This window comes from Hermetia illucens, chromosome 6, assembly GCF_905115235.1.
Source record: "Hermetia illucens chromosome 6, iHerIll2.2.curated.20191125, whole genome shotgun sequence".
Classification (NCBI taxonomy): Eukaryota; Metazoa; Arthropoda; class Insecta; order Diptera; family Stratiomyidae; genus Hermetia; species Hermetia illucens.
This window is the reverse complement of record NC_051854.1, coordinates 4,365,538-4,488,175: the sequence shown is the minus strand read 5'-3', so window position 1 is coordinate 4,488,175 and position 122,638 is coordinate 4,365,538. Positions and strand designations below refer to the sequence as shown.

The 122,638-nt window shown below is 43.0% G+C and overlaps 5 protein-coding genes across 5 annotated transcripts; 3 read left to right on the top strand and 2 right to left on the bottom strand.

Moving 5' to 3' along the window:
- Nucleotides 1–11,959: 11,959 nt before the first annotated feature.
- On the bottom strand, nt 11,960–16,092 carry LOC119658963 (proteoglycan 4-like). The gene is made up of 2 exons (XM_038066837.1): nt 12,096–16,092; nt 11,960–12,042 (listed from the first exon to the last, which is right to left on the bottom strand). The coding sequence occupies exons 1-2, from the start codon at nt 16,090–16,092 to the stop codon at nt 11,960–11,962; spliced, it is 4,080 nt and encodes a 1,359-aa protein (XP_037922765.1).
- Nucleotides 16,093–21,449: 5,357 nt separating this feature from the next.
- On the top strand, nt 21,450–26,035 carry LOC119660592. Its single transcript, XM_038069267.1, has 2 exons — nt 21,450–25,638; nt 25,704–26,035. The coding sequence occupies exon 1, from the start codon at nt 21,797–21,799 to the stop codon at nt 25,583–25,585; it is 3,789 nt and encodes a 1,262-aa protein (XP_037925195.1). The 5' UTR covers nt 21,450–21,796; the 3' UTR covers nt 25,586–25,638; nt 25,704–26,035.
- Nucleotides 26,036–35,753: 9,718 nt separating this feature from the next.
- LOC119659356 (uroporphyrinogen-III synthase) lies at nt 35,754–37,142 on the top strand. Its single transcript, XM_038067408.1, has one exon. The coding sequence runs from the start codon at nt 35,893–35,895 to the stop codon at nt 36,688–36,690; it is 798 nt and encodes a 265-aa protein (XP_037923336.1). The 5' UTR covers nt 35,754–35,892; the 3' UTR covers nt 36,691–37,142.
- On the bottom strand, nt 36,703–43,735 carry LOC119659355. Its single transcript, XM_038067407.1, has 5 exons — nt 43,563–43,735; nt 42,911–43,175; nt 41,664–42,727; nt 41,558–41,603; nt 36,703–36,897 (listed from the first exon to the last, which is right to left on the bottom strand). Exons 1-5 carry the CDS (start codon nt 43,600–43,602, stop codon nt 36,840–36,842), a joined length of 1,473 nt encoding a protein of 490 aa, XP_037923335.1. The 5' UTR covers nt 43,603–43,735; the 3' UTR covers nt 36,703–36,839.
- A 14,885-nt stretch (nt 43,736–58,620) lies between these two features.
- Nucleotides 58,621–122,323, top strand: LOC119659704. The gene is made up of 2 exons (XM_038067957.1): nt 58,621–59,082; nt 121,797–122,323. Exons 1-2 carry the CDS (start codon nt 58,893–58,895, stop codon nt 121,937–121,939), a joined length of 333 nt encoding a protein of 110 aa, XP_037923885.1. The 5' UTR covers nt 58,621–58,892; the 3' UTR covers nt 121,940–122,323.
- The last annotated feature ends 315 nt before the right edge of the window (nt 122,324–122,638 follow it).

The following is a 122,638-nucleotide window of genomic DNA, read 5'->3' as shown; positions in this document are numbered from 1 at the left end:
GTGTGACAACCGGAAGCAGGTTATGATATGTGAAGTAAAATGATGTCTAGGTCTTTCTAAAGGTAAATTTCGAATATGATGAGCGATAGTTCGTTGGATAGGTTTTATCGTGTTGCGTTCTCCCATTGGATGTCTTCATTATCATTTTTGAAATGCGCTTCACTGCAATGGGGATCTGACAAAGTACTTTATTTGGATAAACGACCAAAAGGACACTTTCTCTGACCTATTGATGCCGGTCTTTAACGATCGACAAAAGCAGCGATCCGGTATTATACATGCATTGAGTCATCTGTAGCCGTCTGTGACACGCCGCTTGTCTCCTTAAAGTAGGGTTTAGCTTTTGAGCGACACGTGCTACAGGCTCGTCCACTGAATAAGCGCTACGATAATATGTTATGTATACCAAATGTTCGGACATGATGGTGATTTGGAAGCCGTATGCCTGTGTAAGGCCCGCGAATTCCTGTAAAATACTATACCCAATGGAAATGCTGTGTCCTGGTGTCAGAATAATGAAACCCTCTGGTGTAGGACCAGTGAAGGCTAACCTAGCTTGATGAGTTTCAAGGTACGGACGATGGCCGAAGGAGAAGATTGAATAGCTTGATCCTGATAACTTCATTGGTAACAGTAGATCTAATTAGAATTTTTATGAGACGAAGGATGTGGAACGGGCTTTGATTACCCAACTCGAGCTCGTGGAAGAGCCTATGTAGCTGCTGGTTTGCTGAGTTGGCTAAGCGTTTTAACATTTCTGGCTCGAGGTAGTCGTGCATGTCTAACTCTTGGGGATTGAGGAGTATGTACGTCCGCGATCTTTTAACAGAGGACTGAGAAGACTTGGTCGAATCGACTGGCGTTATGGCAGGTTTTGAAGTTTTTGATGGTGCACTTAACTCTCGTTGGCCTTCCAGAAAGGCGGCAGGTGTACTGTTGAGATAAGTATGAACTGGGTTGGAAATCTTTGGGACAATTTCTGCATATACTGTGATGGCCATGAAAGGGCAGTGAAACTTTTTTACACATTCTGGAGCAATGTACAGCTTTCGTGCACATTAAAAAACTGCATCTGGGAATCCCAAATACCAGGCAAACTGATTAAGCACTTACTGGTATATGAGATCTTCAAATTTGTGTTGGTATCACCATGGAAAGGCGCAATAGTTCTTCACGATGCGGTGGACATCCCTTTGATTAAAACTCCACGCAACCTGGATGAGGTGCCGTTTCACGACTAGTGTTCTTTATGATCAACGTCTCAAATCCGAAATTTACCGACGTGCTGTTCGTCCTGTCGCCTTCTATGGTCGACTATAAAAAACAATGAACGACGCCTGGCAGAAATGAAGACGATAGTGGCGCGACTCGTCTTGATCACATTCGAAATGAAGATCGATATGGGGTTGCGTCGATTGTGGGAAAATTGGGAGAGAGGCGCCTTCAATTCGTGCTATCACTGCCATCATTGCCAAAATTTGTGTGAACATCGAAGTCCATGGGAAACGACCAAAAGACCGGTCGAAACAACTGAGGTTTGATATGCTGGATGGTGATTTGAAAGCCTCACGACTGCAGGTCTTCGACAGTGCAAAATGGCGCAACCGGTGAACCCGACCCCGTTTCTGAACGAGGCAAAGGCTGGAGAAGAAGAAGAACCAAAAATCCCGCCTCACTCTGATCAGTTACCTCAAGAGAAGTTACGAAAAGATTCGTTTTGGGAACCGTCTTAAATATCTATCTTAAAGCTAAACGCGAACAAAGCAACCACTTGGAAAATCTTGAAATGGGGTGGAATAGAAATTGTCATGGCCATGCCAACACCTCAAACAGCCGGGCGAGCTTCATAGGCTTATTGGCGACACCAAAATGAATAAATTTGAAGTTTATTTTGACTTAAAGCTGCAAAAGGTCAATATTCTTACCTTTGCTATTGCAGTCCTCTGAAAACATCACTCAACTGAACCATCTTCTCTTCTTCTTCTTTTTATCCCCACCTTGCATCTTATCCTGACACGTTATGCATGAGCAATGCTTTTTTTCGCTCAAATAGTTCACAGAGGAGTCCCTCAAACTAAAGGATGAAACTTCCTTCTTATGTGACCAGCTTTTGTCTCCCCCGGACTTGTTGCTATTGGAGTTTTTTCCCTTCAAAGGCCCAGAGTAATAAGGTCGGTTCTCCTGATTTTCATTGGACCAAGTTTTGAGGTCAGATTGCGAGGCAATGAAGCTGACTCGCTTGCATGAAGAGCCTTCCATGCATTTTTTACAATGGCAGGTTTTATGTTTGCTTGCTTCCTTCAGTGATGAAGGTTGGCTGTGAGTTTTGGATGGGATGTTGGGTGCGACAATTGCTAGAGGTGACTGGCTTTTCGCGGGATCATTCAGCTGGTGAGGACATTGTTTCTTGCCATGGCAAGGGCACGTTTGTTGTCGTATCAACTCAGAGGAGGGTCCTGGTTTGTCGTATTCTTGCATACCTTGGGGTCTGGATTGCTCATTATAATAATGGTCTTCCTGTGCCTTAGAAGGTATTCTTTTGCTTTTGCAGGTATTGCATGAACAAAATTCTTGTTCAGGTATGTGTAGGTCACATTTTGGTTTATCTGTCAGGTGTTCCATATTTGAATCAATAGGTAGTTCAGAGGGAACTCCCCCAGCCGATTTTCTTGATTTTTCACATAAATCTCCCTTTTTGCAACTGTCGCATGTGCATTGCTCTTTTTCTTTTTTTGAAATGAACTCTGTGGTGTTAAGTCTCAAAGGCTTAGGTTCTTTCGGTTTAGGTTCTTTGGGTTTAACTTCCACCATATGCTGGATAAGAGGCACTGGCAATGGCATTTTTGACTGAGAGCATTTTGATTTTTCTTTACAAATTCTGCAATTACAGCCTTCTCTGGGTACCCTACTTTGAACATTAGGAGTTTGAGGCTTTGGTATGTCGTCAATTGTTATTACTTGAATATTAGGTTTCAATTCTCCAATTTTATTGGTGTCCACCAGTTCCTTATAGCGTTGTGTGGGGATAGTTTCACCGGCAGGTTGTCGTGTACGTTCACACGAATTTCCTTTCTTGCAACTGTCGCATGTGCACTGCCCTTTTTGGTCATTCGATGTACAATCTTTGGATTTAAGTACGCCGGGTTTAGGCTCCTTTGGTTTAGGATCTTTAGGCTTAACTTCTACCTGGTTTTGAATCAGTGGTTCGGGCAGTGCTGCCTTTGACTGAGAACACTTGGATTTTTCTTTACAAATTCTACAATGACAACCTTCTCTGGGTATCCTACTTTGAACATTGGGAATTTTATGTTTGGTAGTGTCATCGACTGGTTTTTCTTGAATGCTAGATGTTGACTCAGGGACCTTCGTCGTTTGTACATATGGAGGAGGATCTTCACCGGCAGGTTTGCGGGAACGTTCACATAGATCTCCTCTCTTGCAACTATCGCATGAGCATTGTCCATTTCGATCTTTTGGAGTGAAATCTACGATTTTAGAAGCTTTGACCTTAGGTTCCTTTGGTTTCGACTCTTTTGGCTTAACTTCGACTTTGTGCTGGATGAGTGGAGTTGGCAGTGGCACCTTCGACTGAGAGCATTTAGACTTTTCTTTACAAATTCTACAATTACAGCCTTCCCTAGGCGGCACATTTTGAATTTTAGGATTTTCTTTTTTTAATTCATTTTCAGTTGGTTTTCCCTGGATATATGGTATCAGCTCAGGAGTCTTCTCTATTTGCACCGGGTCTTTACATCCCTTCACAGGCAGGCTTTCACCAGCAGTTTGGCGTAAGCGTTCACACATTTCTCCCCTTTTGCAACTATCACATTTGCATCGATCTTCGGGTTCTTTTGAAATGTGATCTTTGGGTTTAGGGTCGTTGGCCTTAGGTTCCATTGGTTTCGGCTCACTGGGCTTAATTTCCACTTTATGTTGGGTGAGTGGAGTTGGTGGTGATGCTCTTCTTTGAGCACATTGGGAACAATTACAATCTCCTCTGGGTACCCTGCTTTGAGGGTCAGAATGTCGAGCTTCCACTTCATCTTTAGTTGGTTTCACCTGAGTGTTAGGAATAGATGCTGGTTCACTGGCTTTGCTTGTTTCCATGGGTACTTTATATCCATGTGTGGGGAGAGTTTCCCCGGCAGGTTTCCGAGAACGTTCACATAAATCCCCCCTCTTGCAACTATCACATGTGCACTGTCCTTTCCCGTCTTTGAAAGTAGAATCCTTGGGTTTAATATCTTTGGATTCAAGTTTAGGTTCTTTGGGCTTAACTTCCACCCCATACTGAATGAGCGGTTCTGGCAGTGGCGTCTTTGATTGGGAACATTTCGATTTATCCTTGCAGACTTTGCAATTACAGCCTTGCCTCGGTACCTCACTGTGAACATCTGAAATTCCCGGCTTTGTTTCATTCTCAATCGCTTTCTCCTGAATATCAGCTTTTGATTTAATCCTTTCACTTGTAGGGACATTTGTTGGCAGAGCTTCTCCCGCAGAATGACGTGAGCGTTCACATTGCTTTCCCTTCATACAATTGTCGCATGTGCAATCTCGCTTCTGCTCATCTGGAATGCAGTTTATAGGTTTAGGCACATCCGACTTTGATTCCTTTACTTTAGGTTCTTTGGGTTTGATATCCACCTCATGTTGGATGAGAGGCTTTGGCAGTGGTGCCTTCAATTGGGAACACTTCTCTTTGCAAATTCTGCAATTATAGCCTTCCATCCACGCGCCAGTTTGAAGGTCGTGAGTTCGAGGTTTCTCTTCTTTGTCGATTAGTTTTCCTTGAGTGGCAGGTGTTATTTCAGTAGTCTTAATTGTTTGTACCAGCTCCTTAAAGCCATGTGTGGGTAGAACTTCCCCGGCAGTCTTGCGTATACGTTCGCACAAATCCCCTCTTTTGCAACTATCGCATAAGCATTGTCCTTTGCGTTTTCCTGCTACCTCAGATTTAGGTTCTTTTGGCTTGGATTCTTTAGGTTTAATTTCAACCTTGTGTTGGATTAGAGCTTCTGGCAACTGAGGTTTTATCTGAAAGCATTTTGATTTTTCCTTGCAAATTCTGCAATTGCAACCTTCTCTGGGCGGTCTTGTCCTTACATTGGAAATTTGGGATTTAGTTTCGTTGGAAATTGGCTTTCCCTGGGTATCTGGAACAGATTTTGGGTCATCAACTTTACTTGTTTCCACGGGTACCTTATAATCTTGTGTTGGAACTACTTCACCCGCCGGTTGACGAGAATGATCACACAAATTTCCTCGCTTGCAACTATCGCATTGGCATTGTCTCCTTCCTGAATCTTCAGGAAATTTTGTGTTAAGCACTTCTGGTTTCGACTCCTTTGGTTCAGACTCCTGTGGCTTAACTTTCGTTTCATGCTGAATGAAAGGTTCGGGTAATGGTCGCTTTCCTTCAGAGCAAGGTGGAAGTACTCCACCACCAGCGTGACGCTTGTATTCACATAGGCCGTCTCTCTGGCAATTGTCACAGGTGCATTGTCCTTGCGGTTTCACTGGCTTAGGTTCCTTGGGTTTTACGTCAACTTTATGCTGGGTAAGTGGCCTCGGTAGTGGCGTTTTAGCATTAAGGCATGTGGACCTATCTTGACAAATCTTACAGCAACAACTTTTTTGCTCGGAATGCACTTCAGCACTAATCGGTTGTGGTTGGACCCCGTTTCCTTCTTCAGTGGCTCGCTTGCAGTCACCACATATGTGGATTTTCGTTTTATCCTTAGGTTTCCGCTCAACTTTATGTCGAATCAGATTGGGAGGTTCTTGCCTCTCCTGGGTACAGTGCACCTTACCTTCGCAAACTTCACAGTTACACGTCCTTCTGTCTGGATCCGTCAACTGGAGGTGGGGTTTTAAATCAACTGGATGTGCGAAACCCGCGGTTTTAATGATACTGCTCCTTACATCGGTTTGCCCTGCAGCATGGCGTCTGTGTTCTTCGACATTGCTGTTCGACATTTCCTGGTTCATGCATTTGTCACGCTGCTTCCTTTTCTTATCATAGATAACCTCGCAAATTTGCCTGTCCTTACAGATATCGCATACACAAGTTTTGTGGACGAACCGCTTAGTATCAATGGCGTTTAGGATACGAGGTCGTTGAAAAATTGCTGAAAGAGTGACCCGTTTGGTCGTGGTCTCCGATTTGCGTTTTTTCGAAGTGCGACAATTTATGCATTCACAATATTCAGGGTGGTGCCTATTTGGATGGATGGCATAGGGCTGTATTTGGCTAGGAATCCGTGGGTGCTGAAAGATACTCCATACACTTTGACTTTTAACCTGAACGGAGTCTGTGTTGATGGAGTCCTTGGTAGGTTTTTCGGATTTTGGTTTGTCCTTATCAGAATATTCATAACAAGGACATTTAGGTTCCGCAACCGTTTTCGTATCTATTGGGCCAAGAATTCGGGGCTTCTGATAAACATTGGAAAAGTTGAAGGGTTTTGTTCGAACGGTGGGTTCAAATACAGGTTTTTTGTTTTCCTGATAAGGACAAGACAAAGAACTGGATTTAGACCATTCTTCCTCCTGGTCATGACAGCTACATCTACTTCTATCTTGCCCTTTCGGAGTTTTTGCTCCGAAATCAATCGCTGAGATTCTAGGATGCTGGAACATATTGACTAGGTACGAAGGTCTAGTTTTGATATGACTTTGCCTCCTCCTGATGGACGATGAATTTGCCGTTAGATGCGCGCGATCCAATTGTTTCTTCCTCTTCTCTTGGTGTTTATGGTAATCACATGGATCATCGCAAGAACATTGTCGATTTTCATCGCAATTAGAAAAGTTTCGATTTACTGCCACCGGTATCCTAGGATGTTGGAAAATTCTCGACATGTTAAAAGGTTTTGACTTCTCCCTTTTAGGTCCTGTAGAAAGCTTACTTTGCGACGGTGCAATAAGAGAATGTTTACTTTCAGCGCAAAAGTGACACCTACACGGGGGTATCTTTTTTGGATGGTCCATCTGGTTAAGGATTCTGGGTCGTCGAAAGATACTAGAAATGTTCGAGTATCTTGTTTTAATTTGTCCAGCAGTTGCTCTTTTAGTGGTTTGGCAAGGTTTCATTTCAAGGCTGGTGATCGTACTCCTTCGGTGCACTCTGCTCGAACAAGCATCACAAGGACAATTTTTAGGATGTCGGAAAACTCCTGTAATTCCAGGAATTCTTGGGTGTTGAAATATTGAGGCGATGGTGGAGGATTTGGTTAGAACCTGCCTTGAAAGTTTATTGGGCTTCTTCGATTCTTGGGCACAAAGGCATGAAGGTTCTGATTGTAAATCAGGGTGGGGTTTGCCCGAGGTAGGTTCCCTCAGCACCCGATAGTCTATCGGAATTGGTATTCGCGGATGCTGGAAAACTTTCAGCAAATTCCAAGGTTTAGTCGAGACGGTGCTTGGCCTTCTTTTGCAATTGTCCGCAGTTGGTGACAGGACATCTGGGCAAATATTTCTTTCTTTAGACTTTCGGCCACACAAGCAAGGTCCATTTAGTTCTCCCGACTCTTCAGGGATTGATCTCCAGGTTGTTTGAATGGGAATACGAGGATGCTGGAATAAACTAAAGACGCTGAATGGCTTTGTTCGTACAATTCTGGAAATAATATTCTCAGTCTTCTCCGGGGAACAAGGACACTCTTTAGGTTCCTCTTCAGACTTGCGCTTTGTATCAATAGCATTCAGAATCCTAGGCCGTTGAAATATTGACGATATGTCAATAGATTTGGTGCTAACATTCCTTTGGTACTCCTCATTGGTATGTTCGCCTGGATCATCATGTTTGGTGCAGGTACATTTTTTTGCTGGTCCTTCTTGAAATGGGATTCTGGAATGTTGAAAAATATTCGCTATGTTTGCGGGCTTGATTAACAGATCCGAACTCTTGGCAACGGGTTTCCTCTCTTTAGTGTCAATTGATTGAGGAATTCGAGGTCGCTGGCAAAAGTCGAAAGAGAACGGGGATTTTGGTATTCCACACTTGCATGAAGAGGATTCATCATCATCGGAGTGGGGTTCTGCTTGTTTAGGTGGTCGAGTATCAACAGCACTAGGAATACGAGGATGTCGAAACATTTGAGATACATCACCGCGTTTTGTTTTGACCGGTTTAGATTTTTTCCCTTGGGAATGTTTGCAAGGTTCCTCAAATTTGCTACAGGTGCATGCTTTCGCAGGGATTTCTTGGAAAGGTATCCTAGGATGCTGGAAGATACTAGCTACGCTTCGAGGCTTTATAAGAGCAGGATCCGAACGTGACTTTTTCGGTTTTCTCTCTTTGTTATCGATAGGTTGGGGAATCCTCGGTTTCTGACAAAAATCAAAAGACTTTGACCGTTTTGGAGAGTCAGAAGAACATGGACATTTCTCGCTCTTGGATATTTGCACTGGCGACTTTGGTAAGACTGGATTGTAATCCACTGAGCTGGGGATCCTTGGATGTCTGAAAACTTTCAGGAAGTCATTGGATTTGGTCCTCATATGGTCAGAGTTTTTCCGTTTTGTGTGTTTGCACTTTTCGACGTCGCCATCTTCTGTAGGGAGGCACTCTTTAGCAGGTACCTCTTGAAAAGGTATTCTAGGTCTTTGGAAGATCCTAGTAATATCTGTAGGTTTGAGTAGAACAGAATTGGAACTCTCGCTGGAAGGTTGTCTTTCCTTTGTATTAATTGGTTGAGGAATCCGCGGTCGTTGGCAGAATTCGAAAGAGAACGGGGTTTTTGGTTTGTCACAGGGACAGGGCTCATCTTCATTGGAACGAGAAGTTGCTCCTTTAGGAGGACGAACATTGATAGCGCTGGGAATCCGTGGATGTTGAAACATTTTAGATACGTCACTATGCTTTGTAGTGACAGGTTCATATGGTTTTCTTTTAGCGTGTTGGCAAGGTGATGGCTCCCCACATTTGGTGCAGGTGCATGGTTTTACTGGCATTTCTTGGAAGGGAATTCTCGGATGCTGAAAGACATTAGAAGCGCTTCGTGGTTTTGTGAGAATGGGCTCCGAGCAGGACTTTTTCGGTTCCTTGCTTTTGACGTCAATAGCTCTAGGAATCCTGGGCTTTTGACAGAAATCAAAGGACATTGATCGCTTTGGAGACTCGCAAACGCATGGACACTTCTCGCCCTTGGATACTTGAACAGGCGACTTTTGTGAGGTTGCATTGTAATCCACTGAGTGTGGAATCCTCGGATGCTGGAACATTTTCGATGAGTCAGGGGACTTGGTCGTGACAGGTTGGCAAACCTTCTGTTTTTTGTGTTTGCACTTTTCGGGATCGCCCGCCTTTGAACACGAACACTCTTCAACGGGCATTTCTTGAAAAGGTATTCTAGGCCGTTGGAGGATACTAGTGATGTCCGTAGTTTTGCGCAGAACAGAATCTGGTCTCTCAGTGGGAGGCTTCTTCTCCTTAGTGTTAATTGGCTGAGGAATCCGTGGTCGTTGACAAAACTCGAAGGAGAATTGAGTTTTTGGTTTTTCACATGGGCAGGACTCATCCTCGTCGGTGCGAGGGATTACTTCCTTCGGCAGATGAGTGCCAATAATGCTAGGAATGCGGGGATGCTGAAAGAGTTTGGATATATTAGTTGGTTTGGTGCTGATGTTACTTTTGTGTTCCTTGTCAGTATGGTGGCATGGACTATCCTCCCCGCATTTCGTGCAGATACACTTTTTAGCTGGTGCTTCTTGAAATGGAATCCTAGGATGTTGGAATACACTAGCAATATTGACAGGTTTGACTATAACAGAATCTGAACTCTCGCTAGGAGGCAACCTCTCCTTAGTGTCAATCATCTGGGGAATTCGTGGTCGCTGACAAAATTCAAGGGAGAGCGGAGTGTGTGGCTTTTCACACTTGCATGTGCAGCCCTCATCTTGATCAATTTGAGGTTTTGGCTCCTTAGGCGGGTGAGTATCGATGGGACTTGGAATACGAGGATGCTGGAACATTTTGGATATTTCGTTGCGTTTTGTAATGACAGCTTCAGGTTGTTGTTTGTTAGAGTGCTTGCAAGGTGCAGGCTCTCCACACTTTGTGCAGTTACATGACTTCATTGGCATTTCGTGGAACGGTATCCTCGGATGCTGGAAGACATGAGAAATGTTTCGTGGCTTCGTGAGAACAGGCTCTGAATAGGATTTCCTCGATTTTCTTTCTTTACTATCAATAACTTGAGGAATCCTTGGCTTTTGACAGAAATCAAAGGACATAGATCGCTTTGGAGATTCGCAAACGCAGGGACACTTTTCGTTCTTAGACACCTGTACTGGCGTCGTTTGTAGTGTTCGATTATAATCCACTGAGCGTGGAATCCTTGGACGCTGAAACATGTTCAAAAAGTCATTGGATTTGGTCCTGACAGGATCAGAACTCTTCTCTTTTATTGGTTTACATTCTTCCGTGCCTTCCAACTTTGTACAAACACAATCTTCCGGAGGCATCTCCTGAAAATGTAATCTTGGATGCTGGAAGATATTTGCGATGTTCCTAGGTTTAATGAGCACGGGATTTTCATTTTTGTGTTTAGGTTCCTTCGGCCTTTCACTCGTGTTCTGCGGTATTCGAGGTCTCCCAATAAAATCCAATATGCAAGGGTTTCTTGCTTTTTCATTCTGGCAAGGACACGTTTCCTTCTCGCAATGTTTCGGTTCTTTGACTAGCCGAGTGTCAATAGAATTAAGGATTCTTGGGTGTTGAAAGACTTTGAAAATGTCCTCTTGCTTGAGAAGAACAGGCTCCGGTCTGAGGGTCTGCGAATGTTTGCAAGGTACAGCTTCCTCACACTTCGTGCAATCGCATGTTTTGCTTGGTATTTCCTGGAATGGTATCCTCGGATGTTGAAAAATGTTCGCAATATTCCGAGGCTTGGTTATGACACTTTCGGAACTCTTTTGATCAATCGATGGACTTTCGCATTCTATTCTTGGGGTATCACAAGGACACGTTTCCTTTTCCTTTTTAGTGCAAACTGGAGTGGCTTGTTGGACTGGTTCACTGTCTATGGCGTTTGGAATACGCGGGTGTTGACATATTTGTGAAAGGTCCTGACGTTTTACATTTATAGGTTCTGGCCCTGGTTTTTCCGCATGTGTGCATAGTGCCGGGTCTTCGCATTCAGTGCAGATACACTTCCTGACGGACTTTTCCTGGAAAGGTATTCGCGGTCTTTGCAAAATATTTATGACATTCCAAGGCTTTTTAAGGATGCTATCCACGCTACTGTGACACATTTCTGTTGATCCTGTCCCCCGCCATAATGGAAATTCGTCTTTGTGTGCGTCTTCTTTACAAGGGCATATTTCTTCTTTACTGCAAATTGGTTTAGTCTTTACTGGTTCAGTTTTTCCAATTACTTTACCGTCGATTCCTACAGGAATTCTAGGACGCTGCAGAATTCGGCCAATCTCCAATGGTTTGGTTTCAATTGAGTGTTCTTCTGCCTTTCTTGGAGGCTGGCATTTACTTTTGTCCAAACATACTGTTTCGCACTGGCATTCCAGAGGTTTAGGCTCATAACCAAGGATCCTAGGAGCTCGACATAGGTCCGAAATGCTCGGTCTTTTGATTTGAATGGGAAATTCATCCGGACCAGATCCCCTTAAGGAAGGAAAGCTATGGAAGCGGGTCCCAGTTTTCCTCTTCTTCGAAGACTTCTCTGAACAAGGACATACTTCCGCATACCCTGTTTCGGATCGAATTTTGGCAGGTTTATCGTCAATTGCATTTGGTATTCGAGGATGTTGAAGAATGTTAGATACATACCAAGGTTTTACTTCCACCTCTTGTGGCTTGGTCGGTGGTTCACAGGTGGAGGAGGCTTCTTCGATACCATCAGGAGGAAGCAAGCATTCGGCAGGTTCTACGCAAATGGTGCATTTACACTTTCTATGATGCTCTTCATGGTAAATTCTGGAGCACGTTGGAGTGTAACTAGAGAGCCTTGGTTTTTGAAGTGTCTGAGTTAAGGTTTTGCGTTTGACTGTGAGGTAGTCGATTGACTGGCTTCGCTTGGGCTTGTTATTTAAAAGAAGAGGGATCCTGGGGCGTTGGAGTAAGGTTGTGATACTAGTGCGTTTGGTGACGATTTTGCTTTGGGTTATTATTTCACGTTCGCAGGTACACGAATCACGCTCTGGTTTGACGCTTTTTGGGGGTCTAAAGTCCATCAGGATTGGAAGCCTTGGACGTTGACAAAGAGCCTCTGGTCTACGACTGGATGTTGTGACTTTACTTGAATCATATGAAGGTTCGGGCTCATAGTTTGATTGGCTCGTGCATGCCTGACAAATGCAATTAGGGGAGTGCTCAATTGGCTTAATGTCGACGCTTTCCATGCTTGGGCGACGACGGAGTTTGTCTTCCTTGGATTCTAAACGTGAGGATTTACGTTTATTATCTATAGGTTGTGGTATTCTGGGATGGTGCTGGATAATGCTCTGAATAGATACTGGTTTTAAGTGTACCTTGCTTTCTGGAAGTTTATCGTCTGAGCACTTTACACAAGGACATGATGTCGACTTCTGTAAGTCTACACGCTCACGTTTCCAGGAAATTAATTCTGGATTGGACTTGGTTTTTACCGGCACTTCTTTCTCCTCGCTATCAATAGCATTGGGGATTCGTGGATGCCGGAGTAGTTCTAATAAGCCAGAAGATTTTGTCTGAACGGATTCAGGTCTGTGGCACGCAACGTCTATTTGGCACTTCGCTCTATCCTCACATTTTTTACATTTACAGTCTTTCGCATGGTCCCCGAAGATACGAGAGAAAGATGGCTCTTGGTCAATTGGAGGGGTTAGCCTGGGTTTTCGACAAATATCCGCTATGCTGCTGTGCTTGGTCTCAACTTTATCAGTTAAAATTCTGTCCTTCTCGCAAGGACACTTGTCATCTATTTTCGGTGGCAGATATACTTCACTAGGTTCTCTTGGCTTGGGTGGATTAGCAGGTATCCTAGGATGCCGGAAAATTTCAGAAACTTTCCAAGGTTTGATTTGAGCGGGTTCGGGTTTTGGCTTAAGCTCAATTGGGTGCGCTGAACTCCATGGTAGGCGCCATTTTTTCTTCTTCTCCTCGATGGGATGTTTATCTTGTTCTTGGCATATTTTGCAAGTGCAGTCGTATGTGTGTATACCTTTTTCCTCTCGAGGCTTTATGGAAGTATGAACACGGCTAGGTATCCTTGGCCTTTGTAAAAGTCCTATCACTGATTTGCTTTTTGTCCGGACTAGATCCAAAGTTTCACACTTAAGATCGCGTCGGCGGTTTTCGCACTGCATACAGGGACAAGGCTCTTCCGATTGTGAAGTCGTGGGTTCAATAACGGCTGGATTACTTGGATGCTGAGGAATTTGGGTCCTGTCGAATGGTTTGGTTTCCACTGGTACAGGTTCGTCTTTTTTAGGCGGTGTAATTCCACACTTGCTTTTATCGATGCATATTGAACAGATACAATTTGGCGTGTGTGGTTCGGGCTTCACCCCATCCAGGAATTCGGTCGATGACGGACGGTTAATTTCGTTTTCATCACTTGAGGTAAGTTGGGCGGGTGTCGGTGGAGGGGGTACTATAGGTGCTAGCAACGATGAGGTAATAGGTGTTGGTAGTGACGATTCAGATTGTTGACGTTTCGGTTCTTCTGAAGACTTCGGTTCTGTTTCCGGTTTTGGTGGAGATTCTTCTGTACAACTTGGTGGCATCTCTGAAGAAGGTCTCCGTTTGCGTCCACATGAACTGCAAAGACATTCTTTTCCTTTGGGCGTGTCTTGTGGAGGTTTCGAAAGTGGCTGAGTAGTATCACTTTTTTGTTTGCATCTATTGCAGTTACATTTGATAGAGGGGGTCCGTGTATTGTCAGTGTACACATTTTTGGTTGGTTCCGCAACCTTGCTTGGTCTTAATTGACCCCGGCTGTGTCTACTTCCATCTTCTACCTGGGATGTTATAGGTGGTTGGCAAAACTCGCTTTTTCTACTACATTTGGCGCATCTACATTTATTAGGGGGTGTCTGTGTACCTTGCTTTTGAACAGTACCACCATCGACATTTGTAATGCGTGCTGAGCTCTTGATTGGTTTAGTTTGACCTGAGCTATGTCTACTTACGTCTTCCATTACAGGTGGAGGACTAAGCTCACTCCTTCCTCTACACTTAGCGCATTTACATTTGTTAGGGGGTGCCCGTTTAACTTGCTCCTGCACAGTGTCAACATCGACGCTAACCATGACTTTCGAACTTTCACTTGGTTTAATTTGGCCCGAGCTGCGCCTACCCCCATCCTCCGTTCTAGATGTTGGAGGAGGAGAAACAAACTCACTTCTCCTCCTACATTTAATGCATTTACATTTGTTAGGTGGTGTTCCTCTGATTTGCTCTTGTTTAACATAGCTATTATTTGCCGTGATTCCTGAGCACTTGCTTGGTTTTATTTGAGCCGAATTACTTCTACTCTCCATCCAGCTTCCTTTCGAAATTGTTGATGGTTTTACGCGGGCTGAGGTATCAGACCTATGCAATACAGGTCTAGGAATAGCGCATGAGCAAGTCTTGGAGTCTTTTCTGGTGGTGTTTAGCAGCCCACATTTACAGGTCCTTGATACTTTCTCTTCAGGGTCTGATGTTTCCGAATTTTCACTAAAGTTGACTAACTTCTTACTTTCCCTCGGAGCATCACCAGTTCTTAATAGACTCTTCTCGGTATCTGTCTTTGAAAGGTATTGCTCTCTATCGGAGTCAACTTTTCGAGGACCATACCAGGCTTCTACGTTCGAATTTTTGTTGCAAAGAGCGCGATCCTTTCTACCTTTACATACCCTGCAAGAGCATCTGCTAGCACGTTTGGCGTCTATGGAGCTCCGATGATTGCTATCAGCAGAAGCTTTTCTACTGGCATCCATTGGTTCGCGGCTGCCAGATCTGAACTGACTGCGCCTCCTTTCCAGCGATTCGTCTGAACTTAATTTCGGTGCCTTTGTATTATTTTCCGCAGGAGGTTTTCGAAATTTTTTTGATTGAGATCGGCATGAACACTTGCGACCATGCATTCCACGATGAAGGCGATGGTCTCCATGCTTGTCATGGTCACATAGAAATGGTCCTTCCACATGTTTATTATAGGAGGAACTCCTTTTTGTAAGCCCCGATTGGAAGAAGCCGCGTATTAGCCTCGTATATTCTTGCGTCTGATGTACTTCATATGCAGTATCATGGTCTGGTGGTTGCACATTCTCTCTGTTATCACTGCTTCCAAGTGCCTCAAATGGTCTTAGCCTTTTACCACACTTTGAACACGCACAAGGTTGGATCTGATTCCTAATCCCAAGTGCTCTGTTTTCTTCGGACGATTCTAGTTCTGAGCCGGCTGGGGATCTTTCTCTCCTCTCTGGATTTTTTGGCCTTAAAAAATGAGAGTTCGTTGTTGAACTCTGAGAGTTAACTGAGTCATTCTCTTCCTGTTTCAAAGCTTCGAGGGGAGATGTTTCATTTGTTTCATCACTTGCCAAATTTGCGGAAGATATACAGACCTCAGAGACTGTACGTGAGAGAAAATTGGGATTGACGTAAGTCCGCATTGTATTTGTCGCTGCACCGGGACTTCTTCTTGTTGTCCTTTTTTTATATTTACGCTTTCTATGTTTTCGAGAATTTTCAAGCTGTTTCACTTTGGGATCTGCACTTTCAACATGAATTTGTGGGTTTGGTCTTATATTTCCTATGAATGCTTCCGTATTATCTGGGGATATATCTGTGGAATCGTCGAGCTTATTTGGCTGATTAGACAATTTCTTCAGTTGCCCAAAGGTTGGCGAACTGTTAAGGCCACTACTGCATTCCTTAGCATCATCCACTTCCAAGGGCGCAGTAGTCCTGGCACTTTCATGACTTACATATGGGAATGTCAGAGAGGTGTTGAGATTGTCGACCTCTGAGAATCTTGAGTGTCCAGGATCATTGTTATCCAAATCAGTGTCGGTATGTCTTCTTCGCGTGGTATGTCTTCCTCTTGTATTCCTCTCCGGTGAAGTTTCATCTTCATCACTAGATAGGCCATGGCTTTTTTTCATTATGCATTATAATAACTTATTGAGAGAGAACGCTTGATTGAGCGAGTTGCTTTCAGATGAAATTCACTTATTAATTTTTCATTGAAAATTTTCAAGTAAAGAATTCGGAAAATTGTTGCCGAGTTTTGTCAGTCCAATATTTTTTTTAATGACTTTTTGTTTTAGTCTAAATTTTTTAATTTTTTGACATTTTAAATGATAGATTGATTAAAAAATTGGATTAGGTAAGGTATTAATAGAGAATAGACGAATCTTATCCGAATTTAGAGTAGAAAAAACTAATGTTTTTCAAAAAAATGTGTGGCTTGGTGGCTTGGTCCAAATTGTGCCGGTGTCAAATCCCCTTTCGTCTTTGAAATGACTTTAGAACAGGAAGTTTAATGGCTACCTCTCAGATGGGGCATGCTCTAGAATAAGTTGCCGTCTCTCCTACTTCTTACTGTACTTCAAATTCTTTGACTCATTCATAAAAAGTACACAGCAGACGCTATGAGTTTAAGATATTTCTCCTGAAAACCAACTAAGGAAAAAAGTTATTGACTCAACCTAGATGTAATGGAACGACGACCTGCCTACATGTTATAGTCAATCCATGCATAACGGCCGAGAATGTCAATATTCAAATCCTTCTATTTTCGCAGTGCTGTGGGCTCCTCCCTCTGTGCATCGTTTTCGTTCAAACTGGATCTATGTGAATACGTTAAGAAGCTACCTGTTTTGAAGAGTCTTCAGAGAGTACTTCAAGCAAGGGGGTACCTTTTTTGAGGAGGTGGAAATTTTCAAAACGCACTGGTCTGGACATGCCTTTGGATCTGAGAGTTGGCAAAATTCTCCTGAGAGTTTTTTCATGGTCCTGGTCCTGTTCCTCCTCTTGAACAAATGCGGTGGATATTGTACTATTTTTGTCGTCCAGCGATCTGCTTTGAAATCATCTTTCTTCGATTTTTGTTGCTGGTGTTCTCGGTAAGGTGGTACTTCGCTTGAACACCTCCTTCTCCAAATAGAAAACTTTTGTAGCATTAGATGACACGGTGTCCAAGTTGTCCCCCATAAATGCACTGCGATCGAGGGATATCGATGACCGGGAGCCCGCTTGTTCACTTCCAGAAGCCGCTGATACTGGGTTTCCGAGCCCATGCACCGTAAGTTTCATCCTTCTCATTGACAGGAAAGTGCATGAATATATATTTATACATCAATAGTAATCGCCCTATCCACCAAATGGGGTCGCGCTTGATGGGAGATCCGGCAACTCTTCAAAGGAGTTTCCGTGGCTATGATGATAATTTCGGGTTTCATAGGTCTTTTTAGTGGGACTTTGCCAGGTAGGTGCATTTCAAGCAAGTCTATAACCGTTAGGAGTTTTAGCATATTCCATACTTGCAGATTTGACATTAAGTGTTCTCCTAGATGCTTCGATCTACTTTGCACAAGTGCCGGACACTGCCCCAGAACGTGTATAGAGGATTCATCACACTCCGCACAGAAGCTGCAGGCAGCGTCCGTAGATCCCTAGCTTCCCTAGGTGATAATTTAGCCGACAGTGACCAGTGAGAATTCCTACTATGATTCGGAAGTTCTTTTCGTGAGGTTTAAGCAATCCTTTGTGCGCTTGAGTTCGTATCCCCCAATAAGCACCTGTTGGACGGGCCTACCAGGAATGGAGCAGTTCCTGGTAGGCTCGTCCAACAAAGTTCCCTCAACCGTTCCTCTTCATTTTTTTAATGTTATAGCCATGAACCCGTTTCCGATTCCACAGAAGGGTTCCTGTGTAAAGGCGTCGCTGCTCCCTTCTTGGCTAGTTCGTCCGCTGCCTCATTGCCTGGAACCCAGAAAATCTAGACTTTGTTGGACGAGCCGAGGCTGCTCCCTCTGCTGTGATAGTTGATGTGACAACTCCGACATTTGATTGCCTCCAGGGAACGGTCATCTACCCCGATCGTGAGGAGTCTACCCTTGCCCTACACTTTGCTTCTGAAGACTTTTCATAATCGCGTATGGCGATCCTCATTCTGAGCGATTAGGAGGTCCATGAGATCTTTCGTCTCTATTGTTGCGGTTTTCAGGAGAAAAACTGTCACTGTTTCCTGCTCCTCACGAGTGAGTATTTGCTCTGGAAACATTTTTGGCAGTATGGCCAGTTGAATGCCCTTGGCCGCACTAGCTTTGCTAATAGCGGGTTTCCTGATTCCTGCCTTCACCCCTGACCTACCCGGGTTTTCTCCACTTTTGGGTTCAGATTTTGATTTTTTGGGAGCATTTACCTCAGGCGGGCTAATCTTTGCTGCTTCGCGCTTTTTTGGCTCCGATAAAGATGACTTGGCTCTACTCGGAATCTTCTTAAGGGCCTTTTCAGGTTTTAGGCCTTCCTTCAGGTAACGCAGGTATCATTTAGCAACTGCGTCACTGAGACCTGTCTCCTTCCTGATGTCTGATATATTTATCTCAGACGTGCTTTTGCATGTCTCTGCTTTTTGAGCAGTAGTGTTTGTTGGTTGTTGTCCTCGCAGTATACCAATGTTGACCTTGGATCCACTGCTTGAACTTCTCCCTTTTTGGGTGGAATTATCTGGCTCTCAGTATTTCGCAGATGTTCCTTCGCCTGGTTAACCAGTTTGTGTGCGGTACGGGGTCTTGCTTATTTGGCTGTAGTTTTTTTTTGTTTTATTGATTCCCACGAGTATAGGGATTAGGAGATCCACCGTGCTATATCCTCCCGTAGGACGGTAAGGTCAAACTTACTCAGTGAGGCGACCAGGTATCAGTGAGGCTCCGTTCGAACACAGTCAGTTACCTGTGACTGCAAGCGGCACGGTTCGCATGACACCCTGGATTCGGAGAGGTGTTTTTCGACTCCCTAGTCTAGATCCGTGGCGTTTTGTTAATAGTAGAGTCACCTCGTACAGGATGTGGATATCACCACTCACTAACGGTCTTGGTAGACGAGAGACTTGGCCCCTGGAAAGCCACACATCGCCCTAGAGGAGAGATGGCTCACCCTCAAAGAGAGTTAGGTTGGCCTCAAGGAGCTATATTCCGCGTCAGTCTATACTGCAGTGCACTGCTTGACCCCAGGTTGTATGTTAGTTCAGCATGTTTGTAACAGCAACGTGATCCCTTATTTGGGTGACAAGACACTTAACTGTTGTCGTTAGTGACGTGGCTGAACAGCGAAGCGACATTGTTTGCTACAAAACCTGCCATTGCAGCCAGTGCATGGTTTATTAAAAGCCTCGAATCTGGCTCGACAATATTAGGAATGGAACCGATTTTTGATGGTGTCTCCGCCCTAAAAGGTGAAGTTGTAAAGGCACAAACACAAATGTTTATGCCTGCAAGCGAAAATATTTTCGAAAGAAACAGAAATTCTTAAGAAAGGGAGTATGTAAACATTAGTTGGTCTTTTACCAGGACCTTCTTAAGCTAATGCCTGCGCAGCATCCACAGAAATTACCGATGTTCGGAGTGGTGACGCTAGATGTCATCAACGCTTTTATCTCTGCCACCTGTGAAGGTAGTGAAGGTTATAATTGCGATGCATCCTGAGGGCACGGCACTACGTGTGGTGGACAAAAAGACGGTGGTCATGAAATAGAGGAGGCGGTTGAGGAATTTGGACCGAAAATCAGCTTGAACTTTGTCGATCAAACTATCGAGATTATCCTTCATGCGTTCCAGCATTATTTTAGCTATCATCTTTGCGACAGCAGGGAGTGCCACATTTAAAACGGGTGCCATTCTTTAAAATCTTAAAGATCATCCCTTTCTTCTACTCTCTGGGAAAGGTCTTTGATTCCCAAGATTTCCCTACGAGTGGAAGTAGTAGATCTTCAGTAGCTGCAGGTGCAGGGATAAATAATTCTGCGAGGCGCCCGTCAAGCCCAGTTGCTGCTCTAGTTAGAGAAAGCGGACATTCTGGGGATCCTCGATACCATGGTCGATTAGCCTGCGCACATTCCAGAAACTAATCATGATCCATTTTTGATAGCGAAAGGATGTAGCTGTGAGGTTAGTCCCTATCTGGGGCATTGTTGACGTTTTGGCAGCAGTAGTGCTGAAGGTAGTGTTGCGTCGCCTAGCGTAAATGGGGTCGTACCTTAAGACCCTATCTACGCTATTGTGTATTGCCACCTACAAAACCATATAAAAATGTTTTGACAGTCTGATTGGGGGGGGGGGGGGGAGATTTCGGCTTCATAGCTCAGGTCAACAATTAGGAGTGTACAATGGTAGAAGTTTGAAAGTGCTGAAACCAATGAACATGGAAAGACATCGTTCAGGAGGCAAAGTCTCAGAAAAGTCTGCGTTACCAGGGGGAATACCCGTGTAGAGTGGAGATCTCTTTTTAAACTTAAGCAACGCGACCGGCTGTGACCACAATCTTCTATGATCATCATAATCGTGTTAATACCGGCTTGCCTTCCTCAGCTTCATCGAAAACGTATCTCGCACCAGGTGAATCAGTTGGCCAATAAGCCTACAAAATGCTAAAGGGTCCCTTCAACATCTATTGCGAATCTGAGAAAAGTATGCGGTGGAGTACCAAGGACAGTATGACTACTAGTGACAACATGGATAAGTTCACTAAGAATGAGTTGTTGCCAGCTCAAAAGAGCAGATCTCATGAAATAGGAACTTCAGATGCTTCGTGATCGCCATTTTGCGATCCAGCCAGGAAACTCAAGCGTATACTGTACAAAGGATATGCATGGGAAGGAAAGTTTAGATGGTAGGCATATTTTGAAAAGAAGATGTCAATGAGTAGATGTTTCTAAAATTATGGGCGGAAAAGAGCACTTAGAGAGGAATGTAGGTGGCAAAGTGGGGTTGGAAAATCCCAAACCCTTTCATATCTGCGCCATTGTCTTTTGAATATTCCGATCCCTGACATAAAAGGTACCCTATCCTTGGATTCCTTATTAATTTGAGGTAGATTTATCTAATGTGACAGTGACTATTTGTGGCAAGGCATAATACGTATAAGCGTAAGGGGAATGACGCAACGAATCATAGACCTATAAAAATTAGTTAGCCCTTCCAAGAAGGTATTCTTATCGCTTGTTTTTATTAGTCCAATATTATTAGCATTCAGAAGACTTCGCTGCCTATTTTTCCTTAATATCGGGGAAAACCTCTCCACTCTACCCAGACCAAACTATAACCGGGGGAAATGGCTGATGGAATCATGGTAATCCAATCCTTTTACCGAACCGGGGAAAGGACCATTGTATTTGTCACTGATTGAAGCCACCTGCGATGTATTTCTACAGCAGTCCCCCTTGAGATTCACAATGGGAGAATTCTAATTGTATTGCCTTTGAATCCGTTCTGAGAAAGCGTAAGATGTGCTTGTCTAGGTTCTTGCAGCCATGGATCTATCCACTCCTAAAGCTCCATAATGGGGAAGGGACGGCCACTGAGAATTGTCTAAACTGCGAGGCTACGAAAATGGTTAAAAAAATTCGGAAAAATGTGCAGCACCTACCTTAAATCCACCATGAAAACTTGATATTTCTCATTTGTCATTCAAAATTCAATCATTTTATACGCCCTCCACCGTTCAAAATTATCGTTTTCGAGTTCGTTTTCGATATGGAAAATTAATCGAAATATTACATAAAATCAGATTTTTAAAAATTTACGCGAGTATTTTTTACTATTTAACTCAACCACCACACAAAGGCAAAATTAAAAATTATTCAAAATGTCCACGTCGTCTTGTTCAGCAGGTTCAAAAAATGAAACAGATTTTCAGAAGAAACTTTTGGAGCTAGCTCGTCTGACAGAGAATCTTCTAAATCAAATGGAGAATGGTGAGTTCCGGTGTAGGCGACAATTAGAAGAGATAGACCGAATTAGAGGTGGAGATTCAAGGAAGTTCCATTCATGGGACAGTACTTTGAATACGATGGAGCATAGAAAGAAACCTGAGAAGACTACGCGTTGCTGTCTATCCAAGCAACAAGGATCATCCTCATCCCCACGGTATGAACCCTGCCGTTCTCCCTTTCCCCAAGTAACAGCAAAGAGGAGTCAAGCGGGTGCTAACAATGACTTTGAGAGTAGCTTATATTGTCCTCCAAAGTCCGGTGCTGAGGAGTCAGAATACGTTGGATGTTGCAGCAAAAAGAAAAAATCAGGCCAGCTTCCAGTAGTCCCGATGGTAAGACATTACCCGAGCGGCTCAAGCAATAAAGGATCATTATGTTCGGATAAGGAATGCACTTGTAAGAAAAATGTTCAAAGAGCGCATGATGAATTGACCTTGGTCTCACTAACGCAATCTCAGGAGATGTCGAGAGAATTTGTAGAAATATGTCCAGATAAAATTACAGCTGCTCAGGAGAAAGTCATTGTCGTTCATAGTTTTGAAGCAGCCAATACCACCAAAGAAAGGCATGGAGGGGCTCCACATGCATCCCGTTCCTGTGAAAGGGAGAGGGAGAAATCGCGATGCCCTCCCTACGGAGATTGTCGGAACAGACCTCCAGGTAGTAGCGGCCAACAAAGAGAGTCTCAAGGACGAACATCAGAAATGCAACGGAAAAAAAATGAATCGAGTTCAAAAGGAATAAAGCCTGTAGAAAGTCTAACTTCTAGTAAAAGTCGTATCATGCAATTGGAACGACTGAAAAATAAATCCCACCAGCATCCTACCGCAGATGAGGTTGCGATTTATTGGCCACCACCTGTAAGTACAGCCGAGGGTAGAAGTGAACAGAAACGAGAAGATATTAAGCATTCACACAGAGAATACGCAGAGCGCCCTAAGGATTGGAAGGATACCCGGAATTGGGAGGAACCCGTTCGACTTTCCAAACACCGAGAGAAATATGACTATTATAAAGAGAAGTTAGGACGATCGTGTCATTGTCCTTCACCATCAGACTTCGACAGATATGCTCGACAAATACAGCCAGCTAGTTCCCGCGAATACGTTCCGGGGGATGAGCAAGCTTATCGCAAACTACCTCAGAAAAAACCAGTGAAGTCTTCTGAACGTGATCGACCTTTAGAAGGTCGTGAAAGCCCTATTAGCATTTCCTGTTATTCTGACGAATTCGAGCCTTACCCTCGAGCGCATCGCAAACGGTCGACTTCCAAAAAACGTCCTTACCAAGGATCTGAGTACGATAAAAATTTTAGAGACTTACAAGACCGTTGTAGCCGTGATTATCCAAGGCCATCCCAGAAGAAACAAAAAGGAGAGATTCAGTCATCACGGAACTATCGAAATATTGAGTCATCTGAAGAATCTCAGGATCTTCATGAAGTTCCGGCAGTATTGTCTAACCCAGACTCTATATGTACACTATGTCATGGGATACGATACCGTGATAATAATCGGGTGGGACGTAAACGCCCCCAGGAAACGTGTCCCGATGCAGATTTCCGTACGTCAAAGGGTGTTCCAAGAAAGGTTTATCAAGAAAGATCGACTGAGAGAAAGATTAAAAAAAAGTTTTCTCCACCACAGGAAAGTGAAGAGACTGAATCAGCTGACGATTTCCGGCAAATTCAAGACGTTGGAACACCTCAGGATACGGTGGAACTTTACCGAGGAGGAAAGGTGAGACCGAGGAGTGAAAAGAGATGTTGCAAATGTGGTGTTGCAAAACCGTTTGAAGAATTTGAACCAGTTAAGAAACACCGCGACCATCGTCGAGCCAAGAAGTCAGTGTCGAGGAAAGCGCCCCGAATACCACCAAATCAATGTCCATCTCAACCGCAAGCGAAGAATAGACAATCGTGGGGAATAGAGTGCGGTTCCAATTTCGAAGGTGTACCAATTTGCTGTAAATGCGGACTATTGAAACCAATCAAAGCGAGTGAACCAACTCAGAAAATTAAACAAATAAAACCTAAAACTTTTGAGGCAGTTGAATTGCCTGAGGCCATTATATCGGAAGATGACAATTATCTGATAAATCAGTACGAAGCGCAATGCAAGTGCTATTGTGGAGAGCGGGGACAGACATTAACAAGAAAACATCAGGCTTCAGCCAAATCTCCAAAGTTACATGACCCAACCAATACAAAGAGACCTTATCGGGCATCTTCTTGTCCTTCTGATATACCCATTTGTTGTAAAAATCCTGGAAAGAAATCGATGCCATCAAAGCGTACAACCTCAAGGAAATATAGAGAAATTGACTGTCAATATTTCAAACCAGATGCTCCAGCGTCATGTTCAGATTCAAAGATCGACAGAGGTAGTAAGAAGAGTAGGTCGCAGTCTGCACATACGAGTAAAAATCAGACAAAATATGCCGAATCTTCGAGTAAGCGGCGCCCTAAGGATAATAATCATTCCGATCGTGAAGAGTTAATCTGTGAATGTAAAGATGAAATCATTCCTAAGGTGGTTAAACCAGAAATTGAGAAAAAGAAACCAACATCGGACACTGAAGTCTGCTACTGTGGTAAAAACTTTTGTAGAATGGAGCCGGGACGGAAATCTAGGGATCGAAAATCGTCGTCGCATACTGCAGGTTCCAAACAGATTGGAACACAACAAATTGTCGGAAGTGTGGCATTCTCTGAATCAAAAACATTTGCTGAGTCACAAACTTTTGCTAGATCTCAAGGAGTTGCCATTTCTCAAGCATTTGTAGGATCTCAAACGTTTACTGCATCTCTACAAGTGCCTGGACGTCATTCAGTCGCTGGCTCCCAACAGCGTCGATCTGCTTCACTTGCTGGAACTCAGCTGGTTGATACTAGTCTATCAGCAAGTAAGCCCCCAGCACTACCAGCCATTGAACCACCAAGGATTGATCAACACTCTGAATTTTCACAAGCTGACGGGTCTCAACAAATTGATGAAATGCTTCAGAGGTCTCAGGAGGCTACTGCTGAGCTTGATTCAACATATTCGTCATGCACCTCACAACTCTCTGGTTCATACCAGACGACTCAAGATCAATCCGCATGTTCTTCAACAAAACCTCAAGAACCATCACTTCGTGACAGTGGAGCGTATTCCCCTCGTTCTTCAGGGAAAAATCAAGTTTCGCGGCTCTCAGACAAATCCTACAAATCGCAATATCTTTCTCGGCTTTCAGAAAAGTCTGAGGATATTTTGCAGGATTCACCTCCGCCGGTCATTGCACCTCCTCCATCAAAGAACAGAGAATCTGCGAGGAGTTCAGCTGATCAAGCTTCTCGGGTCTGTTGTAAATGCGGTAAAGAGACTTGTCCAAATGCCCCAGAAAAAATATGCGGGAAGAACTCTCCTGACGAGACGGAGAACAGATGTAAATGTGAAAAGCGCAAAGCGAGGAAGTCGGCTGGTAAATCTGAATCATACTCGTGTATGTCTAGTGATAAAAAGCCGGAACAACGACCAGAGCGTAGGAGAACTTCAACAGTATCACAATGGACTGATCCTAATCAGGTTCAGAAACTTCTCGCTCCTATCCCTCCAAGAAGATCAACCTCTGAATCAGGGTCAATAAAATCGATGTCCCTGACCAAGGATCCGGACGAATGAAAAAGGCAAAGGAAATAAAAGAATAAAAAGAGGCGTGAGGAGGAAATCATAAGGTTGGTATGGTACTTCGAACCCCTGAAAGAGACCAATAACAGTTTTTCCCCTCTCGTCCTTCTAGAACCTCTCTGAAAAATTGGAAGTGCCGCGACTAAAGGGCATCGGAAGGAACCTTCCAGTAATTTTCTTGCAAATAATTTCGTATATTGTTTCGATTTGTCTGTGTCAGTTTTAAGGGGTTGAGTTAGCAGTAGGTAAATGGAGAAAAAATCTTTTTAAAGGGCCTGAAATTGGTTCGATTACAATGGAGTAAATTACAGCAAAAGATAAATTATTTTCCCGCTAAAAAGTATTCTTGAATAGTGACTAATTTATATTTAGTAATAATTATAGGGAAATAGTGTAAGTATTGCAAATAGATATGTAATTGTTTCGAACTATGCCCTGGAGATGAAAATTTATTCGAAATTCAAAGAAATTCAATTGTTTTCTTTCTTGACATTGCTCTTGACCCCTTAGGGGATGTAGCGCGTCAACCACACCTACGCGCCATAACTCAAAGTTACCTGAAATACGCTTCAGTTTTTCCCCACAAATTCCCGAGACGCTCGAACTCGTCCTCTACTATTCTGCGCCAAGTGCCCTTGGGGCGACCCACTCGTCGACCAACTTAGGGCAGTGGATTCCACTGTATGGCGTAGCCCGCAATGCCGTTTTCATCGCCCCCTTATGTGTGACCTATCGCCTGACACTTTCGTCCTCCTTTCACATCTCATACGAGTGCCAAGTCCACCGTTTGAGATAGTGTTAGGCTAGCATACTCCGATGATACGACGCAGACAGGTATCGACAAAAACTTTGGAGCTTTTGAGTAACAGTGGAGTTCCCCTTCCATGTGCTACTCTCATATAACAACACAGAAAAAACATTAACAACTTGATGTTCGTGTTGAGACAACTGCATTTCCAGATTTATGACAGAGCAGCGAAAGCGAATCTAGCCCTTTTAATGCGTCAGGCAACATCTGCTTCGGTGCCGCCGTCGGGAGAAACCGCGCTTCCTAGATATAGAAATTGAACGATGCATTCGATGCTCTGCCTATTAACACAGATTGGAATAGCGCTGTTTATCAGTCCAACTTTGCTTACCTCTCTCGGTTAGAGTCATCTACCTAATCCAGGTGTTTGAGGAAAGATGTCATTGTCCATTGAATTATTCCTCCTCCTCCTCCAGGCAAGACAGCATGAAGAACATCACCGATAACAAGAGGAAATAATATTGGTGACAGGATGTAACCATGGTGGACCCCGCTTTGAACCTAGACACTCTTCCAATTGTCACAACGTGGGTCAAAACGTACGCTTTTTTTGGAATCTTAACGATTATCCCTTTCTTCTATTCTCTGGGAAAGATCTCGGATTTCCAGGTTTTCCGTACGAGTGGTAGTATTATAGCAAATCTACAGTAACTTGAGGTGCAGCGATAAATAACTCTGCGGGGAGAGTGCATTCGTGGCCGAAATTACTTTGCTTCTGATTGGAGGAACAGTCCGTATCCGCATGTTGCGGTGACTAGCGTTTTCATTCTCAAGAGGAGAAACGTCACTGGATGTCGTACGGTGAAGTGTTCTTTCTAACTCTTCAGTTGTTCATCATCGTGGAAGAGAAGTCGACGGTTAACTATCTTCACAGGACCATCGAAAGATTTGTGACCACATGCTAGCTCTTCCGTGATCCGGTATAAATAAATGCGATCTGTGGCATCTTCCGCTTCCGTGACTAGCGCAATAGCAAATTCTCTCTTATCATGGCGTACACTCCGTTGAACTTCTCGGGATCTGATTCCTCGTACGACCGGCGTCGGTAGGTTGAAACCCAACTGACCTTATGGCAAGCTTTCTGCTCAAACAATGTGTTAATGTCGCCAAGACCGTGCTTCCCTATCACACGTCCGAGCAAGGTGCCTCTAGATCCCACCTTGGCATTCAGATCACCCATCACGATCACAATGTCATCTTTAGGAAGCTTCCCCTGAACCGGTTTAAATGCTGGTAGAAAGGATCCTTCTTCACTATATCGGAAGTCTCCGTTGGTGCGTAACATTATACAATTGTGATGTTCCTTAACCTGAATTGAAATCTTTCAGTTAGAAGTATGACAGAAACCGGCCCCCAGGTGAAGAGAACGCGCCTTGTGGCAGCCGTCGGAATCAACCCGAAACCGGATTCGCGTCTGTTACCACTTGACTTTCCAGAGTACAAAAGCACATTGCCGCAAGAGGGAGAGGAGTCCTACCATCTTACTTCGTTTAAGCCCAGAATGTCCAGCTTATGTTGCTGGAATTCCCGCTCAAGTTGGAGAAAACAAGCATTCTGAGGACCCTTGTTATCGTTGTCGAGGAGCGTGCTCACATTTCAGAAACCAATCATAGTTAGTTTTCGATAGCCAAAGGTCGTTGCCTTGAGGTCGAGAGCCTAACGTCTCGTAACGCAGTAAAGTTTCAAAATTCGCCTCTTACGACAAGCAGCAAAGGCTTTGAGTGTATTCTTAAGCCCCAACAGACAATGTAGAAGATCTTAGTATATCCTGCCACACATTCTTCTGGTTCCTTCCCGAAGAAGATCCTAGTTCCCTTTACTGATTCAATATCACAAATTTTATTAAAACGAACCCCCCTCTTGGACCAGTCCTGCAATTTTGCCAACCTTGCTGTCAGTAGGTAGGAAGAGGTTTTGGCATGTTGCAGGCTAATTTGACTAATCTTTATGTTTGAAGACATAAACGTTGTCTAATGTGAAAGCCACTGCTCACTTGAAAGTCTGCTGCATGCAGCGTGGAACCCACCGAGGTTACCAGCTTATCCTCACCTGTTTATGCTTAGTTGCGCCCAATTTCTCCGGATATCGCCGCACTTGGTGGTGTAGCAGTGTCTATGCTCTCATTCCCAAGAAACTTCGCTTTCTTTCGTAGTGCCTTCCGTTGTCGTCGACTAGGAGCCCTCCCAGATTCACGGTGTCCGGACTGCATGGATCTATTTGCGCATACTGGAATTAGACCAGTTGCATCCACATCAACAGCTTCCCTTTCTTTCGTTTTTCCTGATAGAGGCGGAGGCGAAGGTTCTGGCAAGCTAGCCTGTAGTCCTTTCTCCTTTGCGGATGCAGTTTCCTTCTACCGAGCCTTCCTCTCCCGTATTTTGGAAGAGTTAGGCAACAGTGTCACCAACAGGCCGGACTGGCCACTGAAGTGGAGAGCCTGTCTTCCTCAGATTTGTTCGTGGGGGGACATGAATCTGGTAAGGCATCCAAAATTTGTACCTCGATCACGACTTGATTTCTCAAAGTCGCGAGTGGATTCGAAGCCGGACTTCACACACTTGGAGAGTTACAATCTATTGCTCCTACCTTCTTGTGCTTTTGGACACCTTTAATGTAATGTAATAAACTACCACAGACTTCCCCACCACGAGAAGGTGGTGTCGGAGAGGGGAGTCCGTATTTAGTTGAACCTACATTGCTTCCGTTTCGGTTGACGAATTTAGATCTTCTGTAATCTATTGCCGCTTAGGTTTATCCCTTGTGTTAGATGGAAGGAATTTTCCCCTGAAACCACATACAATCCGAGGTTTGCGGTGTCATACGTGGTTGCGTTTCTCTATCCTAATAGTGTTTTGTACCCAGACGTATCTAGAAGTTCACCCATGGGTAATGCTTTGATTTCAATAGGTGGGGCCGACTAGGGTCTCATGTTGCTGTCTGTGAGAACCTTTCTTAACCTATCTGTTGAGAGCTGGGATTAGCTCCCGATTGAATGAATATGTGGGAGACCTACGTCTAGATTTAGGTTAAGCGTTACTTCTCTCTGATCTGATACTCAAAGCTCAGCTTTAACGTCTATATCTTAACCCTTATGACCCATTCCCCCATTTGAACAACCACAAACTAGCAAGCAAAAAGCAAGCACTTGATTGCAATATGTGTGTCATCTAAAGGCTCCAAGTAACCCCATTTCAATATTTCAACAAAATAGTCCTGTCTCCTTTAAATCTCTTGTGACCCTGATAATTTTCGATTTTATTCTTTCTCTCGTATTACCATCTCCGCCATCCTAGACTATTCGATTTAAAAATCACAAAATTCAATTACATAATTGAATTCTTTTCAAATTCCTTTACGTGCTTCAATTTGATATCGTCTTTTATCTGAAGTAGACGAATCGCTATGGCTACAATTCTAAACCTTCTAACAGCGCTACCCGTCGAGGTAGGTAAATGTAAAAAAAATAAATCACGTCCTGACAGCGATTACTTCAATAAATTAGAAAACTTTCTAGTACTTAACGTGAGTTTTTCTCATTAACATGTTTCAAACTTCGAGTATTTTTTTTATATTTCAAATAAGAAAGAGAAAGTTCACGAAGTAGATGAAAGAAACTATTGACCGGACTTTAAGTTAAGGGGATTTGACAGAGAATTTCCTTCTTTTGCCTATTTGTAGAATTCCGTGAGAGAGGCGAAGTCCTCCAAAGTCCCTTCAATGTTTATCCAACCGTTTCCCAAGCGACTAGGAGACGTATACATCTCAGTAAATAATGGGGTGGTAAGGATTTAAAATTGTGTCCCTAAAAAGTCAGAAGTAATTTGGAGGTCAAAGGGCAGTGAATACATGTACGGTTTCAAGGAGACATCCAGGCGTGAAATGAAAATGTCCCCCTCTTCCCCTCGAAATTACACAGTCAACCTAATTTTTTAAATTTCCTTTTCGGATTTTTCGGGTTTTATGTAAAACAAAATTTTATTAAAATCAGTTCATTGTCTATCTGTCTGCCTTTTTTCCGGGGGTAGAAATTTTCAAAAGACACTCCAGCGTGAAGGATTTTTACCCGCTACAACCCTCTCCAACTCTTGTCCTCTTCCTCGCGCGAAAGTATTATCTCGTGTGATGGATATGGCCCAAGCCTCTCCCTTCGCCCATCAATTGCATTTGCGACTAGTCCTTTACCATGTGGTGAACTGCATTGCAGTTCTCCTTGTATGCATTTTTCCAATTACACTTTCCGGGGCTATTGTTCCTCCTAGACCTCCTCTAGACTCTTTCTTCCCTCTGCGAATCTAGGGCAATGGAAGAAGTTATGCCCCGGGTCCTCCGAAATACCATGGCACCGAGGCGAGTTAGGGGATTTATTCAATATAAATCTATACATGTATTTCCGGTATTTGCCATTTCTGTGAGAAACTGCGTGAGATCATAGTTTATCTCGCTATGGGTTCTCGGCTCCACAGCTTGATGCTGGGAATCAGCCTGTGGGTCCATCGACCCTTTTCTGCCCGCTTCCACCGTTGTTGCCACGTGCTTAACAATTTCTCCCTTTCGGAATTTTTCACCTTTAAATTTCCCCATTATAACCCGGTAAGCGCCTCTCCATGTGCTTACATCGGCCTCCGCGCAGATTTGTTTGACGTAGATCCTCTTGCTTCACCATATAGCTTGAGGTTTCTTCGAGCTTCCTTATAGACACGCTGCTTCCTTTCTGGCTCAATCCGACCCATTGCTATCTTGACCACTCGTCTGGCCCGAAGATCAGCAGTTTCCTGTTCCATCAGGAGTCAGGTCTTCTATTGCGGAGAATGGAACGTTTTGTTCGTATGTCGTCGCGATGTACTCCTTGATGTGGAAGGCTCTTTGCGAGGTGGTCTAGTGTCCTGGTCCAACCACATATTTATAGACGTTTGCTCGTCGATTGCTTTTGCACACCAACCTGACGTTCTCCTCTTTCTTGGACGAGCAGGTCTCCAACCGGTTAACTTGCGCTTCAGGTCAAAGACGATTGCTTGGTGATCGCTGTGGTTCCAGTGTTCAAAGGAAGGACTAACAAAAGTCAGATCCACAACCGAGTCGGACCCCCTCTCCAGTAAGTATTAAACTGACCATTAATATAATGCCTAATTGCGCGAAAGCCTCCATTATATAACATCGGCTTGTATTCATCAGTGAACTTCCCCATTCTATGGGCCTTACATTAAAGTCATCAGCAATAACTTTTGGTATCCTTCCTTTTGCGTCCAAGATCGATCTGTCCAGAGAGCCCACGTGCTCTCCAGAAATCCGGGATCTTGACTGCCTGTGAATGTCCACAGGCAACCAATGCCAGGATAGGTATTATCTCTGTATATGCTCGAGGCAAAAAACTCGTCGTGGTGGAAGTCCCTGAGCAATATGCGAGGAAACCCTTTAGCAGCGGGAAAATCAAAATTAGATGGGTAGTATGCAGGGTATGAATGCGGATAGTCCCCACCAAGTGCTACATATGTGTGGCCAAGTTGTCCACCACCGAGGCACTGCAGCCGAGGGATTCCGACGACCGGGAGCCTGTTGGTCCACTTGCTGTTGCTGGGACTACGAGCCCCAGCGCCATAACTTTACATCTCCTCTCTTCCTATTGGTTTATTATTCTAGGCGACCTTCCCATAGCTGTCTGTCCATCTGTCTGTCCACCACACGCACTTTTTTTAAAAACTGCTGTACCGATTGATATGAAGTTCGGTGGGACAATTGAAATTGTGAAGGTCTACGCATGCACGGAGAAATATGGTTCTATATTGAGTTTAAGGGGGAGGGGAAGGGGACCAATACATGCAAAAGGAGGGTGTAAATCTTTTTTCTACCGAACATAGCCATGTGGGGTATCAAATGAAAGGTCTCTCTTAGTACTTGGCGTCCAACTTCCGGTTGGTATAAACAGTTGAAGCGGAAATTTATGACGTTGAAGTAGATCTTGAATTGTTTAGAAAGTTTTAAGGAAACCAGGTGTCTACGGCCAAGTGCTCAAGGAGGGTGGCGGGGGCCGTTTCTGGGAGAAGAGCATTTGATTTTCGAGTTTATTAATGAAGTATAAGAAAAATGTAAGCCTCGATATCTGACCGTAAATTAATTCTAAAAGCAGCTTACAACATATTCTCTACATCTACATTTCGATATGTCCTTCTCATCCTGCCCAACCGTTCCTTAAAATATCACTCAAGTCCGAAGAGCTACAAAGCTGCATCTGAAGCGCGAAACATCCCGTCCTCCCTTTGTTTACTTCATGTCTAAAGTTTTAAAGGCATTCCTTCACGATTCTGACTAGCTTCTTAGGGTTTTTAAGACGACCTAAGCCAACTTATTTATTCCTGTTTTCGTCAAGCATGGATGATTCCGACGTAGTGTACTTTGGGAAGGACCTATTTGGCAGAAAGGATAAAAAAATGCCAGATTATATCACCGTTGATAAAAGCAATTCCCTTTCTTCAGTTAGTTCAAAGCTATAATAAAAGCATCTCGGTCTGGCTTTCATACGTCCATTGTTGAACAGGTTCCTTCTCGTCTCGAGTGCGTCCTTATCCCAAGTCAATAAGAGTTGAAACATATTCGAACATCGTACTATGCATACTATACTACAAACAAAATATTTGAATTCCAATAAAGCAGCCATTATCCCTCCCACAGTGCCAAAAAATTTCAACTTCGAACTAATAACAACATTTCTGTCGATATCATCATCCTTTCTACACGTAGTTATGCACCCGAATAAAAAAAGCAGTTTCGTCCTTTCGTGCTTATCCTTCTTCTCGTCGCTTATCGTTCGATTTGTGGATTTGTACGAATGAATTTCATCCAACCTAAAATAGCAATAGTACGAAATCGTCTCAGAATGTCTCACTATCTGAATTCCAAGAGCCATTTATGTTTCCCAACCATTCCCGAAAGGACATTGTTTATTTTGCGATTGTAACAGAATGTGGCGACGATGGTGGCTCTTGTATCAAAGGGAAGACGATGGAAGGTCTGTTCGTCTACTTTACAGTTTTATCTTTTGAACTTTGAATGCGACGTATTTCAGGACGCTATTCATCCTTTCTTCGCTTTATCTTAGTCTTATTTATTGCATTGGATGCTTCTTCAATTGAATTTGTTCTCTTTATGGGTGTAGAAGTTGGAGAGTGGTATACATGCTGGGGGGTTGAAAAAAACTGAGAACGAAGAGACAAGTGGGAAAATCTAATCAAAAATTTTAAACGCTGATATCCCCTTGAATAGCGAAACTTTTGATAATTAGGGCCGGAAAGTGATACATATGAGATGAAAGTCTCAAAATTAAAAAAAAAATCGCAAAAAATCCAACAAATTTTTGGCAAACTATGAAGGAATCTAAAAGAGGGTCAGGAACCAAAAACTCTGGTAGTCTTCCAGAATCATCATCAACGGCGCAACAACCGGTATCCGGTCTAAGCCTGCCTTAATAAGGAACTCCAGACATCCCGGAGATCCTGGAGGGATGGTAGTTTGTGATATACGCCGACCATCGCCCACTTTCGCACTGACTCAGCACTCCGACAAGGCCTCACCAGACAAGGCAACTCTACTTCATCGGCCAGTTTGACACCTGCTTCGAGTACACGATCGGTGATCAAAACGTAGTAGCAGACACTCTGTCTCGCGTGAAGACGGTCTGTAAGCCTACCACACTCAGTTCCCATACTATCAGTGAGGCACAGACGAACAAGTGTTGCATTTCATCGTCAGCCCTTGTTTTAAGTTTCGCCGACTCGAGTTGGACGGCCATGCGTCCTACTGCACAGAGTTTAACGGGACGATCAAGCCGTATTTATTGGTGTAACTTCGCCACCAGGTTTTGACACCGGTCACCGAGTGGCATAAACAAGCGGCCGGCCCATAGTCAAGCGTACACCGCTTAAGTTCTTTTGGCCGAGTCTTCGCACTGTGTCTTGCGCTGGGCCAAGCAATGTGTGCCATGCCAGCTGTTTGAAGTACAACGCCGCGAGCAGCGGTACTTTTAAAACTTCTGATGCTCGCTCTGGTGACATCAACGTGGATCTCATCACGCTTCCTATTCCTGGATACAATGGCTGCCACCATCGCATCGACCGTATTCGATCACTGGATTTCAAATTTTTGGTATGCCTCTGTACATCACCGCTGATCACGGTCGTCAATTTGAGGATGACCTGCTCGTCCAGCTCAAACGCTTCGTGGGAGCGAAACAGGTCAACAGAATACCCTGCTACCCCCAGGCCAATGGAATAGTAGAACGGATGCATCGCACCCTCAAGGCCGCGTTAAAGTGCCCGTCGGAAAGTTCATGGCTCCGAGCACAGCAGTTTCAAAGAGGATCTGCAAGCCTCTTTGGTTGAAATGATTTTCGGTTCATTGGTCCGCATTCTGGGCGAGCTCATCCCTCCTCAGAATAAACCAGCCACCAGCCCCAAGGACTTCGTCACAGACTTGCGCAGCTTTAGAGTTATTCGTCCAGTGCCAGCGTCTAGGCATGAACATCAACATACTTTCGCTAGAGTAGTCGTATACCGGACCGCATCGAGAGATAAAACGGTTTGACGTTCAAACGTTCCACGTACTTGCTAAAGAGGTCGCAAAAGTCCTCTCTACGGACCGCCTGAAACCTGCTTATTTCGAGGGGGTTAATTCCACTATCTAAGCCGCCGCAAGCTCAGTCACCTCAGCAGTTGCAACTTGTGCCTACTAATCTGCAACTTTGAATCTATCGGCTCTTGGACAAAACGATCACAGCATCGCTTCCCCCAAACGGGGAGTTACATTTTCACTCCCTTCGCTGGCTGCGAAGGTAATTGGGGAGAGAACAACTGTGGTACCGCCAACTCAGGGCAAGTAAGGATTAGTCCCGCACGAGATATTCCCTTGTAAATCAATTCAATCGTAGCGGTCCTAGGGGTCAGACGCAAATCATTTCACTGTACTTACGTCGTAGTTTTTATAACCGACCTCCCTTTTCTCTTCCTTTTTATTTAGTTATGAACCTAAGGACTAAAGATATTTGGCCTCTTAAGTACTTTCGCGTAGAAGATTTACGAAATTAAGCACTCCGAAGAATAAAAAGTCGCCAGAAATTTTTTCCCATAATTTCATGCCCTGTTCACTTATAGTTTTATTTCCCGACATAGAAGTATCTTGAAAATAATAATTTTCGTTGTTCTCTGGAGATTGAATACTAAATCAAACGGGGAAGCCCCTAACGAGATTTCAGTTACAAAAATTGACTCGAAATAGCACTGCATTGCCTTCAGTTAGAAAATACATTCAACCACACTCAAGTTGAATTCAATTGAAATCAACTGATCAGCTGCTCGCAATCTGACACTCATATGTTTACCACTTGCTGCCAACAATGTGACACTTGACCCGTATCGCGAAGTTATTTAGTTCGACGAATAAATCCAACAAGTGAGAGTGTGCAGATATCGAGCACTTTCAAAGTCAAATTTCACTTTCGGTAACTATGAAGCGTGTCCTAATTCTCAAGTCAGAATCCGACAGTTCGGAAATCTACGCGAGTCTCCTTGCGGAGAATAATTTCGAGGCAGTGTTCATTCCAACGTTGGGTTTTGGCTTCAAGAACTTGGAGGAGCTCCGAGGGAAGCTCTTGGCTCCAGAAAAACACAGTGGCCTGATATTCACGAGTCCTCGCTGCGTGGATGCTGTCCAAAGTGCCTTGCAGGGCGCCCCGCTGCCTGAACAATGGAAGGAGTTACATAATTACTGCGTCGGTGAAGTAACGCACAACTACATAAAATCATGCTTGGACGGGCTGAACTCGCTGGGAAAGGAGTCGGGGAACGCCAACAACTTGGCGGATTACATCAAAGAACAATTCGAGGGCAATAAGTCGTTGCCGCTGCTGTTCCCTTGCGGCAATTTGCGTACCGACGCTCTGTTGGTGAAGCTTATGGACGCAGGGTTCCTGCTGGATGCCTGCGAAGTGTACGAGACGATTCCTCATCCGGACCTCGCCGAGAATCTCAGTGAAGCCCTGAAGGCAGAGAACGTGGAATTCATCGCGTTTTTCAGTCCATCAGGCGTGAATTGCTGCTACGAGTACTTCACGAAGAATAATGTTAACTTGACCAACAAGAAACTAATCGCCATTGGGCCGAGCACTCGAAAATCAATGGAAAACAAAGGTCTGACCGTGTATAGAACCGCAGAGAAACCGTCCGTAGAGTACCTGATCAAAGTCCTCCTCAACCCCGACGGGGCGGCTCCTACAGCATCCGAAAATGGAACAAAGGACGAGTGACACAAACCTAGCGAGTCTTGATTTGAAACTTTATTGCTAAACATCTCCTGGGAGTAATTATCACACGAAAAACTATAACAAAAATTATTAAATTGGCTGGAAAACCGTCCGTCCTGCAGTAGCGGCTGGCGCCCTCCGCGAAGTCGTCCCTAAGATACTGATTCGTCGTGGCCGGACCCTTTGCCGTACGACTCGCGCGGGTGCAATCTAAAACAGAGAAAAAGTGATTGGATTAGTTTTGGATCGATTTAGATTTTGTAGCTTTGCAATTTGTTATGTTTTTATTTGCTTCGCTGAATTTAGTTTAAAAATAGACGAGCGGCCGAGGAACGGTCCGTCTAATAGCGGTTCAGCGAGAGCTGCAAGTTTTGTACATATTTATCTCGAGGTAGAGGTGGACAATGGCTGCTTTTGCTTTCAGCATTTTATCAATAAATTTTTATTATTCTTTATGTAGGACGTTTTGTTTTCGATTTGCGTTTTGATTTTGATTTGGTTTTCCTTTGCTTTATGGATTTCAATTGAACACCGTCAGGAGAAAATCCTTCTGATCGCTTTTTTGCTTTTGCCCTCACCTTTATCCTCTTTAGTTTAAGGACATACGGTTCGAGGGATGAACGACAAAACGTAGGTTTCTCGACATGATCGTTAGAAGCATTGACCGAGAACCTACGTACACATTTTACGCCGATGCTTGGAGTGAAAATAGAACGCAGAAAGTCAACACAGAGCAGGTGGTCAACGCTGTGCTGTTTTGTGGCTAAGTGCCAAGGTTTCAGGACTAAATTCATTTCGAACCCGTGAGACAAATGGAGGAGGTGACCGAGAGTGGGCAGATTCGAAAACATTTCTATTGAACGCATATTAATGGAAATCGAGAATAAAAATTGGAAATTATAGCCCTCATTTATCATCTATGTCTTTTTGTAAAATTTGCCATGATAATGTTTAAGAAATGTGATATAATTTGTCCTGAGACTGATTCACAAGGTCGCATATTTCGCTTCAAACAGCTTGTACAGCTACCATTCCGATATAAACTCTTGCGGTGGGGCCTACAAAGAGGTGGGGCCTACAAAGGCTGCGCCTCAGGTGACCTGTCCATACCTCCTGAAAAAAAACCACGAAGCCAAACGACGATATAATACCCCCCGTAACTGCGGAGGAACTGTGGGAAATATGTAGTAGGCTCGGCGATATCAAGGCCCCAGGTTTGGATGATGTCCCTAACAGAGCCTCGAAGCTGTCAGTTAAGACTCTGCTCGACCTTTTCACAAACACCTTCGAAGCGTGCCTAGAAGAACTAATATTCTGTTCTCAGTGGAAAAAGCAAAAGTCGGTGTTGCTTACCAAACCCAACAAGCCATCTGGAGACCTAGCATTATATCGTCCTCTCTGCCTGGTAGATGCAATGGGGCAGATGTTGGAGAGTGTCATCTACAACACTTGTAAACCCAGCATCATATCGCACGATCAGCCAATTGGGAAGATGATGTACAGATACGCATCATCCAAAACAGTAATGGCTTGTTTTTTTGTTGAGGATGCTTGGAGTCCTGAGTCCGCACTCACTTGATGAGGGGCCGGACCACTTGTGGCCTTCGGATCCCTCTTTATAAGTTTAACACCCAAGTCTTTAAGAAAGTTGACTGACAGCCAAAGGGTAGTATAAGTCCCAGGGCGAAACCTGGATTGATACCCACGATGGAGCATAAAACCTGGGAAACGCCTGCTGAACCAACACCAACAGCTCTACTACCAAACCCTATTTCCACCTCTACGTGGTGATCAATGGGAGTCCTTTCTTCATGAAAAACTGCAGACGGAGAAGGATGAAGGCGTCTTAGTTTGGTCTGAGCAGTAGGAGTGTTAGGACGTGTCTTTGCGTCTGTTTTTCGATTCTGTCACTGCGTAATGGAGCGCTCCCTGGAACAGCGGTACGCAATCAAGTTTTGTGTGCGACTTAGGAAGAATGCAACAGAAATTTATCAAATTCTTCAAGGGGCCTTTAAGGGGAGCCAGAATCCAAAAGGCAGAGCTCCGAGTGGCACACACAATCTTCTTCTAAACCCAAAAAAAGCGCGCATGAGCAAGTCTCGCATCAAGGCGATGCTAATTGTCTTCTACGATGTCAGAGGATTAATCAATTTTAAGTACCGTACCGTAAGGGCACCTTTTTCGTGGAAGTGCTCAAGAGACTGAAACGACTCGCACACGTCAGGCCTGACATCAAAGACGTTTTCAACCTCCACCATGGCAATACCCTCTGCCACAGGGCCTTCGTTGTTACCAACTTCCTGACCCACAACAAGACCTCCGTGGTGCCCCGGCCTCCTTGCATTCCTTTTGATTTTTTTGTTCCTCCGACTGAAAAAATAGCTGAAGGGAGAGCACTGAAAGCCGGTGGAGAAGATTTCAGCTCAAGTTACAAAGTTCTTGAGAGGCATTCCAGTCGAGAAGTGTCAGGGTGCTTTCCAGGCGTGGCAGATCCTCTCTGTTTCGATACAGAAGGAGACTATTTTGAAGAATTTTAACGGTCTGCACCAATCGGATGAATAAATCTATTTTTCCCGGTAAATACGCATTACGCATATTGAGATAACCTCTCCCATCGAAAATCACAACCGATAACAGCTACGATGATGACATCTGCGCAACCAATAGAGCCTAAAAGGTAGAAGAGGGTGGGAGTTGTTTGTTTAGAGAACCTCTTCCCTTTGGTTTCTCCACTGATAGAGCTCAATGTTCTTTGCGAGGACAGAAACCAGATGATTTTAGGCAACACGATCTGCAAGTATTTCTCAGCATCTCTCTGATAAATGCTGTTCGGAGAGAGTTCCTCTGTATCTGTATCTATAGCGAATACCATTCCAGGCAGAACACAATGTCAGAGAATTGTGCTTTTCTAATCAATCTTGTTTGTTACTGCTTTGTTTTGCTAAAAAAACGCTCATGCTCGAACCTCACTTCAATTCAAGGTGCTTAACCATTGGTTTTACGATCCTATAATCAACTGACCGATTGATACGTTCGGTTAGGGTTTCCTTTTTAGTCAAGATGACTACCTCGGTTTTTTTTTTTTCGGAAAGTCTAGTCTTAGTAGGATATCGTAGGATGTGTTCCAGAGGTCCGGCCTTAGAATGGGCTCCATAGAACAGGGAGTGGTCTCTCAAGGAATTAAAGGTATTTCTGATATCAAGCGTTACAAGGAGCACTACTCATTGAAATCAACGGCTGTGCATCTCAGCTCCATGAACAGCATTCACTACTTCCATGATAGCGTCCACTGTAGATCTTCTTGTTCTAAAACCGAACTGTTGTGGGGATAAGTCCTTGGGAGCATGCATTGTTTCATGCGCTTTTCGAGCATTTTGCATTTCAAAGTTGTTCAATGACCTTATATCATGTGGGGACCAATTCTCCATTAACTTTCTCGTCGACCCTTGACAGGACGTAGAACTCCAGTTACCCAATACGACGAGATTCGCAGGAGACTATTCACTTACATATTGTTGCTGAAGATCCGCATGAATAAGCGCAAATAAATTTACAGCATTCGAAGTGCGCATAACGCCAGTCATGCTCCGGAAAAAACAAGAAAGGTTTGTGCCGTGATTTGTAGAGATTGTTCATAGTTGCTATTTTTTCGGACACGTTCCCCACTTGTGGAGACGCGCACGTGGTTTTGATAACGAAAGTGATCCGATAAGAGCTTTCAGTTAATTAGCCTCACCTTTTTCGTATTGAAAATCGTAGAGCGCGTCCTGGATATCCACTGGCTCGAAAATTATCTATAAAAATTTAACCACGCAATATAAAAAAAAGGAAAGGGACTGCAAAATTAGAGCTCCTACAGATTTTTCTCGTGGCCGACACTTTCCTATGTGATTTTGAAGATATTAAAGTAGAGTTTAAACAAACAAAAAATGTGGCGTGTAGACAACAAAGGCAGGCCTGATGAGAGCGGGATGGAAAGGGGGGATCCTCCTGAGCTCATAGTTTTCTCGTTGGCCTGAACAAAGCCCCATTTTCCGCATCATTTTCACCCCGGGACTCGATTTTTTCTCTATAGCCCTGTTTACGCCATAGTTGGGTGCAGCTGATAGGCAGGCTATAGTAACATCATAGAAGAAGTACCTCGTGAATTCTGGGCTAATGAACTTCGTCACACACAAGCCGAGCATCACGAGGAAGTTCCCCCAGGATTTTCCAACCAAGGCAGAGTGGAGGATCGGCGACATGTTACATTGCTATGACACGGTATTCTTCAGGGATAGATCAAAGATACTCTAAAGAATCGACGTGAAGGTTTTCTCCGAAGCGCGGAGAAAAAAATGGGTTCTACAGTTGAAGTGCGAATCCTCTCGTAATGTATCGGAATAGCACTGTTTTCCAGAATCTAACAGCGTATTCCAAACTGAGATACTGGCAATATGGGAAGGCCATCGGCGAATGACATGAAGTGAATCATAACCACTGATTGACAAGGCGATATCAAAGATGGTGACATTCTCCGTGCTGAAGAGTCAGTCTGGAGATGAACTGAGCGTTCAAAGCCGTTTATCTTTGGGGCTCAATTCATATAGCAATATAGAGAAGAATGAACGAGTAGTCCTTTGGTAGATGTAGTTCGCACCCCTCCGGTGGCTACTTTCACTCGCATTACTTGTCAAGCAAATGGCATAGGCTCACTACTTTTGCTGAATCGGGAGAGATTTAGCCTTCTTGTACCAAGCCTTGGACATGTGAGCAGGTTGAAAAAAGAGTATGAGCTTTCTGGTCCTGGAGACTGAAATATTCTTCAGGTAAATGAAATAGGCTTTTCTGAGCCTGCTCTTTATCTTGTAAAAGAAGAAGAAGAACTTACCGATCATCATTACTATCCAGGGAGAGAGTAGGAGGAGCGTCGATACCTGTGCACAAAAAAAAAGTTTGACTAAGCAATATACATTCAAAATTCGATATTAACAAACCAAATGAACTGTTCCTTCTCAATCCAGGAAGCAAGCTTGGATCCGTCTCATTAAAGCATTCGAGGGCGTCTCTAGGTCGGTTATCATATACATCACCGCCGTACAAAAAGCTACTTCCCGGAGAATACGCGCTTGTACTACTCGGGAACAAAGTTGGAACGATTTGATGCGGCGACGGAAACATAGTGATGTCAATATCCTGCGACTTTTTCAGTATATTCTGGTTATCCTCGTCCACGGCAGGCCATTTGACTACACTCTTCAAAACTTGCAGTCTTGAAATCAATATCAGGAATAGAATGAAGACTATAATTGCCGCCACAACCATTCCAGACCAAAAAAGGATCAATCCATTCGCCTGAGGTTGAATATACCTAGGAAATTTGTTTGCCTTGAAGATGTCCTCTCCAAACTCTCGCCACATAGCTTCTAGGTTTTCCGCACTCAACTCTTGTGGAAAGGAGAACTCGAAACCATTCAAAGGATCTTCTGTAACATCTTCTTCCTTTCCTTCGGCCAAAAGTATGTGGAAAGAAAGCTCGATACACTCCAAATTATTGGGCCATAAACTTGAACATTTAGTGATCGACGTGAAGGTCACATTTTCCGGGTGACATGTTTCCAGAGTCATATTATGGTTCATCGTGAAATTGTTTGTGGCCTGACAAAGGAGCTCCCGAAACAGAGCCCAAGTCTCATTATTCTGATCCCGTTCGCGAACAGTGAGAAGGGTTGAAAATGAAGAAACACCTTCCGGAGCAAATGTGGTTTCCTCGGGTGGTTTGGTTACTGGTGCCGGGATTTCACCGAATGGCGAGTAAGTTAGAAGGAAGCCTCCATGAGTATGGCCGGTGGGTGAGTTTGTGCTGAATTCGATTTGTAAATGAGGCGAATGAGGCGATCGAAGTTTCAAGGGAGATTTCAGTTTGCCTGTGAGGATGATACCGGAATCGTCTTCCTCGGAATCGGCATCGGCAAGATGGATTTTTAGGAAGTCGGTGGTGGGATCAATGTCGAAGAAGTGAAGAACTAGTTCGAATCCTGTTGCGTTTTCTACGGTTATACTGAAATGGAAAGAGGGATTTCAATTGCATGAATATGAACAGAATTAAAATTTTGAATGATGGACGGGGGACTGTGACTAGGTCTCAGTTCCAACCACCATAGCGTTAATTAATTTCGGTTGAGTCCCCTCTTCCATGTCCTTCAGTCTGGCGGTTTATTTTCTTCGCTTCCTTTCAACTTACTTCCATACATTATGACTCCTTGGTGGATATGGATTTGGATAATTCTCAGATTTTATTTCTACAGCCTCAGGAGTATCATTTTTATACGATTCGTAATCTACTTCATTATAAGCAACCCTGGAGCCATTATTCCGTTGCAACCGTTCTAATGAGCTTATCTGAGGCTGGGACTCCTCAATGTGAAGATGCGATGAGTGGGTAGCAGGCGTTGCTGTTGTGGTTGCTGTTATCGACGCTGAGTTGTTTTGACTATTTACGCTTAGGACTGGAAGAGAAAACAGAATGGTTGGTCGGAAGTTAGTAGAAAGATTGGCACTGGATGCCAGCAAATTGTGAATTCGGTATTCTAACTATTCAATTCAGAAGCTGAAGAGCAAAACGATTCATCTAAATTATGCCAAAAAATGCCAATTAAAACTTAATAATTGAATATGATAAGATAAGATACATTTTTGCAAACGTTGAATCACATGCACAGCACACATGTTTGTGTATCTTGAGTGGAATTAAACAAAGTAAATGACAGTCTATTACGTTCACAAGATAATTACTTAATACAATCACTTATAACTGATTAACAGCCGCTAACTCCTCCACCACGATAATCACGTCTTCACCTAAATTCCAGCCAAAATAAGTAATCTTCACATACCCAAAGTTAACACCACAAATATCCCTAAATTCTCCTTCATAATTGCGGTCGTCCTGACACTTCAAACTATTCCCCAATTACAAAATTTAAGGCATTAAAACTAAAGAAATTAACAGAAACGATTCACTTGTTAATTGGCTTCTTAGAGAAATACAATCACAATCGAAACAAGAGGAACGTTATCTAAAATTATTAGTGGAATGATAAGACAACCAGTCGCTGGAGATAAGATATCTTTTATAGCGTAGTACAGGTATCATTCATGCACATTGCATCGTTTGTCTCTCCGCAATTAAATTATACATTTTGGGGGTCGTTTTTGGGGGAAAAGACGGCATGAGGTGTGATTTATCTTTGTTTTGATTATGGGAAAATTTGTTTGTTCTGTGTTTATCAGCGGCATCTTTATGGGCAGTTTCCATAATTATGGACCAAAGTATCTTTTCCTTCGCTTCACATATGGGCAGGCAGATGCCTTCACAAGATAGTTTTAGAGGCAGGTAAAGTTTGTAGTACGTTTCGAACTACGCGGGGTCCTGGGTCCTGGGTCCATTTGGTTATTCTCGATCCAAGGGCCAGGGGAATCAAGTAGCATTTAGCATGGCGCGGTTACCATACCTGTACATCGTTTATTTCCTACTTCAATCTTAGCAGATTTATTTTTATATTATTGTACTGAGGATGGTTAGTTAGTTAGTTTAGTTTAGTTTACTGGGGTGAGCCGCACCTCCAAGCACTCAGGCCATTGTTAGGCCTATTGTACTATCCCCGTAAATCGTCTATTCAATGGCTTCCCGCCTACGGCATTCATAGGCTTTAGTGAATCTGAGAACATTCTCCAGAAGCAGAGAGTTTGTAGATTCTTCATTGAAGAAAACCTTACCAATGTGTCTTCATCTGAGATCTGAGGAAGCCCGGCAGCTGCATAAAAACTGCAGGACCGTCTCCTCCTCCTTCTCACATTGGCTGAACATAGCCGAAACTACCACCCCAATCTTTTCCATATGGTAATTTAAGCAGCAGTGTCCCGTTAGAAGCCCTACTAAGGTTTTCATGTCTCACTTCATAAAGGACAACAATACTGCCACTCTGGCGACCCCAGGTTCTTTCACAAGGATTTTCGCATGCCGGCAAGAGTTCAGATTTCTCCATTCGGCTGCGTGAATCCTTGTAGTTTCACCCTTCAGAGTAGACTTGATAGTGGATGACCAGATTCCAACAGCTAGCTCTGGTCCCACCATTGTGGATCCAGACCCTCGGCGAGCAAGTCTGTCAGCCTCCTCCTTACCCGGCACTCACATCAGGAATGTTTCGTTCAGTCGGCCAAGTTTCACCCAGCACCTGATGACAACTCCACACAAACTGGCTTGATATGTCGTTGCTGTTTAGTGCTGATAATGCTGCTTTGACTGTCGGATCAGATTCGAATGGTGTGACCCCTCCATTTTTGTTGCAGACATTCTTCTGCTGCCAATGAAATGGCATATATCTCCGACTGGAATATGGTCGTCACTTTTTCGAGGGGTCGGGTCAGTTTCATAATCGGATTCCCCGAGAACACCCCTGCTCCCGATCCGCCCTCCACGACTGACCCGTTGGTGATGATTGAGTCTGCAATCTGAAAAGACTCATTCTTGTTTTTGGTAATTACGACGTGTACGTCTTTTCAAAGACGAAACTGGAAACCGTATGATCGGCCGGCATCAGGGCTACCGGATGTTTGTTAAGGAATTTGCAGATAGACGCATGACCGTATGATTGGCTGCCTCTCCACGCTCCAATGGTATCGTGTCTATATGCATATGCGTCATTGGCTGTTTTCTGTGTCACCTCCAAGTAAATGGGGGGTAGATTTAGAATAGCTTCAAATGCCGCAGTCGGCGTAGTACTCATTGCTCCAGTAATACTTAGGCAATAAGCCTCTGAATCTGCGTTAGCAGGAAGCTGCTATCAAAGTTTAGTCTCGGTCACCAGACGATGCATGCATACATCAAAATGGGTTTTAGTATAGGTGTATACATAGATGTATACGTTCCTTTTGATGAAAGTCCCCAGGTCTTACCTATCACATTCCTACAGCACCAGAGCAATTTGCAGGATTTCTGATAATGTTCCTAGGTATGGTGCTTCTACGTTAACTTGGAGGTGAAATGGACTTCTAAATCCTTGACTGATTGTGCAAGCTGGATTTCCCCTAGGTAGGTAGGTAGCGTATAGCTGCTCCACCTGACGTTCCTACTGAACATAACTAGTCCAGTCTTCCTAGCGTTCATCGTGAGTCCATTGCGAAGGCCCCAACTGTTGATTTCATGCAGAGTTGCATTCAAGCGGTTACATACTCTGTCCGTAAACTTGCCGGTAATTATTACGGCTATTTCGTCCGCAAATGCTTACGCGAAGACTTTTTTGTCCTTCAGGAGCCACAGCAGGGTATCCATTACCAAGAGCTATAACACCGGAGAGAAAACCCTTCCCTGTGGGCAGCCCGTAAGACATCCTGCTTCAATAGACTTCTGGCCGACCAATATGTGGATTTTCCTCCACTGGATCTAACTGATTAATAGCGGTTACATTTCACGCTGTCCTGCCGCATCACAAATTGTCGCAAATGAGGCATAATTGAAGGCACCTTACTGGGAGAAGTTTCCTCCTAAGCTACTCGCACTGCTCAGTATCGTAACCGGACGGATTAGAGTCGCAATACAAGATCCATCTATCGGCTTCGATAGCCTTGGCTGCAAATGAAGGCCTAGCCGTTGCCGGCCTAGCCCTCTTTGTTGTCTTTGTGTCGAAGAGTTGGGATTGTCCGAAGATCGCTTCTGTTTCTCCTTAGCCGCAGGTGCCCCGAACAATTCTTTCCCCTCAACCTTGGAACAGCTTGTGGGTTGCGATTTGCCCGAAGGTGGTTTACCCGAAAACGGTTTGCCCGGAGGTGGTTTACCCGAACGCTGCTTGCTGTCCGTGGATTGGTGCTTATCTATGGGTAAGACTTTAGCTTCAGTAGGTGGCGCCGATTGGAGGCTGGGGTCAGGAGTGCTGACAGAAGGGGTCTGTTTCTTCTTGACCATTAAGACTGGGTCCCAATTAGACGGGCTTCCACCAGAGTAAGTGGAGAATCTGAATCTAGACTCAGGTTCTCCATCGATGAGCTTGGGGTTGCCCCTTCACCGGGGGTTGGATCGTCACGATCGAGACTTAATTGTAGTTTTTCAAAAAGTCTTTGTTTTTGTTTTTTTGTTTCCTCATAATTGGCTGCTGAAGCTGATCTAAATTTTTATTTAAGAATTAAGGAAGTATTGAGACCATTATCCTCCTGATGGCCGACCGAACTAATTGGGGGGGGGGGAACTTCATTTCGATTTAGGAATCGAGGGAGCTCTGAGACCACAATTGGTCCTATCGGCCATTTAGTGGATGGTGGTCCTTGAGTTTTCGCAATTCCTATACAAAAACTTAGATTTACCTAGGCCCAAAATTATGTGTTTTTGAATTTTAATAGGGCGCAAATAACACTTCGATAACGTTGTTCCTGGTGCAGAGTTGAGGTAGCGTCTAATCAGTTATCTCTGCCTTGGACGAAATCGCAAGTCGTCCGTAATTTTTGGGTCTCTTTTTACTCCTTCTCCCTCATCAAAGCCTCTAAAAACCGAGAAAATGCTCATATTTCAACGTCTTTATTTTCAAATACTTTTACCGGTTATAGTATACCTATAAAATACGTTTAAACCTATACCGACTATTCCCTACTTCCCAGTGTTTCAAACCTGGTGTCTGGTATTAAGTGTTCTCTCAGGTGCATGGAACTACTTTGCACAAGTGGCGGACACTGTCCCAGAACACGTATACGGATTTTATCACCCTCCTCACAGAATCTACGGACAGTGTCCATAGATATCCCTAGTTTCCTGAGGTGATAGTTTAACCTGCTGTGCCCAGAGAGTATTCCGGAGATTCTTCGTGGTGAGGTTAAAACAATCTTTAGATCGGTTGGGTTCATATGTCTCCATGAGCACCCTGGACTCTTCCTGGTAAGTTAACCCCGTAAAGTTCCCTCAGCCGTTCCTCTTCATTTTTTAATGTCGTAGTTATGAACCCATTTTTGACTCTACGGAATGGCTCTTGTCGCTGCTCTTTTCCTGGACAGTTCGTTCTAACCCAATATGGCCTAGAACCTAGAGTATCCAGACCTTATTGAGCGAGCCGAACATGTTCAGTCTGTTAAGGCATCCCAGTTTGGAATTTATCTGGTAGGACTTAAGTCCCTTAATAGCCGCTTGGCTGACGCTTAGAATAGCAGTGTTTTCCTCCCTATAGTGCCTTTCGAGGTTAAAGTAGGCACGTCTATTTATGGAGTATATTTCTGTCCGAACTATGCTGGTGTGCTTACCAATTGGTTTAAAGTGCGCTTTCCTTGAATCAGTGACCTCGGCGTCTGCTCCTTCGGCCGTAAGAGATCTGCCAATCAGTTGTTGATTTAAGTCGTATGTCAATGCAACGCTCTCTCAATTTGTCCTGTTGCTCCAACTTCCTATCTAAGCGTTCCATGTTATCCCTTGACATCAGTAATTGTGGATGCCGTCTAGAAAGAATATCGATTTCCTTTCGATTCAGCCATCTCCCCGCTTAACTGGTACTTTCGGGCATTCTGAAGATCGTCCTCCTTGCCTGCACCTGTATGTACATGTGGAGAGGGGTCAATCTTAGAAGCACCTTTAGGGATGCCGTTGCACAAGTTCTAATTGCCCCAATGATACAGCCCCAAGCCAATCTTAGAATTTTTTACAACTCGCTGGCTGTTGTGCTGAATTCCATTCTGCTGCTCAGATTACTGCCCCATAGGTTATTACATATCCGCTCCTATGGATTAGAACAATATCATCAGCGGAACCATTGACCTGCATTCCAGTGTTTGTTAGCTCTCCTAGGGGTTCATCAATTACCCTGCTCCATCCCACCCTGTGGACAACCTTGAGTAGTGTTCATGGCACTAGAATATGTACCTTTCGGTACTTCCATTTGCCTCCTCTCTAACATTCTGCCTCGCGGATTACACCACTTCGTATCTCTGCGTGTGAATGCTCCTTCGATATCTAAAAACGCACGCAATCTTATTTCTTTCGTTTCTATGGTATCCCGTAATATATCCGTCAGTTGCCTTGGGGTAGTTTCGGTTGACCGTCCTGCCCGATAAGCGTGTTGACATGGATGTAGGATGTTCCGAATTGCGCATTAGAACATTAGTTCTAATATACATAGTTGTCTATGATCTTCTCCACCGTTTCATGAACGAACGATGTCAGACAGGTTGGTCTAAAAGGTTTAGGGTGAAAAATATCCTTTTTAACCGCCTTCGGAATGAAGGCCACTCCTGCTCGCCTTCATGCCCATATATCAAGGGCTATGATGTCCCTTACCACTTTTAGGAGAAATCCTAACATGATTTGTTGGCCTCTCTGAAGTAGTACTGGGAAAATGCCATCTACTCTTCAAAGGTTCCCACTGCCCATTTTACTCTAGCTTTTCGAGCATACCTTTTTCGTTAGTTTCCAATTCACCTTTTTCCCCTCTTCTGCCCGTTGTTGGAGTGTCAGGCAGAATGCTATTACCTTCTGCCGTGGAGTAGGACCACGGTAAATGAGTTCTGTGAGCCAGATGTGCTCTGTCCTCTTCATTCTCGGTAAATTTCAATTACCTCCGGCTACGAGCTATCCAATGAGCACGGCTCGAGTAACATCATCCATTGGCGGAGTTGTTTTTTGAATCCTCGGCCTAGATCCGCAGCGTTTTGTTAATACTGTGATCACCTCGTATAGGGTGGGGCAATCACCACCACCTAGCGGTTTTGGAAGGCGAAAGTTTGGTTCCTGCCTGGCTGGTTGGCTGCCAAAAGGCAGTATTCAGTATCAGTCTCTTCTGCCGGGATCAAGCGGTAATCCCAAGACACATGCACCGGAGTGCAACCGCTCACCAGTTGCGTATTCTACAATGGAGTGGCTACTGACGCTGAACACACCTTTTTCTCTTGCGAAAGGTGGAACGGCTTTCGTCAACAGCTTTATGCAGACACAGGGTAGCAATCTCCAGAGATGCTGAATAGCGCTGACAGCTGGAATCGTGTTGCGCATTATGTTCGGGCTCTTCTTATTGCGAAGAAGATTTAACTCGACCGGCGGAGGGACCGGGGGGTAAGCGGATCTCTGAACTAACAACTCCCTTCCTCCTCTCCCCTCCCGTTGGTGAAAGGAATTCCCTGACTTGAAGGCTCTCAAAACCGAGAGAGCGGGAGGTCTTGCCTAAAGTAATGTGTCAAACGGTTCCAGGCTAGTTCTCTGATGGCAGGGAGGTATTTAGTTGGTAGCCCGACAACGTACTGTTGCGGGAGTCCAAACTCATTCATACTCCCAAAAAAAGGCACATGCTAAGTTCAATGTCCTTCCTCTCTGTACACTGTCCTACTTGCACTGTGAGTAGCAACCAAGAAGGATATTGGCTGCTCTCTAGCTGAATGTATTTAGGGAACAGTCTTAGCTTGTCCGCCTGAATGTAACCTCAGATACGAAGCTCTTCATCTAAAAACTATTAGAATACATGACAGCTGTATCCTTAACTTCAGCGACCTATTATGGGAAGCTCGTGTTTTTATGCATCCTTCGATTCTTTCTCAAACTTTCTCTTATGTCGACAGAGCCATGAAACCTTTTGAAGATGCGGCAGCGCTACTGTGATCAATAAAAGTTGTTAGTATCTACTAAAATCGAATGCAACACCCCCCCTACCTTCCACTTACCCTATTATCCCTAGGTGTTTCTGCTTTTCAACTTCGGGTCATCTTTGGCAGGATTAGTCCATGACACTTGATTTATGATTTTCCAAATCCGGCGATGAATTTTTATGACTTCTTCAACTAGATCCCATCCGACTATTATTTGCTCTCATTTTCATCTCCGACTTCAGTCCTGAATTAGGTCAGCCTCTATGTATGCATGTCCATCTACTTCTTTTGGCGCTGCCAGTGTAATTTCCAATTCAAATTATTTCCTTTCATAAAATCGTCCTGAAAGTACGGCAGAGCGATTCAAGCCATATCGAGTGGAATGAAGACAAGCAATTTATCGAGCAGGATGTCCATGTTCCCTTATACATATTTAAATGTGTGTATCTTCGTATCTTCTTGTGAGAGGATGGCATTATCATATCCCAGATACCCACCCCCACCTTGCAGCTGCTCAATATTCGTCTAGCCATCAGCGATCATATTGTTTTATTCATGCCCGCTGTGTGCTGGCCCAACTTTATGTCTCTATAAAATAAAGGAGGAATCCCAAGACCTTCCCACAGGAAACACATCATAATATAGTGCTTTCCGGTGTTATAGCCACGGAACAGTTCATAAACATAAAACGTCCATCATTTAATGATTTCTGAATTACCGCCCCAAAATCGAAGCCATTTGAATGCAAATGGAACGCCGGAATGCGTAAATCTACTCGCAAGGATATAAATGTACAACCGGCGAACCCTTTGCCGGTCGGCCACTCTCCGAAATTTCATTGCCGAAAATCTAATTCCTCGCAGTGAATTTCCTGAGAAAAGAGGCCAACAAGGAAAGGGTTTTCTCCGGTAAACTACACACTTATACGCACGGACATCCCTATAAGTTCGGATCGGTTGGCAACTACCCTTTTTCCTTTTTTCCCGAAACATGGAAAAATTTATTGGTTTTATGTTGCTGATTTTCAGGTTTGCTTTACAAGCGTTGTACCGCACGACGGATGATGTGATTCAGGATAGATTTTCCCAAATGCGCCTGGGGACGAGGAACAGCGAGATATGTTGGATAAAGATGCCAAACTGAACTGCTTGTATGCGGAAAAGGCGAAAATTCGTTTTTCAAATAATGGACGTGCCTTTCCCTGAAGAAGATTTAAGGATTCGAATGTTGTAAATATGGTTGCAGAAAAAACCTAAAGTCCTAAGTATGTAAGTTGAAACGTGGCCTACGAAAGGATATTGGGGAAGCGAAACGGAAATGTGTGAGAAGCATTTTAGCCGAAAATGTTCGGAGAACACGAAAGTTTTCAGGGTTTTATAGAGGGAGGGAGGGTGAGAATGAATGATTTGATATTCCCGTCGGTTGATAGTACATCCCGAATGTAACAAGCTTATGGAAGGGATCAAAGTTCAATTCGTTTACACAGCTGGGGCCGAGATTCACCTTTTTATGGAAAAAAGTGTTGCGGAAATTTCAAACTGAATTTCCTTTGGGACTGGCTGTAACCGTCGATTATATTAACAATGTTCTCATGGAATCTACTTCACTCTTGTCCGCCTCCCTCTACTTAATGCTCCAAACGCCTCCGGCACGAAATCCCAGATTGCTGATGATCTGATATTGTAAACATCATTGGTAGCTCATCGCCTCCACTTGGCCAAGGCTCTGTGCTGCTTGTTCAAACGATAAAGCCAATAATAATCAACATTCATTGGGGGTCATTAACACCTGTTGCTGACGCCCTTTGTAAGCACGTTAAACAGCTATAATTCATACTTTACGAGATATTCACTCCTTCCCACGGAGAACCTCATCTCGGTAGATACGGCTGTGGAGAACGACCGCACACAAATCACAATTTATCGTCGTGCCGAGTCCTTGCGAGGTTGTACGTACGCAGAAAAAAATGATCTCCAATGAATGCTTATTTCGCGGTCGGCTTATTCCCATGATAATAGCGAATACGAATCATCCCCCCTACCCCGGTAAAGCTAGGTTGGCGGAAACTCCTTTGGATATCTTGCGTTCCTGTTATGTTTGCGTACCTTTAATAGACTCGGCCGTAAATCATAATACGTACTTACTCGTGTGTGCATGTTTTCTGTCCTTGCGGGGTCGTCCTTGGAGCGATTCGTCATAGGTACCTGCTTATATGTGTCATGTTAAAAAGAGAATGTGAGACACCTTTTAACTTGGAATGTGTTCCATTTAAGAACACTCATTCTGACGAAAACAGCCCCGTGGAACAGCTCCGTATCTTTCCACCGAGGGAGCTATTAAATGGATGTATTAAAAGACTCTCATTCCGACTCTAAGTGAGTTATCCTTGTTCGCTATTTGCCAGCTGGAAGAGATATTTGAACACGTCAAACAAGCAGTCAAACGACAAACATGTTCCAATTCAAGTATTTTGCATTGTTAGGAGGTGGCATACAGACATTGGGCGGTCTGGATAAACTTTTAGCTGGGGCCGAAATTCGTTTGAATAATTCAATTGATCGTATAGATGTTATCGAACCCTTTTGATTTCCAAACGCAGACGGTTAGAAGGAGATAAGCTGAAGAAAGTGTATTGATTTTCTGGGATGTTTTCATGCGAAATGTGTGACAAAGGAGACAAGAAAGGGTACTTCTATATAAGTGCCTCACAATTTGTGTGATTTGTTGCAATTTCAAACGAATTTAAATTCGAATAGATGAGGTGAAAATGGTTGAAATTCTGAAGCAAATGAGGTGGTAGGAATAAAAGATACTGAGCGACGCTCACGGTTGGGATCGTCATGCCAAGAGGTGAGGTATTTGATTCAACATAGGGAGCGTATCTCTAGACAATCTATGATGAACTCGATCTCTTTTGTGAGCATATCTTGGTGAATATATAGTGGCTCAATAAAGACAGGACATTGATCCATTATTTTTCTAAATGAACAAATGTGGCTAAAAATGAATGCCAACGGAACTGTTATTATGCTTTTAGAAAATTTATAAGCAAATTCATACAAAAATTTTAGCTTTGACCAACCATAACTTGGTTAATAAAGTTAGGGTTTGCACTAAACTTCCCACTATCGTGGCTCACCTTCTTCTTTTTTTTCTTCAGCCTTTGTCCCGTTCACAAGCGGGGTCGGCTCGTCGTGATCGGTTTCGCCATTTAGCTCTATCGAATGCTTGATCTGGGTGTAATCTCGAGGATTTTAAATCCCCATCCAGCGTATCAAGCCACCGTTGTTTAGGCCTGCCTTCTGGTGGTTTACCAGCGACTTAGATGTTCAGACCAATCTTGGCAAGTGAATTCTCGCTAGCACGAATTGCATGACCATACCATCGAAGACGCCTCTCTCGAAACTTTTCCACGATCGGTGCAACCCCATAACGATCGCTGATATCCTCCTTTCGGATGTGATCAAAACGTGTCACACCACTACTCCTACGTAACATCTTCGTTTCCATTACTGCAAGAAGCCGTTCATTGTCTTTAATAGTTGGCCAACACTCAGAACCATAGAGAGCGACAAGAGAAATAACATTGCGGTAAATTTTCGATTTGAGACGTTCGTTGATACGTCGATCACAAAGAACACTTTATCCAGCTTACGTTAATGCGTGAAGCAATTTCATAACGCAGTTTTCCATTGGCTGATAGCGTTGACCCAAGGTATTTAAACCGCTCAGTTCTGGGCAGGTCACTGCCGCTGACAGTGATTGTGTCTGTTTCATGGGGATCGGTCGTCGAAAATTCAGTTTTCTTTATATTCAATTTGAGACCGTGTTGCATGAGGCGACCATTCCGGTTTTGGACAAGTTGCTCGAGATCACTTTTGCCATCAGATGCTAGGAAAACATCATCTACATAAAGCAGTGTGTAGGGCGCGGGACGTTGGATATCCCGTGTGACGGTGTCCATAACAAGAACAAAGAGGAGTGGTGAGAGGGCGCTTCCTTGATGAAAACCAACAGAGGCACGGAGCGGTTTTGATACACCCGCCATAATTTCGGAAAATAGGTTTAACTATTCTCGAATATGTGTAGTAGGCATCATCCTCCACATCCTTGCAATAAATGCAGTCGGACGAACGTGATTTTTAAATTGTATGTAGGTAGGATTGAATATGTCCTCTCGCAAAGCCGCTCGCCGTTGAACATGCGGTACATGTCCTTACTGAGGGAGTCAGCCCATACTTCGGAACCGTAAAGAAGGACGGAATGAACTGTACTCAACAGCAAACGAAGCTTCCTGGACATAGGATTTTCGACATTGGATATAAGTCGGCAATTCACAAGTATTCTAGCAGCACTATTGTATGCGGGGTTGAGAATCCGCTCCAAAAAGCGCATCTTCGTGTCTAACATGCCGCCGATGTATTTAATCGCCAGCTTCGACAAGACTGTATATGGAGGACTGAAGGTCCTGGCGGTTTAAGGTGCCTTGTAAGCATAAGGTGTAGATTTAAAGAAGGGGGTGGGGGCTTCCAAGCCCAATTGGGAGTTAAGCTTTCTATAGCTTGGCATGCTAGCGGGGTTTATTTCGACAGTTACTGCCAGGGAATAGTTTTCGGAGCGTGGTTAAGCCAGCCTAGTATGCCGAGCAGTCTCATGGTAAAACTCCCTACAAAACGCAAAGCATAGTGAGGGTGTGTGATTTGTCAGTGCTGATCCACATTCTTCAGCAGAAAAATAAATGAATGGATGCGCCGCATAGGCTTTTGTGCACCTCATTTCTTCGCTTATTATATGCCCCGTCAATTTCTGGTCCTAGTCAATCATAAATTGCAGTTGGGGTCCTCGTAGTAATACAGCAGGTTTTCCACCTCCGTTGTGCGTAGTGTGTCTATGGAATGTTCGGAAATTAGTCACGCGCCACCAGGTAAGCCCGTTCATTTCATCTGTTGTCTAAATCACCTTCACCATTTGTTGGTCGCTTGTTAATATTCATGAAGATAAGCTGAAGGAAGCAAAGCTAACGTGTTCAGTCAAGGGCTTTCATTTCCATTCCGTGGATTTTCAGCTTGACGAGCAACTTCCCTAAATCATATTCATTCATAATGTATGCGTCTATCCACATCACTATCTTATTTATCTTCAGCTCCTTACTAACTTCGGCAATTCGCAGATTGGCACTACCTCCTTTTATGAAAAATAGTATGACGTCCTGCATCCAATCTTTAGCGTATTAATTCATGCAGATTTTTATTGATATCTCGTTACCTCAGATATAGTGGCTTTCCGCCCTGCCTCGGATTCAGTTTTTCGAAAAGTTGACGTTGACCATGGCCCAATCCTGTTGGTGTTTTTGAATCAAATCGCTGTCTTTAGGGTGTACTTCAAGTTTCATTGTGTTCATTCTTAAGGTCGGGTAGTGGCGTAATTGGACGGACTCTCTCTGCTTCCAATCATCTTGTAGCTTTCTTTCGGGTTTGCCCTCCTGAAGTCTTTTTTTACAGGAGTAAGTGGTGTAGAGGCCTATGCAAGGGATTGCTAATAACTGAGAGTTACTAGAAATTTAGACTGGATCAATGGAAGGTATTTCTTTGCCAAGTCGGACATTGAATATGAATCACTTAGTTGTAAGCTAAATCAGGATAATAGTGCCTAGTGATCGTCTAGAAAATGAATGACAGATTTGCGTTGGAGGTGACTTTAATGTCGGGGTTACGCTTGATAATGGCGCCGAGAATGGGCCATCAAATCCACGCCAACAATCCGGCGTTCAAGTTGCGAAGGAAGCATTCACGATGGAATCTTTTCGTCGGAAACAGTGGTATCATCAATGGATGGTGGCGTGTTCTGCAAGACTTTCTAGCGAGCATAGTTGACGCTATTTCTTGGCCAGCCGGGACTAGTCGATATGGTGGATGGAGTTCCGTGGAGCCTCGGTAGTTAACTGATTACCTGAAAAATCGAAGCACTCTGGAAGCCTTTTTCACTAATTGCCGAACAAATGGATCGAATTGTGCAAAAATTATTTTCTAGGGGGCTTGGGTTGATCATAAAAGTGCGGAAGATGCCGAGGATTGCCCACTTTTGAAAGAGGTGAATTTCATCATCGATCGAATTTACTGCTTGGCGCATTCAATGCTCACCGGAAGGACATTTTTCTCTGTACTGGAAGGTGGCAAAACAGTCCAGTTTTAGAAAAGGGAGATCTACGTAAAACCATCTACAAGTACAAGGTAGAGGAGTCAAGGGAGCTGGTTGCTTGTGAAAAACAGCAAAGTACACAAAATGAGTGGTAACATGCTTGGGAAAACCGCTCAAGAGGCAGATCGACAGCGCAGTTTATTGGCAACTTAGGTCCGTAGCAGATTCGAGAGCAAGGTGAGATTGATTACTACTTAACCTAGCTTTTATGTGGCACAAGATTAGATGGGCACAATTCCTTGACTGTATTTTTCGCAGTGGGGTGCCGGACGACGTCTAAAACCATTTTTATTGTGGAAGGTGGGATGGGATTCGTCAGCAATCCCGGCTTGAAGAATAATGAATGCCCCCACAAGCTTCGAATCGTATGCAATGTACAATAAACATTTCAGGTCGGCGAGGTTCGTTGCACATCAGCAGGAGTCCTTCTGATGGTAGATAGAATTCTGACTATTTACAGAAAGATCGATGTATCATTTTGCAGGATTGTTACCTCTCGAATCCCCCCATCCCGAATTTCGACCCTTTTCTCCGAATTCGGTTTGTTAATGAGATATCGGTGTTTAAAGTTATTTATGAGGCTTCCGCATTTTTTCCTATTTCTTGACTCCACGAAATTTATCATCCACTTTTTCTTTGAATTCTGTGATAATGAATTACGCTCCTTTTCTTTGGAGCATTGGACTTCTCGAAGATGATAGCGTTCAAAACTTTTAACACGGTTTGTTATTCTCCTCCACTTTTTTTCATGTCACTATTAAATACTGTTCCGCTCGAAACGTCTCACCGTAGGATCAAAGCTCTTACTGTACAATACAATGATCTTGCCAGTCCTCATGTATTCCTCGGAGACTTGGGTTCTTAGCAAGAAGAATTGTGAACTCTTGGCCGCGTGCGAGAGAAGAATCCTCCGAATAATTTTTGGCCCCCTACATGAGGATGGACGATTCCGTAGCCTACATAACGACAAAATCTATGAGCGACACCATGACCATCCGGTTGTGGATAAAATCCGGCTCAATAGGTTACGGTGGGCGGGTCACTTAATCCGTATGGATGAGGATGATCCCACCCGGAAAGTCTATAAGAGCAATATCTATGGTAGAAAAAGAAGACGAGGCAGACCCTGCGTAAGGTGGAGCGATGGCGTAGGTCAGGACGCCAGATAGCTTTTAGGGATATCGAATTGGTGGACCTCGGCACAAAACCGGGATGTCTGGAGTTCCTTATTAAGGCCGTTGATGATGACTATTAGATACCGTTTTTCAGTAACTTTTTCTCCCGAATTCAGTAGTGACGAATTTTTCACCTTTCTTCCGAATTCATCTTATCTCGGCGAATTCCGCTTATTCATGGAATTATCGGCTTCAGAAGTTTCCATATGATTTTCGAACCTTCCAGGTTTTCCCCCACTTGTTGGCCACATACAGTACTGTACTTTGTGATTTTTTCTCGACATGTTTAGCGATTTTTTCTACTTGATGTTTGCCGAATCCTGATGACGCGAATTTTGTTCCTTTTTCCTGAATTCGGCTTATTTATCGAGACATCGTTATTTAAGGATTTTCATACAATTTTTAATTTTTCGCCATTTTCCCATCTTAACATATTCTTTTATACAATTTTCGAGCATATTCTCATCATAATCCAGCGATTTTGAAATTCGCCCTTTTTTTCTGTATACTAATTCCCATTTCCTTATCTTAGAAAACTGTTTTCCTCCAATATATTAGATATTTTAGTGACTTGTCTGCTAAGTAAATTGAAGTTTACTAGACCTCTTCCATGCGTGACAAAGCGGAACATTTGAATATTATTTCTCTCCTCGTAAATAGTCCCCGGAACACGCGAGTACTATTTCCGTAACATATTCCAAAACTTATCCTTGCACGAATTAGGCCAGATGGAAAATTATTTTAGCGTTACACAATAAAAAATTTTATTACTTGCCAAAACCATTATCGAGAAGACTCCTTTCATCAAATATAAAATTCGCACTATAAACTGCAAGTCCAATTTCCTCCACGTGCATCCCCTCCTACAAATGCATCCCCAAAGTGGACTGAAGCATTTCTGCGCAAAATCAGTGGATCTCAAAAGACATATCCTTTCCAGCAAAAAGGATGTCTTTACCACGGAATCCTTCAGTACCACTTGAATCACTGACCCTTCGCCGAGGCAGTCGAATCTGATCCTTGAAGCAGACAAGTCACAGTTCGGGGAGATTCTTGAAAACACCGCATTGTCCTTCGTGCGTTCATCGTACTTATCCTTCAACCTAGCATCGTGCGTATTATCCTTTGCTTTTGAAAGAGGCACGTTGTTGTTCCTGGAGTGTTGTTTACGTGAAGCTGTTGACGTTTTATAGCTGGCTAATTAGTTCGGTTGTTTAACACTTGCAATTTGCCGCGGTTAAGAAAATGTCGATGAAGGTGTCTGTTGTTGGCGTGAGTTTTATAGTGTGCTTCGCTATCCTGTTGGTGGTGCCATCGATTCAGGCTGATGATAAAAACATCACGCGGCTCCTGAATAACCAGGTTATCGTCAGTAGGCAAATTATGTGTGTTTTGGAGAAGAGTCCTTGCGATCAGTTGGGCAGGCAATTAAAAGGTTAGTGGAACATATGTATACGTAGTATCCTTTATAGTTGCTTTGTACAGTATATATCCTACTATTGTTCTGATATATCGAATACTATCAAAGGAACCCAATATCTGTTTGCTTTCCGCTAGAGTGCCTTATTCAACAGACACAGCACTCAACTGGGTCAATATTTAACTTGAGCTTACCGACTGAGTTAGTATCCTGCAAATTCCGGCAAATTGGCACTAAGTCCTTTGGAGCCGAAATTCTCTAATGAACTTTGCTTTTGCCCTTGTACCTTGCATCCGAACGTGAACAAATTGCAATCATGCTGGAGCTTGAAAAGAGGAAGGATATGCAAGACATCAGTGCCTGCATATGTGTACTCGCCTAGAAACTATGTTGATGGAGGTCTGATCCAGTTTCTGTCCTGGAGAACCTGAAGATTGTCGATGTAAGTTGGTTCCTTGGTTCCGGTTTACAAAGTTGCTTCGCTCCGGATATGTTCCTAAATTTAATGAACTCATTCAAGGACTGCGAGTTCAATTAACGATGTCATGCATCAACACCTAGAACCATAGCATAATATTCGAGTATCTGGTAATGAGGGTGAGGCAGCTCTCCAGTTTTCACGTGCTGTTCGATGGTCATTCAAAATCAACCTTGATGACAGCGAGATCCTGGTAACGTTGGAAATGGTTATCGAAATATTTTACGTTGTGTGGTTTTAATTTGGTAGAATGAAAGGATGAAATGAACATTTGAATGCGGTTTCAGTTGAATTTATTTAGCTTCAAAAGCATTTGCGGGTGGAGTGGGTTGTAGATTCGATTTTGTGGCAGTTACTACGTTCGCCGTGGTCATGTTAGGTTTTAATTGAAAATAAATATTAAAGCCAACAAATAATGAACTACAATAAACACTATTGCGTGTATGCAATTACTGGTGATAGCAATAACAAGGGCCATAAAAGATTGCGCTGTTGATTGGATCTGATTTGTAATTTATGGGAATTAACACTCAATAAAGTTGAATTAATTGTTTAACTTTCTATTTTTGCTCTACCATGTGCCTCTTTTGATCCTGAAATATCTGTTAAGGAAATAGGGTATGAATGGATACGCCTAGAGGGTCAGGAAACAGTGGGCTAGCGGTTTTCTCGAAGAATTCCATCAAAGTCCACTCTTCAAGATTTGATGAGAGCCCAGATACTACCCAAACCGGTCACAATTATAAGGAATTAAAAAAACACCGGCTAGAACTACTCGAAGATACGCAGTATTTGCATTATATAAACTCCACTACAGGCTTTATTATTTCTTCAAGGAATCTTAGGTGACAAGGAGCTCCACAAGTCCCTCCCAGGGAAGATGTACATTTGGAGTCGACGTTACTCTCCTAAAAGGTACAATAGTTCTCGCTAAATAACTTATAAATTTATTTGCTGGGACTAACGTATTAGCCCTGAATAATTGGAACTACAGTTCCGCCTGCGGCACGGGAGGTTTTTCTTGGGAGGACTCCGGAGGATTGATCTAAGGTTAAACTGGTTCCTCTTCTGAAGGAAGGAAAAACTTAGAATGATTTAAACAACTTCATGCCGGTCTCGCTCCTAAATGTGTTTGCTAAGATGATACAATCCATGGTGAAAACCAGCCTCAACCAGTTCCTCGTGGGGTACCACATTCTCCCCAAACAACTGCTTTGCCTAGAGGATGCACAGGTCTACCAACCCCTGCTTCAACCAGCTTTTTATATACATTTCCATCGAGAGGTGTCAAAAAGACATGTTCTCGGCTTAACCATTGACAGAAATAAGGCTTATGAGAGGACGGTCCTGTCCTTCTTGACGAACGTTATGTCTGAAATGAAAGCTCCACTTTGATATTATCCTATAGACTTGGAGAATCGTATCGCACAGCTTGTGGTCTTTGGTAAACAATGGCTTACCCCAAGGGTGTATTGTGAGTCCGATGCTTTCCAACACCTACACATTCACCCTCCAATAGAAGTGCTCCAATAAAATGGAGATCTTCCAGTATGCGCAAAATTTACTTATCGAACAGGAGAGTGCAGGGAGGAAGCCGAAGGCACCATGTGTCAACAGGCATATCTCTTCACTAACCAAGATGCTCGAATGGCCCATACATTTTTATAAATCCTGCATGATCGCCAAAAAAATTCATTATATTCTTGGGGAGAACGATCTCTGCTTCACTGCCAGTAAAAGGCCATGTTGGCTTCATCACTAAGAAAGTCAAAAAAGCTGCAAAGGTGACCGATTTTGCGACGAAGGCTAGTTGGTGTCTTCGCGAGAGAGGTCCTCCAAGTATATAGAGTGGTGGTAAGACCCATCCTGGACTGTTCACATACCTTGAGAATAATATAGAATCCCTTCCGGCCGCCTTTCTGAGGTGACAGTTTGGACCTCATTACACCCACCCCAACTCATGTGCTCTAGCTGACGAGCCTGCTCTCTCCTCCAGAAAAACACCGTTAGCGCCAAAAGAAATTCTGAGTGTCAAACTCCTCAACCCTCCTTTCTATGCCCTCATCAGAGGCAACCGCAGTTTTCAATAAATTCCGTACAATCATAGAAAGCACTGTTACTAATAGATCCTCCAACATTTTCAATAACTTCATCGTTTTAAATCCATACGGGTGGGGGGAGGGGGAAGGGATTTTCATACGGCAGGACCACTGCGAAGAGGAAGCCCAGGTTTCAAAATGTTGGCAACCAATGCTTCGGCTGACTTCGTTGATTCCGGATGGGCGGTTTTTTTTCAAAGCTGTCAGATGACAGAAAGATCGACAAAATTATCATATTTACGGTTTCTCTCCAAGCCATTAAAGCCCTCACCAGCGAACCACCGACCAACTACCTGGCTCCATATGCACATGACGGAATCGTTACCGCTCGTCTTAAAGAGGCCCTTAACCTCTAGTGTCCTGGGCATAGCAACAATTTTTATGATGAAAAGATAAATGAGGCTGGCCTCCCATTTCATCGTCTCTACGCGTTCTCAGATAAATGGCATACGGTGGGCAACACATTCGCGCTGAATGGAATGAAGAATATAAACTAACTTCCTTGGCGGAAAGCAAGTTCTTTGCCGGAATCTTTCATGATCTCCCTAGGCAGTCCTGGTTCTAAGAAATATCCTTCATTACTGAGGATGCCAAAACTCTGAATAGGTTGTCCACGAAATTCTCTTGTAGCAAAGTTTTCCTTGTCAAGATTGGGGCCGTTTCTTTGCCGGTCTGTAACCGCTGGGGATTCGAAGAAAACACTAATCATATCATCTTTCAGTGTGATGACTTGGCCTCAGGATGAGAAGCTACTTCGCATTAAGTTCGTCTAACTAATCACTGCATTCAGGGTACGGCACAGAGTCTTCCTCTACTCTTTTCTCAATAGGACGGTGTATGCGCTCGGTCTTCGAGTCTACCGCGTCGGTATCAATTTGGGAAACCGCAAGTGAAAATGTATGTAAATAGATCCTGCAGCATCTATTGTACTTCGCAAAGAGTTGGGTCAGGTATTAATTCAAGGTCTCATGTCTTTCAATTCACTCCTTTTTACATTGTAGGTCTACCGATTCTTTTTCGCAACTCTCACGTTCTCTGGTTTAGGTTTCTTCTTTCGGTACTTTCCTAGTGGTTTGGGTAGATTGTGCCGCATACAAATAGAGCATTTCCTTCGTGAGAAGATCGACTGGAATCGTATTCATTATAAAGTAGATCACCTCTGATATAGCTTTGCATTGATCAGAGCGATCTTGAGATATTTGTTAACTACGTCAAAAGTGATTTTATGGTCGGTACCCCTATTGTTGATCTTATCTTCCTTGTTTCATTGGGCGAATAACAGGGCTTTTCTCTCACAAAGTTTAGGTTGCTGGCTTTCAGTCATCCTTTTACTGCATTGTTGTTTGGGATGAATAGATGTAAATCCCAGTATAGGGCGTTGTGGTATACTCCCCACATCATCTCTGGCATGGCACAGAATCGCCTTCGAAAGGTAACGTTCTTTGTGTTTCCAAACAGCTTGGGACTCTATAGGGTTTCACCCATCGGTTCAAGTACTTTGCACGTAATGCCGTCTTCAGATTCGCCGATTTCCGAAGACATCGAATGTTGCCTGTGCCTCGTTCTCTTAGTTTCTTCATCACCCAGTCGATCTTTCACCGGGGTTGATGCCTGCTTCTGCACATAACTATTTTATGCACCTAAATCGTATTAAGTTCATCCCATATTAAACTTCTGATTTAGATTCCCATAATCCATTTTCACTGGTTCGTTCAGGAATCTTTGTCGGTTGTAGACATACATATCCTAATTTAGCGCTTTTTGCATTGCACCAAAAATTTGGTTACCTGCTGCGGTCTGCTGCTTGTTTTACCACAGAAGCATCACAGTTTCAAAAATTTGTCTGATAGCTGACAGCGCATGCACAGCAGAAGTCTCCCGGGCCCGCCTATTGAATTCGTCGACCTTAGGCCTCACCTGAAACCCAAGTTTTGAAATTCGTGACAGTAATTTGTTGTGTTAGCATATGTTCGAACTGTATCATTGTTCTGTTTTAAGGAGCGCAGAGTAGCTGGACATCGATTTTCACACCCCTTATATATGTAGCTTTCACGATCTGCCGTTATAACACTTGTATGCTGCTGTTGTATGGCCAATTTTCAGGATGTTTTAGACATATCTGCTTTTGATGGTGGAAGTCGAATTTCGCTTTGTTCCGCTAAGAAAGAAACGACAAATTGATGGTTCCTCATGACTCCTCGGACAGTCATAGTCCGTATAATTACGGGTTCGTTTTCCAATACAGCCTTTATTATTTTCTCGTTTATATCTCTACTCTTGACGAAAATCTCATATCTGGGATCTGGGTGCTTTCAGCTCGGTCTATTCCCCAATTGTTTGTAGAAATGATTTGCTGATTTATATCCAAATTTTCTTTGCCCTAATAAAAGAACTCCTTTCTGGGTTCGTCTAATGCTATTCACATTCTCTCCCACTTTATTCAACCTTCTTTTCCCTTCCTTTCTTAATCTCGACTTTAACTCAGGCTTTTTGGTCATGCTCGCCACTGACAATTCCATAAAAAAACCACCGGCCTTTGGCTGTAGAAATATCTATCTGATGGTATTACACTGGGTATTTGACCGAGATTCATGGTATAGTTCTGAGCGCGAAGTATGGAGATAGCCTGAGTAGCCCGAACACCTGTGGATCCTGCCCATGATATATCGCATGCGTGTAGGATTTTCACTCTTTGAAAATCACGTCCATTTTTGGCACATTGTCCGATGGAATTTATCGTTCCCACTATATCCATCCAGTAGATTTTTCGGGGGCTTAGTAGTCAATGGTAATTCAGCTGTGTCGATATTTACTCTGGGCGTGTTGTCCCTTTTATATAAGAGAACCCTTTCTGAAAGGCGATTTTCGGCAAGCCTCACCAATATGGTCCACATCCTACTGCAGTATCAATCCTGCAGTCAATGTTAATATGATCCTCAGCACCGAATTGGCACTTCTATATGCAAGGGATTTGTAGCATTATTTCAGAACTACTTTATCTCTAGGTCGACACATTATCTAACCTATTCTCTTGCTACCTGCCGCCATTAGATTGAGAGCTTCCGCAGCCGGTAGCCTGATGGTTTCAGACTGTGTTACACCACAGGTTTTATGTAGGACTTTTATCGGCGACGCTTGTAATGCTGTTGAGGGCAAAATCCTTCTTTTCCTAGGCCTAGTGAACTTCTCAGTTGTGATTTTATCGATGATGATCTCCTGCTTGCTAGCCTTCCTGCCTTATAAATTTGTCTATTTATCCTTGGAGTTTTTGAATGCCGGCATGAGATCCTTCCTCTGGGGTCCAGGTCTGCCTTATATTTCTAAAAAACGCCGACAGCTGCTTCTTGCTCCTTGCTTTGAGACTGGCCACTTTCGATCGAATCCTCCTCCTCATGACTTTCTTTTTTTTTTGAGGGTTACTTTTTCTAGGCTTCATGTTCAATCTCCTTCACAGGTTCTGGAGTCATTTGCTCTTGATCAGCAACTGGATGTTACTTTTCCCTATCGTCCTTTCTTGGGAGCACAACTCGCATGCATTTGGAAGTTTCTTGTTTGAATGATTCACCCAGGCGTTCCGGTAACCCGTTTTCCCATTTCTCCTTCTCCGCTTTCCTCATTTCAGGGGTTTTACTCATTTGTTTACGTAACTTCTTATGTTCCTCTCGTCCGGGGTTTTCTAGTACGCCATATGATATTTCTCCTCTCCTCGATCATTTCACAGAACTCTATACCTTTATCACCAACTGAGATGAAAGGTACCCTGAGGCTTAGCTTGAATAAATAGGATAGTTCTTCGTGAAGGTTTTTATTTACGGAGCGTTGAGATCCTTTCAAATGGCTTTGTCACTGTGTCAAATCTCACTTCCTCTTGTACTTTTGTAATATGAAATACGACAGAAGCTAATTTTCCGCTTCTTATGGAAATATCAACGGTTGGGGTCATAGCTAAGATGGATGCCTGGATGACTTTTATCCTGTTGAACATTTGTAGAAATTCCTGGAATTTCTCCGTGAACTAAAAAAAGTTGGGATTGGAAATACCTTTGTCCATCGAGATATGAAATTTATTTAAATATTGTCAACAGTAAAAGAGAACTTTTCTAGCACTGCGAAAACGATCTTTAGCCTTTGATATATTCAATACTACAAAATGCATTACTAACGCTTGTTTTGGACTAATACAAAATTTTGTGCATACAAACGCGAACGGCGATATGTAACGAGGGTAGCTTTGTACTCATGAAGGGGGTAATTCGCTCCTGAAATATACGAGTATATTTACATTTAAAACCAAAAATTATAGTTTGGAGGAAGCTGAGAGTCTGTTAAATTTAGGCTTCTCAGATAAAACAGAAATCTAATCCTAGTGACAGCATGATTTCAGGCAATTTACATGAATTATCCCGAATTAATTTTTTGTTTTTTTTTCTGCATTTTGTCATATTTTTTTAAGGTTTTGTTTGAAACGAAGCCTTATTGAATTGTCGTGTCCGTTCAAAACTTGTGTTAGGTAGACTACTTTGCTCCGAATATCCCCTATGACTCCGTGAGTTCATTGGTTTTTCTCTGGCTCATTCCAGCTTCCCTGTCACATGGCGGTAGTGTCACTCGGTGCGAACTACCGGCGACGGGCACAATGTTCTTCGCTGAATATCCTCGTTCATAAAAGCGTTGTTTCTCGCTAGAATACCAATTGGGATCACTCCTGCTATCATGCAAGCCACTTCGTCAAATACTGTTCGAAAGGCGCAACATGTTCGGAGAACAGTTCGGCGATATGTAGCTGCCAGCTTCGTCTATCTTCTTCCTTTTCTAGTACATCCTCCCATGTTGGCGTCAAATTGTAGGATCGAACTGAGCAATTTAAAACAAGGAAGCGAAAGTTCTACCAGCGGTGTTCCGGTGTTATATGCTCTGGTTGCTGCACCCTCCACATGTAATTTAAAATTTAGCCTTTCGCCGATCATTACGTCTAAATAATTGAGCACAGGCTGGGAATGTATTATCGGTGTCCCATGTTTGATCTTCATAAACGTACGTTTCCTTTGCTTAGTGATAAGTACTATACTCTGCGAGCGATAGGTCTACGTTCTTCAGCAACGGCTTAATGTCATAATCTCTTTCATTTCCGTAAAGTTCGACGTCATCAAGGAGGGGTGCAACAACCGTCAGCCCAACGTCGTCCACGAAACCGATGATGGCCACGTCGGTTGGGAAATCTAGCGTCACCACTCCGTTATGCATAATTATCCACCATGATGGTCCTAGGACTGAGCCCTGTGCTACCCCACATGTTGTTTGATATAATTTAGGCCTTTTATCAGTATCGTAGCACAGAAGCCTATCGATTAAAAAGTTGACAGTGATGCGCACCAGAGACTTTGGGCCTCGCAATTTAATTAGAGCCTCTAGTATGGTGCTGTGTTTCGCGGAATTTAAGGTATTTTTCATGTTAAGTGTTATCACTGCATAGCATTTATCCTCTTCGAAAGCGGGTTTGGGTATGTTAGCCACCAGGTTAATTGCATCGGTCCTAGACCTATTGTTTCGAAATCCGAACCGATTCTCATAGAGACCACCTTTTTTTCGGTAAATCACATCACTGGAAATCTCCCTGCTTTAAAACGTTAGGGATAAGTCTCCGGCAACAAGTATCGCTTCATCAAGTCTACTACTCATGAGCTTTTCGAGCGCTTTGCTGGCCGTGTCAAGCATACAAAATGGTCGGTATGCAGATGGCAGCTCACGGTTTGTTGCCTCGCCAGCATCCAGCGGAAAGAAAAGAGGGCAGTTCTCGGTGCCTTCCACGCTGCTGTCGTCAATCCGTACGGGATGTGCAAGAAATAGTGCCCGCAAAATATGGTCGATCTGTTCTACTTTAAGTGAATAGGGTTACCACATTGCCCTGATTTTTTGTGTTACTATTTATAACCGAGTCCCCACGGGTCCTCATTCTCCTCGTCGACCAGGCCCTGCTAGCAGTGAGCTTTGCTTCTGATTATTGTACTGTCCTTTTGTCTGATTTGTACTCTGTGATTGCGGTACATGTCCTCTTTCGGTCGTTTAAACTTTGTGCCAAGTGGCTGATTTTATGACACTCCTTTCGAAGCTTGGCAATACCATTGTTCACAAATACATAGAAGGTCTGCCACGGGTCGATGCCTTCCTAGGCATGGAAGCTCCTCAGGCTTCCCTTATCAGATTCACAACCGAATTTATGATAATGTCATCTGCAGTGCCACCACCCCCGGGTGTGCCTCCCATTCCAGTCCCACCTGTTCCAATAACTTCGAAAAATCTCCGGGTGTTCACTTTCGCAACGTTCTTCGCTCAGAATGAACGGTGTGTGGAGATATTGTGTCAACTCCTTCGAACGCGATGTATTGATAGTTACTTGCCGAGAATCCTTCCAGAGCTCTCTACCCATCCACAAGTGGCAACAGTGATTCCGACGCGAAGGTTAAGTTAGGGATGCTTCCCTCGCAACTTGGGTGCAGGAACGTTGGGGTGGACCTGGTGTTTAAAACTACGAACCCTGTTCTCCCCACCATTCCGAGCATGCGTTTCCCTCTGGGGTTGTTGTGACGCATACCGCATCCAAGCGTCCTGGCATTGAAGCTGCGCCCGACTATCTAATTCCGTGATCCAACCCTCCGTGCCCAAGTCAGCGTCATTCAGAGCATCAAGCCTACGTCGAAAGGCCGGTGTTCGGTGTTAGATGGACACCCTCGGGCTTGAGGAGGAACCCTAACGCGCGTGTCGTCCCGAACCCAGATGGCAGCGGTCCTTATTTCAGTATTGATCAGTGATGAGCACTCTTTCTTTTCAACTTTTCAAACTTCAATATTCACTGAAATATTTTCAACTCTTCATCCCTTGTGTTTGCAATATTGGGAATGGCATTTAATTATGGATGTTGGCATCGCTCCACGCATTTCCGGCTACCGTTTTTTTGTGCAATCTACAGTAAATTATTCAACTTTATTAAAAGCATCCCCCCAACTTGCATATAAACAACAAAATTCACTTTATTTCAATACGCTTTCTCCGGAAATAGCTGCAAGGACTCAAAAACAATTATTAACTGAAATGAGTGTAAATTAAATGGAGTTCATCATGGATTATGGAAGCTCATACGCGAATGAATAATAATTGAAATATTTTCACCAGCTGTGACATGGCCTTAATTAAAAATTTGTGTAATCCTCTTACCCTCTGTTTGTTTGTGTGTTATTCTGGTTTATTTCTGTTGAAATTCAATTCGCCCTTATTCAAACCACGAGGCTAATCGATCAAATTCATTTATCGATTCAAAGTCAAAGTACTTGTGGAAAATCAGCTTAAAGTATTCACAACAATAAAAGCCACGGAGGTTCTTCAGTTGATTTAAGGACCAAGTGCTCCATTATCTCTGGAACAATGAACCATCAAAGTGTGCCGGAAAATCTGTTCCTTCTCACGTGACCACAAATCAATAATGGAGCAATTAGTGCCGTTGCTCTTATGGAAATTTGTAGCATAATTTTAAGAGGAGGATGCTCGGTGAGAAGTGTTATATCAGCAGGAGTAGATCTTGAAGTGGGGAGGCTATTAAATTGAAGGGTGCGAACTCCAATGTATGATAACGGTGCTGGGTTGTGTTTTTGCATAATGAAAGAAGAGGGATGAATTTTGGGTTTACCAGCACTCCGGGACTGGAGATACACGAGTATTCAGACTCCTTCGAGCTGGGGTTGAAAATAATTTCGGGCGCTAGAATGTGCAATTTAGCGCCAGGGCCAATAATTATTCTGAGGGCTTTCAAATTATCCTTGGTGCATCAATTTGAAATCAAATAGTGTATATCTTCCAACCGAGCGATATTTCAATTAAGATTGAAGCAAGTTGATCCAGTGAACTCACATTTTTTACTTAACTTCAATTGCCTTTCTGACCGGTCGGTCCCTTATCCCATTTAAATGTCCAACGACTAGTCCTGTTCTCGAAATGCTCCCCAAAAAAATTTCAGTCCGAAAATAATACTTTTACGTAACATACACATGCCATTTCGATTATCTTGAATGACTGTCCATTTGTACGATGGATGATTCAGATTCCGTGGCAAATGGACCGATGAATGAATAGACAGAATCCTAGGCAGGGTCAGCAAATCTGGCCCATGGAAGTGCAGACCTGGAAAAAGTAAATCGGGGAGGAGGGTGGTAACAAGAAGGATTTTACTTATACCCTATGTGAACCGGGTTGTGCAATTTCAATTAGTGAGTGTTAAAACCGACTCGAGTGGAAAGGTGGGTCGAAAACTTGATGATGATTGCTATTAGATTCCTTGTTTGTAAATGATCCATGGCTTGAACTTAATCGCCGCTAATTGGATGATGATGACCTTTAGCTCTTCAGCACTGATCCTTTAATCCATCATTTCACTTTTCAACCAAAACGAAAACATGAAATTCGGATCGTTAGCAGGAAGCAGAGTGAATGAGGGAGCTCTTAAAATGCGTAGTGACCAGATGTTGCCTAGTATCAGGAAGATGTGGGAGATTACACAATCTCGAGAAAAAAAACTTTTCATAAAGGAAACATCCGCCAACAATCAAACTTTTTTCATATTTTCACTACAACATGAATTTACTAAGACGCTGAACAGCTCCTAATTCAAATAGAGCCTTTTCCTTTAAACAAGACCCACACTTTCTCTCCACAAAAAAAGGGAATGCGGACAACCAAACCAACTTCAAAAACCACTAACAATGGTTCTGTGATAAAGATATTAGAGTTTACCGCTAATTCAATACACCTGCTACCACAAAAAAGTGGCTATGAAAACTTTCCTGTCCTGCAGAATGAAAAGTAAAAAGGAAATGATAATAGTCCGATGTGCTGCTCCTTGGAGCCTGGTGTTCTGCAGAAGAACAGCTTTCATCTTTGTAATCATTTTAAATTTACATAAATTTTAAATAATTCACTGACAGCCGTCCTGTAATGGAAAAGCAATTTATTTAGAAAACGATTACAGGAACATTTTCTGGGGAGGAACAAAAAAAAACATGGTCAGGACTAGATGTTTCTGTTTGCTTATTTCACTTAACGCTGAGAAGTTTTGGGCTGGTTTTCTTTAGAATGGACAGTAGCTTTTGATAATGGGGTGTGTATCGTTAAAGAAGCCATTTATCAGGATAATTTCACCAACAAAGGACAATGTTTTAAGGACCCTCTTAGCTCGACATCATATCTCTGTGGGATGAAATACATGCACTGATGGACGAAAGGAGATAAAAACTCTTTAGCAAGAAGATCGAATAATTGAAACATCACTAAGCTTAGTCGTGGATTGGAGTTCAGCACTTGACAATTTTCATTTTCAGGGTATACCAGTCCACTTCACTTGAAAAAAGAGTCCAGGTCGTCGATTTCCTGAATATAGTTCATCTTTTGCGGAACAGATCTTTGTCGGTCCTGAACACCAGAGCCGGAGAAGCCCAAGCACTTAGTGATGGCCCCCATTTCCAACAGCCGATTTACCTCCGCGTACAAAAGCTTCTCCACTCCTGGCGACACCGTGTAGTGACGCTGTTTTATCAGTTTGGCATTTCCTACATCAATGTGATGCGGTACCAACAATGCTTTGTAAAAGAAGGGGACATGGGTATCGATCCTGCATGGGCGACGGAACATATCGCTGGCAAAAGGGGACATCGACAATCTCCAAAGCTCTCGAATCTTTCGAAGACGACATACCGTTCGTTAGAAAAAGGCTAGGTTCTAAATGGAAAACTCGAACAAAATTGACATACAAATACAAATACAAGTTTTGAATGATCCGAGACTCCAGGTCAGTTGTAAATCCCCTGAATGTGACGGTAGCAGAAACCTTTCGGCAGAGATACAACTCACTGAAGCTGTGGTGTCCACCAAACCCAGTACAGTCTCCCTTCAGTCTCGAGTTTCCTAATACTTTCACAGCTGAATATAGTGCGGGAGCCAGGTACATGATCATGTGGTTCCACCTCAGATAAATCTGGCGAAGGAATCGATCTTTTATCTGGTGAAGTGATGTAAACTGTGCTGATTACCTAAGACACCAGTATTAGCTGCAATGCTTGTCGATTAACCCGGGTTCGGTGTTGCGGTTATTTTTACCAATTTTGTTACAGGATTATCGTTAGAAGACACTAAGGACCGTTAGAAGGCACTAAGATTCAGACGGACTACCGATGTTAAGTGTAACCCCGGAAACATCGCATTGCGAAGGAATTATACCTGACGTTACAGACGGAGTATGGACATGACAAACCGGGAATTTCTACGACACAGTCTCTCCTATGTCCTAGAATTGCTCCCTGACTGACAAGGAGAAGCCACTGGCGGCCAAGTGCTACCCCTCTGGCCGTTTTTTTAATGCACATACAATGCAATCAGGTTTATAAGTATCCGGCACACCGTATCCGGAACAAAATACTTTACAAACCAAACCAAACCTTCCCTTTCATTGTTCCTCTTTGTCTACGAACTCCAGTTCTTCACCTGCCTGATAAAGCTCTGCTATGGTGCTGATGTGTTGTCGTTGCAGTGTTCTTCACAGCAGAATGCTCATCGCCGTTCGAAGCATCTTAAGTAGTTCGTCGTCAGTCATGTGTGCGGATAGGTAGTCCTCAAGCTGTAAAATCAGCTGCAGATAATCGTCGAAAGGCTCGCGCTCTTCCTGGGAACGACTGCTCATGAGCCTCTAAATATTTTCATCGTTTTTGCAATTCGTCGCAAATCGATTACAGAGGACCAGCCGTCCACTGACAATGCCAGTACAATTCCAACGCCGGTTCCGCTAGCAAAAGATGTAGATGCTGACTCAGATAGTGAAACTGACCTTCCAGGATGTCCTCAGCCAGCATGGCTACGCGATCCAAAAAATTACCGATCGACGTTGAATCAGACGCTCCAGTGAATTTAAGGCCCGGTCCGGACACGATTTTCCTTGTTTGGTCGACGGGTAATTGGCTTCTCTGGCGAATCTGCTCAAGTCGTTGGGTGGTCGAACTCGCAGATGGCAAATGCGGTGCTTCTGCTAGAGGAGTGGAACATTTACGATATGATCATGAACCTGGTGAGTCTGGCGTGAGTCCCAATGGCTATAGTAACTTCTTAGACGATTTACTTCGGGAACTCTGGGCGTTCCCCACAAACTATACCACACGCAGGCCGAACATCACAAGGCACTTTGCCATGAACTATTCAACCAGCGCAGGATGGAAGATCGGTGGCCTGTTGCAAGGCTATGACACGGAATTCTCTCAGATTCGCCAGTGTATTCGAAGCAGAAGTACTGGTGATACTGGAAGTCTATCGATAGTTGGGGCATGATCTGAGCCCCAAAGGGCATTACAGCCGTTCTCATTGATAGTCAAGAGGCCATTAAGGAACAGTCTGGACGGCACACCCAAAATCATCCTCTTCTAGGCTCACGCGTGGCTGAAACTGCTCAGAAGAGAGAAATCCTCAGGCACTTCCTTTTCGACCATCTACCTCTCTCTAAAGTCACAGCGACATTTTCAGTATCCTGGAAAAGTACTGAGGGTCTTACGAAGGAAATTCATTCTGAGGAGGGGCAAACTAATAAGGATAACAATTCTGCCCTACTCTTTCCAATGATCTTGAGGATCCGCTACCCAGTTTTCAGTCCCCTGTAGATCGAAGTAGAAACCCCTCTCTCCCCCTCCGTGGGACTGTTTTTTTAAGCCTTTGAGGGGTGTCTACATTGAAGTGAAGCACATTAAAACAGGATGTGATATGTGTCGTCCACCATACCATTACAAAACAAACCTGAAAACCTCCACCCCGCTTAGCAGCAGCTTTACCATGTTTTCCATCTCTGCGACCTACTCTCCTTCAAATTTTCAACTTCCCAAACCTTCCAAGAATTTTTTAACAAAGTGGGGAGCAGATTTCTTGTTGCTGGTGATTTCAATGCTTAGCAGCTTATTGGGGATCCAGACTGATTACTCCCAAAAGAAGACAGCTGTGGGATATGCTAACCCTAAACATTAGACTTGACGTCGTCTATCTGGATATCCCATTTATTGGCTATGAGTTGTTTTCAGATCGTTCGGCTGTCATTATAACACTTGCGACCGTATTTCCAGTAAGTCGATCGCTCCATGAAGCCCTATATATTAGATAGCTCTGATGAATGCTCCACGTCATAGAGAAAATAAGCAGAGTATCAAAGAATCTCCTTATCTTCATGTTGACTTCTATGGTTTGTTTGGCCGTTGTGGTGTTGCTGTCACATAGGTCGTCAAGCACGGTAACCTGGAGATGTTTTGATCCATACAGGAGCGTAGTCTAGCGGTTGAGCTGCACATCTACTTCAGTGACATTAGGCACACTGATATTAAGAAAAGCTTCCGGTCTATCGACGTTCTCTCCTGCTTTGGAGCATCCAGGTGAAGGTGCTGAAGTTGCTCTGGATATCAAGTTATTTCAGAACCTCAGCATCATTACGCTCCTTCTCTGGAAGTCAGAAAAGATATCTTTTGAACTATGGCAGCTCAGAGGCTCTCTTTAGGGTTAGTCGCGTTCCGCCCCACACGTTGTGGAGGGAGGAGTAGTACTGTCCTAGCCAATTGTTTGTGATTCCGTCGGCAAAGTTTACCCGTAATATGTTACGTTATATACGTATTGACTTAAAGCGCAGCTTGATGACTTGCGATGATGCTGTCTTTACCGCTAGGAGGAGTTTCCTCCTAAGCTTTTGAACTACTCGGTGTTGTGAGGAGTTGGGATCGTCAGAGGAAACTTTCCGCTTTGGTTTGGTACAGCCCGGGGGTTGACAGACGGGACCTATTTCATTCATTCATTAAGAAATGGATCCTAATTAGATTGGTCACCAATGGAGAATTTGAGTCTAGACTCAGAAGGAGTTCAAAATTGGCTCATCACGTCCAAAACAACGCTAGTTGAAACTGGGGGTCGTCTGGTAGTGGAGTTCACCGTTCACGGCCACATTTTATCCCTTGTGACCATTCAGTCCTAGGCTAGGCTTGAAGTTTTGATTAATGCTTACATTAATGAGTTCCCTCAACCCCGACATCGAGGGAAGGACGTTGATTCTGGTAGCCCGCTCTATCCATATGATCTGGAAACAAACATATCAGTATTTAGGAGCTTAATACCAAATTAGTAGAACCTGAATAGAGGTGTTTTCATTTCGCACCACAAATGTGGAGGACACATTTGTCTTATCCAACAGTCTAAAAATACAAAATTGGATAAATACATGGAAGCATGTTATGGACCGATTTATATAAAAGTCTGTTGACAGTTTCTATTCGCTTCAGATATAATACATGTCCTTGATCTACTTATCCTCAGAACGGTAGTCATGGCTACATAAAGCCTACAAGCTCTAACGTAAATATTGAAAAGATATTTTCCCACCAGCAAAATGAAGAAAATGTCAACGACTAGCAAAGAAAAAATTAAACTAGAAATGAAATATGCCTGGCTATGTTCAAGAAAGAGCCATTATCCCCCCTCCTCCAGCCCGGGATGCTCTCTATTAAAGAGAACACTCTCTGACTTTATATAAAGCAAGAACATCTACAAGAGGAAGCTATTTAAAAATTTTTATTATAAAAATTGAAAAAAGTGAATTATGAAAAAGTATCTCGATTGCCTTGCCAAGCATTCTTGGTTCACAAGGAGTACGTAATGTAATACAAGGAATTGAAAAGGAAGAAAAATGTAGTTGGGAAAATCTTGTGGAGGAGGAATTAGTAAGAGCAAAGTGGAATGTACGAAATGTGATTTATTTAAACGAGTTTTATGGAGGGATAGTGGTGAGGGTTTATGCTCCTTGTCAGGTTTACTGTTGAGGAAGGTAGAAATATTTTGATGCTAATGAAATAGAAATCCATTAATAAGATTAAATTATCCTTTAATTATGGAGAAGTCATTAAGTTTGTGATAGGAATTGTTTTAAAGAAGTTCCGGATGACCTTAAATCGCATCGGAGAGGTTGGGATTATATAGAGCCAATTGATCGACAGCTTATTATTTATTCTATCATAATAACAGATTTCTCTTCCTTATCAATGATCGGAAAATGGTAACGGTGCTGGATTTTGAAGTGGGAGGGATCCGTTTGAATCGCCAATGGCCTGAATTGAATGTCTTGGGAGTTTGCTGGATACATATAAACGATGGGGGCCATGTCAATATCCAGCATTGGCCAACCATGTTCCTCAACTGAGATGCTCTAGTATTCCTGACCTGTCAAAGATGTAGAAGTAATGGGTATGCTAGCGAAATTCTATCAAAGCTGGGTTCTTTGTTGTCCTGAGATTTAGCTCCGTAAATTCATCTCTGATGAGGAAGGTATCTCCAGAGTTAAGATTGGTTCATAAAGGCGTAGAATCGATCAAGTCTCATGACTACTAGTAGATACTTTTGATGTGCGATGTGTCAAAGTCCTTAGGTAGTTCAGAGGCTGTTTTTGAGGCGGATGAAAAAAGTTCTTCGACGATGCCTGTGGGTATTTTTGGTGTGAAAAGAAACCGAAACCTTAGGTTCAATCGTTTCGTGGTGAGTAGATGAGTGGTCTTTTCCTATATTAAAAAGAACCACGACGCAGACCGTGCCTGTATTTCAGATTCGTGGGAAATTCTTGAAATTCATCGATATCAACAGGATATTCCTATGGTAAGTTGATAGGCATTTCTAGATAACGTCTTGCTGGTTGCCTTCTCCAATGCTGGATCATAAGTCTGAGTGATTTATGATTCCAAAATTTTAGATGTCGTGAGATAATTAGGACCGAAACTGGTGTCGGTGGTAGATCTGTTCCAGGCGCATTTAAAGTGAAAGTATTCGAGGCCAGCTCTCAGCACAGTCAGTACTATCATTAAGTTCGTTTGCCAACGTCCGTGCAAGGTGATGATGACTTGTATTGTTGCAAAATGTAGTACTGCCGGGATCAACTTAAAGGCGTAAAGGCATTTTCTTTAAATTTCACAAGGATAGGATGTGTCTAACCCTCAGTTTGGCGATAATTTGCATTGGTAGCGTAAAACAAAGATGTCAGAAAGGGGGAAAAATCTGAATGGATAGATGGCGAATAAAGGTACTTTCTGTAGGAGCGCAGCCTGTTGCCTTATTATATGTTGTATCAAAGTTCCGTTGCCTTAAAAGTCCTACCTTAATCGTTAGCTTAAGTAAACCACTAGGAATATCTGTTCGAGCCCTCGTTCCCTTTATAAAAAGTTCATCCACCTTCCCATTGTTATCAATACCTTTTTATCTCGTTATCAATTTCAGCGTTATTTTTTTTTTTTTTTTTGCCGATAAAGTTTTGTTTGGTTTTCTTGGCATTCCCATATAAGCTTTGATCCGGTTTCAGATGATGGAATAGTTTTGACGCCGCCTGACTATAAGGGGGAATATGGACTTTCCTACAGTTATATTTTCTCCGTAGATTTTCCCGGTGTTGGTTTAGGGGTTGTGACATATTGTGCCTTAGGTTCACTCTCTGTATCCCACCTGCAGTTCCGTCTTTTGGCTTAGTTATGCCATATGTATCTGTTTACTGCAGTGTATAGTTTCTCTGGGATGGGGTTCGTCAGCAGCTCTATTTAAACACAGGGGATCTCTCTCCAGACAACATTGTGGAAGAGATGCTGAGCTGGAGCTGATAGCTGGAACCGTGTTGCCCATTACGTTCGGGCCCTTCTCGTTGCTAAGAAGATAGAACTCGACCGGTGGAGGAGCCGGATGGCAGGGGGTTCCTTGAACTGACAGTTCCCTTCCTCCTCTCCCCTCCCTTTAGTGAAAGGAATTCCCTGATTTGAAGGCTCCGCAAGGCGGGAGAGAGAGTTCGGGGGCTAGCCCGAAGTAATGTGACAAACGGTTCCAGGCTAGCTCTCTGACGATGGGGAGGTGTTTAGTTGGTAGTCCGACGACGTACCGAATCAAGAGTCCGACACTGTGTGCGTAAATGCATTCACCTACCCTACCCCCAAAAAAAAAAAATAGTTTCTCAGATGATTATCACTGCAATGATTCCCGTCTTTCTTAATTATCGTGGCTTGGACTGGACTTTGGCATTAAAGCAGTATTTGAGTGACATAAAATCAAGACACATCTTAAGAGTTGAGTTTGCGATTTTTTGGTGATTTTGCTATCCCCGCATGATCTATCTAAAAAAGATATTATGAAAGCCGCCTGCTGTATCCATCAGGACCACAACAGCCATTTTTGTCATTATTTGCCTTCTCCATCTTTGAAATTAGTTGATGGAGTGTCGTCGCCCCAAACTGTCGCAAATGATAAGAATGCCTTTTCCTATACAGAGGGAGGATACTAGCCCCTTCCCCCCTTGTGGGTTCCACTCAACCAGTTTTTCGCACGTTTTGAAAAAGAGGTGCGGAAGATTGAGATTTATTTTCTTATAAGTTATAGCCTGGGTTTCATATGGCTATTTTGGCCTTGCTTGAAAGGTTATTCCAATCTATAGCACTTGACACCACTCTGACTTTCCTTCTTTCACTTGATTGGAAGTTTTGTTGTCAGCTCGAAGTTGGTGTTTATTTCCGAATTCGCAAAGCACTTATCAGTGTTCCCTACCGAGTGACACAGGCTGCACACGAGTAACATCGAAAGTACCTAAACCCTTTGAAGTCATATAACACATCAGGGGTTTTCAATGGCCGCTAGGCTTTAAGGAACCTAGTGAATTTTCAGAAGATATTGTCAATTAAGACCATAATCACGACTGGATGGGTATTTGGAGCGGGGTAGAAAGCGACACCACCGCAAAGTTTGGATGATGCATTTGGAATTTGGACATAGCAGTCCGTATCCTCTGCTGGACATTTTCCAGATCGGATTTCGTTCACGGCAATATTCCGAATGCATAAGTCAGTGAAGGGATAGCGAATACATTCAATGCGCTTATTTTATTCTTCCCCGAGAGATGCGATTTCAGCACCAGCTTGACACGAAATTCGGACAGCGGAGCATCCTTCAGATCAACAAGTCGATCATGGGTTCCTTGCAGAATTCATAGCTTAGATGTGGAGGTCCCCAATGCTATGTCCGGCATGCGGCTCATGATGATCTTTGCAGATGCTTGAATTCGACATTTGTCTAACCTAAATCAACATCGATTAGCCAGGTATGCGGTACGCTGTTAAAAGCCTTAGCATAATCGATATAGTAACTAAATAGGTTTCTTTGGGCTCTGGTTGCTTGCCTTACAACTACCGAGTTGATAGTGAATTGCTCATTGCAACCCCTTGAACCCCGCAGTGAGGAAGAGTGGACATTCCCCCGGCCCCAATCTATTGTGTATACTGAAAAATTTTGTATACCAGAAATTCTGCACCCGATCCCGACCAGTGCTCCTACAGTTTTTCGAGTTGTTTATCACTCGTCGAGCTTCCTCTTCGTTAACATCCGCAAAAGTCATGCTAGGTTTAGTGGCATGGCGGGTGCCCTCGACGGTGATCGACTCAGCATGATGAGCGAGTTACTCCCAAAATCCACCCCCATATTCTCTCGCTTCCTTCATCGAAAACTGTACTGTCTGGATGCTCTGTTGGGATCCGTTGAGTGATCTGAAAAAACTCCGCTGGTTGTATAAGTTGCATTCTGGACACGTTCAGAGTGGCTTTTTCCATACCATTGTAACCGACTGCATATGCCAGAAAGTTTCTGCTTTAGTGGTTCCAGAATTCCAACTACGGGTGTTTCACTGGGGACGGCATAGTTTCTGTAAACCCTCTGCATTTTATTTCTCACCCGTCTGTTGGCATTGCCAGTGTTGATTTGAATCAGTCTGCCTTAGTGATTCGCGCCGACGTTCCAGACGAATTTTCCATGGTGGATTTCTTCAGTCATTCATACAGATAACGTGAAAGCGAAACTTCTGACCTTGCAATCTGACAGCCGTAACTGCACCACATTACACAAGTGATTATAGTTGCAGTAGCAACATATGGGCACACAGCCGAGATGCAACCTCATCATGGATTTGATATAGAATTCCTGGAGTTGTTGGAGATGCAAAGAGCCTGGGAATACCTGGTCTATGCAAAGGATACATTTCTAAGAATTCTATGCAAGCTCTTTGGAATTCGTCCCGACCCTTGGCGAAAATTTCTCCTTTTTGGCTTTGTCTAAGTACTAGGGATGATGATTGCTCCCTCAGTGAGTAATCTGCAAGACTGCAAAGTTACTGTATTTTTCTCACCTATCCTATTATATGCTGCGGTGGCGTACAGACATTCAGATTGAAGTTATCCATCCGTCCTCTTCCACAACCGGGCTTGGGACGGGTTACGGCGGAATTTTACCGAGACTTTCCGTGGACATTCACTTCCTCATCCTCAAATCAGTCGCCTTCAAACAGGTTCCCCTGGTGGCGCAGCTTCTAAAGCATGTGTAATATCTCGCCTTACTCAGCCGGTTCACTGACCGCGACCTTGAATTTCAAATTGAAAGTCGGCGGTATTAAAAGCAAAAAATACGTAAAATTTTTCTATTGGAAAACAACAAAAACTACCCTACCGAAAACAAACCAGAATGCATCCAATAATATGCAACATGAGCAGGCTTGGGTGAAAGCAAATGGTGAAATATTTAAATGGAAATAGGTTCAGTTTTGGGGAAGGATGCAAGGTACAGATTTCTCCAAATAAAATAAAATGAATCATTTTAAATATTGAATTTTTAACACAAGTGAATATCGGGATGGGAATTAGGAAATTCAAAGGAGTATATTGGAGAAGCTAAGGGGTGCTGAATAAAAAGAAAAATGCTGCATATTATTAAGTGCACTCTTCTCGGACTGTCACCGAATAAGTCGAATGAGATGTTGCACGTGTTGTGAAGCATACGATCAACGGATATTCTAGCGATATCAAAGAGAGGCATCAAACTACCTTACTTGGTTTTTACTACGCTGCTTTTGGGCCATGTCCATCGTAACAGTAACAGTCCTTTTTCCAAAATTTACGTGAACATTTAGAAGAATCTTAAGTCGGTTTGTGTTGGACATTCTAAGATGCATTGAGGGTTGGGACACTGATCTCAAAGATGTCATAGTCAATTGGAGCTTAGGTTATTGGAAATAAGGACACAAAAACTGACAGGCTGACATTATTGTTTGGTAAATTCTTCTCCCTTTTATAGCCCCATTATATTCTCATCTCGAATACGTGTTGTTTAGAAAATAGTTTTTCTTCAGTCAAAATTGGAAGATATTTTCTTGGGATATTGAAGTCTTTGCGCCTTAGCTGACTAAACTAAACTTCGCGGTGAAAATAGCATGCTTGGTTCTGATGAAGAAGTATTGGGCAGGACGTACCTAAAACTCTAAAGTTCCATATTGAGTAAAGCATTAATTACATTATCGTCAACAGAACAAAGCTGCGTAGTACATATCAGACACTAGAATAATTCCTTTCATTCTAGACTTCATTATTATTTTCACGCCATCTCCACGACCTCCATTACTTATGCTCATTGAATATGTGCGCGTTCCTTCAAATTCCTGAATTGAATTAAACGCAACCCAATGAGTCGGAATGTAATTCTCACGCAAACAAATCTTGAACTAATTGATAATATTATCGTGTCTCCTTTGCAGCAAATTTCCAGCAATTACTTCAGCTGTCTGCCAAATTTATTCTCCTAAATAATTCGCCAGACCTCCTTCCTCCGCCTTACAAGGACTGCCATGCCATGAGCTGAAACGACATCGACTCATGCCCCCACCCTAAAGAATTCTCTTGAAATTTCTATTCCGCATTCATCTATCCATAAAGTGTTTGCTGTCTTTGTGGGGTGCCATCGCTTCACAATGGCATTTTGTTTTGAATTTTTAATAAATTCGATTATGCCGAAAAGCTCCCTCTATTCTACATCACTGCAAATTTGCTTCCTCCCCGAAGAGTGAATGCCTTACGGATGCCATTCATGCTGACTGTAATTCTGGCATGTCCTCAGACTTCATTTACTCCACGTTATAGAGCGAAAATTCACAACGAAATACGATATGGTCGTTATTAGAATACATTGAGAAATCCGGGAGGGTGGAAAGCGCCCTTGTCGCTAGTCGGACTGTCTTGAGTTTGAGAGGTCCTACATAATGTATTCAGCCTGATGCGGATGCTTGTGTATAGCCAGAATTATACAGACCCAAAAGCCGTGACTTTTTAGAATCACATTAAAATTGATAATATCAAAGTATCGGCAGATGGTCTTTAGGAAATGTATTTAAGGATCGACATTTTGAAGAGTTGTTGATGGAAGGAGTCCTTCGCTTTGTAGCGAAAGTAAGGGGGAGTTGCGAGAGAACGGAGGAAGATCGATAGCCAACACGTCATCTGAGACGCCAGTTACTTCCAGAAAGATATTTGAAACGGAAATAACTGCGTCAGACATCAACAGGCAACAAAGCATCCAATTTTCACTTACTACCTCGTTAACAGACTTTATGGCGTTTCAATCAGGAGCTGAGTGGGAGCCCATTTGAGTCCAAAGCACTCTCCATTGTAAACACCATCCCAACAAGTGAAACGACTCAATCTGGATGAAATTTCACAGCTACGTCCATCATAATTATAGCTCCAACGAATGGAGTCCTGTAAAATTCGACCATGCCTGATCAAATTGCATGCGAACTATGACGGCTACTCCTGTAAGTTGCAACATGATTTTCTCAATGCACTTCACTCTGCTCATGTTACACAACAATTTCACTGTAGCTTCCGGGAGCCGACGAAGCATCAGTTCCAGCAGGATGCACACTCGACAGCAATCAAAGTCGAAAAGCATCTCAGAATTCAATTTCCCATTTCAAAATATCGAAATATCGAAAACACATTCACCCTCCTACCCCCGCTGCAACTGAGGTTATGGGTAAGGATTTTGTTGTAACTGGAAAACGTGAAAACATGTTGAATATTTTTCTTTAATATTTCAGAAAGGATTTGTTACAATGTGTGTGTATGTAGACGCTTATATGGTTTCTACGATCGAGAGATAAATGCCGGCGAAAACCTAAGCAAACTTCAGCAGATACTACGAAACGATATGATGGAAATCACCAGTTTCCATATGTTGCTCATGACTGATGTCAATATTTGATTTGATGAAATATGCACTAGACAAGATTTTCAAGGAACACATTAATTTTAAATTGAACGCTGGAGAGGAAAAACAAATGGAATTACTTTTGGGAAAAATTCACCCCGGGGTTGATATTTTCCTTATGGAATTTTCTGTGATTTGAATTTCATCAAGCAGGGGCTGATAGTGGATACATTCAATTTAGGGATGAATTTCATGTGTTTGGAGTTTTGTTGTGTGATACGACAACTGTTGCGGAGAGGAAGAATAATATTGTACTTTTGACATTGAACCTTCCTTAGAATGATTGAGCCGGATCAGTGTTGAGCGATCCCTTATTCTCGTGCTTCGAGGTCAAATTTTGGTTTGACCTTCGTTCTTTCATGAAGTCCTTATGATTTGCAGGCTGCTATTTCTTCCTTCATGATAAAAGAGCTGGAAGAGGCAGTTCTCTCTTTATATATGGTTGCCATTTACCCCTAGTGCAGTATAACGCGCCAATCACATCTAAGCGCCTTCGTTCGCCATTACCTGAAATTCCTTTCAGCATGGTTTCCGGAGACTCATGCACTCCTTATCTACTGTTCTGCACCAAGTGCCCTTGGGACGACCCACTCGTCGGCCATCTTGGAAGAGTGGATTCAACGTACTACGATGATACGACGCAGAGAGGTTTTCACGAAAGCTGAAGCTTTTGAGTAACAGTTGAGTTCACTTTCCATGTGCTACTCCCGGTTGATTAATTCTCTACCTCTATCTGCCACGCACTGTTCCACTCCTCCTATAAAAGGTTGTATCACCCGGACGACGTCCGCTAACCAACTTACAAATCGTCCTCTATCCGAGGGACATGCTTCCTACTCAGCATCAGCTGCGCTACGCACTTCACCACCACCACACGCTTCCTCCTGTGCCTCATCGACGCCCGACACCACTGAACCGCAGGCCTTTCCGACTTCATGCCGCCGAGCAGGCCCCAGTTGAACGTCGCCTTGCCGGCGAAACAGCTGTTCGTGTCGAGGCTAGCGCACTCCACCACGTCCGATACAATTCTGGCGTATATCAGAAGCAAGGCCAACTCAACTTTGTTACCTCTCTCATGTGGGAAGCTGACGAAGGGTGACTGTCCTAACCGAGTGATAACTTCCTTCAAAGTGACGTATCCCCACGACTTCGATGCTATTGTCCAATCTTGCTTTTGGCCACAGGGGTCTTCTTCCAGCCTTATCAGAGGACTAAGCTTCGTGAAAATTTCCGCCTGCCTCGCCAAACTTAAATGACCCTGACAATTTTACATTGTTTTATTAAAATGTAAGGGTCTAAGGCCCAAGCTGTCGGATTTCAAAGTGTCTACCTTAGCATTCCAACATCACGTCATCTGCATTTCTGAAATTTGGTTGGATGACAGGATTTTAGATTCTGAGCTCCTCGAAGGTTACTCTATTTTTCGTTGTGACAAAGACTGCGCTGCGCTTAGCAAGACAACCGGCGGAGGTGTCCTTATGGCTGTTAAGTCCCCGCTCATGGCCGAAATCATCTTTTCCTTCTCCTCCTCCACCTGGGATTCTGTCACGATAGGAGCCATTCCGCCAAACGTATGCCCCTTTATAATATTGTGTGTATATTTTCCCTGCCTCAGCCCCGTTTCTCTGTACGAGGATTTCTTTGACAGATTATCAAAAGTCCTAATCGTTTTGTTCCCCTCACTTCCTTTCATCCTCTATGGCGGCTATAATCTTCCCATACTCTCCTGGCCTTCCCTCCCTCCCTAATAACTCTACCCATCCTCCCCTTCCTCCATGCACTTTCATGTACACATGCCCTCCAACCGTTCCAGAAACCATTTAGTTTGACCTTGTCCTTTCTAACATTCGTATGCGTTACCTTTCCCAATCCCCTCGTGCCTCGTCTTATCTTGCTCCTGATGCCCATCATCCCGCTCTCGAGTTCAATGCTCAGATATCCTGACTCTACTCTTCTGTCGCGCGCATGCCTACCAAGTTCAACTTTCGTAAGGCAATCTTCGAAGGTCTAAATTCAGCCCTGGCGGCAATCAACTGGATTTCCCTCCTCTCCATTAACTTGTGACCAAGCACTCAACACCTTCTATACCATTTTATCTGATCTTCTGCCTTGTTACGTCCCCTCCTCTCCTACGTGCTTACACTGTTACCCTGTCGACACTTCGTCAAAAACACACTGCGAGGAAGAAATTCCTCTTCTTCTAGAAATTATGACCTCGCTCCATTATCGTTACGATTGCCAACTCCCTGCTTCCCCATTACATGCCCGAGTAAAGTGTTGTCAGAGCCCACGATGGAATTCAAATCACCATCACACATTGCTACCTTCAGGAAGCTTTCCCTGAACTGTGTGTAATTGCTCGTAGAAAGCATCCTTCTCCACTCGGAAGTATCCGTTGGTACATAGCACTGTATAAATGTGATGCTCCTTAACCTGGACCGAAATCTTGCCCTCAGAAGTCTGTCAAAAACTGGCACCCAAGTCAATAAAGCGAACCGCAGCGGTGGCCGTCACTTGGCGTTGCAGAGTACAAGAGTACATTGCGGTAAATACTACCATCTTACTTCGCTTAGGCCTAGAATATTCTTCGTTGAAGAAAGCGAGCGTTCTAAGGGCCTTCTCTACCGTTTTCGATGAGGGTGCGCATATTCCAGAAATAAAAATCATAGTCCATTTTCAATAGCAAAAGGTAGCAATAAAGTTTCAAAATTTGAAGGTTATTGACCCACAAATTTCTATCCCTTGTAGTTGCCTATAACAAAAAGCAGGGAAGACTTTGACTGTATTTTTAAGCCCCAACTTACAAGGCTTCTCTCTATGAAACATAAAAATGCGCGGCAACACGCCGGTATCCCGGCAGGTGCTCATAAACTGGTTTCATATCATCGGCCGGACCTAATGCTCGGAGTATTCAATGCTTCCCTGATAAGAGCATTTTTCCTTACATTGGAAGGTGGCGAGGCCCGCCCAAATTAGTAAAGAGAAAGGAGACCCTGAGCTTCGATTTGCCAGGAATAGACTCGATGAAGCGGCACATGCTGCCGGGGGCTTTTACCCAGGTCATTTCAATTTTAGATTAATTAGGATGGATGTTTTCACAGAAGTCGTGGGTCCGGTTCATCAGACCGAGGCACACAGTCGCCTGGACGAATAGCGCTCCTCTTAACACTTGATTTCAGAAATGCCTTCAATTCTCTAAGACAGTGGACAGGCACACTAGACAATTATTTCCATATTAAACCTTGCGTTGGCATATCGAAGTAGTCATCGTGACTAAAAAGAGAATCCATACACTTCTTCCTTTGGTGGTAAGCGAGCTGATTAAAGAGTCGAAGTCAACGGTGAACGCTCAATCTGAATACATATACGCATTCTAGAGTAAATTAAGGCTGCAGCGGACAAAGCTGTTGCAGGAGTTTCGGGTTTAAGTCGGCTAATGTTAAACTTTGGGGGTCCTACCATAGCAGCGTTTTTTATGCGTGAAATGCAGTTCGTTCTGGCGCGTCGAAAGCATCTTACGCAAGTACAGAGGCGGGGAGCTTCGCGTGTGACGTTTCAGGATTTCAAAACGGCATATATTGAATATGTGGCATTTTTTTGAGGAACCGAGTCAAGAGGTAGATGATATTGACTAATGAAATTGACTATTACCTTACTTAGTTTCTAAGGAGGTTTTCAGGCTTGTTTTGTAATGAGATGATAGACCACATCGATCATATCTATTTGCCTTGTAGGAGCTAGGCTGCGATTTGTCGTAGATCTCCCAAGGCCCACATTATGAGAGAAATGCTATTGAACGTTGATAGATGGAGCTGTTTTGCGCATTACGTTTAGGTCCTTTTTCTGACCAAGAATATTGAGAAGAGTGGCGGGAAAATGATAGGTTTTTGTTAAAACAACAAATTCACGCCCCTTCTGTTTTCGAAAAGAACTCCCTGACTTAGAGGTTCCCTCCCCTCCCAAATGATCCTCTTCGCACACGGATTTGTTTGGAGACCACAATCAGAGTCCCGGCGTGTGGTATTGGCTTATGCTGATGAGAGTTGGTTTAGCATTCATACCAGTGAATACGAGGCCTACCTAACACCACTAGCGCTCGCAATATGGGCAGAATCGCAACCACCATCAAATTCCCACTAGGGGTCCTGCAAATAATGGGCTGAGAACACATGCCCTAGGGGATTCTTCTGAGATATATGAATTCGGAGGGCTATACCGGTTCTCATGTTAGCAGATAACCCCCAGACGAGTTCCCGTGAAGATTCGGGTCTGATCGCCCAAGGCCTTGGACCATTCGCCTATTGCATTATGATCAGCACGTCAATATGATTACTGCGGGTGCCACCGCGTGAAAGCAAACTCAATTTCCACTCAATGTTGTCCTCGTTATCGAACACCGCTTCCGCTTTGCGAGTCGGATAGGAGCGCCAAAAATGTCCACTTATTGGATTATTCCCCTCCTCATTGCATATCCCTTTTCCCTGTTCCGCTTACTCACTTTATTCGGAATGCAGTACATTTGCCAGACAGGACTGCAGAGCACCCGTAGCACCTGCACATGTGGTCTTTTGAATCCAAATCTGATCTGATGAAAGGAACAAGTGGTTCCCGAAATACCGGTATTTGCAAAATTAATAAATATTATTATCAAAAAGAAAAGGCAAGTCTTAATAATTTCAAAAAATTTAATCGCTAGAAACACCACGAGATTAGGCTTAGATAAATTATAATATGTTTGTTGCTAATCTTAGTAGCACACGGACCGTGAAATACCCTAGAGGATTGGAGCCACGGACCACCCGAGAGGAATCGAACTAAGGAATGGACCGCCTTGTTGTCCTTTCCCGTCCAGGAGATGCTCGATCACCATTTCCGGCAGGCTGGCGTCAACACTGGTCCACACCTCCGGTGCTAGTTCCCCGGTACCGGGACTACCATCCGCGAGCGCTGCACGTGACTCCTGGCCACGTTGCTGAAGGGTTTCGCTGCTGCTTTTGCTGCTTATTGTTTGCAGAGGTTGCTTGGCATCCGAGCCCTTGCACACTCTGATCTGCTTGTGTTGCTATTTGACCTCGTCCCGAGATCAATTGCGTTTAATTGCGAGGAGCTTCCCCTTCTGCTGGTTTTCCAGGCGATTGTTGTCACATTCTACAACAATGGTCTGGTATTTATCGAAGTCATTTTCGTCCCGCTCATTGACAATGCCAGCTTCCTTATTCTGCGCAATCTTATTCAGTATATGTATGATCTTCTGGTACTGGCTCTTGAGCAGGACTCCGGTCGAGTTTTTTTGCTTGTTTCCAATAACCAAAATTATTGTCAGTCCTTCTCAGATATCCTTGATCCAATAAAGCACTGAGTAAGCAAATCTTACAAATGGTTTTACCAAACAACATTATTCTGAAAGTGACTCCCTCCTGGGCACGACGTATCACATACGTTCGTTTTTGGAGTAGGAATGTATTGATATGTATCCTTTCAAGTGTTCATAAAATCAGTAACCACTTTATTAAATATAACTTCATTGCTATGAATACCATTTAATTTGCCAGGACTCTCTGAAAATTTAATTTCAACCCTCCAATCTCTGCAAGTCTACTTCACATCAAAGCAACCGCTTAATGGAAGCTTTGGTGAGACCTTGCCACCTGCTATTGCAGCATTTCGTTTTCCCTTTTTCCGAGCCTTTTTTTCCAACTCAACACTCAGCACTTTACTCAGGGTCTTTGATAGCGAAAAGCCAACTTAATTTTTCCCACTACATCTCTTTGCGGTGGAATTTTCTTTGATCACATGAAATTTGAATGTGAATTTTCCGCCATCTACATCAATTCGTTTTTCATTTACTTCTTGCATAGCTTAATGGATGAATGGTTGGTTTGGAAGGTGCACGCAAGCCGAACATTTCATTTCTTCATCAGCAAAAGGACCACAATATTTTTGAGAACCTCCTTTATGTGGCTGGGAACATGGTAACAGTTTCGAATACACGCATGTATTATGCATGCACTTGTATGGGTGTACCTTTGGATTTTTATGGTATCACCATTTAATGGAAATGGCTCTTCAGTTTGATTGAAAGTGGAAAAGCTCGGAAAATTCCTTTGGGAGAAGTTTAAATAAAGTATGTATGGCTTTAAATTGCTGACGGTGGATCTTTTTGAGTGGAAGTTACTCTGTGGGTTTCGATGGGTGGGAGTTGAATTTTAAAGGATGCCTCTCTCTAAGGGCTGCGCTAATAGGTCAAAGTTCATATGAAGAAGATGATTTCCCCAGAAAATTGTCTCGAAATATCGCTAAATCCAAAGTTTTACCGATTTTTCCTCGGAATCAATACAGCCATTGTTCAGTCTCAGACATTTTCCTGTTTGCCAACAATTAAAGCGAACAAATAGTAAATATTCACTTCCCAAATCCTTCAGATGAGATCGAGATTTCATATCGAATACATGCCAGCTAGGACTCTCGGCTTTTCCGGCAGAAAAATAGACGAGATTTATATTCACAGTCATAAATAAGAACGGAACTCTCCCGCTAGGGTAGGTAACAGCTCCACATGGAACATGAGATTTTCCTCCACAGTCATGGAAAATCCGCCACTGCAGAGTCATAAATTCAACGAAATCCCTGAAATATCCTGCAAAAGAGAGGGGTTTTTCGTAAGAAAGGGTGAGCCTGTAGTGAGTGTTGTGTAATATAGTGGTCCTCGCAGCCCCGACAAAGATATGGCTCATTTGTTAGCTTTAACGTCGGGACTAAGCCGTGAAAAATTAAATAATTGTATCATACAGGAAGGAGCGACACCTAATCTTTCCTCAATTAGAATATTCTTGGGGTATTGTCGTTATTCATGAAGGAGGTGTTGAAATTATTATGTTTAGGTGGATTTCGTGACTTAATAGAAGGAAAATTTGATTTAGTTTAGTTTTGGGTGTGAAGATTGTGATATTAAGAGCGTAATTATTAATACTATTGAGATAAGGAATGTGAATAATGATTTTCATCTGACGTTATCTGAAACAGTGAAAGTTTATTTTGCTACAAATTTTGATATAAGATAGAATCAACTTAAGAATTTTGTTCGCGGAATTATAGGGGAATCAGAAATGTTTACTCGTCATTTTACCTCCTAAATTCGCTTTGTCCGGGGACAAGCTAACGAAAAAATGCATTTTCTAATATGCATCCTTTTCACTCTTAACATCCTTTAGCTTCTCTAGCACAATCTTCCCAATTTTCTAATTACCATCCCGACATTCACCTATATAAAAATTACTTTCTTAAATGATAATTTTTATTTTCCTTTTCATAATTTCATTTGTGAAACCTTATCACCTTTTTAATACCCCAAAAACTCTAAAATCTATTTAAATATTTCCGAACTTTCCAATAATTCAAAAACGATAATTAACCTTCTTGTTGTTGCTTTCACATAAGCTTGTTCATGCTGCATATTATTAAATTCATTTCCACCGTTTGTTTCTGGCTGCGGCAAAATGCATGCGAATGCAAATGATTCTGGGGATTTTCTTTTTGTAAGGGGGTCGGTTCGAGGAGGCTCCATACAAATTCTGGAAAAATTCATGGCAGCTTTTATTGTCCCAACCGATGAAGAATTTTGGTTTCAAGGTTTAGGCCGCGATATTGGACATCTGAGCGACGGTCAACCGGTAGATCAGCTGACTGGAATCCCTGGAGGCCTGGTTCCTTTTCCGTTGGGGAAGGAGGATGTTTGTTGTGAATGAGGGCTTTGGCAAATTGGAAACAAAAGGAGAGTTTTGGTTCGTATCTGCTGCGAGCGTAGTATCGTTTTATTTTGATGTTTCGGAGTTTTAAAATTTGGAAATGAAAGGAAGTTAAGTGATTTAATTTGATTTGAAAACAAAGCGATGCTCCACCATTTGGTTTATTTCCCTGCGAAAACGTTTATAATACGCATTACTCGGGTGCCTTACAAAGGGCATGGAAGACTGGAGGTTCTACAGAATTATTCACGTTTTTATGGTAACAGATTCCGATGGGAAACATATTAACGTATTAAGTGGAAAAATAATAAAAATATATCACAAAAAAAAACTGTTGGCGTGCGTACGATTCCTATAAACCGAGATAGAATTTTTCATACACCATTTGCCAACATATTTCGCCTACGAAACACGTTAAATTCGAAGAGAAACATATCCTGTCGTTCAACTCGGTATCTTCTTTCATTTTTAAGGTTTTGTGTACAGCAAAACCTTATATCCCGAGGCGGCCTTAGAATGCTTTTGCTCTCCTTCTTTCTATCCTCGTATAACTGGGTCTTCCTGACCTCCTCCGCTTTCCGCAGTTTACTTTGAATCGTTACGATCATGGGGCTGGTCGCATCCCAATCCTCTTGGCAAGCTACCATTCTCTGAACAAAATTTTCCGGTGATAGCATTTCACCTAGAGTTTTCTTTAAATTCCTTCTTTTTTCGGCCAATCTTAGGCATTGGAAGTATGCGTGCGCCGGGACCCCATTGCAGTTTGGAGAATCAAGTGAAGTGCTCAATTTAAAGCCATTCAAGTATCCTCCTTGGTCGGGATTTCGTCAATAGCGACTGTCGTTCGAGACGCCCATCGACATCACAAACGAAGGACTGTAAAAAGTGCATCAAGTTTTGAAGATGGACCGACGATTAAGTATCCTGATGATTGAAGAGGAGTGCCGGATACCCTAAACAATCGTTCATCATATTCATCATCAAATGAAAAAAGTTTGCGCGACAGTTCTCACAAATGAGATGAAGGAGCAGCGTTTATTAAGGTGCCAGAAATTTCATGAAATTTACGAACCGGGTCCAGAATTTTTTGAGAAGAGTTCTAACAGGGGGTGAGACATGTATGTCATGAATATGATCCCGAATCAAAGCGTCACAGTAGCGTTATGAACATTAAGGAGTTTCCTCGTCCCAAAAAAGCCGCATTGTGGCATAAGGACAAACAGTCCATAAAGAGTTCTACTGTGAAGTACTCAAACGGTTATGCAACACTGTTCGACGCAACTGAAGAAAAATTTGCAACAATTGGACGTTCTACCATGACAATGCGCCAAACCTCGCTAAGTTCGTTACCTCCGTACATCCCCGATCTGGCTCCGGCGAACTTCTTTTTGTTCTTAAGGATTAAAAGATTTTTGAAAGAAACTGATCATGGGATACTCATTATAGGACATGAAAAGTGGATAGTTGCCCTCTTGCTACTTTCTTATCTAAGTTTACCATATCGTTGACCTGTACTTCCCCTTCCCCTTTTCAGCATCCGATACGGTTTATGCTATTGCCAATTGAATTTCAGTCTCTAAAGTTACTCACGCAATCACTCAGTTCTTTCCAGAGTCTAACACTGCTCGCATTTTTCTAGTAAGTTGTCAACTCTGTCAAGTCAACATCCATTTCCACTATTCGGCTAACGTCAAAAAAGGACATATCTTCTCTCATCGAAATAAAAATGATTGCCGATTGGTCCGCTCTTTTGAACTTTTCCTTTTCTTGGTGACGCCCAGCCTATGTTTCCAGAATCTATCTGCTTTTACAGGTGTTACGACCGTAAGTACGAGCATTTTGCATTTTCAAATGCTCAAGCTTCCTTACAAAGGTCCCTTTTTCCTTCCTTGATTTTGGTTTGGTTTACCATCTTCTAATGCCTCACTCGCCTTGTTCTTATCGGTTTTCTCATTATCTTGGAGGACTATCACTTGCACTCCCCATATGACTTTGTTGCTTATCATTTCGGTGTTCTGTCCCTTCACGGATGAGAAAATGCTTCGGCACTATCCTCCGAGAATTTTTCGCCCTAGCTTTATGTACTCATTAAAGTCAGATACTTTGCTGGATACTCTGTCTTTCCTTTATTATCTCATGTAATTCATTTACCCATGAACGGCAAGAGGGACTGAAAAGAGGGGAATACTTCCAGGCCCGGAGTTTCCTTGAGGCGCGGAATGTAAATTTCATTGTAAAGCAGGCTCTGCGTGAGAGAAAGAATACTCCTTAAGCAGTGCCATAACAGTGTCGATTAGGGGACTATCAATATCCTTGTTCGGGTTTTGAAATGAGTCTCAGCTAGAAAACACATTGGTGGTAAATTTGGAAGGTTTGGTGTCATTTTGAATGGACTCAGCATTGATTCATATGTATTAACGTTTTAAGTTTGTTTAATACTGGATGTTATACTACTCATAATTTCCACTACTAAAGAACTACTGTCATTGGAGATCGAAAGCTGGAAGTCCACTTATTCAGTAGGCTCATTACCATGACTTTCACATTTGTTCGTTTTTTCATAGTGGCTTATTCATGACAGTATTCGATTGATTGATTTTTAGATTGCTTCCCCTCAAATTACTGTTTCTTAACTGCATCTTCACGAGCAAGGAACCATCACCAGCGGCGCAGCAACCCATGTCCAAGTTAGAGTTGCCTTAGTAAGGAACTGCAAATATCCCAGTTTTACTTCGAGATCCATTACTTCCATACCCTTAATATTTGCCTGGCATCCTGGGAGATTGTTCCAGCTTAGGCCTATCTGCCTTGTCTTGGGTAGGTCACAGATTATGATTATTCATTGTATTCATTCATTCCCAAAATAACCTGTGAGTGGATAGCCCTAAAATTATGTGATACAGGACAATAGGAAAGTCCTTGAGAGGGTTAAGATATCTGTAAGTTGAAACACATTGCAAAAGCCCAACAAACCATATCGCCTAGCTAAGCTAACGAACTAAGGAAAGCCCAGTGCCTTCAAATGCAATCAATCTCAAGCTCGGACGCCAAGCAACCTCTGCAAACAAGTAAGTATAAACAGTCGACCGACAAGGCACGAACTGCAAAATTCTTTAGCGATGTGGCCAGGAGTCACTGATGGAAGGTAATTCTGCTAGCGGTAAACTGGTGCCGGAGGTGTGGACCAGTGTTGACGCCAGGCTGTCGGAAAAGGCCATATCATATCTTCTGGAAAATTCTTTAGCGATGTGGCCAGGAGTCACTGATGGAAGGTAATTCTGCTAGCGGTAAACTGGTGCCGGAGGTGTGGACCAGTGTTGACGCCAGGCTGTCGGAAAAGGCCATATCATATCTTCTGGATGGCAACGGGGATTTCCCTTAGGTGGTCTGCGGGTTCAATGTTATGGCATCGTCCACAGACCTTCTCGGTTTGTATGTCGTTAAGATCAGCAACGCCTTCGAGGGCATAAAGTTCGAAGTTATCCCACACGACTAGATCTCCAGGAGACCAGTTGGTCGAATTGTGGTTATCGGAGATCTGAATAGATAAGCACAAGCTCGTTCAATTCCTACGCCTTCAGAACCCCAGGATTCTCATTGACGACTGGGTGGTTATCAAAGAGGAGGAACCCCAGGAGAACAGTCAACCTTTTCTGCCCCATATAAATGGGGGACACTGGAAAAGGCAGATTACAAAGTGCGGTTCGGAGTCATGGACGGCTACTTTTAAAATTTGGAGAACCTCTTGTTTGTAATGACTATTGCTTTCCCTATTTTGTAAAAGAATTCCTTTTAAGATGTATAAGACAAAGGTGTTAGTTGACACTTTTTTTTTGCTCCAGACAGATGGGTTTATACGATTAAGATAAGATGCGACTCTGCGAGTTGCAGCGTGTTTGCATAGGTGTATTCGAATCTACATTTTCAAACAGGATCCCATTTTAGTTGTATTCCAAATTAGCGATATGCTTTCTTTTCATGCTCCTATGCAGCACCTTCCTTAAACCATTTTGTCACACCCACCCAATTCCATGGTAATGTTCAACAAGGAGCAATGTTAATTTGTATTTTTGGCCAATAATTTGATTTTACCAATGAACATCAAGTGGTCTAATTTTATTACCGACAATATGGTGTGCTCTCTTCCACGTTCGTTGTCCAATTTTCGGTAAAACCACAAAGCATGGAAACTTCCAAAACAACGAGAAATTCCCAACCACATTCTGCAACCACGTTTCCTCCGTCAGAATCGTCCAGTCACCGCCTCGCCTCATTTCCATACAAAACATAAACTAAGCAAGGACTACGTTCACGCTTTATCCTTGGACCAGAAGGACTCAACGTGCAATTGCTCGGTCAGAATCAGTCAAGAGGTTTAATAATAAATTGGCTGTTTGCGGTGCCCAGGTATGCGTGACTCGTTTAAATTGAATGCCTCATTTCTCTTTTTCCAGCAAAAGGACTCGATATAATTGAATTCGAAGTAAAGGAGAATCTGAGTGGGAGTGTCTACCTCATGGTACAGTATTATATGCATAGAGATTTGCGGTTAGTGAAGTTGAGTAGAATTAATTGCATAATCGAAGCAGGGTTGTGGTGGTGGTGATGATTGTAGGAATTACTTTGCGGAAAATTCATTCCGCATGATTGAATGTTAGAAATTATTGAATCAAGGATTATGTGATTGTAGTCATTTATGAGATTGTATGGTTTTAATGAAGGTACATGAGTTTCGACAAAGGTTATACATCGACATTTCTTGGAGAGAAGCAGTACAGTATGAAGGAGGAATTAGCGTAAAATTCGTTTCTATTTCAAGGATATAAAAGTTAATCCCATGCTTCAAGAATTGCCTTTATGTTCGGAACGAATTTCACGGTAAATTGAGCGGCAGATTTGGCCCTGAAATTTGAAAAGATGGCAACCTATAATATTTAATTCATCTTAGATATCATTCGAAAGAGTCAGCTGTGTTGAGTATAGTTGGTTATAGCTTATAATTTTTCGACGTATGCAAACCTAAATTTCGAACCTACAATAAATTACCCTTAGAAATGGAAAGTTCGCTATAGTTGGCAAGTTAAATGTAGTGGCTAAAAAACTATTCAATGAGAGCAGGTGAGGTGAGGTGATGGTGGTTATTTAATGCAACTCAACGAGGATTCACAATTGAAAAGCTATTTAGACATTTTGGCAACTAGCTTCTTAGCTTTTCACTCACTAAAAATAACATATCCGAGCTAATTGGAATAGAACTCTTAGCTAGAATTTAAGAAACCAAGGTCTTCTACCCAGCTGGTTCCCTTCTTCTAGAAGATATGCCTGAAATTGAAGTCATCACTAACAGGTTGAAGTTGATAGCACTCTACGAAGAGTATATATGGTTGCCGTTCACCCCTTGGTATGGTTTACCGCGTCAACAAAACCTACGAGCCATTGTTCATGGTTCGCGGAAATGCACTTCAGCTCCCCACGGCTTCCCAAAACGCCTGTAATATTCCTCTTTGGTTCTGCACCAAGTGCTCTTGGGGCGACCCACTCATCCGGCATCTTAAGAGAGAGAGGGTTTCTCTGCATGGCTTAGCAAGCCTTTCCTTAAGATGTGACCTATGTACTGTAACTTTCGTCTTCCGATAACATCGCGTAACGCGATGGCAGGCCTATACGGCGATGATGTGTCGCAGCCGCAGGTGTACGAATGTTTGGAGCTTTCGAGTGATAGTGGGGTTCACTTTCCGTGTGCTACTCCCACCTAGCAACAATGAAGGAGCATTAGCACCGAACAATCTCAACTTGATCTTGGTGTTAAGATAACTGCATTCCCAGATTTTAAACAAGGCAGCGAAAGCGGATGTAGTATTGTTAATGCGTCGGGCAATATCCAGTTCGGTGCTACCGTCGATAGAAGCCACGCTTCCTAGATATACAAATTGATCAACGCTCTCGATGCTCTGCCCATTAATGCAGGTATAGAGGTTTTGTCGGTATTTATCTTTAGTCCAACTCTACTTGCACCGGTTTACGAATCGGAGCTATTTGGCCAAAACCCATGAGCCAGTGAGGGAGGTATCTGAGAAAAGATATGATATGATGCATTAAACTTTTCCATGTCCGCCAGACAGTGCGTAATGAAGAACGTCATCGATAACAAGAAGTAGTAATAATGGTAAGGAGATGAAACTCTGTCGGATTTCGCTTTGGACCTCGAATTCCTCTGAGATTATACTTTGATGCAGCACGTGACATTTTAAGCAAACATATATCGCTCTAATGATAGATATCAGCGAACATCTCAACTTCGCGCGCTGTTCCAAAAAATGGGTGGGTCGTTGATGTGGTGAATGCAGGAGAATCTGGAGCGGAAACCAGCCTGCTCTTTGTCGATCAAACTTTCGAGATGTTTTTCGATGCGCTCCGGGATTATTTTGGCTATTGTCTTCGCCACGGCAGGGAGCACACATTGCGACACTCAAAAAGAATCCTCTTCTGTAGGAATCTTAATGATCAACTACTTCTTTCATTCTCTATTGTATGTTCAACGAGTGGAAGCAGCACCTCGGTATCAACTGCAGATGCTGCAAAAAATAATTCTGCGAGGAGACCTTCAAGCATAGCGACTTCACTCCGCGCAACAGCAAATTTCCATTTATTACGATGCACAATACGCTGAGCTTTCCAGGATTTACATGCCACGCGTTTAATAGAGACTTCAATCCTTCCGTTCATTGATTCCACAATTCTGCACAATTCGGGACGTGGCAGACGACCTGCATAGCACCCGGGAAAAGAACATTCCTGATGGCAGCCCAATGGTCAATTTTTTTCAGGCGGGTTACTCAGTATATCTGCTGTCCGATCAGCAAGATAGCTCTCCCATTGCCGAGTGACAGCTGGATCATAAAAGCGGTCGATGTTGAACTTGGGGGGTCGTAGCTCTCCAACCCTGCTAGAAGTGGCGGATGCAATACGAATGTAAGCAACCATCAGATGGTGAACTGCTCAATGGTTTCACGATAATAATTTTGTGGATTAGAAGTTTAGGCTGTAACAGTCAAGTGTTTTAACAATGTTGTGAAAAGTCGATAGAGGTATCATTAGTTTAGTCATATAATAGTTTTTTGAATATTGAGATGGACTTTTACAGGATAAGTACTAATACCGTTTCGATACACTTGTGAACGCGGTCTTTCTAGCCTTGGACAGCCTTTTTTTGGGATGTAATGATGAATTATAAGCCTACCTATTTTGAAAGCTTTCCTTTAACTATTGTTTATGAGCGAGTAGAGGACATATTGGGGGCTGTGGGGAAGCTGAGCCATCAATGTGGTATGGGTCCTTGCCGGAAATCGGTGACAACGAAGCCTGTGGCTTGGCTCGTTAAAGTGATAAAGTTTGTACGCATTTTTGATCCCATTTCGACAGCGAGGGACCCACCCTTTTCAGTTGATTGGGCATTTCCCAGTAGAAAGTTTTGTTTATAATAGCGTTGTTAGGTATGAACCGGGATGTAGAACGCTTCATGTCACAGAAGTCAATAAGAACGGCTTCGATTGCCCTTCTTAACTCTACCTTTCTATTTCCGGTATTCACTGGTAGATCCATGGTTCATTATCGGTAACTGCTGAATTTTAAAAATTAATGTTATTCTCATACATTGCAAAGAGTTTTTGGTTCCGAAATATTTGCACGTTCTTTCTATGTTGGTCAACGCTTTTGGGACCATTTTGGTGTACGTTTTTTTTTAGGATTCAAACCTTTGCTTAAAAAGCGATAAATGGCTAATTCTGCCTTGTTAAGGTTTCTTTTAACAATTGGACCATCAACTATCTTAACTCGTTGGTGAAATTGAACATGCATATCTGTTTGTCGTGGAATTGTGATTCGAAACATTGGTCTGGGAGGCGAAATGACTGACCATACACCATTTCCACTGTAGTTGCGTCATGGTCTTCCTTCCCAGCTGTGCCTAGTTGCACGACAGGTAATGCTTCTGTCCAAGGGTTATTGTGAAATCGTATTGCTGTTTTGAGCTTACGGCCAAAATGCTTGACCATACCATTCTGCCGGATGGTGTGCTGTAGTTTTGATGTGGGTTCCGCCGGTCAGGTTGCTGAGTTCTTGAAAGAACCTCTATTCAAACTATCTTTCTTGATTTGCGGTGATCCGAACTGGTATCCCGAATCTGGAAATCTATATGTGAAGGAATACTATGGAAACTGTGATGGCTTCTTGAACGGGAATAGGTGCTACTTCTGGCCATCTTGAGAAGCGGTATACCATGGTCAGGCAGCAGCATTGAAAGTATTTTATCGCTAGGTACTTAGCCAGTAGTTCCCGGTCGTATGCTTCGAATTACGCTCTGCTAGACCAAACTTTCTTGAAAAGAAAACCAATGGTTGCCAACCACAGTTAATCCGTTGTTGAAGGACTGCTCCAGTCGCAAAGTCAGATGCATCGAAGAAAATAGACAAAGATGCGTCAGATTTTAGATGTGCAAGCGGTGTTGCCTTTTCCAGTGCGCTTTTGGAAGCTCCAAAAGCTATGGTAGATTCGCTGTTCCAGATAATTGGTGTATTTCCTTTAAATTTGTTCAGTGGTGCCTGTACTGCTGCTATTCTGGGGGTGGGTGAACCTTCTGTAAAAGTTCAACATGGTTGCGGGTATGACTGGACCGCTTTGACTTTGATTAGTCAGGTACCTATGACCTACTTGGATACACCACTACTGTATATTGTTTCAACCTTTGAAAAACAGTTCTTATGTTGTTGGCGTGCTGTTTACGTGAAGATGAAGTGACTTATATGTCATCAATGTAAGCATAACAAAGCCTCGTCGATGAATCGTTGGAATTTTGGCGCTGCATTCCATGGGCTGTCGATGTCGAAACTCACAAAACCCGACCGGTATTGTAATGACTGTCTTGGGTATATCTTCTTCATCTACCGGTATCTGGTTAAATTCTGTTACCTGGTCGGACAATTTGATGGACGTGCCAAACATAGCTGGATCATGGTACCGAATTCTTTTTTCGCAATGTTTAGCTTGTCCGAAGCTAATCGTCCGGGTTTTAAAGTAACTGCCTATTTTCCATTTCCATCTGGACGAATTGTTTTCGGAAACACCTGTAGAATATCATGATAAGAGGTTCCTTCAGTAATTGTCTTGATTGTCGGAATTGTACATTTTGCGATCTTCTTTTGGTAGGTTAGGTGAGTTGTTGAAGCACGAAGACAAGCGAGCTGGAGATTTGGAAGGAGTCCGTAATGTGCTAAGAAATCTGCTTCAAGTATAGGTTAATAATAAATGTCCAAGGGAAATCGCGTCAAAGGCCGAGGTCTGAGTGTGAAATTAGCGGTTCCGTGTGTGGCAATTGGTGTCCAGTTGACAACCGAAAGCTCGAACCATGCGTTTTTACACGGGATTCGGAATTTTCAGTAGACGGAAACCTGGCGGCGACAGAAGATGAAGAAACGGGGCAGTTTATTACCTTTATTCACTTCTGATGGCGAAGTCCAGTTTCACGATTTCATGTATTCGTTGGCTGCGGCATTAAATCTACAATGATACCAGCATATACCTTGGGGTTGAAGGTTTTGGGACCTGGGCTGTGAACGTGATCGAAAATGAGAGCGTAGGCGTTTACGTCCGGAAAAATTTGACCACTTGGGGCTGGGTTCGCGCTAGCTGTGTTAAATTGATTTCCGCTGCTCAAAGCGAGGACATTGTTATGTTTGATGTCGTCGAATCAGGAAAAAATGGTTGTATCAGTCTTAATCCATCAATAATCTGCCATCATTCATTCAATCTCATTCGCCAGTCTAGCTTATCAATTCATTAATTATTGCGTTAACACCATCTCTCTGATACCATTCTTGCATAATTGACTCATGCCAGATTGATGGGATCATGTAGCGGAGCTCTTATCGCACCCTGTATCCGCAACCACATAAGATTGACATCAAGTTCATAAAAATAATGAATCATGCCTGAGAGTTCTGTCTAACACGTCTCCTCCTCAGTATTTCAACCCCACTCAAAAACTTTCTTCATATAAATCGAAAAGTCAAGTATACGAGCTTCATGACTAAACTAAATTTAATACCATCTATCTCAGCCTGGAATACATGAACCCCATAGAGTACCACACGCCGTATATCTCAGACTATATCATTATCGCAGCGAATATAACAACATCCTTGCTTTCAGAAAAAGACATTTTCGTTTATTTAGTCGACCCAACTCCCCCACTCCCTTGACTTCTCTTCATTTTCCCCTATCTTTTCACATTTTCCATTAAACATGAAATTGTATGCCGTTCTCCTTGGGTACTTAAGCATCCAAACAGTGACTGATCCCATGATAGCGATGATATTTCACTGAGCCTTCATCCCCCCATTTCGTCCTAGTTGAACAATTATAAAAGACACTTTAATTTGCCGTTTGCTGACGTTTCACTTATATTAGAGTTTCTGGAAATTTTTCGCTAAGGGAGAGGACTAGGCCTTGCTTTTTAGGTAGCAGGAAGGAAAGCAAATATTGCAAAAATGGAGCCTGCTGATATTCATGCATTTAGACGTATCTTTTGCTTGGAATCTACTTCCAAAGCTGTTCTTACAAAGATTTGAATACCGTTTCGCCTGCACTCTTTCACATGTGCAAGCGCCCAAGAGGGATTATTGGGAATTAGTCTCTGACAGGATTTCAAAAGAAGCTTGCAAATAATTGAAACGAGAGCGTCATCCATCCGGACACTCCTGATCTCCTTTACAACCCTTTTCTAGCACTTGTTTTTCGTCCTTTGTGCTGCTTTATGTCCTTCCCAACGATGAAATACAATCGTCTACTGAGCTCTATTTTGCATCCCCAGTAGCTATACTAGTTCTTGCCTCATTCACTCAGATACAACATAAGGATTCCAAGTTGTCTGTTAGTTTCCGCATGTCATCTACATCTTGACTACAGCGATGTTCGGGGCGTTTGCATAAGTACGACTTAATGAAATGTGTATCTCTTAAGTGTAAGTATAAGTACCCGAGTTTACAGTACGTTGATGTTTCAGCTGAGTGTACTTCACCATTCTCAATTACCGCTCGGGAAAACATTAAATTCACTTCACTCGTCCCAATTTTCACTGGGATCTTACTTTACAGTGCTTCCATTCACTTGACTGGTGGAGTTGTGAAGTGAGGAATGTGGGTTAAGTGCAGAAATGAGGGACGATTTTGTAGATGTATAAGTTATATACGTGGTATCATGTTCTGCAGAGGAATGTTGATGGTCTTCAGTGTTATTCTACTTGGTATCCTTTTTAATATTATCCTGCTTATTTATTCGAGTTGGTTAATGGAATCAACAGTTTGAGTAGGAAGCAATTAAGAGCTTTGTTGTGCGAGTACATAGGAAAAAAGGTCCTCCATGCGTCTTCAGTCCTGGTAGATACTCATATACTTATGAGAATGGTAAATTGAGCTCTCAATGTTTATTTCGTTTCCTTCCGGGTCAGGTTGAAGTACGGATTATGGTCCTGTCAGCAGTTGAATAAAATTTTCATCTGAAAAGTTTGTATGGAAGCAAGTGAATGATTACGAGTACTTCTGCCTATGAGTACATCGAATGAAAGAAAAACCTTCCTTCTTCCGTGGACACAAAAAAAAGTAGAAGCTAATGAAATTCGAGCAGGAATGGTAACGAAAAATGTGGTGGCTTCCCTGTAATATCGAATTCCTGTCTTTCTACAAAAATGGAACAACGATATGCCCTGGAAACTCAGAAAAGCAAATCCTGTGGTTTATGCAGTGTGATAGCAAGCTGAGAGTCCGTCAGAAGGTCGACTAGCTTGAAGTGGCAGTAATCATCCAGGTTCCTGAGTTGCCAGTTACTTCCATGTGAAAATCTTTGAAAGACACTAGTCTGTATATGTCAGTTTGGGGAGGGGGCAATTTTTACCACGTCTCTTCCTTCGTGGAACAACCATAAAGCATCACATCATGGGGCTCCATCACAGATTGGACAACCCGGTGAAGTATCGAATCTGTATAGACTCTGGCGGTATCCTCCAAATCTCATGGGAAACCGGGTGAAACGCTTTTACCACTTAACTTTTGCATCGCGATTTTTGCCACCGTCGCATCGGTGGCCGGGTGGAGACCTTAAGAAGACGATTCGAAGGTGAACAACGGGGGATTCGCCAAAGCTCTTGGAACAGGCGGAGTCGCGCTTGAGGGAGTAGCGTTACAGCTTGCACTGTCGTAAATTCAGTGATGAATCTGATAATGACAGCCTATGAAGCTTCCATGCCCGAAGGGATCACAACCGTGGGAAGCCTTCTGCGTACTGGTGGGCGGCGAAGAAGCAATTATCGCTATGAAAAATAAGAAGGCCCTTGGTTCTGTTGACATTCCGGACAAAGTTTACAAACTGGTGTTCCGCCAATGGCTAGACTTGTTGCTCGGGGCGTTCAATGTCTTTCTGAAGTGGAAAATTTTTCCATTTCGCTGGAAGGGGATGGAACTCGCGCTAATCAGCAAAAGAAAAGGAGATCCTGAGCTACCCGTCTGCATATCGCCTGTATGCTTGACAAAGTTGGGAAAGTGCTCAAAAAGTTCACCAGGGCTGCAGGAAATTTATCGCCAAGGGATTTTGGGTTCAGAGCAGGGATGGGTGATCTTATTATAGAGATCGTAGATGCGGTTCACCGTGCCGAGGTATGCAGTCGCCGATCCGACGGGTAATGCTCCTTATAACGTTTGATGTCAGCAAGCCTTCAATTCCATAGCTATGCTAAGCACATTAAAAAAACGCATTCCATGTGTCGAGCTATCTTTTCTGAATATTGAGAGATTATCTCAGAGATCGTTCCTGCTTTATGAGACGCTAGAGGGCCAGATGAAGATAGAGATCACGTCGGGAGTAGCACAGGGATCCATCCTGGGTCGGGACATCTGGAACGCTTCCTACAATAGTCTTGTAAGACTCAACATATCAGAAGAGGCGCGCACTTGTCGCTAGTTGAATAGGCATAACGCAGACTTGGGAGATTGATGCGCACATGGTTTCAACATTGCACTGGAAAAAAAATCGAAGTAGTCATCTCGACCAGACTCTGCGTCCCGTATCGATTGACGAGTTGACTATAGGGTCAAAAACAGCGGTTAAGTATCTGAGCTTATTTTAACAAATCAAACCAGCAGCGGACAGGGCTGTAGTTGGAGTCTCGGCGTTGAGTCGGCTAATTGCGAATGCTGGGGGACCTATGTATACCTATCAAGACACGTCTTCTTATAGAACCAACGCAGTCTCTTCTACTTTATGACGCGGAGGTATGGGTTGATGTCCTTGACAAAGAGGTGCATCGTAAACGCCTTGCCAAAGTGCAGAGATAGGGTGCTTTGCGGATGGTGTTTGTTTATCGCACTGTCTCTAAGCCGGCCGTAATGGTGGTCGCGGGAGTTCCGAATATATCGCCGGGCCCAATTTGATGGCATCAATGGTCAAGTCTAAGCCATCTGTTGTAGATTACCCGCTTCATTTTCGCCGCAAGGGATTTACCAACCTTGGGAAAGCAGTATCAGCTGTTAGTGCTTCTAAGACGTGGCTAGCATCCTCTCTGAATACAAGTTCCAAACGGTTTAGACTTTATCGCGGCTAAAGGGTCTCTTTCAGTACGTCGTTTCCACATTCTACTGCAGATTTCCAGAAGTTCGTCTCTTCGGACTGCGAGATTTTTAGCAAGAGAGTTATGTATCTGAACTGTGGGGATAAACTGCCTCTAAGATATAACGCGACTTCCTCATTGGTTTACGTTTGATTCAGAGCAGATTCTTTTAAAATTTTCGATAGCCAACTACATACCTACGATCCTCTGAGTCATTTACCTGGCTCGGTAGAAAGTCCGTCAAAGACTAGTCAGTTCATTATTTTCCGAACCAGGCGCCTTTCTCAGTTTCGGGTAATCCGATTTTCTGTCCTGTAGTACCCTAGATAATTGTGAAATGATTTCCAGTTAATCACTGTAGATGTAATCCTTGCGGACATATCAGTATACATATATAATACTACGCGTCTATACAGCACTGATAAAGGCTAGTTTTACAACTCAACCGGGCTCTTTTTAGGTGTTTGCGTCATCATCGTTGGCTAGTATTATGTGCCATTGTGTAAATGCTTCAAATTGCGCCCATTACGTTTATCATTCTATTTTCCCTCTCGTCCCTTTACGTCAAGAATAAGGTTGTAAAGCATGGTCATTAGCGGACTGACTCATACAGTTTGGCATGACTTGGCGACCTCACGATCCTATCGCCGCTCCTTCTGTCGAATGTATGATCCATACATTACAGTCAGGACGTTATTAGGCTTTAGTTATAATGAAAATTTTCACTCGGACTCATAAGCCGCTTCCACAAGTCAACTTTGAGCGACTCTGTAATGATTAAGGATTATTTGAACTGTCTCCATTTTCTTATTGTAGTTAAGGCTTCATAATTTCCAAGTATTTGCCAGCTCTGACGATATACCCGATATCTCGTCCACTTAGGGTCCCTGGTATACTCCTTGGCAATATACTCTTCATGGACCAATCAGCGCTGCTAGTACATGTCTTTGCGAAGTGTTCAAACATGAGGCATTTGCAGGATTTTTTAATAGGCGGTGTTCCCTTAGACGATAGACAATTTATCAAATTTGAACATTTCCTTCGGTGAACACCAAACCCGCATTGTGACCGTTTGGGTACTACATCCTTGACACTTGAATTGGTTTTTCAAGGCAGTTCGAATTAATGCTCTGGATCTGACTTTATCGATAAGCAGATTGCATTGTATATAGATCTTTTGATTTTGGGCATGAACTGCATCGTTCTCCCCAAGTGGGTTCTTGCCTTTGTTAAGGAAGCCTTCAATTTTGTTCACTTTCACCTCCTCCCCAGTTTCCTCGGATCCTACTGACATTTGTGCAAAGGTATTTTAGGTCGGGGTAAGCTTTAATCTTTTTGAGTATCTCTGCGTAGACACATTGCCTTGTTATAGGTAACGATCTAGGCCGATCCACATCTTTTCTTCCTTTTTCGCCTTTTTGTTTATGACCTTGGTTCATTCGCCATCATGTCCGCTTTGGGCTTCGAGTTGGTCGCCGACACACCCTTTGTGACACTTGCTTCCCCTTTTCTGAATTTTTAGTTCAATTTTTCAGAAGTGCCAGTGTGCCTTTTTCCTTTTAGTCACATGCTGATCTCCCTAGGGCCCTAATTTTCCCATACTTTTTTATTTGATCATAAGTCAATGGCAATGCGGTAACGTAATTGGGGTAACACGTTTTCAATGTTTTCCGTGGCAAGTTCTAATTTTTAGCCTGACCACAGGGTCCTTTATAATAATAAAAGATCCTGACTCATATGACTGAAGTTCATACCTTGCTTTATGTGGCTTGGAACACATAGCATTTGTCCTCGGGAAGTTCCAACGGCTCAACTCAACTCCATGCTGCATGAAAAGCAGCCCGTCAGGATCAAGACTGTAATCTCTCAATTTTGGCCGGATAATTCTTTGTGTGCAGTCCATTATCATTTGGTTTAACTGATATTTGCCTTCTTCTGCCTTAAGTTTTGGGATAGCTTTTAGGATTGACGAGCTTCATCTGAATGAGTCCATTTCTTGGTCCTGGATACCTCTTTTAACTGCCTACTTAACCTAATGAGTTGGTTGTCGAGAGTTGGAGTCATCGGCCAGCATTGAATGCCACGGTGTCCAACATATCTGCCACCCAGGTCCGTGGTCAAGGGATATTGGCGGCTGGAAGCTCGTTGCTCATTCCCAAAAAATCTCCGATACTGGGGTTATAGGCGTTTATTTTCGTTTTTGTGTTCTTTCCATAACAATTTTCATGCACTAAAAATGAGCAAATACGTGTACATGCACAGTCTGGAAAAGGAGTACGTATCTAATCATCAATAGATCTTCTGGGGTCGAGCTGATGGGAGACCAACTACTTCTTACAGACTGTGTATCTATCGGTCAGTCTCTCTGTCAGTTTGTCTGTTTTCCAATCTCAAAATCTGTTTTTCCATCTTCCTTAACAATTCTCTGTCACTTCTCTTTAAGGGGGTGGAAATTCTATGTTCTATTTCCAATGTACAGGACCCTCCATTAACATACATTTATGAACACTGTCGTCCCAACCAACTTTTTTCAAACTAATCTCTTTTCATTATTTTCATCCTGCGTTTGTTCTATACTGAAAAAAAAAATCTGGAAATAGTTTAAAAAAGTTTTATGAAAGATAGCAGAAAAGTTTTCTCGTAGCATGACGAGATCATCAATATTTCATTAAGATTGAAAACTCACTCTCGTAATGAAACTCTACTAGTTCTCATAATGCACTCACATAGTTTGGAGTTGCCTCCAGTTGAACTAAAAGCAACATTAAAACTTTTCTCGGTATATTATCTGGAAAACTTTTGTTTCCATGATTCCCACTTCAAAATTCGAATAAATTAAATTTTCGACTTTTTTGTTGGGGTCTAGGAGCAGAAGTTGACTCCTGAGTGTTTTGGTTTATATGGATTTACTAAACAGCTCCAGGGAGCAGCTTAGTACTCTACTTAATTTTTTTTACTTAGGGTGACCTGATAGGAGGAAAGCTATCTGCTCAAGGGTAGCAAGTATTAACCACAATTTTGTGGAACTAATACAAGGACGATCAGATAATATTAGTTTTGAGACCATTCAAACGCGCCGTGCTGGATCCAGAACGCCTGCTGCTGAATGCTCTTATAGTACATAAATGTACAGAACAATTCTGTTCTGCTGGATCATATGAATACTTTGTCTGTGCTGTGGTGGGCACGCTCCGTGCTGGATACGCCAGCTGCAGGATTGTATGAATAGAACTTAATACTGTCGAGGTTGCTATATCGAACGAATCCTACAGCCTATGCTTTTTCGAAAATCTTTCCCAAGCAAGACAATAGAGAGAGAGGCCTGAAGTTTGCTATCTTGCAGGTGCTGAGAAAGTTGTCATCATTGATGTAGTTACTAAAGATTGCGAGAAGAATCTTTATTGAGGTCTTGGGTAGGTTCTCAATTATGAAGTTAGAGATTTCCTCTGGCTCAGTTGATTTTTACCATTGAGAGTTATAGTAAGTTCCATGAGTTGACATAAGCTCAGAAAATGTTTCGTGTCAAACGGTTTGTTGGACGGAATTTAGGTAGAGAAGGTTGTCAATTTATCTGTATTATAAGAGACGATAACTCTGTGCTACATAATAACTTTTCTTGCATCACTGCAGGGGAACAGGGAGCAACCCTGTTCTTAGTAAGAACGAAGTTCCAGTATATGTTTCGTTTAAGATGTCTGCACCAATTCTCCCTGACTTTTCGGTGTATCAAGATTTCAGTTTAGCATTTTCGCGTGTAGCAGTGTTGATGGCATCAGTAGCCAATATGATAACCTCATCGATTTCTTTGTTACTAAAGTTGTGGGCAATGTTGTTTTTTCAGGACTAGCATTGAAGCCTCACTTGAATTTGTCCAGTTAACATGGGCGAAAGATCTCATTGTTTGGTGTACTCGTGTTTGCAGTTGTAAGGAGAAGGGTAGTTTGAGTTGTCCTATAAAGTGGCCAGACATGGCTGGCATTATTTGAAAGCACTGCACCTGAAAAAAGTTTCTGATTTCCTCAGACAGCAAGCAATAGTCAAGCATGGACTAAATAGCCGGTCGTGTGGGTGTATCAGGTAGAACCGCCTCAAGCTGGTATAATGGAAGCTGCTTGCGGATTTGTTTAAACAGGGTTACCTCATTTTGATTATTTGTGGTCACGGGAGGCGTGCTTTGAGTTGAAGTCACCATTCAATGTTGAAACCCCTTCCAGACACCTTTTGACTTAGTATTCCCACTATGATTCGGAGGTTCTTTTTGGTGAGGTTTAAGCAATCCTTTGTGCGCATTGGTTCGTATCCCCCAATAAGCACCCTGGATTATTCCGTTCCTGCTAGGGCCGCCCAGTATAGTTCCCTCAATCGTTCCTCTTCATTTCTTAATGTCTTAGCAATAAAACCGTTTTCGATTCCACAAAAGGGTTCTGGCCCCTGTAAAGGCGCCCCTGCTCCCTTCTTTCCTAGTTTGTACGCTGCCTCGTTGCCTTCCAACCCATGATGGCCTGGAACCCAGAGTATCCAGATCTTGTTGGACGAGCCGAGCATATTCAGTCTCTCAAGGCATCCCCATACCAGTTTAGAGTTCACCTGCTTGGACTAGTAGTTCGTTTGGAGATTAAAGGAGGCACATCAGTCTACAGCGTATATTTCCGTCTAGAATATGGTAGTGTACTACCCATTGGCTCCAAGTATATTTTCCTTGGATCAATGCCACAGGCACCCGCTCTCTCTGCTGTTGCTGGTTTAAACCGTATGTCCCAGCCACGCTCTCCCAGTTTGTCTTGTTACTCCAACGTGTTTCAAACTTCTTATCAAAGTGAAACCTCGTTGTCATGTTATCCCTTGATATCAGTAATTCAGGACACCGCCTAGAAAGAATATCAATCTTTCTTCGGTTGAGGCAGCTCCCCGCCTCACTGATACTCCCGGAAATTCTAAATATTGCCCTCCTGCCTGCATCTGTATGTGCAGATGGAGAGGGTTTAATCCCAGAAGGACCTTCAAGGATGAAGTTGGGCATGTCCTCATTGTCCTACTGATACACACGCAAGCCAGTTTATGGAGTTTATATAATTGCCTGGCTTGTGTGCTGAGTTGGGTTCTTTCTGCCCAGATTACCGCTCCATAGGTAATCATTGGCCTTACTATTGCAGTATATATTCAAAGTAATATCTTTGGGCTGCAACCCATTTTTTTCCTGCTATGGACCTACAAGTCATCAGAACTCTCGTGCCTTTCCGACAAGTGTTTCTAACATGTGTCTTCTGGAGTAATTTTTGGTGTAGTGTAATTCCCAAATATTTGACCTCTGTTTCTCGTTTCACCACCATGTAGCCTTCTGGCTCTCGGGTGATCAAGCTTACGTCTCCTAGTGAATGGTGCTATGGTGGTTTTGGCTGGATTGATCCGCAGTCCCACCTTTCTATGGCATCCCGTAGTATATCCGCCAGCTGATACAGGGCAGCTTCAGTTGACCGTCCCGCCCGGTAAGCGTGTTGACAGTGATATAGGGAATTATGCTTTAGAACGTTAGTTCTTATATAGTTATCTATGACCTTCTCCACCGTTTTGAATACGAACGATGTTAGGTAAATTAGTCTAAAAGATTTAGGGTAAAGAGGATCCTTTTTACCCGCTTTCGGAATAAAGACCACTTTTGCCCGTCTCCATGCCCTTGGTATATATCCCAGGGCTATGTTGCCCCTTACCACCCTCAGAAGATGATTCCTAGGCCTCTCTGGATTAGTGCTGAGACAATGCCATCTACGCCGGGAGATTTCAGTGGTTTAAAAGTTCCCACTGCACACCTTAGCCTAGCTTCTGAGCATAACCCTTTTGCTAGTTTCCAGTTCTCCTTTCCTCCCCTTTTATTCCTTGTTGGGATGTCAGGCAGAATTTTGTCGCCTGCCACCGCCTGGTTGCTTCTGTGATCTGTTCGATTCATTCACAGAATTCCCTGAAGCTGTTCCGTTTTGCTTCCCTGACCACGCTGCTATACGCAGTCAGTGCATCTCCTGGGCAGTATCCCGATGCTACGACTGCCTCTCGAGTGCTCCTCTCGGCTTCCAATAAGACATGGATAGCCATAAGGTCCTCGGTCAGCTCTGAAAGAAATATGTATTTTAAATTACGTTTAAGAATTATGCAGGCTCTTAGTTTTTGACAAGAGGAGTCCCAAATTACCTGCAGGGTTCCTCCTTGCAGACCGCGAATCTGCCCCCGGTACACCCAGGGCTCCTGAGCCAGCACTATTTCAATGTTTTCCTTGGAACTTGCCCTTGCTCTTACCGCACATGCAGCTTTCACATGGTGGAGGTTTATCTGGGTTATCTTAGTGCTGGACATTGGCTCCGTTATTGTTTGGAGTTGTTCTCCATTGTCGGAGTATCGCTCTCCTCCTCCGATATGGCGTTTCCCTTCGCGTCGCTATTCACCCTAAGCCCTAGAAGTTTTAGGTCTAGATCGTCCAGCTTCTGCTTTTCACTGGGCAGCAGGTCTACTTTGCTGGTTGATCCTGTCCTTTCCGCCTCTATGACTTTCGAGACTTCTTCGGGGACCTCGGTATGCTTTTCACCGGGTGTCTCCTCCGAGGTGTTTTTCCCCGGCTTTTCCCTGTGCACATGCATGGGTATGTTGCCAAATCGATAGTTGATATGACAGCTACGATGTTTAATTTCCTCCAGGGATTGGTCATCTACCCCGATCCCTCCACCTTGCTTCTGAAGACTCCATAATCGCGCATGGAGATCCTCATTCTCCTATTAGCGAGCCCATGAGATCAACCGGCTCTGTTGTCGTGGGTTTTGGGAGTAAAACTGTCACCATTTGTGCTCCTGGTATATCATCCCCAATACATGTTGACAGTTCTGCCCCTTCCCAGTCTGGCAATTTAGGAACTATGGTCCTAATTCACTCTAATTTGATATTCGAGTTATTTCAAAAATTGGGAGACTCTGCGAATGTTTAATGACATCAGACACTTTATTGTAACACAGAGCATCCACGAGATATTTTTCAAATCTTATGATGATCTCTCAGAAGATATCTGCATTCAGGGCCCTAAAGCATATCCCAACATAGAAAATTACGCTCCACGGGTTCCGTAAAAGTGTCGCTATAATAATTTCCACCCTCTTTTGCGGTTTTAATTAAATATCTTCATCTCAAATATAATCTGCCTTCCATTTTCTATCAATCCAAGAAGATCGCCATTATTAGGTTTACTCAGCATTGCCTGGGGCAAATTAATTAATTCCCGCCATAAAGAGCTGTTTCCATTGAATTATCACGAGGTGAATCTCGTCTTTTATGCAAGGTCACGTTTAATTCCGTTTTTTACATCATTAATATTCAGTACTAGTAGACTTTCCCCGAAAAGCTTTGAGTATTTAAATACGCGGCGGAGAGTCACAAAGGACCTCTCTCGCATGATTTTCAGTACCCAAAGAGGACGATGAATGCCTTCTAACCGCGTTACGAGTTTTATAAAATATTCTTTGTGCTTCCTTCCAGAATGAGAGTTGCGAAGCGTGAACACATTCACCCCTTTCAGGATAAAATTAAATTCCATTTCCAACTAGATATTTCCGGGGCGGTCTCCATGAACTTGGTGCCGAAAATTCAATTTTCAAGTCGAGTTCCCGCGTTTAATTTGCAAGGAAGCGCTGCTCTGTTGGTGTCTGTTTGGGAACGCTCTCAATCGTGAAAAAGAGAGCGCGTGGCCTACTATGTACCTCCCAACGAATTTTAAGTTAATCAAATGTTTCACTGACGAGTTTTAAGTTAAATTTATCCACCATGAAGCCTGGAAGCGGTCTTCTTAACTAAATGACTTTCAACCATTGTGGAGTCAGTTTACATTAACCGCCTTTGCAGGACCTTAAGCTAATACGGCTAAAGGGCTTCCTCTTCCGCTCCTATTTTAAATGCTATCCATTTGAGGAAAAGCAACAAAGCAACTTACAAATTACTTTGCAGATTAACATGGGAAAAAATGGAAAGGCTGCAATGCGCATCCTTAGAAATTCACTTAGTCAAGGTAATAGAGTCATCCACTTCAGAAGGATCTTACATTATTTAGAGTGAGTTATGGGTCAAGTATCGCTTTGTAAAAAAGGGTCAATCCTTTCAGTTTTTTCTATAATGATTCCGATAAAAGACATGTGTATCCTTCAACCTTTCGCCTTGAGCACAAAATACAATGAGGCATCCGAAAAGGAGAGGCTTCGGCAAAGCCAGTATAAGCAACTTATTTCCCAAGAAAACAGATTCCTTACAAAGATATGGTAGTATTTGCATTATCCAAATCGAAGTAAATAAATAAAGCACTGACTAACAAAAAGAACCGAAAAAAAGGATGAGAGTGTATGAAAAAATAATCCTTTTAGCAAATTCCCCTGTCTATCCAGGCAAAAGGATGCGTGATAGGGAGAAGATTTTGTCAGAAAAGAACCAAGCAAAGTGATTTCAACTTCCGATTCGAAAGGATAAGATTCAGATTAGGTCGCCATTGACTATAGTCAGTCTTTATTTATCATTGCGAATGGTTGCTGAAGACTTGCAAACACAACAGAGGATCGAAGAAGTCGATTCCGTTCCTGGAGTACAGAGAAAGGACCGGCAAAGTTGGGAGACGAAAACTCAGACCAGCTGCCAGTGCTTTCATCATTATCGTGCTTGGAAAATCATTTGAGTGGAAGAATTGTATGGTTTCTTAATTGAAAATGATTTGAAATTGAAATGGTTCTTTCTCGGGAAAGATTTTGATGGCGCACTTAACGTAAATAAGGATTATGACGGTTTGTTGATTTTCCTTGCTTACCATGTATTTTCTGATGAAATTGTTTTCGGGGGAAATTATATTTGTTTGGCTTTTATCGTTGGTCATTTATCGTTTTATTTGTTATGGAAAGTTTGGAAAATGATTTATTTTTCTGAAAGGGATGTTTTCCTTACAAATGAAACTTTGAAATTACTGCTATTTTCCCAGTTGGATCGAGAGAGTTTGCTATAAATTGGAACCCTTGACAAAGACTATTGATTTTATCCGACTGGAGAAGTAGATGAAAATTATAATACTTTGGATGGAAAATCAATTAAACTTTTCTCGACTGCTTACAGCATCAGATAGTTTCCCTACAGAATGTAATATTGAACTACCAAACCAACTTCTGCTGTCCAGTTAGAGCGCTTTTTTTCTTTTTGAACTCGTCCTTTCGGTTGTTTTACTAAATACCCATAGTTTGCTGATTGTAGTGAAACGTTTCCCATCCCTCTGGAACTCAACTCTTGCAGTCTGTATCTTGGAATTGCTTCCAATAATATTGTCGGAGATTTACTTTTTCACTGACTCTGAACACACATATGCAGCTTAGCTTGACCTAGTTCCCATCTGCCACTGACATTCTGTTCGCATCCCAAGGCAATTAGGAGGAAGAAGGATTTCAAGAATTGTGTACTATTCCTTGCTGATGATGTCGGATAACTTGCAGCGACTTTTCTTTAGAGATATTGTTGAATAGAGATCGGAGATTTCCGTCAGTAGCAGTTGGGTCTTGGCTATTAAAAGGTCTTTGTCCATTGTCATATTCAAGTTTTAGCGATGGTAGACTGCCATAAAATGATATAATGATGGTGAGTTCTGTAGACGAAAGAGTGCTCATATCAACCCCTTGCCGATATATTTTGCTCCCTTATCCAATCGACTGATTTTTATTGTCTGCAAAAATTAAAACGAAGGGCATGGATTTTTCTGGGTAGGGTAGGTCAATGCATTTACGTACAGAGCTTTGGAGTCCCGCAATGGTACGTCGTCAGACTACCAACTAAACACCTCTCCATCGTCTAAGAACAAACTTAGAACTGCTTTTCATATTGCTTCGGACTAGCCCTTAAGCTCTCCCACCTTACGGAGCCTTCAAATCAGGGAATCCTTTTCACCTGCGGAAGGGGAGAGAAGGAAGGGAACTGTTAGTCCAAGGAACCCCCTCCTTCGGTGTAGCTCTATGTTCTTTGCAACGACGAGAACCCAGACGTAATGCGCAACACGGCTCCTTCTGTCAGTGCTAATCTGCATCTGTTTGACCATGTTGTCTGGAGCGAGATACCGTGTGTTTAAATAGAGTTGACGAATCCCATTCCACCTTCCACAAGAAAAGAAAGATGTGATGAGCGTTGTCCACAGCTCCATTGCAAAACGTACAATCCGGATATCGTGCCTTTCCAATCTCGTGCAGGTAAGACTGAAAACTTCCATGCCCACTTAACAACTGGGTAAGGAAATAGTCCGTCTCACCATGCTTCCGATTCAGCCACGCACCTAAGTAGCCAATAAGCCGCGCCGTCCATCTGCCTCTAGTTTCATTTTGCCATGAGAGTTGCCACTCATCTAGGGTGCGTTGCCGTTCTTCACGAGCAACCACCTCCCTTATCTCTTCTCTCTTACGCTTACATATAGCTTGCGGCTCTTTAACAAAAAAGGCAACGAGGATCACTTCCGCGATCACCATTACGTCGGGTTCAGAGACAGTGCGGTACGCAGACGCCACCCGCAAAACTCCCCTTTCTGTACTTGCACGAGGCGCATCGATATACCACCTTGCCAAGAGCGTCAGACCATACCTCTGCGTCGTAGAGCAGGACAGATTGCGTTGAATTTATCAGGAGACGTAGGGCTCCTAATAATTGCCATTAGCCTACTTAAGGTCGAAACTCCAGCTGCAACTTTACGAGGAACATCACCCGTCGAGCTCGGCGAACGACATCCAGGACTTGCATGACAACATCAACTGTGGACCTCCCTACTCTAAAACCGAACTACCTTCGTGGTAAGTCTCCGGCAGCGCGTATCGGTTTAGCGGGTCTACTTCTACTAGTGTCAAGCATACAAAGTGGGCGGTATGGAGTCGGCAACTCAACGTCGCCTTTCCCTTTGCTGATCAGCGTTAGCCCCGCAGCCTTGCAATGAAAAGAAAAATGCTCTCTTTCAGGCAAGCGTTGTATGCGCTGAGCAGTAGATCTGGCTGATGTTGGACATCAGTTTGTATACCTCTGAAGGGATACCATCGGGTCCTGGCGCTTTCTTGTTTTTCATAGGGAGGACTGCCTGTTCCAGGTCTTTTATAGAGAAAAGTGGGCAGTCCTCATCATCACGTACGGGGTGTGCAGGGAATAGTGCCCGTACAATGCGGTTCATCTGCTCGGCCTTAAGTAAACAGGGTTTCGGCAGAGCCTTGATTTTTCTGGTTATCATTTTGTAACTGGAGTCCCCACGGGTCCCCATTCACGTCGTCGACCAGATCCTACTAGCAGGGAGCTTTGCTCCTTTTTATTACGTTGTGAAGTCTCCTTTAGGCTGGTCTGTACTCTGTAATTATGGAACATGCCTCCATGATCAACCAATCTGGAGCGCGGTTGATTTTGTAAAGATTTCTGTGCCTGGGCGAAAATATGTGTATACCTTTTAACAAACTTTAGTCAGTCCTAAAGCTGAAAGATCGTGTAAGCAACGCAGCTCGATGCAGACAGATTGACATTACAAATGTGACAGCCAGTGCTTCACACTATCAACAACGGCCAGGAACGCTCTGGTCGATTCTTTCGCATCAACATGCAAAGTCCAATCCGCAATGGAATGAATGAGTCATTGTGATTGGACTTTGCAGAGGCCCTGCTGGCATTCGTTGGTGTGTTATGTTATGCCAAAAATTTTTACCTTACGATTAACCCACGACATCGAATTCGGTATCGGAGGTGCACATGTTGGCTTCCGGTGTGGGCGAGTCACAGGACTAATGACACAATCGGTATTTTTTAATATTTTTTTGGTTTACTGGGCTCATTTTGCCTGGATTTTTTTTCCTGAAGATTTCTCTAAATAGCCTAATATCTATATAATAGCTCTTCGCGGACCTTTTATAATTAGTATATCTGCACAGCTGAATCCTGTTCTAAAAAAAACCATTTAAACTCGTCCCTTTTCGACTCTTTATATAGAATGTATACGTATTGAAAAAACAACCTAAAGAAGGTGACCGAATTTGCCCAGCCCTGTCTCTGCTTCATAAAATTTCCATTTTCATTTGATTCTTGGCTAAAGATGTCCTGCATATATCTTCAAATAATCATGCCTAAACAGGCATCATATCTAATATTGGATGATGAACTGTCATCCAAAACTTCCTACTTCCTTCAAAGATAGAAGTTATCTATTGATGTAAACCAGATACCGATCCTGCTATTAGATGACATTTAAAAGTGTGTCCCTTATTCTACAATTTAGAAACCTAGACATGAGGTTCGAATTTGGAAGGAGTTGAAAACGTTAGGAACAGTTTACAGCCAAACAAAAAAGGGGTCAATCATTTTTAAATAGATACATCAACTTCTCAGAAGGACATTTTCGGAAACCTTAAAAAAATTGTTTAACGTCTAACGGACTAACTATAGAATAAGGGCCACGAGCACATTTCTCTTTCCACTATTCCATCCACTGTTCCATGAAAAAGGTAATTTTGGAAACTTCATTGGAATTGTCTGGCCTAAATAATTTCAACCTTATCAGACGCGTGAAACTTTTTTCTCCACTAGTCTCTGTTGGAGGCGTTGAAATGAATGGAATTCAATTAATTACATGAACATTTTCGGAATCCAATCGAACTGAAAATAGATTTTCCCAGAAGGACAGAAATCAAACTCATTCATTAGCAATGTGATCCGTTCTTTTTCGATTTTCGCGAGCACTTAGAAGGCCAAACGCTTTTAGATGGTGAAGCCTCTGAGACGTTGTTTATTGCGTTGACTGATACGCCTTAATATATCAACGTCAATTAAAAATGAAATGTGCCAGGAGTGCCAGTCGATTTGGCGGATGACGAAAGGCCATTGTAATTTACTTGAAATTTGGATGAATTATGAAGTCCGGGATCTATTTAAGGAGTGGGGGATAGGGGCATCTTCTCGTGCTTCATTTTACAGTGTTTTCTTAGCAGTTTTGATTAAAATATCAACAAGCATTCTTCTATCTCACAACTGAAGTAGGTTAGACTGGTTTCAGGGCTGATGCTTAATAAATCGTTTACTATGATATAATCTGCCAGAAGGCTCCTATGAACCTGTATACGGAGTCTAGAGGGATTAAAATGCTGGAAATGTAAGCGCCCGATGTCGATCAATCTTGTAACTGACATGACTTTTAGGGTATTTCCTATCTCCAGGTGTTTTACTATGGTATTTTCCCAAATACCTTAATTTACTTTGCACAAGCGCCAGACATTGCTGAATATGAATGATGGCTTTATCGCACCTTCCTACATCTGCAAGCAGATATCTCCGTGAGTATTCCCGCTTTGACCCTTTCTTAGTGAGGTTTGAACAGTCCTGCGGGCGGTTTGATATAAGTTTTCCCAGGAGTATACTGGACTGTTTCATTCCTGATAAGTTCACCCATTATAATTCCCTCAACCGCTCCTCTTCCTTCGTTATGCCATAGTCATGCACCTTTTCCCCATACCACAAAAGGGTTGCGTCATTTCTGCTCCTTTTTCAGCCAACTCATCCACTGCCTCAATACTTTCTAATCAAATATCGTCTGGAACCCACCCGCCTTGACACCGCAGCTGAGGAGAAATGATAGTGCCTTCCTCTTCCAATGCTTCATTAGTTTAACGACTTGTTCCAGGGGGTTAACCTAACCTTGACAATGTTTTTTCTTTCTCATGTTCGGATTCGGGTTTTTAGGGAGCACTTTCATTCTTGTCTGCTTGTTTTTGCTACTCCCCTCTTTTTCTGAGTCCTTTTCAGGACCTCTAATGGTACCATCGCTTCAGATAGGGCAAATAACATTCAGCGTCAGCGCAACTAAAGTCTGTTTTCTTGTTAGCGTCTAACCCCAGACATAGAATTTGCTGAGCTCAGGCAAAATCTTCCACCAATATTGATGTACGAGTACTTTCGATGGAACAAGATTTCTGAGATGATAGACGCCTACGCGAAACCTATGGAATTAGTAATCAGGGTCCACGCGGGGATCATAACGGAAGGTAAAAAGCTTGAAGTGGAACGTGTATTAGGAGGAAACCCGGCCAAGTCAAGACTGAACAAGAACTAAGGAGAAGTAGGGCATTCTATCCGTGATGGATTCTCGCAGATTACTGCACCTGTGAGACGACTCCAGGGCCATGTTGATTTTGAAGTCGTTCCAAAGCTCCAAAAGACATGAGAAGAAAGAAAAGCCTGTTCCACCGGGAGTCGTGTCTACAGTCCCAAGGAAGTTTCAGCAATTTGAAGGTGGTTTTAGTTGAAGTAGGTACCCATTGAAGATTGCTCATCCTGGAATCCCATATTTCAGCCTAGCTTCTGCCCTCAATGCTACATATTCCTACATTTAGCAAGGACCTGGGTAATTTTAGGAAATTTTTAATTCTCTCCACGATGGGCCTAGAATTGGACGAGCTGAAGGTTGATGATGCTTCAGAGTAGACTGACAGCGGATGCGAAACGGGTTATCGAACATTTTGCATCAACGCTGCAGTAATCGCCAAGTAATGGTTGAGAAGAAGATTCAGATGCTCATAGATCTCTCCCAGATAACACAAAAGAATTTCGATACCATTATCAAAGCTTTCGACACCATCTGGTCGGCAGTCGAGAACTTAAAAAAAAGTTGGAACAAACTGCAAGCAAATCGTCCCCATTCCACGCCTGTTAATTAGAAAAGTTGATGTCCCAACAGACCAGGAATTCGACTGCTCCTTAAGGAGCCCGAAGTCGCCCGTGACGATAGAGAATTTGGAACAGTTCCTGGAGAATCGAATTATAATAATTTCTTTGAACTGGAAGGAGATGAGTGGACCTTCGAGAGGGAAGTCTAATATCAAAATAGAAAGCAATTTGAGCAAGAAGCCGTTTCATCGAGATATTACCCAGATAGGAAAAGCAAGCGAGGACAAGAAGCAGGTGTTGTGCTTCATGTGTGTGGCTGGTCGGATGTCCGACGCTGCTAGGGAGTCAAAATAAAATTAAAATGCTCCTCCATTATTGGTGGCGTTTTTTATGTGACTTCTACAAATTCCTGCGGGGAGAGGGATGTCTCAGGCATACCAAGCTGAGATGTGAAATTTGTCATGAACAGCACGAAACGATGCTTCATCTTCTTAACAGTATAGATGAAAAAGCTCCTGTATTAGGAAACACATCACATTACGCTGCAAATCCAATTATTTGACCCTAGCGACATTTTACCGACAGTCCTATTCACGGTGAAAGTTAAGGACGGGTGTGCTGTTTCCATCCGTTGCATCACGGAGCCAAAGTAGCTGATATTCTGATATGGCGTCTCAGCTGGAAAAGAATAAATGTGGAGGTTTCAGGGGTAGGAGGAATATCCATAGGCACTGTTCGCCTGACCATTCAGTTGAAGGAAGAGTTGAAGATTGAAATTTAGGCATTTATCGTGAGGCGTGTTACCAAAGGAAGGGACCTTCGTTTAACAAGGATCAATCAGTTATTCCCAGGCAAGAAACCAGCCAAACCAGTCATGCTTCTCATTTTCCTGCGCTGCTGAAGGGGGTATCAGTGGAAAATGGGTTCCTCTCTCAGAACACGTGTCTTGCTTGGATAATGTTAGGTTCCGATGAGGCATGCGTTTACAGGTTTGCCGCCTCGCAAGTATCATTGTACATGGTGTCAACAGAATCTAAGAAACTTTTGGTATATGACGGTCAACAAAGAGGATAGGATCGAAATGGATGAGGAAAAGTGCGAGCATTTCCATCAGGCTACGCACTACGGTAAAAACAATGGTTGCTATGCTGTTGCTATTCTGTAGCATTTGGAAGTTCGACATGGAAGCCCCGCTTCCAGTGGTATCAGCCTTAGTCAGTGAATTCTTCCTGGGCAAGCTTTATTTTCTTAGGTGACGGGGCAGAAATATATTGGTAAATTCTGCCCCTCGCGGACGACCAATTAAAGTTGCGTATTTTGCGGAGAAGTAATCCCGAGGCCTCTATAAAGCAATGCTTCATGAAGACCGTCGTGGCCGACTGCTTATAGGGCAGTAGACGCAACTAAAATAATTGTCCGAAAGTTGTCAGAAACTGGAGGAAGGCAAACCTGCCTTGACTAAGTATGGATATTGTAGTTCAAATTACACAGTTAGTAGCATTCAGCGAAGTATCTGGTGATGGATGCCTCAGTAATTTATAGCAATGAACGTGCTAACAAATACTGGAATGCAGGTCCAGAGTTACGCGGACGACATTGTTTTAATCTGTAGAGGCAAATATGAGGATACCCTATGTGATAGAATCCAAACTGGAGTAAGGGTTACTAGTGCATGGTGCGGGAAGGTGGGACTGCGCATCAATCCAGCCAAAACCACCATAGTACCATTCATTATGAGACGTAAGCTCGATCACCTGAGAGCCATAAGGTTACAAGACATGAATGTGAAACGAGAAACAGCGGTCAAATAGTTGGGAATAATGCTAGACCAAAAGTTACTCTGGAAAACACATGTCGGAAAGCCACGAGGGCTCTGATGACTTACAGGTCCGTAGCAAGAAAAAAAAAGAAATGCAGTCCGAAGATACTACTTTGGACACTGAATACGTTCGGCTCGTCCAATAAGGATAGTCTGGGTTCCAGGCCATGTTGGGTTGCAAGGCAATGAGACGGCGGACAAACTAGCCAAAAAAGAAGGAGCGACGCCGGTTCATGGCTGTGGCATTGAAAAATGACGAGGAACGGTTCAAGGAACTATACTGGGCGATCCTTCGAATCATAGTGGGAATCCTCATTGGTCACTGTCGGCTAAACTATGATCTAGGGAAGCTAGGGATATATACGGACACTGCCTGCAGGTTCTGTGTGGAGTGTGAAACCTCTATACAAGTTTTGCGACAGTGTCCGACACTAGTACAAAATAGGTCGAAGCATCTGGGAGGACACTTAATACCAGATGCAAAGTTGAAAGATCTGGAAGTGGAGAATATACTAAAATTCTTAACGGTTATAGGCTTGCTTGAGATACTATGATTAATAGATACACTATAACCAGCAGGGGCACAATAGTTCTTCAAGGACGCGGTGCGACTTTCCCTTACGAGAATAATAATAATTTCTAGTAGGGTAAAAGTCAATAAAAGATGATATGTCGTACGTTGATATGAAGCTAAGGGATTGGTCAGCCTATTATAGACCCGGCCAAGCTAAGACTCCTGCGTCTGTACTATTCCCAAACTATAGCTAAAGAGCGTGGTTCTACTGCCGGAATGAAATCGAGATATGACAAGTAGCTTTGGGACCCATCGAATTGTGAATGGACCCAGTGCCTGATTCCATTTCATGGACCGGGACCTTAAGGAAGTGAGCACTATCTTCAAGGACATCATTAGATACGCAAGGAGGGTAACGAAATTAAAGAGATACTCGTAGACTCTTATTGCCTACGGAAAACATTTAAAACAGGACTTAGTATATAAATTTTGAATCCAAACCCAATTTGTATGGAATTTCCTAGAAATTGATACTTCCTCAATTATTTTTTTCGTTAATAAACTAAATTAAAGTCGATTAAATCTTTATCTTTTCCTTTGTTATTGCAGCTGCCCTCCCAGAAGTTATCCTACGTAATTGCCGGAATTGTTCACCCCAACAAGCACAGAATGCCCAAAAGCTTACGAACTTCCTTCAAACCCGATATCCAGATGTTTGGGCCATGCTTATCCGAAAATACAGAGGAGTTTAAAGCGCCATCCTAAATCTTAGCCCACAAAATTTCATCTGTATAAAATAACAAGCAAGTTTGAGGAAATTATAATTGATTCTCTGATAAATCGAATACAATATATACTACAGCGAAGTACTCAGTTGTAAATGATGAAGAATACATAAACTATTACATGATAAATATATGATAAATAAAGGATAAATGACCTAAATAGTAAAAGGAATGTATTAATGAGGTATATAGATTTGTGTTCAACATATCTGTTAAGATTATGTAAGATGCATAAGTTAACAATTGAATTAGATTTCAAAGGATTAATTTCAGTGAAATTTTGAGAAGTTCATTTAAAAGAAATTCATTTGTAACTAATTGAATTGAATAAATTTTCTTTGGGAATAATCATTTTTGGCTTTTAATAAACATCTTTCCAGGAAGCATTTCAGCAACATATGAATTAGGAACTTTTCATCTCATCAACATGTTGCTTACAAATTAGAAATTTAAGAGGGAACGGGTTTCATGCAATAAGAATGTCAATACTCGTAAGAAATATTCTTATTGGAAAGCGAGTTGCTGTCAGTTTACATAACATTGTGGTGCAAAATGGAGGTGTCGTGAGGATTGTCATTTAATCAGGCTCCAAGTTTTGGAAATTTACTTCGTATTTTATTGTTAATTTGGAGTGCAGTAGTTGACTGAGTATTTTCCGGTGAGTCC

Excerpts from the sequence above, each read along its gene's own strand:
- LOC119658963 (XM_038066837.1), bottom strand. The coding sequence starts at position 16,092 with ATGAAAAAAAGCCATGGCCTATCTAGTGATGAAGATGAAACTTCACCG. Across the intron at positions 12,043-12,095 it reads AATCGTCACCAAACGCACTA|CCCAAGCGAAGCCAGTCAAT; the intron begins GTATCACAACCT and ends TTAAATAACAAG.
- LOC119660592 (XM_038069267.1), top strand. The coding sequence starts at position 21,797 with ATGTCCACGTCGTCTTGTTCAGCAGGTTCAAAAAATGAAACAGATTTT.
- LOC119659356 (XM_038067408.1), top strand. The coding sequence starts at position 35,893 with ATGAAGCGTGTCCTAATTCTCAAGTCAGAATCCGACAGTTCGGAAATC.
- LOC119659355 (XM_038067407.1), bottom strand. The coding sequence starts at position 43,602 with ATGAAGGAGAATTTAGGGATATTTGTGGTGTTAACTTTGG. Across the intron at positions 42,728-42,910 it reads AGGAGTCATAATGTATGGAA|TATAACCGTAGAAAACGCAA; the intron begins GTAAGTTGAAAG and ends TTTCCATTTCAG. Across the intron at positions 36,898-41,557 it reads CTGGATAGTAATGATGATCG|ATTGCACCCGCGCGAGTCGT; the intron begins GTAAGTTCTTCT and ends TCTCTGTTTTAG.
- LOC119659704 (XM_038067957.1), top strand. The coding sequence starts at position 58,893 with ATGTCGATGAAGGTGTCTGTTGTTGGCGTGAGTTTTATAGTGTGCTTC. Across the intron at positions 59,083-121,796 it reads GTTGGGCAGGCAATTAAAAG|CTGCCCTCCCAGAAGTTATC; the intron begins GTTAGTGGAACA and ends TTGTTATTGCAG.